The 144179-nt window shown below is 45.7% G+C and overlaps 1 protein-coding gene across 1 annotated transcript; it reads right to left on the bottom strand.

Moving 5' to 3' along the window:
* Window positions 1-74846: 74846 nt before the first annotated feature.
* On the bottom strand, window positions 74847-136847 carry LOC147684964 (palmitoleoyl-protein carboxylesterase notum2-like). The gene is made up of 13 exons (XM_086940870.1): window positions 136661-136847; window positions 135331-135584; window positions 134615-134947; window positions 134473-134525; window positions 133830-133925; window positions 133664-133724; window positions 132775-132833; window positions 132586-132688; window positions 127949-128140; window positions 123537-123637; window positions 121354-121501; window positions 105135-105182; window positions 74847-75637 (listed from the first exon to the last, which is right to left on the bottom strand). The coding sequence occupies exons 3-13, from the start codon at window positions 134920-134922 to the stop codon at window positions 75331-75333; spliced, it is 1476 nt and encodes a 491-aa protein (XP_086796996.1). The 5' UTR covers window positions 134923-134947; window positions 135331-135584; window positions 136661-136847; the 3' UTR covers window positions 74847-75330.
* Between the last annotated feature and the right edge of the window lie 7332 nt (window positions 136848-144179).

Raw genomic sequence — 144179 nt, 5'->3', positions numbered from 1 at the left:
TGACGTTGATTGTGGCGTTCGTGGTGGCCCTAGCGGTGTTCGTGGCGTTGGCGGTGGCCCCCCTCCCACTGCCCCGGGCCCTACGTCGTCTTTCACGATCTGCTGGAGCTGAAGCTGTATGAGCTGATCCGCTGGTGGGGGCGGAGGGAAATCTGCGTTCACATAGTCCGGTGCAGGCTCCTCTAGATAGGAGGAAATAAAAGCCTCAGATGCTGTCGGCTTCGTTCTACGTACTCTAAAGGGTACTGGTGGTGGTGTATGCGACCTACGGGTTATTTCTGAGGGGTTCACTCTAGCTAGTTCTTCTGAGAGGACGGGATAAATACCAGCAACAAGGGCATTTCTTTCTCTTTCAGCCTGTTCTGCCTTGACCCGTTCCCCCTCCTCCCGCAGTTCTTTTCTTTGGCTTTTTCCGCTGCTTGTTTACTTCTCTCTGCTTGGTGGAATTCTTTCTCTGCCCTCCTATGCGCTTCTTTACGCCATAACTCAATGGCATCTTGCTGAGACGGTCTTACTTTCCTTTTCCACAGCACTTCCTCTACTTTCATAATGCATTCAGAATCCCATGTTCCTGAGGCAGGCCATCTGTACTTCTCCTCTAAATCCTTCGTGTAATCTACCCATAAGTCTAAAAACAATATGGCATCTAGCCCGTGTTTATTGTACATGTAATGACCAGGTGTGTCTCTAGGCGGGACGGGAACTGACTCTTCGAGTATTCCTTTCCTGGTCCCTATCTGACGTAATTTCGAAAACAGTGGCATGTTGAAACTAACTTAACGAAAACACAATATACACCAAAATAGACTGACTGAAACAATCATTCACACTACAACACTAAAACACTAAAACAGATACGTTCTAACTAATACATGGGGAAAAACATGAACTTGAAAACAGTTAACTTTATGCACTGGAATACAGTACAGCCATACCGGTCTCGTAAAGAGACACGTCTTTACCGTGCCTGTGTGAACGGACACGTCTTTACCGAGCTCAAATAAATGAACCCGTCTTGAATCTTTATGCGTTCCCTATAACGGTACTCACCGGGAAGCAGAACTTGAAGGCCTCGGAAAACTTGATACTGCGTGGACTTGGTACTGCGCATGCGGAACAGGTGGGCATCTGGAAACCTCGGACCTTGCTATCCCACGGCTTGGGCTCTGGTCGGGATGATCCGCAATCCTCACCGCCTCGTGTGGATGTCTGGTCGCAGTCCGTCCTCCTCGTGGGCCTGAGGGAGTAAGCAGGAAGTCCCGCTGGCGTGTACACTTTGAAGTCCGTCACGGCTGTAGAAGGGGGCAAGGGCTGGACCTACATCACCGGCGTGTGGGGAAGGGGACTAGTTCCTGTTCGGGCGCCATAATTATGTGGTAAATAAAATATTACCCTGTCGGAATTTCTATGCTCAAACAATGGGTCATGCATATAATGAGAGGCAGAGTCCGTGGTGTCCGATTCAAAAGGGCTTTATTTCAGTAACTCGAGTTAAAGGAGAACCGGGTTCCATCACCACTAAGGTTCAGGAAGGGTCTTCTAAACTTTATTCACAGAGTACAATATTTATACATGAAATATACATTGCATTGCATAGAGAAGGAGGAGCGCTCCAGGCAGAGCAAGAGAAAGAGAGAGATAAGAGCATATGGGCGTGCAAGAGGGCGTACATGTGGGCGTTCACTTGAGGAGTCATAGGTGAGTCATAGGTGGGTGGATACATGGAGGGGGTCTGCATGGCCAGCTGGAACCTTTACCCTACTCGTGTGCGCAACTTGGTCATGACGTGCAACTAACGTGTAACTGGGGGAAGCTGGGGGGAGCTGACTTTCGATCCAGTAGAGAAACCTTCAGTGTCAGGACGACCTGCAGTCTGGCATTATCTGATATCTTAGATTTGGAGGATGTATCATCTGAAGTAAAGGTCGCTCGAGCAAAGGTTGCTCATCACCAAGAGGCAGTGTGTGCATATATTTCTTCGTGCATTGCGTGGGGGCCATGGGCTTTCTATGGATGCGAGCTCTGCAAATCATTTAAACGGAGACAGGAAGGCTAGGCCCTATCTCTGCAGACGAGTTCTGTTTACCTTCTTCACTAAGCAGGAATGTGTTTCTGTGGAGCAAGTAGATAACTGTGTGCAGAATACTGTCTTAGCAGGCCGGCTGGGCCCCTTTCGGCTGAGCCAGAAGTATGCGAGAGGTCAGGGATACGTAGCTAAGCTGCAGCTCTCAGAGTGTCTGGAGGCATGAAAACCTTAATTCGGGTCCTGGCTCAAGCTGAGCCACAAATGGGTTCATTTCGATATATTAAACGTGCACAGTGCAAAAACATGGACAACATGGGCCTAAATGCAATATTAACGTTTCTTTCATGGAAGGCTTGGTTACTGACATTCTAATGTGGGACGGAAATGCAGAGGCCTCATGATTCAGGCCACTAAGGGAAAATGCATGGAAGACATGCACATACACTAAACGTGGGGTACAAGCAGGGGACACATTGGCCACGTAAAATTTCTATTTCCTCAGGAGGAGCGCTCTGTGCAACCCGCCGGCCTAGGAGATCTACGCGGGGGCGGAGCGCTGACCGAGGGCGAGGCGCCGTGAGCCTGTGCCGCGGTGCAACTTCGGGACCGGTGGAGCCCCGGACGCGCGGACCACCTCCAACGGAATAGGACGAAGCCATACCAGGGATCTCTGTGAGTGCGGCCGCAGCGATGTGCTGTGCAGACCTGCAATACCTCCGGGGACCCGCGAGTCGGAGCCTGGCTAACTTCAATGGCAGCCGACATCTTAAACTGAGACTGCACTTTTTTCCCTGGGGTTCCAGCGGACAAGGCCGTACTGCCGCTGATTCCTCGACATATGCTATAGCGCCCTGTACCCACACCATTATGAGCGGTTCCGAGGCCGGGAAAGCATAAACTGTAACACAGTGCGCAAACCCACCACGAGGCTTGGGCTCGACACGTGTAAGGAGACGCTCTGGGACAACATCGCACTGCCGAAGCGTTGTGACCGGTGGCTGCAGGGGGGCTGACCACGTGGCGCCTGGGGGGTCTGGGCTGGCCCTGCGCCGGTGTGCATCCTATGGACAAGGTACGCTCCCTCTACTGAGCCCCCGACTTGCGGTGCGATGTTGGGACTCGCCTGAGGCAGGTTGTGACCCTCGCCAAGCCCTGACACTACGGACACTGTGAGGCACTGAATACTAGTTGGGACCTAGTGGCCTGGCTGGGCCTCTAGGGTTCTGAGGTCCGCTCCTGCCTGGTTACGCTGCCCCCGCTGAAGGGCACGCATCGGACACTCTGGTCCTGGCCGGTATATTCGCTCTACTGATGACTGCGCGCCAGCCATGGGGAAGGGAGATCCGCGCCAGCCACGGCTCACGTTTGAGCAAAAGAAATCCTCAAAACAGGCTGAGCAAGACGCGGGCGCGGCGGGGGGGGGGGCCCACTGAAGAAACCGCTCAAGAGATAAATGTTGCAGCACTAGTTCTGGAGGTGCGGTCAAGCCTCAAAAGCATCGATGCCAAGCTGGACAGCATGGCGGCACAGCTAGACAGCGTACGTTCGCAGGTGGCCACTCATGAAACACGCATAGATGGGCTGGAGAACAGACACACGGAATGCTGTGAGTTTCAGAAGGAAACAAAGGCTCATATCAGCAACCTGGAGAAGAAAATTGAAGTCCTCGGCGCCAAAGCGGATGATCTTGAAGCGCGCTCGCGAAGATGCAACGTCCGAATCACGGGAATTCCAGATGCAACGCCTCCAAGGTGTGTCCCCCTCAAAGTTATTGTTCTACTGTTTTGGCGCCCTATGTTTAGTTTGCTTGGGCGCTTTAGGGGGGTCTCGACACAACCTGGTTGGGGGTTTGGTGTGGGTGGGGGGTGGGGTTGGGCTGGGAGTTTAATGGTGTGTAGTAAGATGGATGTCAGTCAACTTGTGCCGTTTGGAACCGAAGTGCGCGTCGTAGGTCGGGGGATGGTGGGACATGCGCTCGTTACACAATCTAAATGGAGGTGACCAGACTATTAACGTGGAACATTAGGGGACTTGGCGACCACAGGAAATCTAGACTCATGCACAGCTATCTGCTCAGACATAACATTGATGTTTGTTTCCTGCAAGAAACGCATATCAATTCCTCTTGCTCCCCCAGGCTTAAGCACTCTAGGTGGGGTTCTGTATACTCGGCCATTTACTCCAATTATGCCAGGGGTGTGGCCATACTGCTGCACCGTGGTATGGATTTGAGAGAAACTTCAGTGCTGCTGGACGAAGTTGGGAGATATATTATCTTGCATGGTGTTTTGAAGGGTTCCGAGGTGGTAATGGTTGCCGTTTATGGTCCAAATATGGATGACCCGGAGTTTTTTAGGGAGCTCTGGGCCAAGATTGATGTTACTGGTCGCTCGAATGTCATCTGGGGAGGGGACTTCAATGTAGTGCCAGACGACGTGCTAGATAGAAAGGGCGCATCGAGGCAGATGCACCCGCAGGCGCGTCAGGCACTGACAGAATTCATAGGGGAGGGCTCCTTGGTGGATGTGTGGGGAGCTCGCAACCCGGACACACGTCTGGGTACATGTATATCAGCTCATCATGCGGCCTGGTCCAGATTGGACTTTTGGTTGGTCTCGGCAGGGGTAGCCACTTGGACCACGTGAGTGGATATACTGGCCAGGTCTATATCCGATCATTCTCCTTGTCTCATGGAGCTGGCCATCCCGAATAACCGGTGCGGCGCCTTCTTGTGGCGCCTTCCGCCAGATGCACTCCAGGATGCAGGTTTCTCTGAGGAAATCAGGCAAGACATTGTCGATTACTTCGTTACTAACACGGGCACAGTCAAGACTGAGGCCGTCCTGTGGGACTCATTTAAGGTGGTCGTTCGGGGCAGTGTATTGCACGTAGAGCTGGGGTCTTGCGGGCCATCAGGAATACGCTTGCTAAGATAGAGGAAGAACTGAAACTCCTAGAACGCGCATTTTGTGAGTCCCCAACACCACTGCTGGCAGGGCAAATTAAGGATAAGTTACTAAGCTTTGAAGAGGAATCGCAGAGAGAATTGAAATTCCTAGGGAAGCAAGCTGAGGCACGCTGAGGTTCCGTGACGATCGTAAGTGGTGTTTTCGACTCGCACGAATATGGTCGAGTCTGGTATCTATGAACCGCAAATGACGAGTTTAGTGGGTGTGCGCAGTTTCGCTGTGCTAACCTGAACCGTTCGCTTGTTTCGTGGGTTTCTATCTGTACCCACGGGTTCCATCTTAGATACGGCATCCATTTTGTCTCTTGCCCTCAAGTAGCCAGCGAACGGACGCTGTCCGCTTCGCGACCCTGGGATTCCCAAGACTCTTGCGGAAGACACATTTCCTTTGAAAGTGTCTTTATGATGAGGGGGATGATACTGTAAGGCAGATGGCCCCGCTTGAGGCTCATCTTGCCGTGCCGGTCTATTGTCTCAGCCGTGCATCTCATTAGGCACGTCCCTTTGATGCCTGCAGCTCGTGTTTCCCGATACCACCCCTTTTACACCCTTTCCGATCTCCCCACTGTTTCTGCCTTCCTCTGCACCTGTCCCTGTTCCTTCTTCGATCTGTTTACTGCCGATTGGAATGTACTAATGGTGGGAAGATGGGTTTTTACAGTTGGGAACCGCCAAATGTTTCTGTACTTATGTTCCGGACCTTGAATACATCAAAACGACCCCTCTCGGAGATAATTATGGGAACCAAGTTGTAAACCTTTGTGTACCATGTTAACGTATGGGAAAATACTGTATAAAAAGGAGCGATCCACAGTAGCAAATTGAATCAGATCCCGCGAACATACCGACTGTGTACTTCACGTGACTTCTGTGTTCCCTGCAGTAAATAAACCTCTAATCTTTGACGCCGAAGGAAGTGTCCCGTGTCTCTGTCATTTGTACGCCGGAACAGGTTACCCACGAAGGTTTCAGGTGTTGTCCCCTGGCACCGCTGGGTCTTAAATAACCTAGTCCTTCAGTTGGCGCCCAACGTGGGGCTGCATCAGTGGTACCGGTCCAAGCCCGACGATCGTGAGGAACTTCGTGTGAAATCTCCGAGGGAAGGTGCACCCCGCTTCATCGATCCTGTTGTCGAAATAAGTGGCCCGACGACTTTTCCCGCGAAGATTCCCGCCTCCTGACGGCTGCGACGGACTGCTACCCTGACTGTAGACCTGTTTTGGCGCCTGGCGTAGACCTTGGTACAGCGAGACGATTGACGGGCCTTCCTGGTGACGCCATCGATCTTTGACTTAAGTATTTGTGGGTCGCTCCCAGAGTCCTTGGTTGTGGTTGCTTAGTGGTTGCATGGTTCCATTGCATTTGTGGTTCTTCGTACTTGGTTCTTTGTTGTGATATTTGACGACTGCAGCCGCCAAAAACCGAGGGTTTTTGCTCTTTGCTGGGACTTGGTAAATCCCGTAACCCTTGAAGTTTGTGAAACTCGGCTAGTGTGCAAGATGCCTGGTCGTAGTACTTTGTTTAGTTGTTTCAGACGTTGTGGTACGGATTCCCGGCTGGAGGACTCGTGTCCGATACCTCCGGTTGGAACTCCCACTTATGAGCTTTACAGCAAACATGGGTTAGGTCCGATTACCTTTAATGAATATTGGATTCGTTACACCAAAAAAGATGGTGTCCTTAGTTGGCCACCTCATGGTAGTTTTGAGACCCCGATTTTAGATAACCTTGAGGCTAAATTGTTTAAGAAAAAGTCAAGGCCGGCCATGTTTGATGCCTTTCGGTTATGGCGCAAAGAAGCCAGACAGAAAGAGATCAGACAGACAAAACGTAATCAGAGAGATGGTGTTGCTACCATTGTAAAGAAAGCAGAGCAGTTTCAGCGTGATAAGGAGGAAAAGGAAAAGGAAGTTTTTGACAGGCTTCAGCGTATGACTATAGATAAATGTTATCCCGCTTTGCCAACGGAGTCGGATAAGAAGGAGGAATTAGTTGAGGATCCCTTAATGTCCTATCTTATGAAGTCACCACCTCCGTACGCACAGGGTACCACAGTTCCCATGGTTCCTCCTGTACCTGCTCCTGTACCCGCTCCTCAATCTGTTCCTCCGACTGTTCCTATTCCTTTGCCCGTTTCTGTCCCTACTGCTCCTCCGCTTGTACTTCCACATATTCCTGCTCCCGCTACTGCTCCTGTTCTACTTACTCCTACTGCTTCTTCTGTTCCTACTCCTTCTCTTGTTACTACCCTATCGTATACTTCTCCAGCTACTCGACGTCGTACCCCTTCAATGGCTGCTAATTTTGCTAATTCTCTTGGACCTATTTCTGAGTCCGCTGGTTCGGACGGTCCACAGAGACGTAGTCAGCTTCCCGGTAATAGGGAACGTGCTGCGTTGTACAATATGGCGATGTCATGGATGCTGCACCCCTATAGGAATCCACCACGATCGGTATTGAATACGTTTAGTCAATTCAATATACCGACACAACGATATGTTTTTGAAGAAATGTGCAAGGTTTTGCGCGATCAAATATCGGCAGATGCATCGGAAGATGTATTAACTGCTTTGACTAACTTACAGCTTCAGTTTTCGAGCGGAATGGTGGTGGGTACCAATGTTCGACTTGCCATCGAGCAATTATTGGCCCTCCGTCCCTCTCCGATACCTCAAGCATTGTTCGTTGAGGATGTTGAGAGACAGTTAGATGCGTCTGGTCAGTACCCCATGCGCGAAGTTTCACCAGTGTGGATGCCAGGTGATGCCAATGCTAACCCCATTATTTTACCGTATTTCCAGAGAGTATGGATACATCTCCCATGGAAACGATCAGAAGTGTTACAGGTGAAGCAATCTTTGCCTGACCCTCGCAAAAATCCTGCAGGGTATTATAAGGAATTGTCGCAGCTCGTAGATGCTATGATAATGAATCTTGCCGATATCGATATGCTGTTTGGCAATGTCGTACCGCAACCTCTGTGGGCCAAGATTCGTCAGGAAGATCATGCAAACGAATTAGGTGGTGATTGGGCTGCTCTTACTGCGGCAGATACACGACAAACTGGTGGGGCTAAGCCTGAACAGCTTATTGCTGCTCTCCCTCAGAGAATTATTACCCTGATGAAAACGCTTATGCCAGCTATGAGGGTGAACTGGGACAAGTTGTCAGCTTGTAGACAGAAGAAGGATGAGAGTGTCTCTGATTTCTTTACGAGATTTGAGGAGGCATTCATCGACCACAGTGGTCAGGATATGAGTACTGAGGGTGGTCAGCGGTTGTTTGTGGATAAATTTGTCTCTAACTTATTGCCCGACTTGAGCAATAAATTAAAAAATTCTGAGAGTGCGTGGGCTGTCTCTACATCTGCTCAAATATTGGCTACTGCACAATATTATGAGAATAGGGAGAAAGAAGAGAATGACCGCGCTGATAAAAAGACGAAAGAACTCAAAACTAAGGTGTTGTTGCAGCAAGCGTATCCTCCGCGTTCGACTCAGAATGATTCGCAGCAACGTAATCGATCGCAGTCGCAATCTAATAGGTCGCAATCGCGAAATGACTCCTCTTCGCAAAGATCTTCGTTAGGGTACAATCAGTGTGCCTATTGTAGACAGGAGGGACATTTAAAATTCAACTGTCCTGTTCTGAAGGAGCGTAATAGTGGTAACATATCTAGAGGAGGTCGTGGTGGTTCTCAGCAGACATCACGTGGTAGGGGTCGTGGTGCTCCCAATGATTGTTCAGATAATTCGTCAAATTCCAACAATTGTTTTGATCAACGTGGATCATCGCAAGGACGATCTGCGCAGTACAATGTTGATGACTATTACGTTGATCAGGGAACTGACGACGGTAATTACTAGGACAGCCATAGACAAGGAGAGGGAGTAGTATCAGTTCCGGTTGATCAGAGAGGGCCTTACGTCGCAGTTGCCACATCGGGCGTTGTTGAGCCTTTTCTGTTGGACACTGGTGCAGCGAAAAGTTCCATCATGCATTCGAAACTCCCTGGCGCTCCTTTGTCTGGCTTAACAAATGTTTCCGTTGGATTCTCTGGCGCCCCTGTTAGCAATCCGGTTTCGTGCCCTTTGCCACTTACAATTGGGCCTGGTGAGCTGAAAGCTCCGTTGATTTTGACCACTGGTTGTGGTGAAAATCTTTTGGGCCTGGATTTGCTAAAACGTTTGTATGCGACTTTGTATTGTTCTCCTGCGGGAGTAAAGCTTACTTTGGGTGAGAGAGTCGTCTCTCCAATGTACTTGTCTCTCGATAAGCTTCCACCGGAATTGAGTTCTCTTCCTGCATCTTTGTGGGCAACAGGTCCCAATGACGTGGGCCTGCTTGACATCTCCCCTTATGTTGTTCATCTGAAATCTAATGTGCGATTGCCACGTATTCCCCAGTATCGAATCTCTCTTGACGGTGAACGAGCACTGTTAGCGATCATCTATGATTTGATCGAGAAAGATGTTATTGAGGAGACCCGGGGAAACGTGTGCAACAGCCCTGTATTGCCTATTTTGAAACGTACTGATCCTTCCAAACCACCTGTCTATTGTTTTGTTATCGATTTACGGGAAGTAAATAAAATTGTGATTCCTCAGTTCCCTGTAGTGCCTGACATCACGTCGTTACTGACTCTGATTCCAGCTTCGGCATCATGGTTTTCAGTGATCGATCTGAAGAATGCGTTCTTCAGTATTCCGATTGCTGAAGAAAGCAGAGACCTTTTCGGTTTCTCTCTTGGGGGTCGTAGCTTCCGGTTTAAACGTGCTCCTCAGGGCTACTGTGAGAGTCCATCGATATACAGTCAAGCCTTGAAGGGTCAACTAGATGCGTTTGTGTTGCCGGCTGGTGCGGCCTTAATCCAATACGTTGACGACTTATTGGTGGCTGCAGATACTCAGGACATTTGTAAAATTGCTACGGTGTCGTTGTTGCAACATCTCTGTGACTTGCATCACAAGGTGTCACCTTCTAAACTTTCATATTGTTGCCAAGAAGTAACCTACCTAGGTCACTTATTGTCAAAGGAGGGAAGAAGGTTGACCCCAGAGAGAATTGCAGCCATTGCGCGAATATCTGTGCCAACAACCCAAAGAGATGTGCGTGCCTTTCTAGGTATCACGTCATACTGCAGACAGTGGATTCCGAATTTTTCATTGTTAGCGAAACCATTGGTGGCTCTTACGTGCAAGGATGTTTCAACTCCTTTACCATGGACGGAAGAATGTCAGAAAAGTTTTTCTGAACTGCGTGATGCATTGTGTTCGGCTCCTGTGTTAGGTACTCCTGACTACAGCAAGCCGTTTACACTATACGTTCACGAGAGGGAAGGTTGTGCGTTGAGTGTCTTAACGCAACCTTTCGGTGATAAGCAACGTCCATGTGCATATTTTTCCTCGACCTTGGACCCGGTAGCTAGAGCATTGCCGAGTTGTTTGAGAGCAACAGCGGCAGCTGCGGTGTCCATCCGACAATCAGCAGGATTGGTCATGGATAATATGCTTACGGTGATGGTTCCGCATGCAGTTGACACTCTTTTGAATCGTACGAAAACTCAGCACTTGACGAGTGCGAGGTTGTCTGGGTACGAGTTGACGCTTTTGGCAAGTCATATTCAGATAAAACGTTGCAATGTTCTGAACCCGGCGACTTTGTTGCCAATTAGTGCAGAGTCAGATGAAGTAGCAGCGCATGACTGTTACTTAAGGACTGAGGAGGAAACAAAAGGTCGAGTGGACCTTAAAAACACTCCTTTGGAAGATCCCGAAGGAACTTTGTATGTGGATGGTTCATGTTTTAAATTGCCAAATGGTGATGTGACTACTGCGTATGCTGTTGTAACTTTGAACACTGTTGTGGAAGCAGCAAGATTGAATCAGAACTCTGCCCAAGCTGCAGAACTGATTGCCCTAACTCGAGCGTGTGTGTTGGCGAATGGGAAACGAGTGAATGTGTTTACCGACAGCCAATACGCTTTTGGCGTCGCTCATAGCTTTGGACGATTGTGGAGAGAGAGAGGTTTTATGACGTCGCATGGTACGAAGATTCAGCATGGACAGCTTGTGAATGATCTTTTGGATGCGCTTACATTGCCTAAGCAGGTAGCGATTGTTAAATGTAGTGCGCATCGTAAGGTGACGGATGATGTTGGCCGTGGTAATGCGTTTGCGGATGAGACTGCTAAGGAGACTGCCCGGAACCTTAGCACTAGAATGTATGTGACGAGTTCGGTTAGGTGGCCTACAGAGACTAGTATGTGTGAGGACACTATCGAGAGTGTGAGAGCAATTCAGAATGAGGCCACTGATACTGAAAAGACGAAGTGGAAGGAGAGTACGGGAAAGTTGGATGCGAATGGTTGCTGGGTCGATTTGTCGGAGCACAAGAGGTGGATGTTGCCAGATGCGTATGTGCTGGCTGTTGTGACAATGGCACACGGGTTAGCACATATTAGTGGGAAAGGTATTTGTAAGTTGTTGTCTCCTGTGTGGAAGAATGACGGTATTACGAAATGTGCTGAGAGATTGGTGAAGAATTGCATGATATGTATGTTATACAATCCTGGTAAGGGGACCCCCACACCTCCTGGCCATTTTGCTCCTCCTTCATATCCCTTCGAAGTAATCCAGCTAGACTTCATCCATATGGAGCGATGCAATAATCTGAAATACGTTTTAGTTGTGGTTTGCGCATTCTCCCGATGGATTGAAGCCTATCCTCTTAAAGATAATACAGCCTTGTCTACTGCGAAAATCCTGCTGAAGGAATATTTTCCTCGGTATGGAATGCCCCGAATTGTATGGTCTGATAACGGAAGTGAGTTTGTAGGGAGTGTGATGAAGAGTGTGTGTAAGGGCCTTGGAATTAATCAAAAATTCCATAGCGCCAATCATCCCCAGTCAGCAGGTTTGGTTGAGGGGTATAATGGCACCCTTAAACTCAAACTGGCTAAGATTCAGGCTACGACTGGTCTTTCGTGGCCTGACGCTTTGCCCCTTGCCTTGTTGTCAACAAGGGCAACAGTACACTCCCGAGTAGGGCTCAGTCCCTATGAAATAGTGTTCGGCCGTCCTGCGAATGTTTGGGGGGTTCCTAGACCGGGTGTATTTTCTAATCTTGAGTACCCAATGTTGATTGATTATCTTCATGATCTGACTGCTAAACTGAGGTTAATTCATCAACAGGTTTACGAAGCACTGCCGACGCAGACGGAGGGTCCAGGCCACCAGCTCCAACCAGGAGACTGGGTGGTTACTCTCAATTTTGCTCGCAAAAAGAATTTGGAACCCCGCTTTACTGGACCCTTTCAGGTCCTCCTTGCCACGAGAACTGCCGTCCGTTTGGAAGGGCGCAAAAATTGGGTGCACGCCACTCATACTAAGAAGGTTCCAATACCTTTACCGGCAGATTCGTGGGTGAGGAAAGGCATTGCTTCATCTGAAACCGAAGGATTACAGACCTTTGTACCCTTTAGTGACGCACAGCCTGTCGGAGAACCCTCAGTGCAGCAGAAAGACATTGTTGAACATTTGCCATCACAAGACTCAAGAGCTGAACAATTGACTGATCAACAGAACTCTGTTCCCTCATCGGATTCTTTGTTTGACGAACAGACACGTCCTGGGAAAACTCGATACTTTTTGCGATCCAGCACCAGAGATTAATAAAAGATTTCCGTTCTGTCCCTTGACAACTACATTATCCCATTTGCCACGACCAGTCTAAAACACCCGTATAATTGTGATTATTTTTGTAAATATTGAGTTTCGTTCCATCTATGTGTTTTTACTTCCACAGCTAAGAGACTTTTTGTATATACATTGTGAGTAAGATACCTTGCATCCAGGTGTACCGTAGGGCCGCGCGTGTACTTCCTTCTGGTTAGTAGGTCTTGGCGCTAGGTCAAAGACCGTCGGTTCCTGGGAACTCCTAGGGATTGACTACTGCTACACAGAACGAAGTGCGTCAAGAAACGTTGCGGACGGTCGTAGGGGATGGCGTTTTCGAAGCTGATGGACTTGGAAGAAGCTCAGGCGCAAAGATTCAAACTGCAACAAATTATTCGTACCAAATGTTTTATGTTTCAAGTGTTCCTACTGTTTCTGACTGTTTCTTCGCTATTGGCGGGTGGGGTGTATTACATGATGTCGTACTTCTTACCTTCTGCCATACCTACTCCTACTTCTGAACCTAAATCTACCTCCACTGCATCCCCTCATTCTTTCCATATCTTACCCGAACACGAACAGGCTAGACGTGCGGAATTTAGAAACAATTCCTTTATTCAGCTCCTTCATCAGCACCAGTTGGTGGTTAACACTACTAATTGTTGGGTGTGTGGGTTAATGCCACATACCACGGATAAGGGAATTCCATATCTGGTCCTACCTTATAGTTCCCAGGGTTCAGCTCGAGCATTCCAAACAATGTTTCGAAGTGCACTAGATTCCTACCCCAATCGAAAGCCACGTTCTCCCTACTCTGGTCCTGGCTCGTATCAGAAGCCTTTGTCTATAGCGATAGAGGATTTATATAGAGATATCTATGAGCCGTCGCTCATCCCAGAGGAAGAGGTACAAGCCTATAGGGTCCTGAGTAAGGTCGAGTATAGTGCGCTCACTGGTGAAAAGCAGCTCAGGAGCTCGCCTCCGATATGGGTCGTACCCCACCTTGGTAACTTCTGTCTAATGGGTCGTGGTCGAAGATCGAAAGCTCGTCTTGGAGAGAGTGCTTGCTCCGAGACTTATATCCTGCCGATGGTCTCATCCCCTGTGTTTCTGGCTGCCAAGGGTACATACTTTGTCTGCCATGATCGTGCGTATACATGGTTGCCCTCCGACTTTGTGGGCTCATGTTTTATCGCAAATCTGTTGCCTCCGACGTTCACTGTAGATGCAGACTATCACAAGACTAGAGTTGTGAGAGGCGTGATTAGCGAAGAGGACACTGCCGGTCAAGAGGCAGGAGACTTTTTCAAGGGTTTCCTCCCGTTTTGGGGACCTATGGTCAATAGTAGGAACCTGAGACAGTTGACTCGAGTGGTGGAATCGACAGCTAATATTACTGCCAGTGCCCTTGGTAATATCACCACAGAACTTCAGGCGGATAGGCTTATGACGTTACAAAACCGTATGGTTTTAGACGTGGTCTTAGCAGATCGAGGTGGAGTATGTAAGGTGATCCATTCGAGCTGCTGCATTTTCATTCCAGATAACGCTCCGACTGTTTATCAAGCCATCTCGAAGTTGCATAAGATCTCTGAGTCCATACACGTGGACGTAGGGGATTGGACGCTGCTTGGGTGGTTTTGGGGCCTGATGTTGACTTGGGGTTGGAAGATTCTGATGATCATCGGAGTTGTTGTGGCGTTCCTGTTCACGTGTTGCCTTTGTGTGCAGTGTGGTCCTGCCTTATGTGGCCTCTGTGCTACGACGTGTATAAGACAGCCGCCTGTTACCAAAGGAGCTCAGTTGGACAGAGTTATGTTGCAGCAACATCTAGACTAGGTCTGATGAATATCGAGTATGATTCTGACTAGTGCTTGCCTACATGAGGGCAAAAGGAGCGTCTGATGTTCCGTGACGATCGTAAGTGGTGTTTTCGACTCGCACGAATATGGTCGAGTGTGGTATCTATGAACCGCAAATGACGAGTTTAGTGGGTGTGTGCAGTTTCGCTGTGCTAACCTGAACCGTTCGTTTGTTTCGTGGGTTTCTATCTGTACCCACGGGTTCCATCTTAGATACGGCATCCATTTTGTCTCTTGCCCTCAAGTAGCCAGCGAACGGACGCTGTCCGCTTCGCGACCCTGGGATTCCCAAGACTCTTGCGGAAGACACATTTCCTTTGAAAGTGTCTTTATGATGAGGGGGATCATACTGTAAGGCAGATGGCCCCGCTCGAGGCTCATCTTGCCGTGCCGGTCTATTGTCTCAGCCGTGCATCTCATTAGGCACGTCCCTTTGATGCCTGCAGCTCGTGTTTCCCGATACCACCCCTTTTACACCCTTTCCGATCTCCCCACTGTTTCTGCCTTCCTCTGCACCTGTCCCTGTTCCTTCTTCGATCTGTTTACTGCCGATTGGAATGTACTAATGGTGGGAAGAAGGGTTTTTACAGTTGGGAACCGCCAAATGTTTCTGTACTTATGTTCCGGACCTTGAATACATCAAAACGACCCCTCTCAGAGATAATTATGGGAACCAAGTTGTAAACCTTTGTGTACCATGTTAACGTATGGGAAAATACTGTATAAAAAGGAGCGATCCACAGTAGCAAATTGAATCAGATCCCGCGAACATACCGACTGTGTACTTCACGTGACTTCTGTGTTCCCTGCAGTAAATAAACCTCGAATCTTTGACGCCGAAGGAAGTGTCCCGTGTCTCTGTCATTTGTACGCCGGAACAGGTTACCCACAAAGGTTTCAGGTGTTGTCCCCTGGCACCGCTGGGTCTTAAATAACCCAGTCCTTCAACGCAGATATGGTGAAGGTGATCGTCCGAGCCGCACACTGGCCAGAATGATCAAGTCCACCTCGCGCCCACGCAGGTACACACTATAATTGACCACGCAGGGAGGGCATTGACAGATCAGAGGGAGATACTGCAGTCCTTTGCCTCTTACTATACCACGCCGTACACGTCCACCCATACTACATCAGAGGAGACACTGGAGGCCTTTTTGCAATCCATAGCGCTAGTATGGTTCAACAATTCCCATACAGGATATCGCAACCACCATCAAGGCGCTGCCACTGGATAAGGCACCTGGCCCAGATGGGCTGACGGCGGCCTTCTACAAAACTTACGCAGAGGAGCTGGCTCCCCGCTTGCATGCTGTGTTTGTTGAGGCGCAGGAAGTTGGGATACTGCCCGACTCGATGAGGGAAGCCTTGATCGTCACACTACTCAAGCCTGACAAAGAAGATACATGCATCGACTCTTACCGCCTGCTATCCCTCATCAATGTAGATGTCAAGATCTACGCTAAGATTATAGCTGATCGCCTGCAGCCCCTGCTCCCTTATGTGGCTCTGCCAGATCAATCAGGGTTCATACCAGGACGCTCCACCACACACAATCTCAGAACAGTGTTCTCCGCACTGCACTACCTACACCCGGACTCGCAGGCTGCTGTGATATTCCTCGATGCGACCAAAGCCTTTGACTCTCTGGAGTGGTCGTTCCTTTTTACTATACTGACGCGAATGGGGTTTGGTCCACTATTCATAAACCTAATTTGCTTACTGTACACCGCACCTAGAGCCAGGATACGACTGAATGGTATGATCTCGGACCCGTTTCCGATTTCTAGGGGGACCAGACAGGGCTGTCCATTGTCCCCACTCTTATTTGCCATTGCTATGGAGCCACTCGCTGCCCGTATCCGGCAACATCACACGGCGAGGGGCATTGCATTCAGCTCCCGTAGTCTACTTATATCTCTGTATGCGGATGATGTGACCCTGTACGTGAATAACCCAACCGACAACCTTAACCCATTGCTGCGTGAGTTTGTCAAGTTTGGAGGCCTCTCTGGCATCTCCATAAATTGGTCTAAATCTGTCATATTCCCATTGACTGATAACACCACAGAGGTACACTCAGACTATCCCCTCAGGTGGGAAGCGGACGAAGTAAAGTACTTGGGAATCTGTATAAGCAGGAGCATACAGGAACTTTGGAACATAAACTTTGGCAGGGCGGTCACATGGTTGGAAGGCAAGGTGGCGATTTGGTCTAAGCTTCCCCTCTCCTTAGCAGGCAGGATTGCACTAGCAAAAATGATTGTACTCCCTAAGTTCCTCTATTTATTTGCTAATGTGCCGATTCCACTAACACAACACTTCTTTGCACGCTTACGCTCAAATCTGCTGACACTTGCTTGGGCGGGGGGCCAGGCCAGAGTATCATGGGCACTACTGACATTTCCTTTGCGTCAAGAAGGTCTGGGAGCACCTGACATGCACTTATACACACTTTGTGCACAAGCACAATACTTGCACTATTGGGTTTACCCCACGCCTTACCAACCACATGTGGCAGTGGAGCTGGACATGGTATCGCCACTTCCTCTCAATGTGGCCCTGTATCACAAAGCACCGCGACTGTTACAGGATGTAAACACAGCCGATATGCTCCGCTGGTCCTGGAGAGAGCTATTGAAGAGGTCCTCCATACCCTTGCTGTATGCACCCGCGATGCCCCTAAAACAGAATCCAATGTTCCCGTGCCTGGAGTCCAACAGCGGCGACATATCCATAGCTGGCATTACCTTGCGCACATTCACGGACATCTACCCTGAGGGCACATTCATGAGGTTGCCCACGGAGACACCAGAAAAACCGGTGACCTTCACTGACAAGTTCACATTCCACAAACTCAAAGCAGCATGCAGGGTGCTGGGGGATCGGTTCCCTGAGGAGCCGCCGCAGTTACTTGCACTACAAAACGTACTAGCCAGGGCGTCCCGCAAAAAACTTGTGTCCAGGATATACAATTCCATGCAAGAACAGGCCCCACTGGTGGTGCCCAGGTCGCAGCAGTTGTGGGGAGAAGACCTGGAGGCACCACTGACGGATGAGCAGTGGGCTTTCTGCTGTGGGCAGCTTCTGGCACTATCCCCGAACTATAAACTCAGAGTCGTACACTTCAAATTCTTACATAGGTTCTACCGCACCCCGATCTCTCTTCACCGCATGGGACTTAGAGATGATGACAGATGCTGGAAATGTGGGGCAGAGGGGGCTACCTTTTTACATGTGGCCTGGCACTGTCCAGCGCTATCCGAGTACTGGATCGAAGTCTTTGAAGCCACCAACCAAATCCTAGATAGGAGGGATACCCCGTCGCCGCTGCTGGGGATACTTGGCTGGGTTGCGGGCACTGCGCCTGCGAACCGGAAGCTCCATGCACTGCTGCTGCTATATGCCAAAAGGCGGGTAGCCATCACCTGGGGGCGCAAGACTAAGCCAAAAATCAATGACTGGCTATCTGATGTGACGTATGGCCATGCGCAGCTGGGTTCCTACTGGGAACTGATGCCGACAGCGGTGCGCCCGAGAGACATCTGGGAACCCTTCTTGCAATGGTCCCGTAACAGACTGTCTCCCTCTGAGACGGCTCCTGAGGCCCAGCTGCGCAGGCCTAACCTGTTATTCTGTTTACATGGCTGTTTGACTGGGTCTGTCCGCCATGATTGAGAGCAATGCAACGGCGGAGGCTGTTGGATGCCCTGCTGCACTACGCCCGGTCTCTAGTAGTCTATATGCACATTATGTCACTGTCTAAATACTGCATGTAAGCATTGGTATGCAGCGCTGTCTGTTTGCCATTCCAGACCCGTATTTGCGCACTACTGCATTTATGGTTCTCTATATGACTGCTACAAGCATTGTTTTCACTAATGGTTGCACTGACAAACACCTTTGTTGTTGTTCGCATTGTTTAAAAAGAAAAAATTGCATCCTTTTTTATAGCATCAGGCAGAAAGGCCGAATCTTACTGTGATTATTGTTCATTTCATTAGACTTCATGATGTAATTGTAAGCTTTCACGATTTGCTAATAAAAAAAAAAATTTAAAAAAAAAGGCTTTTTGGAAAATGATACCGGAATGTACGGGGAAAGCGGCAGGGACACTGCAATGTTCTGGCCCAGAGGATAAGTGGGTAGCCTACCTTGAGGAAATGTACAGCAAATGGCCATGGAGGGAGGAAATATTATCTTCCAGCTGGGCTGGAGTCAGGGAAGAAGTAATGGTGCAGTTCTCCCAAGGCCATATTAAGACCATAATAGCTAAATTAAATTTAACACGTCGTGCCGGCCCAGACAATCTACCTGCCGTCATTATGAAAACTAATATAGAATAGTGGGCAGATTTGTTCTCAAAGATGTTTTTGAGAATATTAAATACCGGAACTATGCCAGACAGTTGGAAAGGGGCTATCATTAGACCGATACATAAAAAATGCAATGTAAATTACCCTAAAAAGTATTGCCTAATAAACCTCCTGGATATTGGGGAAAAGTATTCTCCAAAGTAATCCTAGGTCTGTTGAAAGATTGGGCAGAAGATAATCTCATAGTAGCTCCAGAACAGGGGGGATTCAAAGAAGGGCATTCAACGGTTGACCATTGCTTTGGTCTCTGGGCGGTCGCGCGGAAGTCGATAGAGCAGAGGGGTAATTTATTTTGCTGCTTTGTGGACTTGCGCGCAGCATTTGACCTTGTGGGTAGGGAACAGCTATGGTCATCCTTGGTAGGTTATAAAATACGCGATGATCTGCCTGCCCTTAAACAGGCCTTACATACAAATAACTGGGCCCAGGTAATCCTGGATGAGGAGGGTGGATTGTCTGGGAGGATCTAGATTGGAAATGGCCCGAGGCAGGGGTGCGTATTAGCCCCTCCGCTTTTTTCCTTGTTCATAGCGGACTTACCCCTGAAATTAAGAGAGGTCAGAGGGGCTAGCCCAAAATTAAGAGGTAATCACATATCTTGTCTGCTATATGCAGACGACCTGGTGATTATGGACCAGACAGAGATAGGCCTCCAGAGAAAATTAAACATGTTTAATAAATACTGCTTAAATAAAAAATTAGTAGTGAACATGGAGAAGACCAAAATATTATGTTTCAGTATAAGTAAGACCCGGTTCCCTTGGTGTCTTGGTACAGAATTACTCGAGAGGGTAGCAGAATATACATACCTGGGAATATGGTTTACGAGTAACCTGAATTGGAATACCCATCTGGAAGCGTTAAAAATGAGGGCAGCGGCTTCTATGAAAGGTCTAAAAAGATTTAATAGCGTCTATGGTGAAATGTCAGATGGGCCAGTTATAAAGGCCTACCTAGCAATGGTCCCCGCACAATTTCTTTACAGGGCAGAGGTACTCTTTCTAAGTGGGAACATATGTTGAGATAAAGAGGAGGGAATTATCCTGAAAAGCTTGTTCTCGCTGCCAAAATCATCAATGGTACAAGCAGCAAGATTAGAGTTGGGATTTCCCTCTTGGGCAGTAACTGCCAGTAGGCCCAAATACGTTTTTGTCAGCGTCTTGGGTCAGGGTAGCCCCCCCCAAAAAATTTCCCGGTGGTGTAGAGGTGAAATTGCCTTTAGTGAGTGTAACGGCCGGATTCTCGGACCAGATAGGATCAGCTCCTCAGAGCACCTCCAGCCCAGCCGGAACGTAATCACCTCCCTCCTTAGGACGTATTTACAATAGGTATGTATATGCCTTATACCTAAGGATGGGGAATTAGCAATATACATGCATAGGTTTTCTACAATATCCCACTCATACCAGTTAGTCTTGCGGCGACTTAGACCCAGACTAGTCTACCCTAGGGCAGTTCTGATTGGTTACCATTACACACTGACCACAGTCAGTGCTCGCTCGACAAGCCACAATCCTGCGTGCCGACGCACCAGTATCCTCCCTGGTGTTCTCTCACTCACAGCCCGATCCACAATCCAGCGGATCTACGCACCAGTATCCTCCCTGGTGTTCTCTCACTCACATTCCGATCCACAATCCGGCGGATCTACGCACCAGTATCCCGCCTGGTGTTCTCATTAACGCCGCTTACCAACGACGATCACTTTCCTATGAATACCTTTGGAAGGAATCTTTCAATGGCTACTCAGGGTATGATACTACAATATTATGGATTACACAACAACTTACCAAATCAGAGGATGTGCAGTCTATTCTTCACATCAAGGGGTCCCTCTCTCCCTCATTGCTCAGTCACTTCTTACCTGACCGGGAATTACATCCGTTCATGAAAACAATGCCTGACTAGAAGAACAGGTTACCCTGATTGAACAAGAATACGAGGCACATGCTGGTTCACTAAGAACTGGGGTACTTTATTACAATGATCATAAAAACACAATACTACACTATAACATATATCCTGCAAAGGAAAGTGAAAGGTTAGAATGTGCACACTATGGGAAAAAAGGTCGACGTCACCTGAGTAATGTGAAGTCTGGATTCAGCAGTCATCTAGGTTCCCTTCTCGTCTGTGCCTTGGCTCGTCTTAAAGTCACACTTCAGCAGTCACGGGTACACTTCTGCACCGCTATGCTCTGTCTTCTCTGCTTCCCTCCCAGTCACTGGAACCTTCCTTTCATTAGCTGCTTTCTCTCTGGCTGTTCTGCGCTATTCCTCTCTCCTCTCAATCACGGACAGTCTTCACTTCTCGGCTTCGATCTTATAAATCAGTTTCAGCCACCCTGGTATTCGTTCTCCTGACTAACTGCTTCATTCGGAATGCTCTGATCTTATAGGTCAAAGCTCGCCAGCTGCTCCAACTGAAATAACGTCGATCTTTCTAAGAGAGTATCAGCTTCTTGATCTTTCTCGGACTTCAAAATGGCGACTGTCTGCCTGGAAATAATTAATGGCATTGATGCTAACGGCTAGCTGCCGCCTACAGACTGACTAACTCACTGCCTCATGCTTTTGCTAATATGGAAGCTTGTCCTTTCATGGAAAGTTACGGCCAGTAACTTGCCGCCCACCGAATTCTTGTACCTCCCCGTACCAAGGACACGTTCCCAGCCGGCCGGCCTGATGTGTCTTCGGAGTGGAGAAAAATACAGTCTTTCGATAAGGGCCAGCCTGAGCCGGTTCTCTCCGAGCGAACAACACTTCGAAACTAAAACATTACACTTGACCTAGAAGCATCTCGAGCTGCCGGGACGGAAAGCAAGATGGAGTCTCTCCCGTTTGAGGCCTACAATGCCCGAAATAAGCATAACTCCATGGAAGGTATATTAACACTCTTGCAAAAGGACGGATTATCACTAATACTAATGAATCTATCCCCTAACATAAGTTTATAAGCCCTGATCTAAGGAAAAGGGTACGAAAGTGCATTACTGTGCCCTATGAATAGGCCCTGTCTATGGTTCTAATCCTTGCACTAGAATGATAATAGACTGGAGTCACTTCCAATCATCCTCCCTCAAAGGAGGGCCGAAAAAGTTGGTCAGAACACTTCACCCTTGACTTTAGTCTATTAATCATTCGTTATACGGAACTAACATCAGTGGAAGAATAATAGGAAACAAAACTAACTGATCTATTCCTCGTGCCGAATCTACAGTATTGAAGGAATGCACTGAATAAAGCAGCAAATAGCCACTAAAATACTAATAGCAATCACAATACCCCATAATATCTGTCGTAGGGAATGTAAGTCAGGTAACCAATTGAAGAGCCAGTCAAACCAACCCTGGCCAATATGTTTTCTAACCTCTTCAGTCAAGTCATGAAGTTTGTCAATATGAGCTTGAATGGATTTAGTATGATCCGACAGATTGAAGCAACAAAGACCTTCAAAATCAGAACAATCATGTCCAAGCAAAAGGTAATCAATGGCCGCACGATTTTGCAAAATAGCTCTGCGTTCACCCTGGGCATCTAATAACATATCAGATAAAATTGTAGAAGTATGATTAATTGATTTGACCATCCAACAGGCCATTTTTCCGATGGATTTAGCGTTATAAACAGCCAATGCTGGGACACAAATATTCGAAATAGCTAAACTAAGGTATTCAGACTTGGAATAGAGATGTAGGGAAGAATCACAATCCTCATGTAACATCATAGCATCACAAACTATACGGAAATAGGTGTTAGGATGTGAGGAAAACATTAATAAACTCAGTCTAGTGATGGCACATGGGCCTCCGGAAATATTTGTGGGAATATAGGGCCAAGAGGTGTTGCCACAGGAAAACAACCAACCAGAAGGTAACAACATTGTACGGTAATGGCTAGGGGCAACTACTATACTCTTACAAGTCATATTATTTTTAACAGAAGTACATGACTTTGGGGGTTTCCGGGAGCACAAAGTTTGTTCATGAGCCGAAAAAGAAGTTGCTGCTTTGAGCTTTAACTTTACACATTCAGTGATTGCGTTGGGATCACAAGTAAGAAAGAAACACAGGTCTCCCTGTGTGATATTATAAGTAGTGATTTGGGAATGAATCGGGGGCATTGAATCCAAAAGTATAGTACATAAAGGACAATATTCATGAGCTGCAAAATCACCTAGAATTACATTGGGTCGGGCATTAGATATATTAAAAATATGCTTTAGAGTCTCTAATGAGGCGGGGACAGCAACCAAACAGGTCGCTAGAATGTCAGTCACTGAACGCATCGGTGTCAGGCAAAAATGCGGAGAATTGGTAACTCGTTTAGCTAAAGTTGTCCAAAAGTTCGATGATGAATCCCACGCAGCGAAGGAACGCAGTACTCGGGTTCTCGAATCAACCAAAGTCTGTGGGTTCCCTCCTCTCCTGACGTAGCAGACCAAAAGGAGTCCAACGCCGACACATCCTGCATTAGCAGTCCAGAGAATGATCTGAAAGAAAATCAAATACAGGCATTATTCATTCTCGTAAGTAACATTTGTCAGCCGGGACAGCTTCCCAGCTATCTTTCCCTGGTCTCATTACCAAAATGGTATTGTCATGACCGGTTGCAATGATTTCAGCTTGTTCAGGGGGATTTTTAGGCGATTGCACCCATATTCTCGCTCCAGGGTTATCTGTAGAGCCAAAGCCTTTCTGGCCTCGCACAGTTAGCAACGTTGGGGCAGTGCCTTTCTGAATCTCACCACTGAAAACAGGCATAATTAGCAATTGGGCAACTCGGTCAGTCTTTTGAATCGATAAATCAACCTCACTGCTGTTCAGCAGAAGAACCTTAATCTCTCCCTGATAATCACTGTCAATTACTCCTCCGAGTACTTGTATGCCCTTTAAGGCTAGGCCCGATCTAGGGGCAATCAGTCCAAAATTTCCAGTTGGTATACAGACACCAACACCAGTTTCAATGATGACTCGATCTTTACTCTTAATCACAGTGTCATTCATGGCATGCAAGTCCAAGCCTGCGGAACCTGGGGTTGCTCTGCATGGAGCCAGGGCTCCGGGGGAAATTGCCCAGTACATTACCGTATTGCCAATGGTGTTGGGTTTCGCATCGACATTTGGGGTAAACAAAGGCATTAAAGGAGATTCAGCATTTAAAAAGGGACGATTGTTCAGAATTAACAATGCTTGAAACAAATAATCTCTCCAATTTTTATATTTGTTGTCAGTCAATTTTCGCAATTGTTCTTTAAGCAAACCATTCATTCTTTCAATAAGGCCTGATGCCTGTGGGTAATATGGTATATGAAACACCCATTCAATATTATTTTCCGCACAAAATTCCTGTACCAATCTTCCACGAAAGTGGGATGCATTGTCAGATTGAATTTGAAATGGAACGCCATAATAGAGCATAATCAATTCCAATGTTTTAATGGTATTCACTTGAGTAGCTTGTTTACAAGGAAAGGCCACTAAACGGCCACTGTAGGTGTCGACAATTGTACAAACATATTGGCAATTTTTACTCATAGGGAGCGGACCAATATAATCAATCTGCCAAATTTGAGCGGGCAATGTTCCTCGATGTAAATGACCTCTAACAATTTGTGGTACTTTTCATCGTCTAGAATGTTGACAGATGGGACAATGCAAAATGGTATCTTTAATGTAATCTAAAGGAATATAAATTCCTCGATCGGCGGCCCACCTGCTAGTGGCTCTCTCTCCAAAATGTCCTGCTTTCTGGTGGACCCATTTTGTCAATCCCGCCAAATCAGAATCTTGCATGTCCACCACTGCCTCAGCAATTTTAGATTTCTCATCTGCAATGTTATGAAAGAATTTGTCAAGGGAGTCTATTGGTGTATGAGCATCCACATGAAAGATTGTCACAGTACTCTGTGGGAGCATTTCCCAAATCTCTTGCCATAATTCTTTTCCCCACAGTTCTTTTGAATGCACTTCCCAATTATGAGAGTGCCAAGTTGGTAACCAAACCGCCAGTCCATTAGCAGTGGACCAGGAGTCAGTAAAAATATGACATGTGCCAGGTAACTCCTGTTTCAAAACTTGGTAAACTGCATATAATTCAGCAAATTGACTACTCTTACCCTCACCGGTTGTACTCAACAATTTCTGTGTGATCGGGTTATAGGACACTGCCTTCCAATGCCGTTTCTCTCCTATGAACCTCGCTGAACCATCCGTAAACCATACACGTTTTCTGTCCTCCACGGACAAATCATCAAATGGCTTACCCCACTTAACAGGAGATTCCTGTACTACAGGTATGGAGCAATCACTTCCAGTTTCAATCGATGGCGCCTGCGCCACTTGCTCATGTAATGCTGCTACACCTTTCGGACCCACACGTGCCCTGTCTTGAATGTACCATTTCCACTTAATCACACTCGCTTCTTGAGCATGTCCAATTCGATGAGTTTTCGGCGAACTCAAAATCCACTGCATAATAGGAATTTCAGGTCTCAAAATCACATCATGACCCAAAGTCAATTGCTCGGTATCCACCAGAGCCCAATAGCACGCAAGCAACTGTTTCTCAAAAGGTGTATAACGCTCACCAGCCTCAGGTAACTTTTTGGTCCAAATATGACATGTGCCAGGTAACTCATTTTTCAAAACTTGGTAAACTGCATATAATTCAGCAAATTGACTACTCTTACCCTCACCGGTTGTACTCAACAATTTCTGTGTGATCGGGTTATAGGACACTGCCTTCCAATGCCGTTTCTCTCCTATGAACCTCGCTGAACCATCCGTAAACCATACACGTTTTCTGTCCTCCACGGACAAATCATCAAATGGCTTACCCCACTTAACAGGAGATTCCTGTACTACAGGTATGGAGCAATCACTTCCAGTTTCAATCGATGGCGCCTGCGCCACTTGCTCATGTAATGCTGCTACACCTTTCGGACCCACACGTGCCCTGTCTTGAATGTACCATTTCCACTTAATCACACTCGCTTCTTGAGCATGTCCAATTCGATGAGTTTTCGGCGAACTCAAAACCCACTGCATAATAGGAATTTCAGGTCTCAAAATCACATCATGACCCAAAGTCAATTGCTCGGTATCCACCAGAGCCCAATAGCACGCAAGCAACTGTTTCTCAAAAGGTGTATAACGCTCACCAGCCTCAGGTAACTTTTTGGTCCAAATATGACATGTGCCAGGTAACTCATTTTTCAAAACTTGGTAAACTGCATATAATTCAGCAAATTGACTACTCTTACCATCACCGGTTGTACTCAACAATTTCTGTGTGATCGGGTTATAGGACACTGCCTTCCAATGCCGTTTCTCTCCTATGAACCTCGCTGAACCATCCGTAAACCATACACGTTTTCTGTCCTCCACGGACAAATCATCAAATGGCTTACCCCACTTAACAGGAGATTCCTGTACTACAGGTATGGAGCAATCACTTCCAGTTTCAATCGATGGCGCCTGCGCCACTTGCTCATGTAATGCTGCTACACCTTTCGGACCCACACGTGCCCTGTCTTGAATGTACCATTTCCACTTAATCACACTCGCTTCTTGAGCATGTCCAATTCGATGAGTTTTCGGCGAACTCAAAACCCACTGCATAATAGGAATTTCACGTCTCAAAATCACATCATGACCCAAAGTCAATTGCTCGGTATCCACCAGAGCCCAATAGCACGCAAGCAACTGTTTCTCAAAAGGTGTATAACGCTCACCAGCCTCAGGTAACTTTTTGGTCCAAAAACCTAATGGTACTTTTTGTCTGCCTTGTTTTTGCCACAGACTCAAATTTGCATAAAGACCTTGCACTGGCACATTTAAATCCACATCACCCTCGCAAACAGGCCACAGATCCAAAGCATACTGAATCGCTTCTTTTGCCAAATTAAACGCATTTTGCTGTGGTTCACCCCATTCAAACACATTCTTTTTGCGAGTGACTCGATATAAAGGGGCCAGTATCTGACTCAAATGTGGAATATGCTGACGCCAAAAGCCGAACAAGCCAATGAAGCTCTGGGCTTCCTTCCGATTTCTTGGGACTGCAAAATCTAAAACTTTTTGTTTAACCTGTGGAATCACCTCTCTGTGACCTTCATGCCAATTGATGCCTAAAAACTTTACACTTTGGGATGGACCTTGTAACTTATCGGGATTAATTTCCCAACCTTTTTCACGTAAGCACTCAAGGATTTGATCTAATTGGGTCTGAACTTGATCTTGTGTTTCACCTTGAATCAAAATGTCGTCAATATAATGACACACCTGAATTTGCGGGTGTACAGTTACTTCAGACAAATGTTCCACCACCAGCCGGTGACAAATCGTAGGACTGTGTACATAGCCTTGGGTAAGACTTCTAAACGTCATTTGTCGTCCATTCCATGTAAAACTGAATTGTTCCTGACACTCGGGGCAATCGGAATTGAAAAGAAAGCATTAGCAATATCAATGGATGCATACCATGTACCTGGATGCTTTTGGATTCTTTCAATTAAAGTAATAATATCCGGTACTGCAACAGTCAAAGGGGGTGTATTTTTATTCAGCTCGCGATAATCAACAGTCATGTGCCAAGCATTATCACTTTTGCGCACGGGCCAAACGGGATTATTCCAAGCAGAAGTAACCGGAGTTATAACTCCTGCATCAACCAAATCCTGAATAGTGGCACTAATCTCTTCATGGCCACCTGGAATACGATATTGCTTCTGAGAAACAACTTTTGTAGCCTGAGGGATTCTTATGGGGGGCATTCGTAAATGACCAACCCGTACGGGTCTGGACGATATATAATGTTTAGTTCCAAATTGATAACAGCCGTCATCTAAATGCAAAGTCATTCCTTTTAAAATGTCGATTCCAATTATGTACTCCAAGAGTGGTACAACTAATACAGAATATTCTTTTCGGGGAATTCGGCCTATTCTCATTTCAAGTGCAGTTTGCACTGCAGGAGTTTCCTTTCCACCTAAGCCAGTAATTGTGAAAAATTGGCCTTTGAATTTCTTTGATTTTCCGTGAATAAGAGTGGCCTCCGCTCCTGTATCTACCAATGCTCGGGCCCTTTGGATATTACGATGTTTCCAAAAAATTTCAATATCTACATAGGGTCTATTATCTTTGTGAGCCCACCTGCGTACTGGAGCTTGACCTATTTCCTAGTCATTCTTACTGCGTTCTGTCAACCAGGACAAATCAGGGTAAATGCTCTCATGTTTTTTGGGTATCAAAACATCCTGTTCATATCCATCTCCATTACGAAATGGATTCTTGTCATCTGTATAGTACTGTGAGTTACGATCGGAAAGCCTGTGTCGATCCTCCCTTCTCCTCAACTCAGGGGACTGATCCCTTTCATCTCTATATCTGTTGTAAACACGATCATCTCTCCCCCTTTCTTTTTCCCCCTCACACCCCCTCTCCTTCTCGCGACGAGGGGATACATCATGCTCATATCGCCGTTCACCACGACGATCAGAATCCACACGACGCCTGTCGTCACCACTGTCATCAGAACAACCATGATCATAATCATTCTTACGCACACGACGGGCACCCTCCTTACGATCCAAACCACGCTTGCGAAAATGTCCCATAAGCGATTATTAGGCTCACCATCAATGTCCTCCTTTTTCACACCATCATCCAACAGCGCAAGAAACATATCACGTCTAGAGAACTTATAATCTCCAGCAGTACGACCCTCCATTCTGGACTGTCTCTCAGGTTTAAACCAGTCACCCAACTCACCAAGCTGACGGACAGATTCAAGCACCATAGATAAAGCATTGCCAGTTTGATTGATTAACAAAGTCATCATAACCTGCTTATAAGCAACAGGGGAAGAACGAATAATGCGATTCCGCACAAAAGATGTCAATAAACCATCCAACAACCTGTCAGCAGTACTGAGAAAAATCGCAGTTTTCATTACCTCCTCTTTTAATCGCTGCGCCGCATCACGCAAAGTGTACCACGGCTTGTCATTGATATGCCAGTCAGATTTAGTAGGGTATTTGTGGTTACAGCCATCAGTCGCCAACTGGAGCAGACTAATCTGGCCAGCACCATTAAAATTTCGAAAATGATCTTGTACAGTAGAATCGGAACTCAAAGAGCAAAATTTCAAGGCATCTCCTACATCTAACATGATACCTGCAGCGCCCAATTCATAAAGGCGCACCATCCAAGTAAACAAAGCCTCACCAGGCCGTTGTCGAAATCGTTGCAAAATGTCACTAACCTCTTGTTGAGTAAAGTCTTCCAAGCTATCCAAAGCAACCCCATTAGGATTACCAGGAGCTTGCTGCAATTTGCGTCGAAAAACCGGATGCGCAGAAACCTCCGGACGAGCATCCGAAGAAGCCCGATCCATAGATTTAGAGGAACAATCAGGATGAGAAACGTCATTAGAATGGGAAGAGCGACCACGGCCGCTAGAATCATCATCTTTGTCACAAGAAGTAGATTTACAATCACGTCCGGAGCGAGAAGACTCGCGCCTGTCAGACTCCTCAGCCGAGGAGCCAGAATCATTCGAGTCCCAAATGTTACCATCCCACTCGTCGGGGTTCCAATCCAGTCCGGCTTTCGCCACGACCAGACGCACTTTACGTTTACAAACACGACCGCGACGGTGTCGATACTTATATTTCGCAATGCGAACAGCAGCCCTTTCGGCAATAGTCTGATAAGTCTCAAGTTTGTCGGCAAGCAATTTATTTTGACATCGCAAAAGAGTATGCGCATTTTGCACCTCAACAAACTTTTCCTCAATATCCACAAATCGTTGCTGCAATTTCACAAATTTCTCATGAAGAATTCTGTTTGCAGTCAAAACAATCCAAACTCTGCATCCCAATATAGGAAGCTCATCACCCTTCACTACTGGTGCCTTCTGCAAGCAAGAAACCACATCAGCCGGCTCTGCCAGCTCCAAACAAGAAGTCCAATTCTCACTCAAACCAGTAGAATCGGCCCACTCACGGGTCAAGGCCTCGTAAGGCGTTGATTCCCAGCCGGGAATTTCAACAGGCAATTTAAAAGTAGATTTCGATTTTCGCAAAAACATTTTGACACACAAAAAAGATATACACAATTATCAACAAATATTATACAAAAGAAACCACGTACGAGCCGAGCGCAAACCAACAAGATTAAAACAATCCAGCGCACACAGGCTTCGTAAACAGTTCGTGACGCCAGATGTAACAGCCGGATTCTCGGACCAGATAGGATCAGCTCCTCAGAGCACCTCCAACCCAGCCGGAACGTAATCACCTCCCTCCTTAGGACGTATTTACAATAGGTATGTATATGCCTTGTACCTAAGGATGGGGAATTAGCAATATACATGCATAGGTTTTCTACAATATCCCACTCATACCAGTTAGTCTCGCGGCGACTTAGACCCAGACTAGTCTACCCTAGGGCAGTTCTGATTGGTTACCATTACACACTGACCACAGTCAGTGCTCGCTCGACAAGCTGCAATCCTGCGTGCCTACGCACCAGTATCCTCCCTGGTGTTCTCTCACTCACAGCCCGATCCACAATCCAGCGGATCTACGCACCAGTATCCTCCCTGGTGTTCTCTCACTCACATTCCGATCCACAATCCGGCGGATCTACGCACCAGTATCCCGCCTGGTGTTCTCATTAACGCCGCTTACCAACGACGATCACTTTCCTATGAATACCTTTGGAAGGAATCTTTCAATGGCTACTCAGGGTATGATACTACAATATTATGGATTACACAACAACTTACCAAATCAGAGGATGTGCAGTCTATTCTTCACATCAAGGGGTCCCTCTCTCCCTCATTGCTCAGTCACTTCTTACCTGACCGGGAATTACATCCGTTCATGAAAACAATGCCTGACTAGAAGAACAGGTTACCCTGATTGAACAAGAATACGAGGCACATGCTGGTTCACTAAGAACTGGGGTACTTTATTACAATGATCATAAAAACACAATACTACACTATAACATATATCCTGCAAAGGAAAGTGAAAGGTTAGAATGTGCACACTATGGGAAAAAAGGTCGACGTCACCTGAGTAATGTGAAGTCTGGATTCAGCAGTCATCTAGGTTCCCTTCTCGTCTGTGCCTTGGCTCGTCTTAAAGTCACACTTCGGCAGTCACGGGTACACGTCTGCACCGCTATGCTCTGTCTTCTCTCCTTCCCTCCAAGTCACTGGAACCTTCCTTTAATTAGCTGCTTTCTCTCTGGCTGTTCTGCGCTACTCCTCTCTCCTCTCAATCACGGACAGTCTTCACTTCTCGGCTTCGATCTCATAAATCAGTTTCAGCCACTCTGGTATTCGTTCTCCTGACCAACTGCTTCATTCGGAATGCTCTGATCTTTTAGGTCAAAGCTCGCCAGCTGCTCCAACTGAAATAACTTCGATCTTTTTAAGAGAGTATCAGCTTCTTGATCTTTCTCGGACTTCAAAATGGCGACTGTCTGCCTGGAAATAATTGATGCTAACGGCTAGCTGCCGCCTACAGACTGACTAACTCACTGCCTCATGCTTTCGCTAATATTGAAGCTTGTCCTTTCATGGAAAGTTACGGCCAGTAACTTGCCGCCCACCGAATTCTTGTACCTCCCCGTACCAAGAACACGTTCCCAGCCGGCCGGCCTGATGTTGTGTCTTCGAAGTGGAGAAAAATACAGTCTTTCGATAAGGGCCAGCCTGAGCCGGTTCTCTCCGAGCGAACAACACTTCGAAACTAAAACATTACACTTGACCTAGAAGCATCTCGAGCTGCCGGGACGGAAAGCAAGATGGAGTCTCTCCCGTTTGAGGCCTACACGGCCCGAAATAAGCATAACTCCTTAGAAGGTATACTAACACTCTTGCAAAAGGACGGATTATCACTAATAATAATGAATCTCTCCCCTAACATAAGTTTATACGCCCTGATCTAAGGAAAAGGGTACGAAAGTGCATTACTGTGCCCTATGAATAGGCCCTGTCTATGGTTCTAATCCTTGCACTAGAATGATAATAGACTGGAGTCACTTCCAATCATCCTCCCTCAAAGGAGGGCCGAAAAAGTCGGTCAGAACAGTGAGTTATCCTGGGTGAAAGAAACAAGAGCCTCATTAGGAGAAGCGTATGGAGTGCTGGGATTAGAACTATAAACATAAACAGAATGGAATCCACTCAGGTAGTGGTAGTGATCCCTACAATGGTTGAGCAGGTTGACCAGCTAGTACCTTGAGGCGGAAGCCGGGGTGACTGGGCTGCTACAGAACCTCCGTTTATTTTAAAACCTTGCTCATTTACACTTTGTCTATGTTTTTATGCTCGATCTGATCTCTGCCAAAACGCACTTAAACAGCGCCTGAAGGGGAAGACCTCAATCCCTCTTCAGCGTCGCTGCACCACGTGACACGGGGCCACGCCCACCCTCGTTAGCCACGCCCACTCCAGGAAGCATATAATCGCCGCGCTCGCCTGAAGCCGGTGTTGACCAGCTAGTACCTTGAGGCGGAAGCCGGGGTGACTGGGCTGCTACAGAACCTCCGTTTATTTTAAAACCTTGCTCATTTACACTTTGTCTATGTTTTTATGCTCGATCTGATCTCTGCCAAAACGCACTTAAACAGCGCCTGAAGGGGAAGACCTCAATCCCTCTTCAGCGTCGCTGCACCACGTGACACGGGGCCACGCCCACCCTCGTTAGCCACGCCCACTCCTCTCTCCTCCCATTACTATGCTCACTACCCGACAGCGCAGCGGTCGAGCGCAGCGGGCACACCTGCAGCACGCCGAAGACACGCCAAAGACTAGCCCGTCTGTGCCCGTCTGTGTCAGGACGGGGCACGAGGCCGAGGCTCTCACTCCCACTGCACCTCCCAGATTGGTAAGAACTCCCTCCGCTTTGAGAGCGCTGCGCCCTACCCCTAAGCCGAATTGCTCTCTGTCCAACCTCCACAAAGTCGGAACCCATGTTTGCTCCGAGTGTAAACTATCCACTAACGTATATCAACCCTACCCCGACCCACCTAGGAGACACAGGAAATGTAAAATATTACGAAAAAATGTACAGCCAACATACGTATTTTACAGTACAAACTGTAGATCACTGCCCAAGCATAAGCATGAAATTTTTAATCTCCTCACTGAAGAATGTCCTAGCGCTGTCTTCTTAACCGAGACATGGCTACATGACAGCGCCGGCCCAGATGTTGCTATTGCCCTCCCTGACAACTATGCCATTGCCAGAATTGATAGGGAAAAACAGGTAGGGGGCGGGATAGCCATCATTTTTAACAGAGAGTTCAAATGCACTTTGGAATCTGTACATTTTCCAGATTGTGAAGCGGGTCTTTTTAAAATCACTTTGAACCCCAATTTCACAATGTCAGGCCTTCTGATTTATCGTCCACCAGGTAACCCCTCTCAATGGGTATCAAACTTTGCAAATCTTATTACCCCCTATTATATGTCATCTAGCAATTTCTCCCTGTTGGGTGATCTAAATCGACACCTGGAAGATCCCACCATCCCCTCATGTTATAATTTGCTGGAAGATCTAGCTGCACTGAATCTACCTATTATCAACTCTGGCCCTACTCATGTAGCTGGCCATTTGTTGGACCCCATAATATCTAACGTCAGGGAACTCACGTACATCGCCACCGTACCTTCTGGCTGGTCCGACCATCATCTCATCAGCTTTAGCATTTCCTTCCCACCCTCCCCCAGTGTGAAACAAAACACTGATGCCACTAATAGAAGGAACTGGAAGTCAGTCGACATCGATGCTTTAAATGCGGCACTCAAACAAAACCCTCCTAGCCCTAACTCCAATATGGACCACGTAGCAATTGAGACACAAAATTGGCTAACAAACGCAGCAAATAGCTGTCTGCCTTCTACTCACACCAAAGGGAGTAGGCATCGTCCCCCGGCCCCATGGTTTAACGACAGCCTTAAAACCGAAAAATCAAAATGCAAAGTACTAGAACGTAAATGGCGTAAAAAGTACGACCTTAATGCCAAAAAATGCTATCATGAAGCCAGAAATCATTATCATGCGGCGTGTACAAAGGCAAGAGCTGCCTTCGTCTCAAAAACAATTACTGAAGCAACTAACATGCCTAAAACTCTTTTTTCTAAAGTTAAGGAACTGGCGGGCGCACATACTACAGCCGCTGCACCCCCCCTAAGCGCTCAACAATGTCAGGCATTAGCTTGTTTCTTTACTGAGAAAATCGACAAAATTATCTCAGACATCAATACTAAAATTTCTGACTCTAACCCACCCCCTCCATCGGACCCTATCCTGCCTCAACCCACTGCTTTGGGCGAAAGTTTACTGGAATCCTGGCCGACTCTTTCATTAGAGAATCTCAAAGGAATCCTAAAAACTGTTAAATCCGGTTCCCCTAGGGACCCCATCCCTATTAAAATTATAAAAAAACTGGATGACCAGTCCTTGAATATCATAGCCAATCTCTTAAACTTGTCCCTCGACCTCGCCACTGTCCCGGCCTTATGGAAGCATGCCATGGTGACACCCCTCTTGAAAAAGCCAAATGCTAACCCAGAAATACTGGCCAACTATAGGCCTATATCTCTACTTCCTGCTTTCTCAAAGTGCCTCGAGAGACACGTTCACTCCACGTTAGCCATTTTTGCAGAAGAAAACTCCTTACTCCATCCTTCGCAATCTGGTTTCAGGGCTGGTTTCTCGACGGAGACCGCCCTGTTAGGTGTCACTGAAAATATCAGAAAACTTCTTGACCATGGCCAGACGGTAGCACTTGTGCTATTGGACCTAAGTGCGGCGTTCGACACCATCTCTCATGAAACGCTTATTAGAGAGCTACACACTAATGGCGTAAGAGGAAAGGCTCTGGATTGGATCAAATCCTTCCTGGCAAACAGAACCTTTCAGATCGCATCAGCACAGGCCGTGTCAGACACCCTACCTGCAGCTCATGGAGTGCCGCAGGGGTCCATCCTGAGCCCTCTGTTTTTTAATATCTACCTCAAACCGCTGGTAGAACTTGTTGAAAAGCTAGGTCTAACGCTTATGAACTATGCCGATGACACCCAAATCATTTTTTCCCTGTCTGATTCTTGTCCCCACTCCCCGTCGTTACTTAAGGAAGGACTACTAAAAATATTGAACTGGATGACAGCAAACCAGTTAAAACTGAACGGCGACAAGACGGAAATTCTGATTTTGGGAAAAGACAAAGATCTCTGGAACCCCGCGCATTGGCCAGACCAGATGGGCATCTTTCCTACCCCGGTGTCCCACGCTCGAAATCTGGGCTTTGTACTGGACAATGCCTTATCCATGGACAAGCAGGCCAGTAAAGTTACTGGCTTGTGTCTCACCATAGCTAAATGGTTGAGGAAAATCCTGTGGATGTTGCCTATGTCAACACAAAAGACCGTAGTCAATGCCCTTATCACATCAAGGCTTGACTACGGCAACATCCTATATTTAGGCGCAAATAAATCGGTCATTGGACGACTGCAAGTAGCGCAAAACGCTGCGGTCAGACTCCTATGTAAGATTCCTAAGAACGCTGGAGTCTCGAACCATCGTCGGGATCTTCACTGGCTCAGGATAGAGAGCAGAGTTCGCTTCAAGGCCTTGAACTACATGTTCAAAATAAAAACAGGAGTAGCTCCAAAATACCTCCAATCCCTTGCCTGCCTCTACACGCCAAAGAGAAACCTCCGGTCCCAGACAGCAGCATGCTTCTGTATACCTAGGTTTAAACAGGCAAGATCAGGGGGCAGATCTTTTGCCTATCTTGGACCCTCCCTGTGGAACACGCTTCCTCCAGGCATCCGGAAGGAAGAAAACTACTGTAGATTTAGAAAGCTTGTAAAGACCTGGCTGTACGAACAATAACCACCTCACACAGTTCCCTCCTTTCTGTCCTTATTTCCAGCTGTGTCTAGGCGCCGGGAAACCCTTCTTGGGTAGCTGTTGCGCCCTATAAATTGATAAAATAATATAAAAATAATGGTGGGGAGCACACAGTGTTGTTTTGAATACCCCTCACACACCAATAGGCCCCTTGGTGTCATGCTTCATCATTGGGGTCTTCGCACCCCTCTACGGGATGCGGCGTGCTACGACTCACGACTACGTAGGAGCACTTGAAGTGTACTATGTGTTTGTGTGTGTAAGGAAAATAAGTGTGAGTAATGAGGTGGTGAAACGTGATGGTTAAAAGATACCTGGCTCGTAGGGTGAAAAATAAAATATATTAGGCCCTCGGCTGGTATCGTTAAAAGGGGTGCAGAATGAGGTTGTTACTGTGTTTCAAGGTACATCAACCTCAGAAAGTGCGTCGACATGTTTCGGAGTGTAAAAACTCCTTCTTTAGAACGAGGATATGCACAACTCTCCTCACCTTACTCACATGTAATGTAGATGTAAAAGTGAATTCTACAAAAAATTATTCTACAAAAATTAGGTGTAATGTTCCTAATAGTGTTACAATATATTAGTCTGTTGCGCCCAATTGGCGTTCATAGAACAAAACCTGTAAAGAGACAACGCAAAATAAATCATACCATCACAATAGGACGTAGCTTTTGATCAAATGACTCAGCTTCCCATTTGTCTAAAGCTTCATACTGGGTTAATCTGGTCCGGGCACTAACTCATCTATCCGCATTCTTAAATTTTGAAGAATTCTCCCATTGAACATACCATTTTCAGGAAAAGCTAATATCCCGTCATTTTTAGTATATTCGATCCAATTTTCTAACCACACACTGGTATGCTAGCCTCTTTCCATCATCATAAATGAGGCAGGCGTATTAGGTGGAAGGATAAGAATTCCCTCTCTAGTCTTAATCGGTTTATCTTTCCTGAAGTAATTTTTGATTTTCTGCAGAAGCAACATTTTTCTTTTTTCTCCGAACATTTTAGGAGATGATCCTTTTATATATTGGTGCTGACAAGGTTGAGCCTTTGCCCCTCCCACCTGCCCGAGACCGCCGCAAAGCACCCCAGAGGGTCGGAGTCAGTATGGTTAACTAATAGAGGAAAGTTCCGCCGGGTAAGGATCCCTACTCCCCGGGAGCCCAGAGTAAAGCCAGCGTGGACCACCAGCGAGTACCCCCATCTATTCAACGCATGGCACGTATTGCCCAACAAATGTGTCTCCTGCAGGAGTACCACGTCTGAGAGGTGTCGCTTAACGAATTGCAGTACGATAGTCCTTTTGAGTTTGTCCCCCAGCCCATTAACATTCCAACTCAGGATTTTACAACTTTTATCCCACTTCATAGCCATCGAAACTTTCCAGTGTGATGTCAACCCTGCAAAGTCCAATACATTTTCCATGCATATCTCTACACTTCAGGTGCGACCATTACCAACAACTCACCCCACCCCCACCCACCTCCCAGCCCCCCAAAGCTCCCCCAACCGTCCCGCACCCCCCCTCAACCACATCCCCAACACCCCCTGTCCCCACCCCCCTCCCTGCCTCCCTGCTCCGTAGGCTTCAAACTACCCACATTCCCAATTAGCAGAGTGCCTTTCGCCCGATGCTTAACCTAGAAGAGGAAGAAACAACAACTCAAAATACCCTGACTTCCCCTCCCAGTGGACTTTCTGCCAGGAGCGTGCACTGGCACCGGCCCCGCCCGCCGCCCGCACCCCCACGATTAAGAACAGTAAACCATCAAAACCTACACTTCACCACAATTGAGAATTGTCCATTGTCAGTCAGCAGCCCACCCTTTTTGGCATTGTCACAATTCTCTGTGGGACCACCCGAACCACTGAATCAAAGATTAGACAATCCTGTATAAAGGGGGAAAGGGGAGGACCTTTAACACTTTCTACGAAACAGACCAGAATCCCCTTCACTGCCGGGGGTCGTTTCCTATCCCCACCCGAACAGATCCCAACCCCCCTTACCGGCTGCACCTCTCGCAATACATTTTCAGTGTACAACGGTCCAGTTCTGGCAGGTCTCTCATCCTAAGTGGCCAACCACTGTACTTATATCCCCTCCTGGGGCTTGTCGATCTGGACCAAAGGAGCGCTGACTCGCCACCAGCCCTGTCTCGAGCTTTCTCAAACTCCCGGTCAATCCATTCCTGCACTTCCGATGGCGAAGTAAAGAATAAGGACTTGCCCCCAGCTAGGACCTTGTGCTTGGAAGGAAAAAGCATCATATATATTAGGCCTTTCTCCCTTAGCGCCACCTTTACATCCACAAAGGATCGCCTTTCTTGTTGGACCTGAAGAGTGAAGTGCGGGAAAAACCGAATTGTGGCATTCTCGTACTGTAGGTCCCCGGCCTGTCTGGCTGTCTGTAATATGGCATCTCTATACCTATAGTTTAGGAGTTTTGCGATTATTGTCTTCGGCGGTGCCCCCGGTTTAGGCTTAGGGATAGGCACCCGATGTGCCCGCTCTATAGTAAAGATGTTGGACAGGCGTTTGGGCTTGAGATGGTTGAGGATCGGGTCCTCAACAAAGAGTTCTATGCTGGGCCCCTCAAGATCCTCTGGCACACCTACCAAGCGGATATTGCTCCTCCGGGCACTTCCTTCCTGGTCCTCCAGCCGCAGGGCCATTTGGAGATGCTGGTTAACTAGAACGTTCACGCACTGTTCCAGTGCCTTGGTCAACGTCTGTAGCTCCACGATACCGGCTTCATTGGCTTTGGTCTTCTCCGACGTTTTGTTGAGGTCCGCACGGAGGAGGTTGACCTCTATGGACACTTTATTTATTTTCGTCTCCAGGGTGGCGCCAAGCGACCGGATGGCCGCCATGATGGAGGCCAGTGACGGTTCCTTCGGGCCTGACTGTTCTCCGGCCGTTCCCTCCACCTGCGGCACACCCATCTGCATCGTGCACTTATCAAGTTTATTAGTTTGGGAGGACGTACCTTGCTTGGGCCTCATGACGGCGATATCTAGCTCCAAGTGACCCAGCCGGCGGTGCACGCAATCCTGTCCAGGGGTTCTACGCAGTTCCTGCAGGGGCGTCCGGAACCCCACCAGTGGCACCGTTCTTCCACCGCTTCCGCAACACTGGTCCCTTGGGGGGGGGGGGTATACAGGGCCCTCTACGTAGCAGTCCAGCTCTCGGCCTGTAAACGCCCCCCCCCCCATGTGCTCACCGCAGTCGGGTTGGAGCTCGTCGCACCCAGTCACGGCCTCCAGGCACCGCCGCTGCGCAGCCACGCACTCCGCTCTCCAGCGATCTCCAGCCGGTCTATGGCACAGTGCGCTTCCCCTCCGGCAGTGGTCACTGATCAGATGTCTCCCGCACCCCCAGAGAAAGCAGCAACTCACTCAGCCTTCAGGACAGCCCTGTTGTCCCCGGTCGGAATCCACCTCAGCCAGTCAGACCATGCAGGTCCTCACTCTCGACAGCGGCAGGGCCCCCTCGTTAATTAGGCCCCTGGGGGGAACTTGTGTGGTGTCCTGTAGGACGCCCTGCGCTGCCATTATCCACTGCTCTTGGGGGCTCAACCACCGGTGGGCATCGCGGTCCCCTTCCGGTCAGCTCAGGTCGCCGCTCATGCGCTCCAGGGCCTCGGCTCATCCTCACACCGGGCCCCAGCGATTGCCTCCGGTGATTCAGGGAGAGTGAGGCTGCCACACCATGATTGCGCCGTTTGGTGTGCACCGCGATCCCCCTCAAAAGGCCGAGCCGTGCTCCACTCTGCCCCGACTCGGCCGCAAAGCCGGGGGCTTGCCTGATGGAGAAGGCCGCCCGCGTCACACCCCCGTTCCGGGCCAGCACCCGGTCTCCAGAGGATGGGGCCGCCGCGCAGCCACAGAGAGAGGCAGCGAGACCAGAGTTGGGTCGCTGGATGTAGCTTGCTCAGGCCAACTTGGAGCTGCCACTGGAGTGTAGGGTTTGCCGGATTTATGCCGGATTCAGCAGGGGTGAAGGCTCGGTAGCACGGAGCCCTCGGGTCAGGCGGCCATCTTTGCCGGCGCCTAACCACGCCCCCCCCCAAACCTGTCACTTTCATGTGGACAGGTTGTTTCTTCTTTTTCAAATATTTCAAGACTTTCTCTTCACAAAGTTGTTTTTGACATCCAGCAAAGCACAAAGGGCAAGTCTCCGGGCCCGGATGGAGTTAACATTGATTTAATAAAATCCAACCTGGACATATGAGCTCCAATGTTAAAGAATGTTTTTAACAGTTTAAGCCACTCTACAATTCCAAGTTGATTGGCGAACTCCACTATTGGCCTTATTTTTAAAAAAGGGGATTGCTCAAAGCCCCACTGTTACTACCCAATTTCTCTGATTGATTTACCAGCAAAGGTCTTGGAGCATGTCCTTTACAATAGGATTCAAAAATGGGCCATTGAAAACAATATCCTTATTCCATGTCAATTCAGATTTCAGGATAGAATTGGCACCGTGGAGCAGTGCCTAAGTTTGAACTATTGATTAGCAGGTACACAGTAAGTAAGCAGTCCCCCATATCTTGGTTTCATGGACTTGTCCATGGCCTTTGATTGCATTAATCGTAACAAGCTAAGGCAACATCTCCATGAGATGGGACTTGATGTTGTGTCATACACATCTTGGCCTCCCTTCATACAAATACCACAGCACAGGTACGGTATGGTCAAATCGGTGAAGTGTCAGATGTTATAATAAAGATAGCGCTGAGTGCGTCAAGGCTGCATACCCGCCCCTTTAATATTTATTCTATATATTAGCAATCCTAGCACCCATTTGACAGCCAGCACTCTGGAAATTCCAAGGACAGGTGGCACCCCACTTCCAGCACTCTTGGCCGCAGCTGAGGCAGTCCTAATGGCCTGCACACCAAAGGCTCTGTGTATGTTAGTGCATACCTTTGTTGATTTTATGGTCAAATTGGATTTAGTAACCAATTTTTACGAAGTCATTCATAATGACTTGTGGCCCAAAGAGATCTCAGGTTTCCAAAGTCGTAGTTGGTTCGAATCCCCTATTAAATACAAATACCTTTTCTTAATTAGGTGTTATTTTTAGTGCAACAGGTTCTTGGGCACTGCATATTCTGCAAAGCAGGGCAAAATTGTTCAAGTCTACTGGCTAACTTCTTAGCCTTCTGAATTCTTCTAGTCTGTGTTCCCTGACCCCGGGGTTACAAATCTACGCTATACAATGTTCTCTAACAGCTTCATACGGAACGGATGTTTGGTAAATTGCTGACTGTACAACTATACAGAGGGAGGAGGACATCTTTTGCAGGAGAATCTGGACTATGACCCCTCTACTGTAGCTTGCCATTTAGCGAACTGAGGAAGCATCTCTAAAAAGGGGTATAATCACTGACTGCCTGGCATGCGACAAGGCCTTGTCAATTCCTTGGTTGGCATATGTGAAAGATTCATTTGACGGGTTCGAACTTTCTCACGCTTTTGTTGACACAGCCTCATGTACCTCTATTGATACAAAACAGGTATCTGCTTTGTGCTAGCCCAATTGCATGAAAAGAGGGTTAGGGATGTGTCCCAGGAAACAACCATTACAATCTATATGACGATACATACAGCGTTAAGCCACTTAGCGTGGCTTAACGCTGCCTTGTAAATCAGGCTCCTCTCCCTTTGATTCTATGGTTAGCGTGAAAGGCGTGGGCAGTGGGTGTTGCGGTGCGTGTTCCACCGCAGCACCTATTGATTTTGATGCTGTCTCCTATGTCCAAGGGTGGCGTACATAGGAGGCAGCGCCAAAATTAAGTCCAGGTACAACCTGGTCTTAAGTTGGCAAAACGAGGAAAAATGCATTATTTCTGCTCGTTTATGCTTTTTCCATGTGTGCTGTCCTGTGCACATCAACAATCTTCGCCTGCACGCAGACAGCCTTGCACTATGGTGCAAGGGTGCCTGCTTTGGAGCTAAGTTGCTAAACTTAGCGCTAAGTTACAAAACTTAGCACCATCGTAGGGAGAAACGCAAGGCTACACCGCATTCTTGTAAATATGGTGCAGCCTTGTGTTTCAGATGTGGAGGAGAGAGGCGTTAAACCAAGAAGGCTAACGCCTCTCTCCTCCACTTCCTTATACATATCCCCCTATGTTTAGCTTATCATTTTCTTCAGCAGCTGTTAGATGAAGAGACTTGTAAGCCGATTTCTCCCTGCGGCTGTACGATTACGAGGCACTATGAACTTCCTTTAAAACGTGTCTGAATTTTATGTATGATTTAGCTTTTTATTCATTGTCAACTGTGGATGCATGTTGTTATTTTTTATGTGTACGTATTGCACAATTTTATGGTTGCATTATCAGTCGAGTAAACTTTTCCAATCAATTACAGTGATATTTATAACCATAACTTCATTAAGAACTTTCTGGTCAAGCCTCATACACGAGAGCATTATAAAAAACCACCTTTTCTGCAAATTCCGCCTGTTCTGTGGGCTTTCTGTAGCCTGCAATAGTCTGCAGGTCTAGCTCCTTGATTCCCTCAGGAGAAAGTTTGCTCCGCTAATAAATAAATAACGGTCGCAAATAGGCCAGAGAACCCACTTTGTAAATAATATCTATACTTTATGCATTTATTTAAGAGTTTTGTAAAATGTCTCGCATTCCATTTTAGCCACTTAAAAGCCCAAAACAGAAAAATCTCGAATCCAACCCATATGTAGTGCATTAACTATTCGAAAGAAATATTTAAAATGACTGTCTTAAAAAAATGTCGTTTCTTACACATAGGTGCGTCATTAAATTCTTTCAAACCATTTAAAATTAATAAAGTCTGTAGTGATTCATACAAATTCCTCGAAGCAGCTTATAAAGAGGAGCCATGTGGCGGTGGCGTATCCAGGGTAAATAGGCGTTTGCGTTGGCTACAACATTCTAAATGTGAATGAAATAAGTAAAACGCAATGACCCTTTAAGGCTACCGTCCATCCAGCACTAGAGAGGCACACATGAGTTTGGCAGTGACGAAGCGGCCATTTCAAGGCTCATTATGAATGAGTAAGATTTCCGTGTCTGGGCAGACGTGACCCTGCAGCAAGCAACTGAAGCGGCGCTGCATCTTCCCTCCCAATATCCAGACACCTGTCGTTTTTGGACCTCTGCCAGACAGACTTCTCCACAGCTTCTCAGAATGGAATTGTCAGTGGGAAAAAGGTTCAACGTGTGAATGAAACGCTGTTAAAGGTCAAAGTTGGACTGCATCTCTGGACTTGAATGACCTGCAAATATGTTGCAAGAAGAAACACAGAAACGGCAAGATTAGTGTACGCTGCCTACTTCTATGTCTAAAGGGGCAAATCGCATCAAGTCCCCCGATTATGGTAATTTGCAGCGCAGTGGTATTTTGCACCACATTTTGGACGGAATACTGCATCACAAATCTAGTGACTGGCCTGCTCGCCATACTACAAGCGTATTATATAGCCTTAGGCACTTGTGATACAGCGGACGGAATAGCCGTCACATTTTCACAGAATATGCCAACCACCAAACTCTAAAAAGGGCCCAATCTGGCACATGCATCAAAAATTTCATTTGCACTTCCTTGTTGGTGAAAAATAAGGATTCGCTAATAAAGAATCGCAAAAGCCTATGCATGTAGGAATCGCTGAAAAAAATAGCGATTCCTACAAATTCCTTAATTGTGACTCGCAAATTGTGACTCGCAATTAAGGAATGGCTTCTCTTTCATTCCAATGGGCCTATAGGCCCATAGGAATGAATCCCACATGCATCCCACATGCAAAAATACCGGTCGCAAAGGGTCAGATTCAGAGAATCTGACCATTTGCAACCAATTTGCAACCAATGTTTTCTTTGATGCGTGAGGCCCAATGTTTGTTACAGATGTACTATTTTGCACCATTTAATTTTCAGTCGTGTGTGATGTTTTGGTGCTTCAACGATAAACGTCAGTATTTTGTTTACATGATTGTTTGGATTGCAAGCTATATATCAACTCTTTGTCTTTGGGAGGAGGAGTCACGTACCTTGGCTGTCGGCCGTTGTGCTGCCTGCGCTGCTCGCTGAGGCGCAGGGAAGCTGGGGCATCTTGCCTCGCTGTCGGACTGCCGAGCTGCTGGATTGCCGGCACCTGCCTCCCGCATCCCGCCATCCGCCACCCGCTAACCCGCTAAACCACCACACGCCACACGTGGTTGTTACCTCTGCCTCTGCTAACCACGATGGCTGCTGTTCCCGGAGCCTGTTAGCGCCGGCCTCGCTGCCACGCCACACCTCATCGGGCTGTCCCGCCATAAGGCAGTAGGCGGCTAGACAGCTCGGCGTTTTTTGGCGGCTTAGGGCTGGGCGCGCAGGCAGAGCAGACAGGCTGGGGAGGTGGAGGAGAGGTGGTGAAGGTTTGCTGCGGGCCTGCAGAATTGTGGGATTGCGGTCCACGGAGGGACACTGCCTCCGTGGGCTTGTGCATCCATTGATTTTCTACAGTGCTAGGGCGGCAGTTGAAGCAGAGATGGACTGAGATGGACTGAAGTAACCTTTGAATGAGCAGGCTCCTGGATGTGCCTCCCTGGATGTGCCTCCCGGATGTGACAACCAGTGGACAGTATCAGGATCCAGAAGACCTCTGAGGAGTTGAGCAGTTCTAAGCTGTGGGGGGTGACCTGCTGGCGTTTCGTGGAGTTCTCTTACCTGTCCACCATCTGTTGCAAAGTCCTTTTGGAGACCCTGCTGTGGCTGCTCAGAGCGTCCCTCCCGCGACCGTGCATTGTGTTTGGCGAGGCGCGGCCGCTGAGAGGAGTGGACGCCGTCATCCATAGCGGACTACATTTCCCTGTAGCCCTTGCGGCCGGAAGCCGCCCACAGGACAATCGCGCCCGGAAGCGCATAAAATCAAGCCCCACTCCCCGCTTCGCTGGAGCACGCGGGGCTAAGCCCGGGCAAAGGGCGGGCCCTCTGTAGCCCTCAGGAGCCGAGGGAGGCCGGGCTGGGCCTACCCATTGACATCTCTCCCTAAGGTATTATGACTTCTGCTCCCTCCTCTTTTGTTATGCCCTGCTCCCTGTTTACTTGTTCGAGCTAATACTTTTTCAGCTCCTAGTATTCTGGGGCTATACCTCACCATTGTTTTGTCTAACTTTCCCCGGGTCAAGTGTAACCACCTGTTATGGCTTTAGACAACACCAAACACCAGTTCCCTCAATAAAGGAACATTGGATAATTTTGTGTATAGGATTCCCTTGGACGCCGACAGGGAGAGCGCGCTAGCAGAACGTCGCGCTGAGCGACGGCGATCTATTGATCTGATAAAAAATAAGCGCTTCTCGCCTGTGAGGCCCCCCGAGAGTAAACTTATCCAATAACAGTGATGTAGCTGAAATTGAGGACCCAGACACTACTGCTAATAGCATTCCTATTCTGTTACGAGATGCCACTCCCACCCCTGATATAGTTAATATTCCACATAGTCCAGCTCCATCAATTCACGCTAGCCCATCACTAGAGATTGAACTTATCCCTGATATGCCCTTACCTGTACAAAAGGCTACACGGAAAAATAGAAAAAAAAAACAACTCTCCAGAGCACATGGCTCACCTCCAAGGAAACGAAGGAAATGAATCACACAAGAAAAAAACTAGCCATACAGACCCTGATAAAGCGGCTAAACTCCACACATCGAGTACCGTGACGAAACACGACTTAGGTACTCCTCCTCCACGCTTGACACTAGAAACCCCCTCAAAGGACCTAATAAGGACAATAGAGCACTTAATTAGAGCATCTACACTCCCAATAATAGAGAGACTTAAAAGACTAGAAGCTAGGCTTGGTTCCTTAGAGGAAAAATTAGTCACAAACGCGGGGTTACTTAATCCCACTTCCAAGCAGGTCATAGATAATCAAACCATAGCATTGCCCAAAAATCGCACCATTCAAAATAACTCAGTTAGTATAGAGTCTGACAAAACTAAATCTCCTAGACCAGACACTGGCACGACAACACATCAGACTAACCAACATGTAGTCGGCGATGCACACAAGGCAAAGACAATTCGCAACATGGGAAAGTTACAGAGTAGTTACGACAAAAACAGTCCAGATAAATTAATAAAGCCAAGGGGGTGCCAAGTGGATCTGCCACCGGAATTAGTTCCACTAGTGGTGGTCTTAACAGGAGTCCCGCCTCTAGAAGAAGGAAAAAGGGAAAATCATTCCCAGTTAAAAAACAAAACTACATACTGGCTTAGACAGAATCGCCCCCTCCCTCCAAACCTAAATGGTGAGATTCTGCATGTTCGACGCCTCTCATGGCTTGGTGCCAGAAAAAAGGATAAAAAGGGAGATATAGTCGTTATTAATTTTAGAGATCATAGAACAGTAAGTCACATTTTAAACTGGTTGCCAGAAAAGGGGAACACGTCCATTTCACCTTGTGACCTTACCTATTTTTACCCTAGGTCCCTAATGGTCTCTTCTCCCAAATTTAGACCACTTAACTATAGAACTATGAAACATCTTCAGGACAATCACCCATTTCCCCTTCAAAACCGGTATGGGAGTCTTTCCGGTCTTGAAGGAGTTGATTGACTGCATCATACCAACATCACTCCCATGATCCTTCCCTTCAAAAACACAGAGACAAAGTTCGAACTAATCCCACATGAGGGGCAGACAAAACAAAAAGAATCCATGGCTCGCACTAAAGACCTTGCGAACACCATTACCTCCATTAATCAACCGTCTGATATAAATACTGTCCCTCTGGACCCAAATACTTCTCTTTCCCAGGACATAAATTCAACTCATTAAATTCAGGAAAGAGGATACTTAAAGGGAGAGAATCTAGATCTTTCCTCCTTACCTCATTCTGGAATATAGCAGGGCAACGCACTAAAATTCTATTCGAAGATTGGATGCGACTTATCTCCAACTTCGATATCATCGCCCTACAAGAAACTTGGTTACTTGATCCCATACATATTATGGGGTTCAAGACCTATTTTACGTCAGCAATACCCTCGCCTTCAGGACGAGCAAAGGGAGGTCTAACCATCTATATCTCCAACCTTCTGGTGGTGACAGATATAGAAATAATAAAATCTGAGTGTAGTTTCCAGATCCTTGCCCTTACCCTAAATAATGTGGATAAGTTCCTCTTAGTGAACTATTATAATAACTGTCCAGAGAAAGAGGCAACAAACTTGGTATCCTCGATCCGCTCTACCCTTCGTACATTAACAGAAAAGATCAACACAGAAATAGTGATCATTTGGGGGGGGACTTCAATCTGGGCCCATGTTTAGCTGGCAACACATGTGGCATCCTTGACAAATGGGAAAATCCTATATTCCACTTTAGGCATAGTACACTTGGTAGCCAACTTAATGAAACTATGTTTAAGCTAAACCTTGTTCACGCCAACAACCTCCATAATGACAAGGAAGGCAAAACTTGCCCCCACTTTTCACAGACAGGGACATAACACTACAATAGATTACATTCTGGTCTCAAACGGGGCATGGATATGGGGATACTCTATTCACAAGACATGATAGCGCACTTAGTGATCACTATCCCCTAAGTATCTCATACCCGTTATCTTGTAATCCTAAAATTAACCCTGGTACCAGTCTAGACCAAAACAATCTAACATTGAATAGACTAAATGGCTATGCCCTGAAATGGGGGAAAGTAGACCCACAGGAGATAACATCAAAAGTGGTCATAGGGGCCTTTCCCCATATACTGAAATGCCTTGACCTTGATACCACAGATGAGGAAATAATTTCTAACTTTGAAAGGATAATTAAAACTATAAATGATGCTTTATAGAGAGAACTCAAACACAAATCAAAGCCAAAAAAGGGTTGGTTTAACCACAAATGTACAAGCACATATCAAGACCTAAAAAATGCTCTAAGGAAAGAGGTGAGAAATCCACTAGAAATTAGAGCCCTTAGGAATAAATATAACACAGCCATAAAAAATAGGAAAAAGAGCTAAAGTCCCTCCTTTGGGAACAACTCCACGAAAGCGGTGCTATGTAAAACTTAGCCGCCTTCTGGCAAGTGATTAAGTCCCCCTTCTTAGCAAACAATATAGATCACCCTAAAATAGATGTGGTAATAGACGAAAAGGAGTGGGTCCAGCACTTTTCAAAGATATTCACGATCAATCCAACTGATTCTGAGTATCATGACTATCCTATTCAGGATATTACGCACACTGATAAACCTGGAAACCCGTTCCCGATCGATCTTTATTTTTCAATGCAAGATGTTGAATTAGCCCTACGCACAAGTAAAAATGGTAAAGCACCGGGTCCGGATGGTGTGCCAATTTACCTTTTTAAAGCACACATGGACATCTGGACCCCACTTCTAACCAGAGTGCTCAATGCAACATGCTCCGTAGGCCTCCTGCCTTCTTGGTCAAAATCAATATTAGTCCCTATTTTCAAAAAGGGAGATAGGGGGTCGGTAACCTGCTATTGTCCTATCTCACTCCTGGATTCGCTGGGAAAGGTGGTAGGACGACTAATACTCGAACAACTACAGGTATGGGTGGACGATGGCAGGATTATTTCGGACCTACAATATGGCTTTCGCCAGGGGCTGGGGACCATAGAGCAGGCACTGAACTTGACATTATTAATAGACATATATGTTCATGTTAAAAGGGGCGACATGTACATGGTCTACGTGGACCTTTCGTCCGCGCTCGACTGCGTGTCCCACTCGAAACTCTAGATTCTACTGAGGGACATGGGCATTCCACAAAACTTGCTCAAGATTCTAAGGGAACTTTACTCTAACCCCACAGCTAGAGTGCGCTATGGGGTGCAGGGAGAACTAACAAGGGAATTTTCCGTGGAAAAGGGAGTCAGGCAAGGATGTGTCTTGGCTCCCCTCCTCTTCACCCTCTACACCAACGGTCTGGAGGTTGCAATGAGTAGGGGAGCTCACGACCTTCCTATGGTGAATGGTCGACCTATACCAGCGCTCCTCTATGCGGATGACGCTGTCATCTTAGCCGGTATCCCCCTGGAACTGCAAAAGAGTGTGGCCAGATACTCGGCTTTTATGGCAGGGCTCGATATGAAAATTAACACAAGTAAAACTTTTGTTATGAGGGCAGGCACAGGACACAAACAAAAAATGAGGGACATTCACCTATATGGGCAAAAACTAGAGACCACACAAAACTATTCCTATTTGGGCGTAGCGATAGATAACAAACTAGCTTGGAATACAGCTGTAGAAACCAGAAAACTACTTTTCCTAAGAACTACAGCAGCTCTAGCAAACTTTTCCAGAATGCTAGGGAAAAGACCTCCTTGTGAACTTATAAAGATTTACCAAGCCAAATGTCTATCAGTGGCTCTCTACGGTGCCGGCCTCTGGGGGTTTGCACCAACAGACGAGATTCAGAAAGTGGAAAACTCCTTCCTGAGATATCTTTTGGCGGTCCCGAGAAGCTCGGGCACTATGGCGTGCCACATAGAGTTGGGTCTGCCACATGTTACTGATCTAGCAAAAGCTGAACCAATACTATTATGGCATAGAATCCGGAGGAACGAGAAAGCAACTCTTACCCAGTCCATTTTAACGGACTGCCTAGCATTGGATAAGGCTCACAACTCCAGGTGGCTGTGCTACATAAAAAAGTTTTTGCAAGATCTAGGATGGGCAAGGTACTATCACGATCCCTCTTCAATGTCTGAAGTCTCAAGAAAGGAACTAAAAATGAAATGCTTATCCCATTTAGAGGAATTGAGACTAACAAAAGAGGTAACAAAACTTTCAGTAATACGTTCACTACAAATACAAACGACCACCTCCATTCAGCCATACCTTACACTAAACACTTCAGGTTATGAGAGGTATCTCCTGGTAAGGTTTAGGCTGAACTTGTTCCATCGATTGGTCTCATTCCCCACAAGAAATAATTGGGCCAAAGACTTTCCGTTGTGTCCACGTGACGACATTTCCCCTCAATCGACCATGCACACCATCCTCTTCTGCAAATTTTTCCACGATTTCAGGAAAACGTGGTTGATCCGACTACTAAAACAGACTGGACTCAGACAATGCCGCCTAGCTTTTTTATTTCTGCAGCAGTTGGATGGTGAAAGGACTACTTATCTTGTTGTGAACTTTCTGAAATGCACGGTCAGACATAGAGCGTTCTTAACCTAATTATCTGTTTTCTATTTCTCATTTTTAACAACGAGTCATCCATTGAACTTCCGGCGAACTTTTAAAAGTATTAATTAAGTTTTAAAACTTAAAAGCGAGAACTCTCACGTATAGTCTCCTTTTTTAATATGGTATAATTGCATCATTTTTTAACTGAGCTCTGTACGTGGAAGACTTGGCATGATGGTTTTTATTTGTATATATTGAATTTATCGTAAACAAAATGTATTGTCATATGATTGTTGTTCGCTTTTTATGATTTATACTCTAAATCGAAATAAAGCTCAATTGACTTGACTTGACTTGAAGCTATATATACCTGTTTCCCTGTTTATTTTCGCAGTGACCATTTCTTTTTTGCGTCATCAAAAAATCAATTTTTGCTCTTTGTCAAAGTAGACAATATGCAAACACTGGGGGTCTTATCTAGAGTTTGAATTGTAGAAAATCGTGCAAAGTAAATTTACGTGCATCAAGATATGCAATAATTTCGCTTCAGTGCATGGGAAATTCACCCTGGGTCAAATTCATCCGAGAAGCCTACATGCCTTGTTCTCCACAGTTCCACTAAAGTGCAATGACCAGGCCTTTGCTTACATCTTGAGTGTATTGTATATGTGCAAGGAGTAGCAGGTGACTGGTATTATAAATCATTATGGTATGCACATGTATGGTTATATTGGCTGTTCTATGTCATTCCTATGAAAAATAAAGATTACCTGGGGTGCAATGTGAAAAGAATGGACTAATTTTCCGTGGAATTCTGATTGTGCGGTGCACTTCACATTTACATATTGGGCTGTTCTCATCCTCTGATCATTTCTTGAAAACAGTTGGAGCAGTGGATGTGCACGCAACGTTACTCTCTACAATTCATACTTGGACTTACTTTTGGGAATAAGGAAAGAGGTGCGACTGCTACATAGGCTTGCTGTATCATTGTTTTGTATATTGCTGACATTCCTGAAGCATTTGTGAACCACCAGATGTTACGGTGTGGGAGGGTGGGGACAGGGTCTCCTATAGAAATGTAGCAATTACCTTTTATCAGTTGCTTGTATGATTCTTCTTTTCTAATCACTCCATTAGCCAGGGTCGGATTGGGATCAGAATTTGGCCCGGGCACAGACGAAAAAAGTGACCCACATTCACGAGGCATGGCCCACATGTGTGGGGCGTGGCCAAGGTTCATGGGGCGTGGCTCACATTCACTGGGCGTGGCTCATATTCACAGGGCGTGTCCCACATTCGCCGGCATGCACTTTTATGAAACACACAAGGAATGTAAGTGGGAGGAGATTGTTCTTGGGAAGGACATAGGGCCAAGATGACAATGTCCTACAAGCTGAGCAACTGAAAAACAGCAAGGCCCCTTTCTATTACAAAATTATTCCCCAGCCCTCCAGCGCAGGAGCACCTGAAAAACAACGAGGCCCCTTCCTACTACAACATTATTCCCTAGCCCTCCACGCAGGAGCATCTGAAAAACAGCGAGGCCCCTTTCTACTACAAAATTATTCCCCAGCCCTCCAGCGCAGGAGCACCTAAAAAACAGTGAGGCCCCTTTCTCTTAAAATATCATTCCCCAGCCCTCCTGCCCAGGAGCACCTGAAAAACAGTGAGGCACCTTTCTCTTAATATATAATTCCCCAGCCCTCCTGCCCAGTAGCACCTGAAAAACAGTGAGGCCCCAGCTATTTGTAAATTACTGAGCCCTTCCCAGCCATTCACGGCCTCAGGGCAATAGCCTGGAAGGAAAGGGGATAAAGCAAAAACCACAGCTGCTGGTTCATCCATGGGGGTGGGGGAGGCTAAGGCGAAGATGGTGCGAGATCCCAACATCACCTGGCCCCAACAGCCAGACCCATTCTTCCTCACCCACTGTGCCCAGAATGAGAAGGGCTGTGGGTGAGGTGTTAATACAAACAATGTTTCTGGGCTACATGACCCCCAGGGGGGCCGAGGTGACATTGACTCAAAGGCCTGAGCAACACCTGGCACCCAGGGAGGCCGATTCTGGCACACAATCACCCCAGGAGTCCACAATGAAGTGATATGTGAAGTGTGCACATTGACATACGCCAGGGACACACAGAATGCTTCTGCACATGTAGATACAACACAGCCGTTGTATGCACACATAGATGAAAGATATCAATGGCATGTGGAGTAAACCTGACATATGCACACTGAAGTGATCTGTGAAGTGTGCACATTGACATACGTCCGGGACACACAGGAGAAGTATGCCGCATGTAGATACAACACCGCCGTTGTATGCACACATAGAGGAATACAATAAACTTCACGTGTGCACAAGGAAGGGTTCTCTGACATGTGCACACTGGTCATTGGTCAGGTGCACACAGAAGCAGCCTGTAAAATAAGCTGTTCACATGAATACAATAAATTTGAAAAGTTCTGGCTTGCATCTCCTGTTGCCAATTAGAAAACAGAATAAATGTGCTCGGGCCTTCTTGAATAAAGAAGCTCTGCGATTGGCTTCAGGCCACTATACTTCAGTCTTATCACCACAGCGCTGCATATTTATTTGTTTTGTAGCACTCGCATGAAGCCTTATGGAGCTTTGCTGCAAAGCTTAGAAGTGGGGCTGCCATTGGAAACAAACGGAGAGACACAGGTGACTGGCAAGAAGCTGGTCCATGTTGGCTTACTCCGAGTCACTGCTGACGCTACCAGAAGGGGGCGATGATGTCAAGGTGTGTGTTAGGGCAGTCTCTTTAAGGACGCCTGTCTTTGGTTTCTTTTCAACGGTTGACAGAAATGTTAGAGTCCCCTGATGTGGGCTCAAGCAAGGGTTACAAAGGTGTGATTAGAAGCAAAGAAAAACTCCCTCAAGACCTATAATCACTTCACTTTACTACTGGGAATAACCTCTATCAAGGGCATACACAAGGCACATATTCAACATATTGATTTACTCATTTATTATTGTTTTTGACAATTTTTTTCATTATTTGAGTCATTTTTCTCTTTTTCAAAATACAGGTAATCATTCACTGTGCATTGCAAATTTTTTCCCTCCTTTTTACTTTTAAATACATATACAAAAGTTATTTTCCATTTTTTTTAAATACAAAGATGAAGCAAGACATGATTATTTTATAAAAACGAGACAATTACAATATACTTGTCGAGAACCACACTCATTCACCCTCATTCACACATACTAACCATTCATAACTCAAATATAACCAAAGGAAAGAACAAAATCCTGTTGTTTTGCACCAGTTGTCCACTATACAACCAACGGGTTGGATCTAAATTAGGAAAAATGGCCGACGCGTTTCGGTGGAAAAACAGCAATAGGGACCACCGTCCTCAGGACCAGCCAGGGGCAATTCAACCGTGGGTCTCGCAACCTGAAGTTTTAGTCTCTCTAAAAAAGTACTATGATATTGTGATAGCTCAAGACTTCTGCGTCAAAACACAATTAATTTTTCATCCAGGGGCTGGGGCCTTTTCAATTTGGCAAACGGCAGCAGGTACTAACAACCATCCTCTAAATACTTCCCATCAGAGGAGGAAGACAGTCAAATAGTTCTCAGTTGATGTGATATTTCATTTTGTCATTCTGTCAGCAGGGAGAACTGGTTAGTAAGTACATAGGGTCTTTCTTAAATATTATTTTCGTATCCCAGACGGTAGAACCCAGATTTCTTCCTTTTTTCCTTTCCCCTTGATCTCAAAGAATATGTTATCTTTACATATGAATCCTCTAATCCTTTTGGTTGTGCCTCATCAAATGCGGTTGCTCTGGTGTATTTAAACGGTTCTATCAACTGGTTGAAACCAAAATTATGTAGGTGGCGTACGTCCCAGAGCTCCGCCAAGTGTCACAGCCCGGATTGAAATCACAGCCAAAGGTGTGATTTGCAGAGCCCGCCCTGCAGATTGGGATGGGGTCCCCGGTTCTCACATGTCTCACATACACCATCAGCGTGATTGCTTGGCAGGGCAGGGGATCAAGGGGAGGCCACAGCTGATCATCGCCGCCCAGCCAAGCTGCTTTCCTCTCCCTGTCAGTGCTCTCTGTGGACTGGGAAAGGGGAAAAATAAACTGGCCCACAGAGCGCACTGAGACACCGGCCCTTCGGCCCATGCCCGCGTGCCCGTAGTGCCAATCCGCCCCTGCCATTAGCAGTAGTGGCTGGTGGATTATGAAACTGGCGAGACCCCTACAAACCCCAAAGCACTATCCAGCACTCCGCCTCAGGCCTTGCCAACCAATGGGCAAAGCTTTGAAATCTCATACACAGACACACACATGCATACAAGCAGACATACACACACAGTTGCAGGCACGCAGACATTCACATACTCTCCCCAGCACACAGTCAAACACACACTCACGTTTTGAAAAACAGACGCTTACCTGGGGCAAGCCCACAACTTACGACTCCCCCGCCCATACTCAGCATGCTAGAGGCACACCCATGAGCTTCTATTCAATCAGAAGCTGGAATAGGGTTGAAGATATTGAGGTAAACCGTTTTCCCCTATTCTGGCTTCCCATAGTGCAAGAGGGTGTGTGATTGTCAAGCCCTGAAACTTCACTGTCTGACATGCTGTACTGGGTGACACTAGTGCAGCATATCAGATATGTATTGTGTATGTGTCAGGCCGGGCTGTACCAGCCCCGCCTGACACATGTTCAATAGAACTATTGGAACCCTCTTCTGCGGGGCCAGTAATATTACAGATTTTACATGCAAACAAGCGATCTGTGAGATTGTTTGTTTTCATGTAAAAACTATAAAATGCCAAGCACTAGTGCCACAGGGAGGCAGGTGGTTGACGCCCTGGCACCCCCTAGGGGCAGAGGTCATTGCCCATTAGAGCAGATAGAGGGTGTAGGGAGATGGAGGCAGTTGTCTCCTTAGAGGTGGGAGATGAACCACTCCGCCAGGGCCTGTCTTTTGACTTTCAAAAGGTACTACTCCAAAAAGCCTGTTTGCTTTTAGGTACAATGACTTTATTCCTCATTGTGCTTTTATTTAGGGAGCACTCCCTGGAGTCATCACTAGTCACTCCCTCCAGTGGATCAATTGCCTGAAGGCAAAGACTGTGTTTGCACTGGAGAGGAGGGATAAACCAACTGACAGTGGAATCAATATCCCTTGTGTGGAAATGGACTATAAGATATAACTAGAAACCTCCACAAATGGTTTCAGGATTTCTCACTGACCAAAGTGCTGACATGCCAAACGATTTTAATGGAACACTTGAGATCCAGGGTGTGTGTCATGAACAGCCAGCTTCCCAAAGGCGAGCAGGCTTCACCTCAATGTCTGCAAGTACTTCCTGGGGGGGAAGCTATTTTTCTGATTTTTAAAAGAGTCTCTCTACCTATTGATAGAGGTGTGTGCTTGCCACCGCTGCAGGATGGAGTATGCCTAGAGGAGGAGCCAAGCTGTTGTGATCTGAAAGAGGGAACTTCCCAAAAGAGCAGACTGACTGGAGGGATATTGGAAGTGCAGACCCGAGTGCTAGAGTGGGTCTACCCAATTATATACTTTCAGGCAGCTTCCCTTGATAAATATTGACTACATGGAGTTGTCTCCTCCCACCCTCCTCTGGGGCATAATTTGCCCTTGTTGTGGGTAATGCCTGGATCTGAATAAAACGTATAACAACACTGAATACTTCTTAGTGTTTTAGGTATATATTACATTGTCCCACACACAGCACTCAAAATACACAATAATATGGGTGGATAGATAATTGGGATCCGAGTCCTGAAGAAGGCACTCATCTATGGCTTAAACAAGTGGATTCTTTATTAGATACAGGGATAATTGTTAGCCGTAGGTATCTTTTTTTTGTTTGAAAAGCTTTATTGAAGAAATTGTCAACATGTAAAGACATCAGCAGAAACAGGAAATATGCTCAAATATAATATAGTAAGAAAAACAGGAGTGTGACCCATAAACCAATTGGGATTAGGGTTCAAATGTATAAAGGTAAAACAATATCCCAAAAGGTATGAATGAAAAGGCAATTTATATTGCATGTGCAAGGCATTACATAGATCAGAAAAAGGAGACACTTATTCAAATGATTTAAAGTCAAAATACATTTTTGTAATTTTGGTATTCAAACAAGGAAGGAAAAATTCATATAGGAATAGTTATGTACAGCACACAATCAGATAATTGAAATGACAACCAAAAAGACTTGGTGCTCAATATGTACAAGTGATGTGTGGCAACGCAAGTGAGAAAGTGAACAGCGACGGATGGCGCAAGGTGAGCAAGGTGAAATATTTACAGTGAATAGCTCAAAATGTGACATAGAATCAGTGACTTTATATTGCACAGTTCGCAATTTCAATGGAGGCACAACGAGATGCGCCTATAGTTTGCGCTGTGAAGTCTACGACGTTTCGGTCCTTAACCAATGTGGACCATCTTCAGGACGAGGTTGTCTCGTTTCGGGTGCTGTGAGCGGGTGAAATCTCAGCCCTGATCCGAAGGATCCGGCGAGGTTCGTCTGACCGCCCAGGAACTGAGTATTCTAGGGGGTCTAAGTAGGCGTCACACAACGATCGCGGCAATTTAGTATTTTGGCAGCCAAGGGTCAGGGAACCTGCGGTTAGCGTGTGGATCCACACGCTAACCGCAGGCTCCCTGACCCTTGGCTCGTACGCCTCATCGGATTTACTGCGTTCTCGGACCATGTTTTTCTTCAGGTCCCTGGCTGCTGAAATACTAAATTGCCGCGATCGTTTTGTGACGCCTACTTTGATCCCCTAGAAGACTCAGGTCCCTGGCTGCCGAAATACTAAATTGCCGCGATTGTTGTGTGACGCCTACTTTGACCCCCTAGAATACTCAGTTCCTGGGCGGTCAGACGAACCTCAGCGGATCCTTCGGGTCAGGGCTGAGATTTCACCTGCTCACAGCACCCGAAACAAGACAACCTCGTCCTGAAGATGGTCCACATTGGTTAAGGACCGAAACGTCGTCGACTTCACAGCGCAAACTATAAGCGCATCTTGTTGTGATTCCATTGAAATTGCGAACTGTGCAATATAAAGTCACTGATTCTATGTCACATTTTGAGCTATTCACTGTAAATATTTCACCTTGCTCACCATGCGCCGTCCGTCGCTGTTCACTTTTTCCCTTGCGTTGCCACACATCACTTGTACATATTGAGCACCAAGTCTTTTCGGTTGTCATTTCAATTATCTGATTGTGTGCTGTACATAACTATTCCTACATGATTTTTTCCTTCCTTGTTTGAATACCAAAATTACAAAAATTAATTGTGACTTTAAATCATTTGAATAAGTGTCTCCTTTTTCTGATCTATGTAATGCCTTGCGCATGCAATATAAATTGCCTTTTCATTCATACCTTTTGGGATATTGTTTTACCTTTATACAAATATAATATAGAACATTGACAGTGCTAATATCAAATATTATAAAGACAAAAAGCATTTTATGGCGATTTAAAGATGAAGGGAAAGATAAAAGAAGGAGAAAGATAGGAAAGGAATGAGGGGGGAGGGGATAGAAATTAACATTGTAATATATAAATATGAAAGATTAGTTATGGCATATAAACAAATGGTATAGATGAACAATACAAAATGTTCAGCATAAAAATCATATAGCATAAGAAACCTGTAAAAGATGACAAGAAGGAGAGAGTCAAAATCCTTCAAGGAGGTTTAAAATCTTATGAATTGATACGCAGAGATTTTTTCATGGCCAATCGATCCAGTTATGAAGTGAGAGATAACCAGAAGAGATCAGTGTTACGGATTGGTTTTCAGGAGGAGGCAAAGGCAACATCAAGTCTGTGAAAATGACATAAAGTGTTCTACCAACCTTGTATGGAGATGTTTGTAAGGGATTTCCAGTTAGATGAAATGTGTTGAAATGCAAGAGCAAGCATGAGATCGAAAAGACCATGTGAGTATGTAGGAAGGTCTAACGAGTCAGAAAGAGTACCCACAAAGAGAAGAGTTATAGAATAAGGAACAGAAAGTGTAAAGATGCGAGTAAGGTATAACCAAATGTTTTCCCAGACTTTAGAAACAACAGGACAGAAAAGAAGAGATGAAGAAGATCAGCATTAGGAGTTTCACATGTCCAACATTTAGAATCAGACGTAGCTAAGAAAGGTGACAAAGAAAGGGCGGAAAGATAAAGTCTGTGATATAGATAAAATAAAGATTGAGTAAGAGTAGCAGAACAAGAAATTTTTAAGGATCTGGACCAAAGTGTATCCCAAAGAGCAACAGACCAAGTACAATCGAAGGCAGCTTCCCAGGAAAGTTCCAATTTAGGGCCATAATATCAAGGTGAAGTATCGCCGCTTTTTCGGCGAATTGTGCAGAGAAAGCGGCAATACTTCTAGCGCCCTATCAACAAGAGCATGCTAACACCTGCCTCAGCCTCATACCGCCCCACTTTGCATGTCAGCGGGAAACATCGCTAATGACATGCAAAGTGGGCGTTCCCACGTCCAACCACATGTAAAATATGGTTGGAGGTGGTAACACCCTATTATCAAGGCAGGCGTTGGGAGAAGGAGACCTGCGATAAACTCGTTTATCGCAGGTCTCCCAATGCCTGCTTTGATCAGGTGTTAGGAATTGATAACATGGAGGTGTGGATCATAAAGCTGAATCCACCCCCCATATTATCAAGGCACACATTAGCGCGTGACAACGCTTGTTTTTACGCGCTAATGTTCACTATTGCCGACTATCGCCGGATTTAATATTGCTACGTGTTGCGCGTTGATAATTACGTGCTATCATGGTGATAAAATCTGGCGATAGCCGGCGATAGGGGAATGTGCGATGTGCGTTTTTTAACGCACATCTTGATAATATGCCCCTCAGTTTTAGCTCGATCTGGATTAGGAGAGGAGAAAAATGTATAAATAAGAGACGCTTTAAGGAGGGTAGTGAGAATTTTGAGAAGAGGAGATTGAGGCACAAGTGATCATGAAGAGGGAAGAGAATAATAACGGTCAAGAATTATTGCCATGAGAGAAGTAAATTTCTGCAAAAAGGATCGGGGACAGTGAAATAAGAGTTGATATTGGGAAAAGGAGCATGGTAATAATCCATTAAAGAGTTGGTTAACCCACATGACGCCCTTTAATCTCCAAGCGTTCCAAAAAATGGTTCTATTATTTAAAAGGATAAGTGAGTTATACCAAATGAGGGTATTTAAAAAGGATTCACGCGTGATGGTAGTAGGGTGAACCAGAGTTCTTAAAAGAGAAGAAGTATGTTTGAATAAGGGAAGTGAAGTATAGGGAGTTTTGGCAGAGAAGCGTACAACTTCATAGAAGGAAAAGGGTAATAATAATGTTTGTTCATTGAGGAGCCAAAGAGGAGTAAAAGGGGAAAGGTCTGATGAAAGCCATCTCGAGGTCTGGCGTAATGAGAAGGATTTATGGTAAAGGCGGAAATCTGGAAAGTTGACTCCACCATTAGATTTGGACTTTTGAAGAGCTGCAAGAGAAATTCTAGATTTTTTGTTCTTCCAGAGAAATTCCGAAAGGGATAAGTTGATACGTTTAAAATAGTTGGCAGGTACATGAACGGGTAACATGGAAAAGATGTATATTAGAATAGGGGCTATCATCATTTTAATTGAGTCCAATCGACCCCACCAGAAAAGAAAGAGAGGGTTCCAAGTGGAGAATGATTTTTCAATTCGGGAAAAAACTGCGGACATATTTAACTTAATTGAAGAAGAAATAGAGCGAGAGAACCAAATACCTAGGTATTTATTCTTTGAACTATTCCAGGCAAAGCCATTAGAGGAGAAAAGATGAGGAAGACAAATTTTGGTTAGAGGGAGGATTTCATTCTTATCTGAATTAATCTTATATCTTGAGACCAGTGAAAATGAGTTGAATTCAGATAATAAAGGGGGAACAGATACTTCTGGATCGGAAATAAATAGGAGAATATCGTCTGCATAAGCAGAAAGTTTCAATTGATTATTACCATAAGGAAAACCAGAAATTGAGTTATTGTTACGGGTGGAAGACAAAAATGGTTCAAGTGCTAGGACAAAAGGAAGTGGGGATAAGGGACAATTAAACAAGAAGAAATCCTTAGTAAAGGAACAAAAAGAGGAAGAGAAGTTAGCATCCGTAAGAAGGGAGCTATTGAAGTGCCAACGAGAGGACTTGGGGTACGGTGGAAGTGAATCAATGTCTGTATAATAGGGGCATGGTCCAAGATTACTATGGGTTCAATAGAAGAAGACAATAAGTTTTGAGATAAAGGTTGAGAGAGAAAAATGTAATCAAGATGAGAAAAGGATGTGTGAGGAGACGAGAAAAAGGAGTAGTCCAAAATATCAGGATGAGAGAGTCTCCAAGAGTCAATAAAACGTAATTGCAAGATAGTGTCAAGAAATTGTTTGTGAGTCTTGTGAGGAATGAAGCGAATTGTGGATTTACGATGAAGGAACGCATCAACAATCTGGTTACAATCCCCACATAAAATAAATAATACATCCTTATGTTGAATACATTTGTTCGTGATGAAAGGCCAGAAAGAGCAATCAGGTTGTGTAGGGCCATAGACTTTAAAACAGTTAACGGTACAGAATTAATTAGTAACTTAGTTAGTATCCATCTACCATCAGTATCATTTTCTTGTGACAAAACTTTACATTTTAATTTTTTGTGACATAAAATGGCAACTCCATTCTTTTTGTTGTTGGAAGGTGAAAATAAGACTGTACCCACCCAGCTCCCCTTTAATTTAATGGATTAAATTTTGGTAAGGTGGGTGTCTTGTAAAAGAGTTATGTCAGGGTTATATGAGGCTAGATGGGAAAGGACTCTCTGCCATTTAATGGGGCTAATAAAACCTTTTACATTCCAGGAGATAACTTTGAATTTACAAATAGCATAAAATCAATATACGTAAAAAGTACATTATTGTATATATGTAAGATACAGCCGAAAAGGAAGAGAAAGAAGAAGTGAATATAACAGATAACATCAAAGAAAGGGTCAGTATGAAGCAAAGAAAAGGAAAAGAAGTTTGTGCAATAAAGGGGAAAGAAAAGGAAAAGAGGAAAAGGAAAAGAAAGAAGAAAGACTAGAAGAGACAGTACATAGCCAAAAAGGATGACTGAAGGTATCATACCTGAGGTGGACACAAAAATGGACAATGGGGCAATGGCGACACTCAACAAGACGAGCCACCCGAAAAAAAGGGAATCCGGACCGCATCAGGACGAGAAAAAGTAGTGGGGAAGCCACATGGGTTGAAGGGATAAATACCAACCAATCTATGTCAATAAACAAGAGAGACAATGAACATCAGGGGAATACATAGGGAAATGTAGAACAAGTCAACAAGCAAGACAAAGAGATAAAAGCTAAAAGGTTATTGAGAATTCATGATATCTGAAGGAAACAGGCATAAAAAGAGGATGTGAACATCAAAAATAACCATACTAAAATAATTCATGAATAATCAAAAGGCAAAACTGCAATATAACAAATGGAAATATGCATGAATCATTCAAAGATAACGTCAAAGATAAATCATTGCATATAGAGAAAAAACTGTAAGTAAAGCAACAAAAACCCTGTAAGGAAAAAGGAAAAGTTAAATAATCAACATTAGAAGGGTTAGCAGTATCCATTCCACTTGTGGTGTGAATAAGGATGAAGTTCTTAAGCTCCACAGGGTCTTGAAAGGACCATGTTTGATTCTGGTATGTCACTTTGAAAATACATGGATTGAATAAACCATATCTGGCACCAAGAGATCAAAAGGGAGCACGAAGATTGAGGAATTCTTTTCTTCTGGAGGGAGTAGCATTGGAAACATCTTGAGAAAGGGATACTCTCTGACCCAACCAGGAAAGTTGACGCTTAGATCTGGCTGCAGAAAGGACTAAGAGAAGATCTGTACACTTCAAGAAGAGAATGATGACACCTCGAAGTTTAGCTGGAGCAGATGAAGAGGAAAGTCGAGGACCAAATCTGTATACTCTTTGGATGTTGAGAGAGGTAGTCGACGGCATCTCCAGGAGTTTAAGAAGGAAAGAGGAGAAGAATGATACAGGATCATCACCCTCCAGAGATTCAGGCAAACCATATATACGTAAATTGTTCCTCCTATTTCTATTTTTCAAATCCACAGAGTGTTGTTGGAGGCTGAGGACTGTCTTTTCTAGAGAGGAAATCCGTTGAGAGTTAACCTGTATCTCTGATGCTTGTTGTTCTAATGAAGTCACTCTGTTATCAATAGTAGACCTTTTCTCTTCAAGAAATTGCATTATATTGTTAGTTTCTTCTACAAATGGGCACAAAGCGCGTATCTCTTCTAAAATAAATTCCATAGAGATGGGAGAAGGTGTTTTGTCAGGTGATGGAGGATCTTGTTTCAAGCGTTTAGTTGAAGAAACAGGAGGAGAGGATTTACTTGAAGCAGATTGCGTCGAAGAGGAGCGACCAGCTGTTATTCCAGCCATTTGATTTGAGATGGGGGAAGAGTTCAATGTCAACATTGTAGAGAATGAAGGTACAGTCAAAGAAGCACTCCTGGATGGAACAAAAACAGATTTTGGTTTGGGCAATCTTCCCATAAGTGATTGACAGCTAGAGCGCAGAATGAGTGATGCAACGTTGTAATATTGATACCAGAATGAGATCGATACCAAGAAAATTGGTGTTCAATATAAGCAATAGAGAGGATATAGGAGTAAGTAATGTTAGTGAGCATTTACAGGAAATAATAAATGCTCCAGGTGAGAACACAAATCCGTGACCCTTTGGTAAGGCACAATTGGATAAGCTGAGGAGAGACCTAGGCATAGGCAACAGCAAGGTTCTTCAGCGTCATATTGAAGACCATGCAAAGGCATACACTGAAATGGCACTTAGCAAATAACCTTTAATCTTCCTGAGTGACAGAGGAGACGCATATCCTAAAGTGAGCAAGCTTAGGAAGAAGATGCTATGATAGTGGCAGTTGTATGAAGCACATTATCAATAGTATGTAAGAGGCATTGTGACAAAACGCACATGTAAAATGGCGGACATCTTGAGGAATAGGCAGAAGCTGTGAGGTAAAATCAGATTAGGAGTTTGTAAACATCTTTACTGAAAAATTGCCTTACTGAAAGACACCACATATGACTGTAGTAAAAAGGGGGGAGTAGAATTTTGAAAGGAGAAAGTATCACAGTCCAGATAAAATGTTGTACAGGTTATAAAGATGCTCTTCCCAAGCATAAATAGCTATAAGCAGAACAAGCATATTTAAATAGGACAGTTCGAAACAAGCAAAATAAAACTGAAGGCTGCTGACAATACCAGAAAGAAGCCTGTAATCTCCATGAAGAAAAATTTTTGCTGCAAAAGCTCACTTTTGTCCGGGCATATCGAGCGTTAATGGAAAGCGCGCGCCTAAAATGGCGGGCGCTATGAGGAGAAGAGAGCTGAGGATGGAATCTGGTGACGCGCATTGCACTTGAAATGAGGAAGCAGCTCACGGCAGGCACAGCATCGTCCGACACAAGATGCGGGCAGTTTCAATCACTGGATGTGACGGGAAACACATCGGAAAGCTCCAAGCCGGTCCCGACACGGCGGAGCGGAATCTCTATGCGGCCATCTTGTTCGGCGCCGTAAACACGCCCCCAGACCTAGGTATCTTTATGCTGGTTTTAATTTTATCAGGAACACTGATATATAACTTGTCTATGGTGACCCACTAGGTGTATAATAAGACTACATAAGAGCTTCCAATGGTGCTTAAGCCCATTCAAGCACAAAGTGGTTTTGAATGTGGACGGGTCCCAGGAGATAGGTTCTGGTTTAAAAAAATCTATCATTTCATTGGGAACAAGCAGTGCAGTGACTTTCTTGTTCTTTTTACAACATTTGTTAGGCTACACATGATTGTGATATTCAAGGATTTAATGTTAGATGTAGCACTGAGTCAGTCCTGGCTTTAACTCATGAAAGTCTGTGATGTATCTGTTTTCTTTGTCTAAGAAAGACAATTGCACTGCTGCAGCCCTTGCTGTATCTAGCCAGTGTGATGAAGGGAATCCTGCACTGCTGCTACCTCATCAATACCTTCCTGAGTGATGTTTTCCACACCCTTGCGCGACCTTCATTAATTTTGCTCGCGTCTACCTCTGTCAAGCCTCCTCCAACCCCTTTTTGGCTCATTTTTTGCCCTCGTGGCCTTTAGCCTGTCTTCTTGAACCAATCTCTCAGTCCACTATTAAGTGTTTTTATTTTCCCCATACAGCACAGTTTTCTAATATAATGTAACCTGGTCCTGAAGATGGCCTAACATTATATAAAATCCGAAACGCCGTCGACTCCCACATCGTAATTTACAGCGTCTCCCTCGTGATTGCCCGCAAAGAATAATTTGTAACTGACTGCATTCATTGTATGGGCATCCCTAAATATATATAAATCAATAAGGACTAGCTAGTTTAGGGAGAGAAGGGGAGACTCAGGTACGTCAGTCAATAGTGATAAGGAAAAACACTGTTTTCCTTATAAAGCCCTCACCCACCGACCTAGTCGGTGGCATGCTTCATCATCGGGCCCACCACAGTGGCACCGAATGTGCCCCGGGTGTGCTGCAACGCCAGGTGACTGCGGAGCTGGTATATTGCTGAGTGTGCAGTGAAGAGGTGAGATAGGTGAAGTTTAAAATGCTATACAAGAGGTCCCAGCACCCGAGGGTTAACAAATGTTTAATAAACTGGGCCTCTGTTAGCAGGTTAAAAAGGCAAGGGGACGTGAATAGGAGTGTTATGATGACCTCCAACGTCCAGTGTGGTCTACATGTTTCAGCCAGTGCCTTTTGTATTCTAAGCTGGCTTTCCTCAGGACCGATAGGATAAGTGAAAAGTGCAAATTAAATTATAATAAACTATATTAAGTGTTTGTGTTATTTTTTAGTTATGTGTTGCGCACGCTAAGGCGCTGTAACTGGTAGAGGGGGATTCCCTCTGGCTTAGTCTGTTAATTTCTGTAAAAAGCCTCATGGGTCGCCTGGCAGAGAAAGAGACCGAGTAGTTCGGTCTGGTTCCTCCTTGGACCTATTCGTCCTTCTGCGGCACCCGGGTGCCGCAGAAGGACGAATAGGTCCAAGGAGGAACCAGACTAAGCCAGAGGGAATCCCCCTCTACCAGTTACAGCGCCTTAGCGTGCGCAACACATAACTAAAAAATAACACAAACAGAGGCCCAGTTTATTAAAAATGTGTTAACCCTCGGGTGCTGGGACCTCTTGTATAGCATTTTAAACTTCACCTATCTCACCTCTTCACTGCACACTCAGCAATATACCAGCTCCGCAGTCACCTGGCGTTGCAGCACACCCGGGGCACATTCGGTGCCACTGTGGTGGGCCCGATGATGAAGCATGCCACCGACTAGGTCGGTGGGTGAGGGCTTTATAAGGAAAACAGTGTTTTTCCTTATCACTATTGACTGACGTACCTGAGTCTCCCCTTCTCTCCCTAAACTAGCTAGTCCTTATTGATTTATACATATAACCCAGGGGATCCGGGCTAGCCTATCTAGTCCTCTCTCTCTCTTTGATCTGCGTAACATCCCTAAATATACCCATTGTATATATGATTTGTTTTGTTTGCACCATTTTTCCTGCTGTACATACTCCTTCATGTGTCACCAGCGCCATTCACCCTCTCACAAGCACTTGACATCCAATGTAACACAGTGCATGTATGATTCTTTACTTCTTGGATCATATGACCAAATATATGGAAAAGTTCTTTCCTTAATCACATGTCTCCTGGTCTATTGTCTCCTTGGTTCCCCTCCCATGCCCACAGCATATTAGTTGTGCCCCTACTGTAAAATTACCTAGTAAACAAAACTCCTTGAGACACTATTGAACGCTACAAACCTCATCAATACCAGTTATATATGTGAGGGAAACTTTGGTACCGAATAATGTACTATACAAGCTCTGTGTGAACGAGTCTTGACATGTAGACATCTGTGATGTATCTATTGTACCTGTGTGAGAATGGGAATTGTCCTTTTACAATTGCTTTATATATATTTTTCACTGAAAAAAACAAAGGTTACAGGGACGTCATAGTTAGGTTCAGAATTCACTCCTACAAAATCAGTGAAATTCAGCTGTGATGGTTACTATAAATTATCCCCATTCAGAAATGCACTGCTTATGACATCAAATATTACATCACTCATGACATGGTCAGGGGCATCGCTGATTACATCTCAAATGACATCACTCATTTTATCATCCAGTGAGTGTAAGTGTTTCGCAATCGTTTCTGAGACTTATATATACTAAGCTACAGAATAAGTTAAATTACTATTCTTTTTGTACTACTAATGAGTGATACTGTTTCTAACATATGTAATCTGAGTGGCTTTGTGACTGTCTGTATCAGTGTGTGTGAGTGTGTGTCTGAGTGACTGTGTGGTTGTATGAGTGTCTGTGTCAGTGATTGTGTGGACTGTCAGTGGGCATGTGAGTGACTATATGGGTCTGTGAATGGGTTTCTGAGTGCTTTTCTGGGGGTGCGAGTTGGTATGTGAGTGGTTTTATGGGTATCTAGCATGTGTATAAGGGTGGTTGTATGAGTGTGTGACTGGGTGTGTGAGTGGTTGTATGGGTGTGTTAGTAGGTATATGAGTAGTTTTATGGGTGTGTGAGTGGGTGTGTGGATGTGTGAGTGGGTGTTTGAGTGGTTGTTCTGGTGTATAAGTGGGTATGCAAGTGTTTGTATGGGTCTGTGAGTGGTTTTGTGGGTATGTACTTATGTGTGTGAGTGGGTGCATGGGTGTGTGAGTGGTTGTATGGGTCAGTAAGTGGGTATTTGAGTGGAGGTATGAGTGTGTGTGTGTGTGTGCGGTTGTATGGGTGTGTGAATGGTTGTGTGAGTACATGACTGGTTCTGTGGATTATGTCATCAGTGATACCACTCACCATGTCATAAGTGAAGCAATATCTGAGGTCATAAGCCATGCATTGTGGGGGGACTTTGAGAGTGTGTGTGAGAGTTTGTATATAGGCTGGTGAGTGGGCGTGCGAGTGGCTGTATGGGTCTGTGAGTGGGTGTGTGAGTGGTTTTGTAGGGGTGTCAATGGCTGTATGGATCGGTGAGTGTGCATGTGAGTGGCTGTATGGGTCTGTGAGTGGGTGTGTGAGTGGCTGTATGGGACTGTGAGTGGGTGTGTGAGTGGCTGTATGGGACTGTGAGGGGGTGTATGAGTAGCTATATTAGTCAGTGACTGGGTATGTGAGTGGCTATATGGGTCTGTGAGTGGCTGCATGAGTTGCTGTGTGGGTGGATGAACGGTTTTAAGAGTGACTGTATGGGTCAATGAGTGGGTGTGTGATTAGCTGAATGGGTGTGTGAGGTAGTATAGATATGTTAGTGGGAGTGTGTTAGAAATGGGGTTTATGGTTGGCTAGGGTATGCACCTAAGCCAGGCAGAACCCACCTCTCTAGTCAGGATGAGGGAGTTACACACCCCAGATAACCCCTTCTCACCTCCTTGGTAGCTTGGCAGAGCAGTCAGGCTTATCCCAGAGGCAAAGTATAAAGTGTTTGCACAGCACACTCACACACCGGTGACACATTAGGCACAACACAAAAGGAGACTCCACTCAAGGTTATATATAAAAAAAATTGTATTATATATGAAACACATTATCACCATCACATAAATCACTCATCACTTTGCCACTAGGCAATTGTCATGATATTACATAGATTATAAACAGGGCTCCCGGTTTTATATTATTTACTTTATTAACATTTCCATCTCTATTTATCCATATTTATTTTTTGACCATCTTATTGGTATTTATCCATATTTATTTTGTATTTTGAGAATAAATGGAGCCGTAAAATGGTAATTTCCAAATGTATTTAACTCTTCAATGAGCAGTCATAAATTAATGCTCGTCATAATGTAGCAAATTAAGCAGCCAAGTATAACAAAACATTACACTCACAAGTACACATGATAACATGATGAAAAACATGATAACTCTGCCCCCTCAGGGATCATGGGAAGAGTACAGTATTTTTTGCAAAGTCACTCGTGCCCCCTTTGTTCGTAGAAAAATACACAAAATAAATGATGGAGACGTTTTCAATAAGCATTTATTGAACCAGCATCATTCTAGTGTAAAATATGTGTCGCAACAACCATAAGACAGAAACAGATGTATACTGTTCTAAGCAACAACAGAGTAAATAGATGGTAGAATTCTACCATAGTGCTTAAACAGTGAATATATGCAGGCATATAAATATATGACCGTATAATGCATGCTCCTACGATGCAAGCCCTAACAAGCTGTACCTAAATGTACCTAGCATGTATGTAGGTGTAAAGCCAAGAATCCCTCTAGGATACAGCCAACCCCATTACCTGATGTGAGACAATAAAGGACCCTGTCTTGGTCTCAAGATGGACACCCAGCGAGGGATGTCAGACCACTGCATGCTGGAGTGTTTGCATGCAGGAACCTCAGAAGTCTTGTGTCAGCATGGCAGTCTTTCTCCTCTGCCTGCCCGAGCAAAGATATGGTGTTTATATACCCAAAATGTAACCTCAGGGATTCTACCTTGCTGACATGTTGGCCGAGGATGACAACAGTCATGAACCTTACACATAGTTATTATGCAGAAGATGGTAATCCTGCTGTGATTCTAAGAATCCTCATGCATAATAAGTGAGGCTAGTTTTCAAAGAAACCCACACAATATTTGTGTAGCACCTAACTAGGTAAAAGGTCAACACCAAACCTGTTATGTACAATGGCACGGTAAATGTAGGTGAAAGATTAGGTGCATACCCAGGCCTATATTGGGGTACATTGCGAATCATAACACCCATTCCTCATCCAATTGGACGATATACTACAAAATTAAAAGGGAATGTCCTTATAATCATTCATAAAATCAATGATAATAAACTGTTCTAAAAAGTTATAAAAATACTTAAAAACCTTATGAGTCATTTATATATGTTAAAAAGCTATATAAGTCTTTTAAAATATGTACATATGGGGGCGTGGCCAAGATGGCGGCCTAAACGGACGGAGATTTCTGTTGCTCCCCGTTCCGTTTCCCATTAGCTCCCTTTCAAGCATAATCCGACCCCCCCTAGCACCTTAAAGTGAGTCCGCTTTGTGGGGGCACCTTGCAGCTGCTCCGAGGCACCGGTGACCCGACCCGAGCAACCCCCGAGCTCTCTCTCGGCCACGAGACATTTGCCAGCCCGCCGAGAGCAGCGATGGCGGCTGGCCCTGCCGAGTGAGTGCGTCCACTCTGCCCGGGGCTGTACACCTGCCGGACTCGCAGCAAGACATCGGCCGCGCTCTCGGCCCGCTGGCTTGGAGACAGAAGCGGACACAGGCAGCACCCGGAGCGAGCACTTTTTCCCGCAACGCTCCCGGCGGCGAGAGGCGGAGCCGGCTGGAAGCACGATACTCGAGGCCCTGGTCCGGGCCTGCACAAGAGTGGCGGTGGAAACCTCTAGCTTCAACGCACAGCGGTCGGCGGCCTTGTGGGGGGCTCTGAAGTCGGTCGTCCGCTGTGATCTTATCGCAATAGCGGCAGCGGAGGCTAAGGCTCGTAAGACGAAGCGAGACGACCTCTCCGCCCAGGTTTCCGAGCTAGAGAGAGTTCACAGCCGCACCGGGGCTCCACGGGTGTGGAAACAGTTGAAGGCTGCCAGGGCTCAACTGGCCACCCTAGACACAGACAGAGCAGAGTTTGCAGCTCTCCGACTATATCGGGGGAATAGAACTGGCCGTCTCCTGGCCAGTGCGCTGAAGGCCAAAGCCCAACGCTCGAAGATTTCAATAGCGATGCCGTTGAGGGGGAGATGAAGGTCGCCGAGACTTTCAGAGACTTCTACGCCTCACTATACCGCTCTGACATCGCTCCGAGTAGAGATATTGCTAGTTATTTGGAAACAACGGAGATCACCGCGCTCTCCCCAGCTTCGGTGGCTGCCCTAGAGGCTCCCATCCGTTTAGAGGAGGTGCTTGCCTGATGGCTTTTCCGCAGGTTTTTACATAATGGCTACATTGACCTCATCCTGCGAGATCACCCGATCCAGACAGGCACGTTGTTCCAGGGTCAATGAGGGTAATGGAATCTCACTCAACCAGTCCTCAATACTATCAGACTCAATACACTTATCCTCCTTATAAATGTCCTGAAAAAACAGCCTAAAAGTCCTTCGAATATCATCATCAGATGTATATACAACGCGATCCTTAGTAATTGAGCCAATATTGTTTCGTACCTGATCAGTCTTAGTTTTCCAAGATATAAGTTTACCTGCACCCTCCCCATACTCAAAATGAGCAATTTTACTCGCCTCCCACCTACGAAGTACTCGAGTATTCAACACTGAATCCAGTAACCCCTTCAATCGCAATAACTTATTCTGTAACTCCTGTAAAGTGTGAGCCGAGGCATCTGAATGCAAATCTATTTCACATTGTAGTTTTACAATTTCAGCCTCAATAGGGGATACCTCCTCCCTATATAGTTTCCTCCTATAGATAACCCTACTGGTTATTTGGCACCCTAATGAGGCTGAGCCAATGTTCACTTTCATGAACCACTCAGTCTCACTCAACAAAGAGGCAATCTCCTCCTCTTCCAAGAGAAGCAAGCGATCAAACGACCAAATTCTAGGGGAAGCTTGGGCAATACCATCCATTTCCAACCATATAGAGGAATGGTCCGACAAGTGTGAGGGGAGGTAGGAAATGTTCTTTACTGCACTCTTCAGAGTCTGACTAATCAAGATAAAGTCAATCCTTGATTGATGATGATATTTATAATTGTGAAATGAGACGCCTAGTTGTTGCCCTGACCTTAGCCTCCATATATCTAAGTAGGCGTACTGTTTCATAGTATCTAATAAGAAGGCCCTGGTTTTAGAGGAGATTTATCAAGGAGGGGGTCTAAAACTATATTAAAATCTCCAGCCAAAACAATAGGTTCCAAATACGATAATAAGTGAGAAATAATTGATTTAAGAACCGAGGGGGTCATCATGGTTCGGACCATAATATCCGACAATTGTGAATTGTGCAACCGAAATATTTACTGTTACGATGACCCATCTGCCACCTGGGTCTACTAACTTAGAATAAGACGAGCTTTTGCTGTTTTCTTAAAAAGTATTGCAACCCCCCTAGTGTTCATGGATTGGGTTGTAGAGATGCAAAAATCAATCCATCTATTCTTTTTAACTATGGAAAGCATCTCTAATTCTGTCAAATGCGTCTCCTGAAGAACAATGACCTGCGCGCCAGAATCGCAGAGATATTGCAGGATCTTCTCCCTTCTGGGACTGGTGCGAAGGCCATTAATAATCCAGGAGAGAATCTGTAGACTATTCATATGTAACAATGCCTCCCCCTACCATATGGCCAAATTTCCAACCAAACACCCTAAACCTATCCAACACCACCATATCTTCACCAGCAATCACTCTATAAAGAGAAAAGATACTACAAAGAAGAAAATTAGGACATTTTTTAAATTTTTTACCTTGTGTTCCCTGTTCCCTAGTCCCCCCTCCCCCCCATGGGACACCCTTGCCCTAACTATCCGGACCAGGTCCAGAAAGTAGCGCCCCTCAGGACTCCAGCAAAGCTTAACTCCCTACCAAGAGATAGAAAAGAAGCAAATAAGATGGCAGGCAATTAAGGCCCTTATTTTCTTTTTTTTACTCTCTCCTTTCTTTCTCTTTTTTCCCTATTTTGTTAATATATATATATTCTTTTTTTAAAATGACATACCGATGCTTAGTGTAGAGTATAAGAAGAATGTGAAACTATACTATAAAAAAAAATAGACAAAAGCTAGGCTATCCCAGTGCTGAGTTTGATAACTGAAGAAAAAAGCTCTGCTGAAAACCAGTACCAACTCCAAACTAGCCTGATGGGTGTTCATCTTTACTGAAGTCCAACAGCAGTTCGTCTGCGGCCTGTACTGATCTAATATTATACATTTTATTGTTGTACATTATCCTTAATGCAGCTGGAAACTTGAGTTGTGCTACCTCCCCTAACTTTCTAAAGGCCTCTAACCTCCTACCCAGCTCCCATTGCTTGTCCAGGGTCGCCCTAGACAAATCTGATCTTATTTGAAAGGTAAACCCCTTACCACTCAAAGATTTCTGTTTTAGAGCTTGGTTAAGAATAGACTCTTTGAGGGAGTAGGTGTGAAAATTAACCAAGATCTTCCTAGGCTTGGATCTTTGTGGGTTCCTCCTAAAGGGGTCCCTATGGATTCTTTGTATGTCAGTACCTAGATCTTCTATGACTGCTCGAACCCTAAAGAATCCTTTAGAAACGTAATAACATACTGTTTAATATCAGAACCCTCACTACCCTCAGGAATATTAAGAATTCGGAGGTTGTTGCGTCGAGCATTATTCTCCAGCACCTCCATTCTATCACAGAGTGTGAGATCTTCTTTTTTGAGATTGATAATTTCAGCTTTGGCCTTATCAAGATGGAGAGAGAGGCCTGCCACAGTATCCTCTAGAGCCACCGTCCTGGCATTAAGTCCATCTATTTTACTCTCCAAGGATTCACAGAAATTTCTAATTTCCGTCGGGTTGGCTGTAGACACTTCAAATCCCTTTTTTATGTCCAATGACAAAGATGAAAACATTAATCCCAAGGAGACCACAGGCGGCCCTCCCTCAACCTGAAGGCATCTTGTCATTGAGGCAGTAACCTCCTGCTGAACCACATCTTGCTCCACTGTCTCTGTTGTCTGCTGTAGTTCTGGAGCAGGCTCATCCAATGCACCTGTATCCCCCATCTCCACAGTAACCTCCTGCTGAACCACATCTTGCTCCACTGTATCTGTTGTCTGCTGTAGTCCCGGAGCAGGCTCATCCAATGTACCTGTATCCCCCATCTCCACAATGGCAGCCTCTATGATCTCTGCAGCGCCCAAGGCCCCACAACTGATGTCCCGATTGTTTGGTAAGGAGATTTGACTAGGGGTTGCTCTACAGGAGGCTCCCTCTTTCGCTAAATCTAAGACTTGTGGTACCACTTTAAAGTAAGATCTTCGAGAGAGTGTTACTCTTGTACCAGGGACCACAGCAGATTTAACAACCTTAGCAGATCTTCGCCCTTTTGCGCGTTTAGCCTTCACTTCCGTACACAGAAAGGTAGAGATATTATTTTTATTTTTCACTCCACATGTCCTTACACGCAATGCTTTTGCTGTTAAAAAATGCAACTTCATACTACATAATAACTTTGAAAAAAAAATCTGACAAATGTTTTGCTTTAAAATACTTTTTTTATATGTAACTCTGATAAAAAACACTGTTTCTCAGTTACAAAGCTCAAATGAGATGTCTCTATACAACATACTAAATTCATATAATCATAAATATACAAAATATTTACTTACATATATATAAATACATCATCTTGAAAAACCTGCATACATTTTGAAATTTTTTGGATTAGGAATCATATTGAACCCAAACAAGGACACACTTTACTATATTAGGCTTAGGGACGAAATAAAAAAAGCAGGAGTACCATTTGTCACTAGTTTAAAAGATATTATGGCGTGGTACCAACTTGAACAGACTGTAAACAAGCAATATTAAATTCAACACATCTTGCTTGCAATATATGCCTCTAATGCACACAGTAGGCACGTAGTGGTGCCGAATACCAAGATTGTCAAATAATTAAATGGAAAATCACCATAGTCAAATCACCAGAAGCATAATAGTCAATATTGGTGCAACCATCCACACTATGCCGAGGCTCAGTCTGTATTATTAATCTCCGGAACACTTGTCCAGTCAGCCAAAGCTGCATTTAGCCAGATGCTAAAAAGACAAGGCAAACTTCAGGCAAACTGTATCAAAAGTACACCCAAAGTACTGCTACGGGTCCTAGTACAGCGTGGTACTCTTCAAACTGTGGGGTAAGATATGCGGGGACACAATGGGAAATTCAGGCAGTGCAAGCCTGCTCAAGAAACAGAGGACTGGAACTTTCTCAGCCATTTCATATCATCTTTGAAAAGCAATAGCTTTTTGATAGTGTGCATGGAAAATCTGTGTTTTTAAGGGAAAATTACCATCAATGCAATGTCTGAAGTCTAAAATATTTAATATGAGATGATAAAAAGTAGAAATATACATGAGTTTTGCAAAAAAAAACTCTTCCCTTCTCCACCATAGTCTGATACACATTTAAGCTCCTTCGCTTACCGTATATTTTATGTCCCCTTTACTGTATTTATTGTGATTAAAATATTAACACATAATGTAGTTTGGGCGCTTTTTTTCAAGATGCCCACCCTCATTTCTCAATTTAAATACTTGGCTCACCTGCCTAATACCGGACATTTAATTCTCTTAAGCCCTATCGCCCTCACAATATTTTAAAATTTCCATTAGATTTGTGAGAATGTTTTGATGTTTTGGATGGAGAGTGACTTATTTTACTCAAGCGGGCTTGGCAATAAAACCTGATTAATATGATATTCTAGCCTATGACCACGTCATACATCCACCTAATTATTCCTTCAGAAGAATTGTTTAACTTTTCATACAAAAAAGTGTATATTTACAATGTATATTTAAATAGCAAATAATCAAAGAGACTATCTTAAATATCTAAAAAAAAGATCAAAAACTATTTTCAGTTTTGTTACACATTTATTTCTGCCTGCTGTGAGCGTGTTACAAATTAGGCTACTTGTATTTTTGCTTATTTTAACTACTGTAAAAAAAACATATCTAGACTGATTTATTCGCATAACGTGGAGATATTCAAGAACTAACGTTACAAATATATGGTCACACTATCCTGTGCTGATGGAGCCTACAACATTCCCTACTCATTTCTGTTCCACTATTTTGCCTATAAGGTATTGGGCTGAGACTTGGGCTTGAATTCACTCATTTAATAACCACGGCCAGGCCTCGTAAGGGGCTTGTTTACGGAAACATGGAAATTTCAAAGGAAAAAAACACGTGTTCCACTTATTTGGCGCAGCAGCGGTGCGATGTAAAGCAAGACCGGGCACAGAAATCACGTGATCACCAAAGCACTTCTAACACTTCAGTGTGCCAAATCTTTACCCAAACTCTAATGTAGCCCTTTGAACTTTCCCTGATATTGCAAACGTTCACGTGACCGGAAGAGCTACATTTAATGCAGAGATAGCAGCAGTCTTCTTTTAGCCGCCATTACTGAACATCTCCACCAGAGACCTCTGATCCGCTTGCTTTTCAGAACCCTTCCTGTGATAATCGACGTCCTTCTTCTGCAGAACTTGCCTGATGCTTATTTCTTTTCCTGTGATGGGGTCGTGCAGGGCCGGGCAGGTTGGGTTGCACTGGGGCCACGGGCAGTTGTCGATCAAGTGAAAGGAGCAGCCGCGAGCAGGTGCCTTGACCGTTTTGTTGTTTTCAGAAAGACTCCGCTCCCAGCATTGTAAAGCTCTAGCCACAGAATGACCTTTCACCTGGGTCTGCAGCCAGTTGCTGTTCAACAAAACAAAGGAAATGTGTAGGTTAAGAGCTCTACAGTAAAGAATACATTGCATATTGCTCACATTAACATATGCAATAATTCACCTGGTGAAATATATAAAAAGCTAATCAGGCAAGGTAATACAATATAATACAATGCTACCTTCACTTACATAATAGTGTATTGATGAACAATAATGCATTTAGTACATTTGCTTACTGGTGGACATAACCATCGTTTTTGTGATATTCCCCCACATTTTTGCTTTAACTGTTTTTGTTGACCTTAGAACTCTATGCACTTTACCCCAGCTAACCAATGGGAAAGGGACTGTGCTCCCTCTTTAAACACAATGAGATTGGTATATCTGATTGGCATATTTAACTGACACATATGTCCCTAGAATATGGTACCACAGTGTACCCAGTTCCTGTTAGTTCAATGTCAAAAGTGGGCACCTATTATGCCATGCTCTACAGAGACAATGTGAACATGTCTGCCGGCCAGCCACCACTGACCTTGCTGTGCCGGGTTTAACTGCAAATTCGAACTGTTAAAATAAATCATTTTGACAGGCCTAATACTTCCTTGTAAATAATTACATGTCACCAATAAATAGATCTTTGTAAAAAAAAATGGGTGGTTGGTTGACTGGGCTGTGAGCCCTGGTCAAGCAGCAGTCACAATCCTGGTCAGAGTGATGCACAAGACAACCCTAAACTAACCTGTTCCCTGCCCTCAGGTAGCTTGGCAGAGAGCAGTCAGGCTTAACTTAGAGGCAAGGTGTAAAGTATTTTTGCAACACTTCAAACAGTAATAAAATGAAAACACAGCATAAAGAGGATCCCAGATTAGAAAAATAGAGTGTTTTTCAATAAATGAAACAAGACAATAACAAAAATCCAATTACTAGAGCTGAAGATATTCATGTTTAATTATTTCAGTAAAAAGGGTGCCAAAATGCACCAAGTGCCAATTGTGGATGGTCAAGACAAAGTCACAAGTTTAGGCCGACTGTGATGGGACCCAGTTACACCCACTGAACAAACTACACTGAATCCTGGTTTGCGGAGCGATACGAGAGTCCATGTTGTGCAGACTTAGCGAAGCGTTGGTTCTGAGGTGCTAGGAGGCTGCAGTATGAGGGCCTGCACCGTCATTGAGGATCCTGTCAACTAGGGCTTCCGATACAGAATACAGCATCGAGAATGCATCGCGTAGTCGGGCAATACGTTAGTTCCAAGGAGCTGCAAGGCTGCGATATAGCATTCGGCATCATTGAGGCTGATGTTGACTTGGAATGTAAGGGCATGTGCAGAGAATGCATTGCACAGTGGCAGTTCTGAATAGGCTGTGCGTCTTAGGCCCACTTAAAATGTTCCAGGGCTGAGGTGGCACCAATTGGAAGGGCAAACTCACAGTCTAGGTGCTGGGGTCATGCCCTTGAGGCTCAAGTCAGGAGGCTAGCCAACTAACCCTTGGAGTTACCCGCGGTCCGTGGTTCAACAGATGCAAGACCAGTCATTCTCACCCAGGCAAGAGGGCAGCAGGTCAGCACCCACAGCAGGGCAGCAGTTCTTCAGAGCAAGAGTCCAGCAGAGTGGCAGAGTGGAAGTCCTTTCCCAAGCACATCAGTCCTTCTTCCTGGCAATATTTTTTAGAGTTTTATATAGCGCGAACTAGACCAAAGACATCGGGTATCAGAGCGCTTTACATGCACCAGTTTCATTACAGAAGGACACATTCATTTTTGTGCTACGCAAACAAATGATGGACAGAATGCTGAAGAAGCCATACATTCACCCCAGTCAAAAGACCAGGGTTAAATCCATTGTTCTTTTGCTCACCATGCCACCCCAGTTTAGACCCAGCCATATGTAAATTAGTCTTGACCCTGTGCCTCATGGGAACAGTCCAGACTGAACTGCCAAGCCAGGTCCTCCCTGGACCGGAAACAAGCATCCTGGGACCGGGTTCTGAGTATTACCCTTCATCAGCCAGGCTAGCTTGAATCCAGTGGCACAGTGAGCAAGGTACCCACGTCTGGGCATACCCATCCAAATCAGGGTGAAAAGTGCTACGCAAATAAATGAAGGACAGAATGCTGAATAAATCATACATTCACCTTTGTTAGGCATGGGGAGATTAAGTGATTTGCCCAGAATCAAAGGATGTTGAGCGTCATTGCTGAGACTCAAACCCAGTTCCCCAGCTTCGAGGCCGATCGCTCTAGCCGTAAGGCTACATCCTCTTCTTTATACCTGGGCATTTCTTTGAAGCAAGAGAAGCTTCTAAAGGTTTCCCTTTGAACTCCCCAGGTATTCCCTGATCGAGCTCAAGACTAAGTATGCAGCCCTTTGTGTGGAGGAAGGACACAGCCTATTCAAGTGTAAGTAGGACTGGTCCCAGGCCCAGCTCTGCTCTCCCATCCTAACAGAATCGTAACTAAAAATCCCACTGCACCTTAAGATAGGATTTGTCAATACAATTCTAAAGACACCAAACATGAACTTGTTGCATGCTCCCATCAGGAATTTACAGCTTATTAAATGTAATAAGGTAACTCCGGTGTTATCATATGGAAGAGATAGGCCTTGTAGTAGTGAAAAATGAATTTGAGTTTTTCACTACCAGAACATTTAAAACTAAGAAGTGGATGCCCTACTTTTTAAATAAACTACACCCTGACCTATGGGCTGTCCGGGGCCGACCCAAAGATTGACTTACCTGTGTCCAAAAGGAAGGTTTGAGCTGGCAAAAGGTTCAATTTGTCAGGTTGACATGGCAATTTAATGCTGCACATACATGCTGCAGTGTCAGGCCTGGGATATGTTTAAAGTGCTACATAAGTGGGTGTGACAATCAGTGCTGCAGGCCCACTAGTAGCATTTAATTTACAGGCCCTGGACTAAGATAGTGTCACTTTACTAGAGACTTATACATACATTAAATATGCCAATTAGGTATACGCCAATGCTACCTTGTTTTAAGGAGACAGCACAAGAACATTAGCATTGGTTAGTAGTGGCAAAGTGTGCAGAATCCTAAAGGCAGCAAAAACGAAGTCAGCAAACAAGAGAGATGAAGGCAAAAAGTTAGAGGGGGAACCACGCCAAGTTTGTCAGGTCTAAAAGCCTTATTACTCATAATGGCAGGGTGCATGATATTTCAAATTAGGACATGTCAAAGATTAATGTCAAAAATTCTCTTACAGTGAAAATGCCCTCAAAGCTATTTTCATGGTAGCAGGTTTGACTATTCCATTGGAAAACACTGGGATGCAATATTAATACGGATCCTGGATTTCCGGAATGGGACCAACTAGAGAAATAATTAAACAACTATGAAGAAATAACTTTTAAAAAGTTACCTTTGCCCTGGCTTATGTCCCTGGAAGCTAAATATGCAAATTGTTCATCCACTTTGGCCAGCCAGTAATTAACATTAAAATAGGCATTAATTAGGTGTGAACTTGCTACCGGAAGCAAAACAATTGGCTGACCTGAATTGACAAAGACGACACCCCTGAACATTACAGAATATTCAAGGGGGCAGGGAGAATCCTTGTTGACATTAAAGTGTCAATTTCTGCTTGAATGTCATATTCTGCTTAACAGATCTGCTGGGGATTTTTATATGACACTTAGACACACTTCAATGAGGCCTCTCCTGTCACAGGCACATTTTGTTTGACCCTTGGCCTGGGTCCTTCTGTTGCCTTTCCAGCCAGTCAGGCCACAACCACAGTGGGCCTCTTTTGACATTCTATTGTTATTGCATGTTTGACAGGTCTGCTAGGTTTACATATAACATTTGGGCCCCACTGCAAAGGGGACACATAGAATGACAGAACAATTTGCATGTATCCAGTGTCTGGTTAATGAAAGGTCAGCTTTGTTATACTAGACTTCTGTCTCTGCGGTTGTTGTGGGTAGAGGGACTGCATCAAACTGGATTTTGCTATTAGATGTTAGAGGACACTGAGATCACCAGTGTACACACCCACACACTCTCTCAACCCTCAGAGACCAGGTTTAGTGTGGCTGAAGACTTTAGCCATTTTGAAAATGCCTAAAGTGGGTAGGCTTAGACCCAGAAGAAAACAAGTTAATTACCTGTAACTTTAGTTCTCCAGTATTGGTAACTTTCATAGATTCCCATGGCTTGTATCATTCCCTGTCGTCGGAATGGGAGCCTCAGTAAATAAAAAATACCGTAGCAGTAGGTACAAAAGAGAAAGAAAGGCCTCATCTCATTTTGTACCATATCCACCTCTTTTGTAAAAGAGACCAAGAACATGCAACAACCAATCAGATTAGCCTCACCCCATAGAACCCTCCTGAGAGAGCCTCAGAGCCTCAGATTTTCGTAGCTGTTGTGTGACAGTAACCCCATTTGCTGAAGGCTGAGCTTTCCCAGGGGAGGAGGGTGGGCGCATGGGAATCTATGAAAGTTACCAATACTACAGAACCAAAGTTACAGGTAAGTAACCTGTTTTCTTACTCTAGTATTGGAACTTTCATAGATTCCCATAGCTTGTATCAAAGTAGCTAGCAGTAAGCAATAAAGCACATTTTGAGACATAAATATTGAAATACCTCAGTATTTATACTTTCATAAGAAGTAAACAGACATTGAAACAGTAGCCAGTAAACATTATCAGATACAAAATGTGCAATAATAGGAAGGAGGTATAGAAGGGAAAGCTCACTGCTCATTGGAAGAGATTCCTCAGGACTGCTTGTCCGACTGCCGCCTCACTCCTTGTGGAAGAGTCCAAGCAGTAGTGCTTTGTGAACGTGTGGGCACCGCTCCATTTAGCTGCCCTACAAATGTCCTGGATAGGAACCCCAGCGAAGAGAGCAGCAGAAGATGAAACTGATCTTGTGGAGTGAGCTCGTACATGACTTTCTAGCGGCTTAGCCGCCGCTTGGTGGCTATAGTGAATTGCACTTGAAATCCAACGTGAGATTCCTTGTTTTGAAAGGGGAAAACCTTTTCGAGGAGCACTATAAGCAACAAAGAGTTGTGAAGATTTCCTGAAATCCTTTGTGCGTTCAAGATAAGATTTCAGACATCTCTGGACATCCAAGGAATGAAGAGACCTTTCTGCTGGAGACGTAGGTCGAGGGAAAAAAGATTTCAGAACTACAGGCTCATTTAAATGGAAACCCAAGGGACCTTTGGAATACATTTTGTATTTGTTCATAGAATTAGAGTGTCGTTTTTGAACTGCAAAAAAGGTTCCTCAATGGTGAGAGCTTGCCGTTCCCCAACCCTCCTAGCTGACGTCAAGGCTAAAAGGAGGGTCACCTTCCATGATAGAAACTTCAGATCCGCTCTATGAATAGGCTCAAGCGGAGGTCTCATGAGATGAGCCAGAACCAAGTTGAGTTGCCACATTGGAGGCGGAGGCCGAACTGGAGGAAAACTCTAAGAAGACTTTTCAGGAATTGTTTGACAATCCTAGCGGACCAGAGAGAAGGACCAGAGGCTGTCCGCCTGAATCTAGAAATAGCCACCAGGTGTACCTTGATGGAGGAATGTGCCAGGCCTAACTTAGCCAGCGATAGAATGTAAGGCAATATCTGATGAGGAGCAGAAGAGATCGGATGGAGGTTCTCTTGGTGGCACCATAAGCAGAAACGTTTCCATTTTACGCAATAGGTCTTATTTGTACTTGGTGTGCGGGCTTGAGTTAAAATTTCTTTACACTCCTGAGGGATATTTAAACTCTGGAATTCTCGGTGCTCAGGAGCCACGCTGTCAACTGGAGAGAGCTCGGATCTGGATGCACCACCTGGCACTGGGACATTGTCAATAGAGATGGCGAACCGGCTGATCTTGAGAGAGCAGGAGAAGCTCTGCGAACCAGAATTGGCAGGGCCACATCGGTGCAATTAAAATCATTGTGCACGGTTCTGTCTTGAGTTTCCTGAGTAGGCTTGGAATCAGGGGAATTGGAGGAAAGCGTAAACAAATGCGCCTGACCAGGCCATCGAAAGAGCATTTCCCAATGAGCCGTGATGGTGATCCCTGCTTGCATAGAACCGGCATTTCCTGTTGTCGGGGTTTGCGAACAGGTCTATGGACGGAGTGCTCCAACATGTGAAGACCCCATTGAGAGTGTCCTGATCCAGTTCCCACTCGTCACAGACCGATTTCAGATGACTCAATGTATCCGCTGTCGTGTTGAGGGTACCTGGGAGATGTTCTGTTGAGAGAGATTTTTTGGAGAATTGCACATTCCCATATCTCCTGAGCCTCTTTTGAAAGAACTTGAGATCTCGTTCCGCCTTGTTTGTTCACGTAATGCATGGCCGCCGTATTGTCCGTACGGACCAGTACGGTGGAATTCCGAATCCTCAGAAGGAAAGCCTGCAAAGCTAAACAAATTGCCCTGAGCTCCAGAAGATTGATGTGAAGAGTACGCTGTTTGGGCGTCCAGTGATCTCTCACTTGTAGGTCTTGCAAAACAGCTCCCCAACCTTCCAGCGAGGCATCCGTGGTCAGAACCAAAGGAGATGGAGCAATCTTGAAAGTGAGTCCTTTTGAGATATTGTCTTTGATCATCCACCAATTGGCTGCTTCTCTCATAAGAGGAGTGACCATTATCTTGTTGTCGAACGTGCCTTCCACCTGGCGCCATTGCATGTCCAGCTGTTCCTGCAAAGGGCGCATACACAGTCTGCAATGCGGAATTAAGGGTATACAGGATGAAATCGATCCTAGGAGAGACTTGTATAGGCGTACCGACAGAGATCGTCTTCTTTGCAATTGACGGGCAGAAAGAATCAGCCTTTTCTGTCTTTCCTCTGATGGGAAAGCTTTGCAGCACCTCATATCCAGAATGGACTCTAGAAATTTGGCCGACCTGGATGGGAGAAGGACCTACTTGTCCTTGTTGAGTTGAAGACCCAGATGATAGAAAAGCTGAATGCAACTTTTGACAGCTTTTGTAGTTACTTGAGAAGATGGAGCTTTTAATAACCAATCGTCTAGGTAGGGAAAAACCTGTAGAGACTGCTTTCTGAGAAACGCTGCCACCGGGGCCAATACCTTTGTGAATATCTGCAGAGCGGATCTGAGCCTGAAAGGCAGGACCTTGAATTGAAAGTGGCTATTGGCTACTGTGAAGCATAAAAATCTCCTGGGAGCTGGATGGATTGGAACGTGGAAGTATGTATCCTCGAGATCCAGAGTCCCCATGTAATCTCCTGGATTCAGAAGACGCAAAAGGGATACCATCCGAAATGACAGTTTTATTAGATAGATGTTGAGCTTCCCCAGGTCTAAGATTGGGCGCTATTTCTCCTCCGTCTTGCGAACCAGGAAACATCTGGAATAGAACCCCTTTCCTAGTTGAGATAGAGGTACTGGCTCTATTGCTCCTTTGATGAGCAGTTGATGAGCTTCGAGACGTAGAAGATGTAGATGTTTTGATTTGGTGGCACTAGGGGCTCTGAAAGGTGGGAGATTTTGAAACTCTAATGTGTGGCCAAACCGGATGATATTGAGGACCCACCGATCTGTTGTTATGATCTTCCAGCTGTGGAGACACTGTGATATCCTGCCCCCCACTGATGTTACCAGGAGTGAAGGAACAGTAGACAGAGCAGAGAAGCCGCTATTGGCGTTTAGAGGAATCTCTCCCCTGACGCCTCTGTCGACCCCTCGAAGGTTGGTGAGAGAAAGACGCCGACTGACCTTGGTGTTGAGAGTACTGAGGTTTGTATGATTGCGAAGATTGTGAATAGGAGGAGTAGCGTTGTTGGTATCCTCCTCTGTAGGAAGAAAAACCTTTCCCTCTTGCCCCTCGGAAAGGCACTTTGCGATATTGTAATGTGCCCAAGGACCTTGCCTTTTCTGTGTCTTTCTTGATGTCTTGTAGAACGCCGTCTGTATGCTTGCCAAAAAGCATGTCTCCATCAAACGGCAAATCCAAAATTTTATTTTGTACCTCAGGGCGAAACAGGTAGCCCAAAGCCAGCCTTGCAGCCTTAGGACAGCCGAACCTGCCAAGGCGCAAAAAGCAGCTGTGGCAATGTCCATCGCACAATAGATAATTTCTGAGGAAGATCGCTCTCCCTCCTCAAGGATCTTCTTCGCGTCAGCCTTGGAACTGTCTGGCAGTTGATTCATAAATGGAGACAAATCTCACCACATTTGGCGATCATATCGTCCCAAATTTGCAAGTGAATTGGAGGCTCTAACCAGGAGGCTGGACATAGAGGAAAACCTCTTGCCCACATTGTCAAGGCGCCTGCCCTCCTTACTCGGGGTGTGGTAAGTGGTGCAGATGGATTCTTTGATTTTCTTTGAGCCGCCTGAGATATAACAGAGTTCAGCTTCGTTTGACCAACCAGGCAAGTGGGACTATCATCAGGAGCCTTATATTTTTCCCCAGTCGCGGTAGAACAGGAATGTCAGTAGCGGGAGACTGCATCACCTTTATTCCTTCACTCCATACGTGCTCTACAATGGGGATAGAATGGATGGATTTTCTGTAAGGCTCCTTGAAATCATAGAGAAAACAGCCCAATTGTACTACCGGAATGGGAAGTCAAAACTTCTTTGAAGCTCTCTCCATAAGATTATGGAAACCTCCGATGTCTGCTGGAGGAGAATCTATAGGATCCGGTGAATATGAAGCAGGATATGGAATTATATATTCGTCCCATTCCCTATCTGGATTTGGGACATGTTCAACATTTTGGTCATCAACTGAGGAATCATCATCATCCTGTCCGTGATGATATTCTGCTGTTCTTCCAAAGGTTCTGGTTCTGGCGGTTGAGCCGTAGAAGTAGACGGAGGTGGCGGTGGTGGCAGTGGTGGCGGTTGCATGGATTCAGAGGCTTGAGATGGAAATCTCTTCTTATAATCCAAGAACATGATCTGCAAGTCACTTATAGGCGAAGACGGCATGGCCACTATATACCTTGATGTGATTGTTCTTGAGGCCTATTGCTAGGAGGGAATTGTCGTGGTTCTAAGTAATAATCATCAGAATCTGAGTCCTGGTATTTCACCGCGAGCTGAGATGGACTGTACGCATCCCCATAAGGACCATATTCCTCCTCTGAGTAATCTTCCTCCAAAAGCAATGTTGGAGGTAATGGTATCACCCTCCGCGGAGATGTCATTTCCGGTGTAATTTGGCGTCTTTTAATAGAGATTTTGACTTTTTGTATCGTCGACGATGTCGTCGTTGAAGGAATAGTCGTCAGAGAAAGGATCGTCGACGACGATGGACTGATCAACAACTTTGCTGTCGACAAGCTCAAAGTCAGTACAATCGTAGCAGTTGTCATTGACATTGTCGTCGTGGTCTTCGTCTACACCACCGTCGGCGTCATCGTTGTCGAGGTTGTTAACATCGTCGACAACACTGTGACAGGAACCTGCAGCTTCGACGAAGCTGTCGTCGGAGAAGCTCTTGTCAGCGAAGCTCACAACGACGGGACCGTCGACAGAGCTTAAATCGACGCCTGGTGAATTTTAGCTGCCGTCGTCGACATACCTGATGATGTCGTCGTCCACGAACAGGTTTTCTTCTTAGATTTTCCCTCCTGAGGTACAGATGTTGGTGTTTTGAAAAGTTTTGCCTTTTCAGTTGGTGGAGAGGCAGTAGAAGGTCCATGGCTCACCTTCTGTGCAGAAAGTACCTCAGGAACAAGTCCCTCCCTCTCCTTTGCACCTCGGTGAGGAGATTTTTTGGGACTGGGCCTGTTAGACCTATCAGAGGTCTTTTGAGAGGCCTTAGCAGGAGGTTCAGTTGAAGTTGAAGGGGAAGACCTACCCCTCTTTTAGACCTGCTTGAAGATGTAGCTGAGGAGGAATCTTCACTGTCACTAGAAATTACCTCTTTCCGTGACTTCATATTCTGTAACCAGGTTAAAAGTCGTCCTTCCCTATCTCTCAGAGTCTTGGTAGAGAAGGTCCTGCAGATTTTACAATCAGTGGCCTTGTGATCAGGGTACAAGCAATAAATGCAGTCCTTATGCTTGTCTTCAATATAAAGCCTTTTTTTAGAACAAGTAGCACCGGTCTTAAATAAAGCTTTCCTTTCCTTATCTGACATACTGAAGAGAATATAGTTGAAATCCAAAAGTTGTAGAGAAATCTGAGCAGAGCTCAGTGGAGACTCCCTTAGCACAACGTGCGGTAGAAAATCTGAGGTTCTCTCACAAGGGTTCTATGGGGTGAGGATAAATGATTGGTTGTTGCATGTTTTTGGTCTCTTTTACAAAAAGAGGTGGATATGCTACAAAATGAGATGAGGCCTAGGCCTTTCTTTCTCTTTTGTACCTACTGCTATGGTATTTTTTATTTAGCGAGGCTCCCATTCCGATGACGGAGAATGATACAAGCCATGGGAATCTATGAAAGTTACCAATACTGAAGAACCAAAGTTACAGGTAATGAACTTGTTTTCTTCTGGGTCTAAGCCTACCCACTTTAGGCATTTTCAAAATGGCCAAAGTCTTCAGCCACACTAAACCCTGCCTCTAATACTGGAGTAACCCTTCATCCTATTTTAGGGCCTCCCCAAGGTCATTCGAACCTGCTAGCTTGTGCAAGGCATAAATGTAACACCTGCAGGCACCCACTTCAGAACACTCTTGAACCTAAGGAAGACAAGAAGAGGGCTGAAGCTGCTGTCTGCAACCTGAAAAAGAGCCCTAGAGGACTTGCCCAGCTCAATCTCTTGTACATAGGACAAAGAAGTGGACTCCAAGGTCTTAAGGCTAACCTCCTGTTAAACCTACAGAGACACAAAAACTGCAACATGCCTTTTCCTGCAACTACCCAGTTGACTAGTGGTAACTGGACTGGACTCTCCTGTTGCCAATTGACTGCCACCCTGTGAGTCTCTAAGTGACTCCCGGGAGATCCTGGGAGGCTTTAGAAGTACACTGCTATGGCGGAATGGGATTTAAAGGAGTAAAGTAAAAAGGTAAAATCTTTGAACAGGATGAACGTGGTTAGTGTAGCCGAACGGTACTCCATCATGGACATGGTCAAAGTCCGCCTAGGTCCTGCTGTCCTGCGACCATTGACTATAATTTGCACTTTGTGCTTCTTGGTGCTGTTTCCACTTAAAACTTTTAAAAATCATATCTCCATTTTCCTCATTGTATTTCTGTAGTTTTAGTATCATTTTGTTTGTTGAATTTCACTCTATTTTTCTAATTCATTTTCATATTTTTAGTGTTTTGCTTTAGGACTTTGTTAATCTTTTAGTACTGCATACATACATTACACATTACCTCTAAGCTAAGTAGGCCTGATGAGTGCCCTAGATAACAAGGGATTTGAGCTCAGATTAATTTAGCAAATTTGAGGGTTCATCCTGACAAGGGTTGTGATTATTCTTTTAGGTGGGAAGCCATTCACAACAACTAGAAATCTATTTTCTTACATTGGTGTTCATTGGGAGCGGAACAAAAAATACAGAATCTAAATTCACATTTGGAGGGCAGAGTACTAAAAAATAGATTAAATAATATTTTATTTTAAGCATCTAGCATATAGGGCGTCCCAACTATGAAAACAAGTTACTTACCTGTAACTACAGTTGCCCAGTATTGGTATCTTTCATAGATTCACATGCCTGAATCATTCTCCGTCCCCGAGGCGGGAGTCCCACAGTGACTCCCGCCTCGGCGACGGGGAATGATTCAGGCATGTGAATCTATGAAAGATACCCCAATACTGGATAAGAAAACAAGTTACTTACCTGTAACTACAGTTATCCAGTATTGGTATCTTTCATAGATTCACATGCCTAAATCATTTCCCGTCGCCGAGGCGGGAGTCACCGTAGGACTCCCGCCTCGGCGACGGGGAATGATTCAGGCATGTGAATCTATGAAAGATACCCCAATACTGGATAAATAGTGATTATTTTGGTGACTGCTATGATTAAGGGTTGTGAATGTTATGAGTAGGAACATTGGGAATCTGGAAATCCTTGATATGATGATTTTCAGTGTTCCAGGCAATATAAAGTTTAGCCTCTTGGAACACTCACCACATACTGAAAATAAGCTGGTTTTGTGGGTCTTTTGCAGTGATTTGGGACCAGCACTGGGTGACAACATAAACCTGCTGCTTTACCTTCCCCAATGATATCCGCCCTGTGGGTGGTTAATCAGAGGGAAAGGGACCAGTTTGCACCCCTGTGGCTCTATTAGGTGCCATTTGATATCAGGGCTACACACAGTCAGGTGAGGGCTGTATAATTGTAGTTTACCCTAGCAACAGGTGGGTGGTTTAAATGAAATTGAATCAGACAAGTATGTGGACTAAGCTTGCCCAAACAGAACCTCATTCAGTATTATAGTGAACATAGTCAGTATTGTTGATTAGAGTTGCACTGACAGCATTTGACTTAAAGGTATCATTGGGGCGTACAGTCCACAGTTAATTTTGAATCCTGGAAATGTTATCACTTAAAAATATGAAGAATATGAACTGTGAAAGAGTTGCTGAGACGTTCTTGATGAGTACAGATGTTGAACATAGCCCACTGACTCAGTTTGAATGAATACATGTTTTCAAAATAGACAACATGTCTCGCTCGAGGCTGCTGTGCAAATCAGCTTTTTCAAGGCTATCTATCAGAGATCGGTTGTGCTATAATGTTTCTGCAGCAGCTGATGGAGAGTGCCACATTGTGAAGCAAGCATTGGCATAGCCAATAGGTTTCGCCTTTGGGACCTTATAAGTGTTTAGCCAGTGCTATTGGCTTTACCAATGTCTTTAAGCTATGTTGTAGAGCATTATGGCGCTGTGCAGCATGTTGAAAATTATAATAAAAAAGTGTTCTAAGCATTGTTGTTACTTTATATATTATACGAAGACATTATGTACAACTGAGCAACCCTATTAAAAAAGAATTAACATTAAAAATGTCATCTATTTTTTTGTCCTTGCAATGCTAGCAACTGCTTCCAGCCTGTTCTAATGCTTGTTTGTTATAGCTTTTTTTTGTTATGGGAGGGGATATAGACAACGGGAGGGTGGATGTTGGAAAATAGTACCTGAATTACAACATGAGCAGCGGATTGACTCTAGGGGAGAATCAACAGATGCTAGACTCCGGGGCAGATTGAGGTGGTGCTGAGTGATGTTGAGGTGGTGGCTTGCTGGTGCAGAGATGAAGGTCAGGTGATGCTGAGTGAAACTGAGGTGATGCTGAGGTGATGCTGACTGATGCCGTAGTGCTTGAAATGCTGAGCTGGTAGTGTTGCACTGGTGCATAGGTGGTTCTGAGTGATGCTGAGATGGTTCTGTGCTGAGGTGATGCTGCGCTTATTCCAAGGTGGTGTTGTGCTGATGCCGAAGTTGTGCTGCATTGGTGCTAAATTGCTGCTAAGATGGGACTGCGCTGGTGTGATGGTGTGAGGTGGGGTAGTTCCGGTCGTGGTGCTCTGGTGCTGGTGCTGAGGTGATGCTGCACTAATGCTGAAGTGGTGCTGATTTGGTGTTGAGTTACTGCTGAGGTGATGCTGAGTTGGTGCTGTGCTAGGGTGATGTTATGCTGATGCTGAGGAGGTGCTCGGCTGGTGCTGAAATCGTGCAGCATTGGTGCTGGATTGCTTCTGAGGTGGGGATGCGCTGGTGCTGAGGTCGGGCTGAGCTGGTGGCGGTGCACTGATGCGGAGATGGTGTGCTGATGCTGAGATGGTGCTGTGCTGATGTTGAGGTGGTGCTGTGCTGATGCTAAGATGGTGCTGCATTGGTGCTGAGGTGCTGGGCTGATGCTGGGTTGGTGCTGCATTGGTGGTGGTGCACTGATGAGGAGATGGTGCTGTGCTGATGCTGAGGTGGTGCTGTGGTGGTGCTGAGGTGATGATGTACTGATACTGAGTTGCTGCGGCATTGAGGTGGTGCAGTCCTGGTGCTGAAGTGGCACTGCACTGGTACTGAGGTGGTGCTGAGTGATACTGAGGGGGTGCTGAGTGATGCTGAGGTAATACTGAATTCTGTTTTGTGATGCTCAGGTGTTGCTGCAATGATGCTGTGCTGGTGTTGAGATTGTACTGCACTAGTGCTGAGCTGGTGGTGTGCTTGAGCAGAGGTGGTGGTCCGGTGGTGCTGAGTGATACTGAGGTAGTGCTGAGTGATGCTGAGGTGGTGTTGAGTGATGCTGAGTTGGTGCTCTGCTGGTACTGAGGTGACGCTGCATTAGTGCTGAGGCGGTGCTGCCCTAATGCTGAAGTGGTGCTGAGATGATGTTGCATTGGTGCTGAGGTGGAGCTGCACTGGTTCAGAGTTGGTGGTTTACTGATGCTGAGTTGATGATGCACTGGCAGTGGTGCACTGATACAGAGGAGGTGCTGTTCTGATGCTGAGGTGATGCTGTGGTGGTGTTGAGTTATGCTGAGGCGATGTTGTGTTGGGTCTGAGGTGTTGCTGAGTGATACTGTGGTGGCACTGAGTGATGCTGTGCTGGTGCTGAGTGATGCTGAGTAATGCTGATGAGTTCAGGTTGTGCTGGTAGTGGTGCACTGATGCGGAGGTAGTGCTGTGCTGATGTTGAGATGGCATTGTGCTGATTTTGAGGTGGTGCTGTGCTGGTGCTGGGGTGGTGCTGAGCTAATGCTGAGTTGGTGCTGCACTTATTAGGAGGTGGTGCTCTGGTGATGCTGAGGTGGTGCTGCACTGATTCTAAGGTGTTGCTGAGTAATGCTGAGGTGGTGCTAAGTGATGCTGTTGTGGTGCTGAGTCATGCTGTGGTGGTGCTGAGCCATGACAAGAGGTGGTGCTGTGCTGGTGCTCAGGTGGAGCTGTGCTCTGGTGGTGCTGAGTGAAGCTGAGTTGGTGCTGTGCTGAGATGATGCTGCACTAATGCTGAGGTGGTGCTGCACCGATGCTAAAGTGGTGCTGCAGTGATGCTGAGTAATGCTGATGAGGTGGGGCTGCACTGGTAGTGGTGCACTGATGTGGAGGTGGTGCTGTGCTGATGCTGAGATGGCATTGTGCTGATTTTGAGGTGGTGCTGTGCTCAGGTGGTGCTGCGCTAATGCTGAGTTGGTGCAGCACTAATTAGAAGGTGGTGCTGTACTAATGCTAAGAAAGTGCTGTGCTGATGCTGAGGTGGTGCTCTGGTGATGCTGAGGTGGTGCTCTGGTAATGCTAAGGTGGTGCTGCGCTGATGCTGAGGCGTTGTTGAGTGATGCTGAGGTGGTGCTAAGTGATGATGCTGTGGTGCTGAGTCATGCTGTGGTGTTGCTGAATCATGACACGGTGGTGGTGCTGTGCTGGTGCTCAGGTGGTGCTGCCCTGGCGCTCAGGTGGTGCTGATTGAAGCTGAGTTGGTGCTGTGCTGTGATTATGCTGCACTGATGCTGAGGTGGTGCTGCACTGATGCTAAAGTCGTGCTTCAGTGATGCTTAGTAATGATTATGAGGTGGGGCTGCGCTGGTAGTGGTGCACTGATGCAAAGGTGGTGCTGTGCTGATGCTGAGATGGCATTGTGCTGATTTTGAGGTAGTGCTGTGCTGAGGTCGTGCTGCACTAATTAGAAGGTGGAGCTGTACGGATGCTAAGATAGTGCTGTGCTGATGCTGAGGTGGTGCTCTGGTAATGCTGAGGTGGTGCTCTGGTAATGCTAAGGTGGTGCTGCGCTGATGCTGAGGCGTTGTTGAGTGATGCTGCGGTGGTGCTAAATGATGCTGCTGTGGTGCTGACTCATGCTGTGGTGCTGCTGAATCATGACAAGGTGGTGGTGCTGTGCTGGTGCTCAGGTGGTGCTGCCCTGGTGCTCAGGTGGTGCTGATTAAAGCTGAGTTGGTGCTGTGCTGCGATTATGCTGCACTGATGCTGAGGTGGTGCTGCACTGATGCTAAAGTCGTGCTTCAGTGATGCTGAGTAATGCTGATGAGGTGGGGCTGCGCTGGTAGTGGTGCACTGATGCAGAGGTGGTGCTGTGCTGATGCTGAGATGGCATTGTGCTGATTTTGAGGTAAAGCTGTGCTGAGGTCGTGCTGCACTAATTAGAAGGTGGAGCTGTACTGATGCTAAGATAGTGCTGTGCTGATGCTGAGGTGGTGCTCTGGTGATGCTAAAGGGGTGCTGCCCTGATACTGAAGTGGTTCTAAGTGATGCTGTTGTGGTGCTGAGTCAGGCTGTGGTGGTGCTGAGTCATGACAAGGTAGTGGTGCTGTGCTGGGGTGCTCAGGTGGTGCTGCACTGGTGCTCAGGTGGCACTGACTGAAGCTGAGTTGGTGCTGTGCTGAGGTGATGCTACACTGATGCTGAAGTGGTGCTGCACTAATGCTAAAGTGGTGCTGCATTGGTGCTGAGTTGCTGCTTGTGTAAGGCTGTGCTGGTGCTGAGGTGGGGCTGCACTGGTAGTGGTGCACTGATGCGGAGGTGTTGCTGTGCAGATGCTGAGATGGCACTGTGCTGAAGTTGAGGTGGTGCTGCACTGGTGCTGTGGTAGCCCTTGCTGGTGCTGAGGCTGTGCTGTACTGATACTGAGTTGATGCTGCACTGGTGGTGGTGCACTGATGAGGAGGTGGTAATTTGCTGATGCTGAGATGGTGCTGTGCTGACCCTGAGGTGGTGCTGTGAGGTGCTCAGGTGGTGCTATGCTGATGCTGAGGTGGTGTTGAGTGATGCTGAGGTGGTGCTGAGTGATGTTGCAGTGGTGCAGAGTCATGCCATAGTGGTTCTGAGTTATGCTGAGGTGGTGGTGGTGCTGTGCGGGTGCACAGATGGTGCTGAGCTGGTGCTCAGGTGGTGCTGAGTCATGCTGAATTGGTGCTGTGCTGGGGTGATGTTATGCTAATGCTGAAGTGGTGCTGTGCTGGTTCTGAAGTGGTGCAGCATTGGTGCTGGTTGGCTGCTGAGGTGGGGCTGTGTTGGTGCTGAGCTGGTGGTGGTGCACTGATGCGGAGGTGGTGTTGTGCTGATGCTGAGATGGTGCTGTGCTGATGTTGAAGTGGTGCTATGCTGGTGCTAAGGTGGTGCAGCGCTAGAGCTGAGGTGGTGTTTCGCTGGTGCTGAGGTGCTAGGCTGATGCTGAGTTGGTGCTGCATTGGTGGTGGTGCACTGAGGAGGAGATGGTGCTGTGCTGATGCTGAGTTGGAGCAGTGCTGGTGCTGAGGTCGGGCTGTGGTGGTGCTGTGCTGATACTGAGGTGCTGCTGCACTGAGGTGGTGCTGTCCTGGTGCTGATGTGGTGGTGCACTGGTGCTAAGTGATACTGAGTTGGTGATGAGTGATGCTGAGGTGGTGCTCAGTGATGCTGAGGTAATGCTGAATGATGCTTTAGTAATGTACAGGTGATGATGTGCTGGTGCTCAGGTGGTGCTGAGTGATGCTGAGTTTGTGCTGCACTGATGCTGAGGTGATGCTGCACGAATGCTGAAGTGGTGCTGCACTAATGCTGAAGTGGTGCTGATTTGGTGTTGAGTTGCTGCTGTGGTGATGCTGAGTGATGCTGAGTAATGCTGATGAGGTGGGGTTGCACTGGTAGTGGTGCACTGATGCGGAGGTAGTGCTGTGCTGATGTTGAGATGGCATTGTGCTGATTTTGAGGTGGTGCTGTGCTGGTGCTGGGGTGGTGCTGAGCTAATGCTGAGTTGGTGCTGCACTTATTAGGAGGTGGTGCTCTGGTGATGCTGAGGTGGTGCTGCACTGATGCTGAGGTGTTGCTGAGTAATGCTGAGGTGGTGCTAAGTGATGCTGTTGTGGTGCTGAGTCATGCTGTGGTGGTGCTGAGCCATGACAAGGTGGTGGTGCTCTGCTGGTGCTCAGGTGGAGCTGTGTTGGTGCTCTGGTGGTGCTGATTTTGAGGTAAAGCTGTGCTGAGGTCGTGCTGCACTAATTAGAAGGTGGAGCTGTACTGATGCTAAGATAGTGCTGTGCTGATGCTGAGGTGGTGCTCTGGTGATGCTAAAGGGGTGCTGCCCTGATACTGAAGTGGTTCTAAGTGATGCTGTTGTGGTGCTGAGTCAGGCTGTGGTGGTGCTGAGTCATGACAAGGTAGTGGTGCTGTGCTGGGGTGCTCAGGTGGTGCTGCACTGGTGCTCAGGTGGCACTGACTGAAGCTGAGTTGGTGCTGTGCTGAGGTGATGCTACACTGATGCTGAAGTGGTGCTGCACTAATGCTAAAGTGGTGCTGCATTGGTGCTGAGTTGCTGCTTGTGTAAGGCTGTGCTGGTGCTGAGGTGGGGCTGCACTGGTAGTGGTGCACTGATGCGGAGGTGTTGCTGTGCAGATGCTGAGATGGCACTGTGCTGAAGTTGAGGTGGTGCTGCACTGGTGCTCTGGTAGCCCTTGCTGATGCTGAGGCTGTGCTGTGCTGATACTGAGTTGATGCTGCACTGGTGGTGGTGCACTGATGAGGAGGTGGTAATTTGCTGATGCTGAGATGGTGCTGTGCTGACCCTGAGGTGGTGCTGTGAAGGTGCTCAGGTGGTGCTATGCTGATGCTGAGGTGGTGTTGAGTGATGCTGAGGTGGTGCTGAGTGATGTTGCAGTGGCGCAGAGTCATGCCATAGTGGTTCTGAGTTATGCTGAGGTGGTGGTGCTGTGCGGGTGCGCAGATGGTGCTGAGCTGGTGCTCAGGTGGTGCTGAGTCATGCTGAATTGGTGCTGTGCTGGGGTGATGTTATGCTAATGCTGAAGTGGTGCTGTGCTGGTTCTGAAGTGGTGCAGCATTGGTGCTGGTTGGCTGCTGAGGTGGGGCTGTGTTGGTGCTGAGCTGGTGGTGGTGCACTGATGCGGAGGTGGTGTTGTGCTGATGCTGAGATGGTGCTGTGCTGATGTTGAAGTGGTGCTATGCTGGTGCTAAGGTGGTGCAGCGCTAGAGCTGAGGTGGTGTTTCGCTGGTGCTGAGGTGCTAGGCTGATGCTGAGTTGGTGCTGCATTGGTGGTGGTGCACTGAGGAGGAGATGGTGCTGTGCTGATGCTGAGTTGGAGCAGTGCTGGTGCTGAGGTCGGGCTGTGGTGGTGCTGTGCTGATACTGAGGTGCTGCTGCACTGAGGTGGTGCTGTCCTGGTGCTGATGTGGTGCTGCACTGGTGCTAAGTGATACTGAGTTGGTGATGAGTGATGCTGAGGTGGTGCTCAGTGATGCTGAGGTAATGCTGAATGATGCTTTAGTAATGTACAGGTGATGATGTGCTGGTGCTCAGGTGGTGCTGAGTGATGCTGAGTTTGTGCTGCACTGATGCTGAGGTGATGCTGCACGAATGCTGAAGTGGTGCTGCACTAATGCTGAAGTGGTGCTGATTTGGTGTTGAGTTGCTGCTGTGGTGATGCTGAGTGATGCTGAGTAATGCTGATGAGGTGGGGTTGCGCTGGTAGTGGTGCACTGATGCGGAGGTAGTGCTGTGCTGATGTTGAGATGGCATTGTGCTGATTTTGAGGTGGTGCTGTGCTGGTGCTGGGGTGGTGCTGAGCTAATGCTGAGTTGGTGCTGCACTTATTAGGAGGTGGTGCTCTGGTGATGCTGAGGTGTTGCTGAGTAATGCTGAGGTGGTGCTAAGTGATGCTGTTGTGGTGCTGAGTCATGCTGTGGTGGTGCTGAGCCATGACAAGGTGGTGGTGCTGTGCTGTGCTCAGGTGGAGCTGTGCTGGTGCTCTGGTGGTGCTGAGTGAAGCTGAGTTGGTGCTGTGCTGATGTTGAAGTGGTGCTATGCTGGTGCTAAGGTGGTGCAGCGCTAGAGCTGAGGTGGTGTTTCGCTGGTGCTGAGGTGCTAGGCTGATGCTGAGTTGGTGCTGCATTGGTGTTGGCGCACTGAGGAGGAGACGGTGCTGTGCTGATGCTGAGTTGGAGCAGTGCTGGTGCTGAGGTCGGGCTGTGGTGGTGCTGCGCTGATACTGAGGTGCTGCTGCACTGAGGTGGTGCTGTCCTGGTGCTGATGTGGTGCTGCGCTGGTGCTAAGTGATACTGAGTTGGTGATGAGTGATGCTGAGGTGGTGCTCAGTGATGCTGAGGTAATGCTGAATGATGCTTTTGTAATGTACAGGTGATGATGTGCTGGTGCTCAGGTGGTGCTGAGTGATGCTGAGTTTGTGCTGCACTGATGCTGAGGTGATGCTGCACGAATGCTGAAGTGGTGCTGCACTAATGCTGAAGTGGTGCTGATTTGGTGTTCAGTTGCTGCTGTGGTGATGCTGAGTGATGCTGAGTTGGTACTGTGCTGGGGTGATGTTATGCTGATGCTGAAGTGGTGCTGGTGCTGAAGTGGTGGAGCACTGGTGCTGGATATCTGCTGAGGTGGGGATGCGCTGGTACTGAGGTCTGGCTGAGTTGGTGGTGGTACACTGATGCGGAGGTGGTGTTGTGCTGATGCTTAGATGGTGCTGTGCTGTCATTGAGGTGGTGCTGTGCTGGTGCTAAGGTGATGCTGCACTGGCGCTGAGGTTGTGTTGCGCTGGTGTTGAGGTGCTGGGCTGATGCGGAGGTGGTACTGCATTGGTGGTTGTGCACTGATGAGGAGATGGTGCTGTACTGATGTTGAGGTGGTGCTGTACTGAGGTGATGCTGTGGTGGTGCTGAGGTCGGGCTGTGCTGATACTGAGGTGCTGCTGCATTGAGGTGGTGCTGTCCTAGTGCTGATGTGGTGTTACACTGGTACTTAGGTGCTGCTGAGTGATGCTGAGGTAATGCTGAATACCGCTTTTGTGATGCTCAAGTGATGCTGTGCTGGTGCTCAGGTGGTGCTGAGTGATGCTGAGTTTGTGCTGCACTGGCACTGAGGTTGTGCTGCGCTAATGCTGAAGTGGTGCTGCTTTGGTGTTGAGTTGTTGCTCAGGTGGTGCTACGGTGATGCTGTGGTGAGGCTGGGCTGGTGCTGAGTTGGTGCTGCGCTGGTGGTGTACTGATGCAGAGGTGGTGCTGTGCAGATGGTGAGGTGCTGCTGTGGTGGTGTTGAGTGATGCTGTGCTGGATGATGCTGTGGTGGTGCTGAGTAATGCTGAGTTGATGGTGCTGCGGTGGTGCTGAGCTGGTGCGTAGATGGTGCTGACTGATAGTGAGTTGGTGCAGTGTTGAGGTGCTGCTGCACTGATGATGAAGTGGTGCTGCGCTGATGCTGAAGTCATACTGTTGTGGTGCTAAGTTGCTGTTGAGGTGGGCCTTTTCTGGTGGTGGTGCACTAATGCAAGGTTGGTGCTGTACTCATGCTGATAAGGTGCTGTGCTGATGTTGAGGTGGTGCTGCACTGGTGCTGGGATAGTGCTGTGCTGGTGCTGAGTTGGTGGTGCACTGGTGGTGCTGCACTGATGAGGTGATGGTGCTTAGGTGGTGCTGTGCTGATGCTGAGGTGGTGCTGTGCTGATGCTGAGGTGGTGCTGAGTGATGCTGAGGTAGTGCTACGTGATGCTGTGGTGGTGCTGAAACATGCTTTGGTGGTGCTGAATTATGCTGTGGTGTTACTGAGTCTTGTCATGGTGGTGGTGCTGCGCTGGTGCTAAGGTGGTGCTGAGGGATGCTGAGTTGGTGCATGCTGAGATGATTCTGTGCTGATGCTCATTTGGTGCTGCGCTAATGCTGAAGTGATATTGCATTGGTGCTGAGTTGCTGCTAAGGTGTGGCTGCACTGGTGCTGAGGTGGGGCTGTGCTGGTGGTGCACTGATGAGGAGATGGTACTGTGCCTATGCTGAGATGGTGCTGTGCTGAAGTTGAGGTGGTGTTGCACTGGTGCTGAGATGGTGCTGAGGGATCACTGACATAATATCGAGGGACATAATGTCGACTACCAAAAATATCGGCGACAAAATATCGACAGACAGAATATCGACTTTGTATCTACAAACAGGTAAGTACTAAAATATCGAGTAAAAAATATTGTTTACAAAAATATAGCTTGTAAAAATATTGACTTTATTAAAAACAATGTTAAATTAAATTAATATTAAAAATTATTTACTAAAATATACTTAAAAATACTTAAATTACCTTATAATAATTAAATAATTAAAGTTATAAAAAAATGTTTACAATCATATTTGTTGAAACATATATATATAGTAACATAATATAATTAAAAAATATCCAATATTATTACCGTAGGATAGCGGAGTTGTAAAATTACTATTCCCACTCCAGAGAGTGCAACAGTAGATAAGGCGTTGGATAGCGTAGAAGGAAAAATACTATTCCCACTCCAGAGAGTGCAACAGTAGGGAAAGCGTTGGATAGCGTAGGGGTAAATTTACTATTCCCGCTCCAGAGAGTGCAACAGTAGGGAAAGGGTTGGAGAGCGTAGGGGTAAAACTTACTATTCCCACTCCAGAGAGTGCAACAGTAGGGAAAGCGTTGGATAGCGTAGGGGTAAAAATTACTATTCCCACTCCAGAGAGTGCAACAGTAGGGAAAGCGTTGGATAGCGTAGGGGTAAAAATTACTATTCCCACTCCAGAGAGTGCAACAGTAGGGAAAGCGTTGGATAGCGTAGGGGTACAAATTACTATTCCCACTCCAGAGAGTGCAACAGTAGGGAAAGCGTTGGATAGCGTAGGGGTAAAAATTACTATTCCCACTCCAGAGAGTGCAACAGTAGGGAAAGCGTTGGATAGCGTAGGGATAAACATTACTATTCCCACTCCAGAGAGTGCAACAGTAGGGAAAGGGTTGGATAGCGTAGGGGTAAAACTTACTATTCCCACTCCAGAGAGTGCAACAGTAGGGAAAGCGTTGGATAGTATAGGGGTAAAAATTACTATTCCCACTCCAGAGAGTGCAACAGTAAGGAAAGCGTTGGATAGCGTAGGGGTAAAACTTACTATTCCCACTCCAGAGAGTGCAACAGTAGGGAAAGGGTTGGATAGCGTAGGGGTAAAAACTACTATTCCCACTCCAAAGAGTGCAACAGTAGGGAAAGCGTTGGATAGCGTGGGGGTTAAAATTACTATTCCCACTCCAGAAAGTGCAACAGTAGGGAAAGCGTTGGATAGCGTAGGGGTAAAATTACTATTCCCACTCCAGTGAGTGCAACAGTAGGGAAAGTAGATACTTCATATATTATTTAAATATATATATATATTAATATCTATTAAAAAATAATTAAAAGTAATTACCACTTTAAAATAATATAATAATTAATTAATTACAAATACTAATTTAATTTAATCATTACAATTAGTTATCTATTAATACTAATTAATTACAAATTAACAATTAATTAATTAGTAATTAAACAGTTACTCAGCAATTAAAATCTAGTAAATACACACAAAAAATTAACATATGTAATTAGTTATAATTAAATTACATTCCACCCTATTCCCCTATGAACCCACAACCCGCGACAGAAATTAAATTACTTCAATTAACCTAATTATCAATTCATCAATTAAATAAAATTAATTGGCAATTAACATTTAATTAATTACCAAATAAAAATAATGTAACAATTAATTATAAAAAATACCAATAAATAAATTAACATATTTAATTAATTACAATTAAATTACACTACATAAATTAACATATTTAATTAATTATAATTAAATTACTTCCCACCCTACTCCCCTATAAACCCACAACCCGCTACAGAAATTAAATTAGTTAAATTAACATAATTATCAATTAATCAATTAAATAAAATTAATTAGCAATTAAAATGTAATTAATTACAAAATAAAAATTAATTAACAATTAGTTATAAACAAATACCAATAAATAAATTTACATATTTAATTAATTATAATTAAATCACTTCCCACCCTATTCCCCTATAAACCCACAACCTGCTACAGAATTAAATTACGCAAAATTTAAATAACATTAAATTCATTAATTAAATTACATTATAACATAAATAAACACTTTTAACACATAAAATACACTATAAAAAATTCGATATTATTAAAAGTTCGATATTTTTCTTAACCTATATTATGTACTTCGATATTTTGACTATCTATATTTTAAAATTCGATATTACATTACTTACCTTCAAAACGATATTTTTGATGTCTACATTCTGTCCATTCGATATTCTGTCCAGCCTATATTTTGTACAAGATATTATGTCCATTCGATATTTTGTAGTCGATATTTTGTCTGTTTACCGGTGCTGAGATGGTGCTGAGGTTGTGCTGTGCTGATGCTGAGTTGGTGCTGCCCTGGTGGAAGTGCACTGATTAGGAGGTAGTGCTGATGCTGGGATGGTGCTGTGCTGATGCTCAGGTGGTGCTGTGGTGGTGCTCAGGTGGGGTTCTGCTAATGCGGAGGTGGTCCTGAGTAATGCAGTGGTGTTGAGTGATGCTGTGGTGGTGCGGCCCTTGTGCTCAGGCGGTGCTGGGCTGATGCTCAGGTGGGGCTGAGTGATGTTCACTTGGTGCTGTGCCTAGGTGATGATATGCTGATGTTGAGGCGATGCTGCACTGATGATGAAGTGGTGCTGCATTGGTGCTGAGTTGCTAATTAGGTGGAGCTGTGCTGGTGCTAAGGTTTAGCAGGGCTGGTGTTAGTGCATTGAAGCGGAGGAGGTGCTGTGCTGAGATGGCGGTGTGCTGATGTTGAGGCGGTGCTATGCCGGTGCTGAGGCAGTGCTGTGGTGGTGCTCAGGTGGTGCTGATGCTGAGGTGGTACTGCCTGGGTGCTTAGGTGGTGCTTCACTGGTGCTGAGGTGTGCTGAGTGATACTGAGATGTTGCTGAGTGATGCTGAGGTGATGCTTTGGTGGTGTTCAGCTGATGTTGGGCAGGTGCTCAAATGGTGCTGAGTTGGGGCTGCGCGGGTGCTTAGATGATGTTTCGCTGGTGTTGAGGTGGTGCTGCACTGATGCTGAAGTAATGCTACATTGGTGTTGAGTTGCTGCTGAGGTAGTGCTCTGCTGGGGCTGAGGTGGTGCTGTGCTGATGCAGAGGTGGTTTGCGCTGGTGCTGAGTAGGTGCTGTGCTGATGGTGGTGCATTGATGCAGAGGTGGTGCTGTGCTGAAGCTGAGGTGGGGTTCTGGTGGTTTTGATTGATGCTGAGTGGATAATGTGCTGGTGCTGAGTTTGTGATGAGTGATGCTGTAGTGTTGCTGAGTAATGCTGTGCTGGTGATGCGCTGATGCTGAGGTTGGGATGCTGCACTGATGCTGAGGTAGTGATTCACCTGTGTAGATGTGGTGCTGTATTGATGCTGAGGTGGTGTGGTGTGGTGGTGGTGGTTCGCTGGTACTGAGATGTTCTTGCGCTGGTGCTCAGGTGGTGTTGCACTGACACTGTGGTGGGGCTGTGGTGAGGTTGAGTGATGCTAAGGAGATGCTGCACTGGTGCAGAGGTGATGATGAGTGATGCTGTGGTGTCGCTGTGTAATGGTGTGGTGGTGCTACGCTGATGCTGAAGTGATGATAATGCTCTGATGCTGAGGTAGTGCTGCACTGGTGCAGATGTGGTGCTGCGCTGGTGCTGAGGTCGTCCTGCGCTGGGGCTGGAGTGGGGCTGCACTGAGTCTGAGTGATGCTGTTCTGGTGTTGTGGTGGTGCTCAGGTGCTGCTGAGGGATGCTCAGGTGATGCTGCAGCAGTGTTGCTTAAGTGGTGATGAGTGATGCTGACTGGTGCTGAAGTGGTGCTGCACTGATGCTGAGGTGGTATTGCACTGTCTACTTGCAGGATATATTGTTAAGTAACCTCACATTACATGTTGCGTTTGGAGAGCATGGGGAGACATTCCTTGTGTAGGACTTGGCCCTCTTGGCAGGGTCATCCCTGAACTTTTTGCCTTCCTCCAATATTCTCTCTGACCTGTTTTTATTGGTTTAATGACTCTGGGCACTTTACCACTGCTGACAAGTGCTAAAGTGCATATGCTCTCCCTACTGAAAAGTGTATATGTGATTGGATTCCATGATTGGTTTATTTGGTTTACTGTCAGACCCCAGTAAAGTGCACCAGGAGTGCCAGGGCTTGTAAATACAAATGCAGCTGGTGGGCTTGCAGCACTGGTTCTGCCACCCACAGAAGCAGCCTAGTAAAATGTGTCTAAGGTCTGCCAATGCAGAACCTGCGCGCAGTCTGGTACTGTCATGCTAACTGCGCATGTACACCTACTTGCCAGTCCCTAAACCTTCCCTTAACTTCTTATTAGTCACCCCTATGGTAGGCCCAATGGCAGGGTGCATTGTAAGCATAAGGTAGGACAAGCTCTGATGTGTGTGGCATGTCCTAATAGTGAATTACAGCCAATTTCGTTTTTTCCTATTGTAAGGCTACCTGTTCTCATAGGCCAGAACGGGCTGCTGGAATTATAACACTCTATAATCCCAGCAGGCTCAAGGAACATGGTAGAAAGTCAAGTTTAGTATGCCTGAACTCAGAATAATAAAATACTTCTTTTAGTAAAGTTTATTTTAATATCCTGTGTTTGCAAATGCTACTTTTAGAAAGTTAGCATTTGCTTGCCTAACCATTTCAGCCCGCTTCTGCTCTTATGTGTATCTCCTGTCTGGGTTCTGTGAGTGATAGGGCTAGGGATGACAAGTGGTGAATAGAGGGATTACACCAGGATGGGTGGAAGGAGTGCCCCTTGACTCTGAATAGGGCTGTGCTCTGCCACCACAATGCTGGCTCCGCCCCCTGGGGAGCGACCGATGACTCTGCCCTGCACCTGGTCCAGGAAGAGGTAAGACTGTCAACAGAGTGCTCCTGGCTGTACTTGTCATCACAATGCTGGCACCACCTCCTGCGGAGCGTCTGATGTCCCTGCCCTGCACACTGAAAGGAGAAACCAGAGCCTGCAAAACAAAGTGCTCAGAGACTGACTGGATCAGGCAAAGGCCTCCCTGGCTTGCGAAAACAAAAGAAATGTCCTATAAAAGTAGGAGCCCTGCTCCTAACAAATCAGATCCTGTTTGTGCTAAGAAGAAACTCTGCCTGAAGAGAAGGACCTGGGAAAGCTGCATGGAGGAGTACTGTCTCTAATCCTGAGAGACTGGCCTGTGGTGGGTGCCTTGCTGCAAGAAGGAGAGAGGACAAAGACTAAGAAAGACTTTATTTATTTGACTTGTGCATTCTTCTACAAAGATCTTCAAGGGCTTGCTTGTGAACTTGCCCCCTGAACTGCGCCCCAGGAACATTGGGCGCTACCCCCCTGAAGAAGGAACTGCTGTGTGTGCTGCTTGTCCCTGCAGCGCTGATCGAGGAGACTGAGAGCGTTGTGCACCCTCGCCGCGCTCTCCGTGATTCAGTGTAATCGTGTCCCCCGAGCACCGTGACTGTGGCCTGAGCGTGTTGCAACAACAAAGTAAAGACCAGCCCCTCGCTGGCCCGAGCACCGTGACTGCACCCGCACTGAGCCCCCAGCTCGCAAAGTAAAGGAGGACCCATCCGGTCCAAGCATCGAGATTTACTGAACCCCGCGCCGTAGATCCCAAAGTAAAGACGGACTCCCGCCCTGTATCGCCTCCCGCTGATTGACGTCCTGTTTGAGCGTCCGCCGCTGTGAAGTGCACAGCTGTGACCCGCACAGCGGCTGGGTACGTCCCGCATTTGGGGACCGTACTGCTGCTTGCCCGCACTCAGCCGCTCCCCCTCCAGGGTCGAAGCGTACGCTGCCTAAAAACCTGCTCCCACAACTCATCGCCACCCTGAAGTGCCCCGTTACTACCCCGCCTCGAGCCGTAGCAGGGACGCACCGCGACGTGGGACGAACCGGACTTGCATCGTCCGCCTCGAATACAGCATCAAAAGTAAAGGTATCTTGGTGCGCTCTGCATTTGCCATAGACTGTCCACCTGTGATAAAGAGAACTGTACCCTGAAGGTACGCTCCGCATTTGCCATAGACTGTGCGCCTGTGATAAAGAGAACTGTACACTGAAGGTACGCTCCGCACTGCTAGACACGGCCTCGGTACGAGCCGCACAGCCCCCAGCGCGCAGTACGCCTCGTTCCTGCCTCAGCACCGTACACGTGATACGTGAGACGCCTGAGGATTAGCGGGGCTCTTCTGTTCTTGCCCGTACGAGACGTACCGAAGCGCTCTGAAGCGTACAAGCATTATCAAACTGAGTCAGCAGGCAGCACACGGTGCTAAGACCATTGTGGGGCCAAACTTAAGCTTTCAAGGGTCATTTTGAGACCCAGTGACACTAATTTAAAGATTGAACATTGCTCCTTAAGAACTGTGGCAGTTCTGCAAGTAACTGGAATATTACTAAGTCATTGAAGCCTGTATTTAAAGCCTGCTTGAGAGTTTCTATATAAAGATATATATTTTTACAGAACAAGCAGTCTTGAGTCTCTGTGTGGGGGGTTAATGATTTATTGTGTGTGTTGTATAGATGCTTAACCACATGTGCTCCAGAGATTAGCCTTGACTGCTTGTGCCACACTACCTAGAGGTTGAGCAGGGGTTATTTCTGGAGAGTAATCCTTTGCCCTGACTTAGAGGAGAGGGTCCCTGCTTGTCGCAAGTACCTACCTGCGCCAACCAGAGACCCCAAATTCTAACATTCCCTTGATATTGGTTTTATTTCACCAACAATTGCAACCTAAAAGAAAGCATCAAAAGTTGAAGGTGCACAATTTAAAGCTGCTTCCATTTTTATAAAACGGGGCAATAACAGCATGTTTACCTCTTTAATCGTATCCAAATAATTATGATATAAACAGGTTGATCCTACTGTCGGCCGTCTTAATAAACTACACTTCAATTAAGTAAGTATATTATTTATGGTTTGGACATTTGAACTAATGAAATCAAAAATGTTATAGGATGAAAAACAACAAAGCCTCTGGCTGAACAAGCGCTTGTGAAAGCCAAACAAGCCCAGGCAAAAGAAAAAGTAGTGCGCTAAAACTAACATATGGCGATAATGAAATGACCAATTTAACAGGGCCAGTCTCCAGCGCTTGACGAAAACAGCAAACAGAGAGTCAAATGTACACTATTCACCAACAAAAACAAACAATTTTTGAAAGGCACATGAATGAATTAACCAAAATGTTTGGGCATGCTGAAAGCTAATACGGTAGATGTAGCACATTTCGAAAGACAGCCCATGCACTGCCTATGCGAGACCTAAATAAGATGGTATAGGTCTGCAGTTACAATTTGATTTTAAAATCTACCTGGCTTGCAGAGCATCAGGAAATGCCATATTTTTAAAGAAAGGGAGACCAGAATAATTAAAATTAAATAAGAAATCTGATCTAGTCGACCCGATATTTTATAACATTTTTCATATTGTTGCACCAACATGTCATGAGAAGGATGGTAGTTATCTGCTTGAGTGTTTTTTCTCGTTGTTAACAAAAAAAAGACGTGTGTAACATACTATTATTGTGTGATAATGTCCCCCCACTTTCAGATTATTGTACACGCTGGCAGGGCAGATCGCACCAGAGACATCGAGAGCTGAATGTTCAGGGGCTAACAAGTGCAGAGCAGCTGTGTTTTGAAAGGCAATCTTTAGGGTGTTAAGTTCCTCCACAAAAATGTATGCATGACCTAACACTCTAGAGATGAGCAGGTATTCACACATGTTAAGTGACAACCACCGTCAACAGAGAGGGGGAATGTGCAGAGCAGCTTTACCTCACCTTTTCGTAATCAACACGTGGGAGAAGCACGCTGGCACAAACACAGCTCTGTAAGAAAAAACGCATTGAGAGAGGAGGTTAGAGTTACAGCTCAAGAGACATTTCCATCAATCAAAAAATATATGCAATGCATGAGACTCGCAACGGAATTTCACTCCTGCACACAAGGGTTGACTCACTTGAGACCATACGCGCTCCCAGTTGCAAGAAGAGCGCACAAACCGGAAGTGCTTACTCCAAAATAAGGGTTGCACCTACCACAGCAAATCTGCTCCATAAATGATATAACTGTATGTTGTGAGTTTTCTTGTAACAAAAAAACAAAATTAATTCGTCAGTATAAGCCTAATTCTGAAAAATTGTAGATCATCATTGTGGAATGAGTGGTACTACCTGGTGGAGATCCCTGTCAAAGACAAGCCTATGGTGATGGTGAAAAGCTCTAGATGATGGAGAAAACTTGCAGGCGGGAATCTCCACCTGACTCCACCAGTAAGGGGATGAGCGGGAAGAGCCAGATCCAAATCAGTGTCCACCCATGTAAATAAGCCCCTTCCACTTCTTCGGCCCACTCCAAATGCCGAGCCTGCAGTGTAAAGCCAACAAAGTTAGAGGGTACATGACCCAGGATTACACCAGCATTTTGCTGTAGCAATCTTTGGTGATGTTTGTCAGACCACTGGCTGATCTCACAAGAACCCTGGTAGACAGCAGGGCCTTATAGACACCATCTCCCATAGGGGAAGGGAAGTGAGCGTCCTCTATTAGGGCAGTTTAGATATTTGTTCCTTGGAGGGTTGGAGAAATGGAAATGTAAGCAATTTTCCTCTCGTCTTCTTTACTATCGTTCTGCCCAGGTACTATAAAAATTCCAATGAGAAGGCAATATTTTTATACAATAAGGCCTATAATGACTTAATATTTAGTTTGCTTTATGTCGCATCATTTGTCGAAACTTAGGGACTGATTTAGAGTTTGGTGGATGCAAGACATCTTTCAAAAAGCGGTGGATAGTTCACCATGATATTCAGAGTGTTTGAATGTGGGGAGAGGCCATTGCTCCCAAGATAAGAAGCCTTGAATGGTTCCCTCCCTCAATAATGGTATAAAATATCATATTACCTTCTGGATATCTGAATACAAGTTTTAGCTCATAGTGTTTTTCCACATATAATTGTTTGAAAACATTATTTAACCACAAAATACAGGATGAAAGGGCCTAAAATTGAGCAGTAAGGAAAATTCACATTGATGTGGCCTCCTGATAATTAGCAGACTTGTTAACTGTGTAAAGTCACTGCAACATGCAATCCTGACAAAGTTTCTCATGGCAGAATGTCTCTACTGTGGTACAAATATGGGGGCATATTATCAAGCGGCAGCGATAATTATCGCTGAGTGCGCTTTTAATTATAGCCGGCTATGGCTTGAATATATCGCCAAGCTAGCGCTGTATTATCAACGCTTAGCGCTGTAGAAATAAGTATTCCAGCGATAGCCGATTTTCCATGGAACATCGCTGGATTCCCTATGAGACTCGCCTCAACCATTGGAAAAAGATTGTTGGTGCAAGGATCCATTGGGTTTATTTTTGTGGTGGCGATTCTTTCACTCGGGGGCTACCTTTCTCCAGGCACTAAAAAGGTGAAGTGTATAAGAAGTTTCTTGTGTGATGTGGTCATGGAGGTGTCAAGGACATCCATTAAGTGCCCTGTACACCTAATGACATGGTTGCTTCAGAGCTGCTGTAGAATTTTACATGGGGGGTTTTGCTAAGTCATGCATGCACATGTGTACCTGAGATGCTCTCTTATAAGCCAAGGTGAACAACTCATAAATACTGAGACCAAAGCAACCAATACTCTGTTATTCTCTATCTTTCTTACATAGATAGGGATTGCTAGGAGTGCAGCTAGGACCAGAAAGTCTCTGTAAAATTTGAGGGGAGACCCACCTCCACCCACGCTTAACTACAGTCTCCACTCAGTGCTTGATTTTTGTGCCAATCAGACAGATATTTGGACTAAGCTTCTCGAGTGATTCACAATTTTGGGAGGGGGAATATTTTCTTTCAATGGGCAAGTGTTTCCGTTCGAATTGGCAAATAAAGGAATTTTGCAACCCTCTGCCAAGCATGCCTTCACTAATTGTTTTTAATAATCATCTTGGCTAAGCCTTTTCAATCAACCTCCTGTATCTGTTAGCCGATGGTCCACCCACCCGTCAGATGTATTAGCTCCCTCACAATAATTTGCATGGTGGGTCATCACTACTCTTGATCCTGTCCACAACAGAAGAAATTGTGAACACCAACATATTGTTGCTGCTCACAGAATTAAATAATTAAAGGGAACATTGCCCATGTCTCTCCTAGTCTAGTGTTCAGAAATATCTGGGTTTGGATTCCCTGGGTGCAGCATGCCCTGGCCGAAATAACACACCTACCCACATTACCAATTACAAGGAAACATCTTGATGTTTCCAAATGTTTTGAGACATTTCAGTTATTTTTTTCACTCCTTTCGTTGGAACCTAAAAATCCTGTGCATCATTACAATTCTCAACATGTGCGAAAAAGGAAGACTCATATTTGGTCTGGATATCTTTTGTTGAAAAAAGTTATAAAAGAAAAAGTGCTAACTGCTCCAAACATAAAAAAGAAGACTTAGCATTGGTGGGTAGGGAAAGCCTCCGCAGTTAATGGGGTAAAGCCAGACCTGTTGGCATTGCCAATGCTTGAATATGTGGACATTTTTAGGTTACAGCCCTCCAGACAGTGCAGCTGTCTGATGTGCTAAAGACATCTTGGGGACATTCAGAAACGTGACCTAGGTGTCCCACCTGTTGCTTACCATTGGCTTTGAGATTTGTAACTCACATTTTCCGGCTTTCTGTTTGCTGCCTTTATGTGTTTTAGTCTGTCCAGCTGGAGATTGCCCCCCCCCCCATTGCCCAAACCTTGTTTACTATATTCTTCCACAAATTCACTTTCTGAAAACATACAAACTTGCTTTCTGTAAAAAGGCCTTTAAATCTTGTTCTTATCTTGTCACATCTGCAGTGCATTCAAAGAGGTCAAATGTCAAGCTCTCTTCTGAGTGAGCTTGGTGTTAACTTTTTTTTCATCTGACCTCAAAGTCAGAGAATTTATGTGACGTTAGTATCCATGTAAGAGAAGAGGGTGTAGGATGTTTTATTTTTCTCGGACACAAAAAAAATTAACTGTGCTGATGTTTCAGAATATATCAGAATTAGTAGAAATGAAGTGCTTTTTTTGTAATCTCGAAGTGTGGTGGAAACATATTTGACTATAATCAAAACATCAATACACTAGGTGATGACATTTACACACATTATTGTTTCTGTGCAGTAAAACCGTATTTTGGTGCAAATGTAATGGTCATTTCAACTAGAAACGTATTGTCTGTAGAGACAGTGTGCTTGCAATCCGGGCTGTGACACTTGGCGGAGCTCTGGGACGTACGCCACCTACATGATTTTGGTATCAATCAGCTGATAGAACCGTTTAATATACCAGAGCAACCGCATTTGATGAGGCGAACCAAAAGGATTAGAGGATGCATATGTAAAGACAACATTTCTCCCTGCTGACAGAATGATAGAATAAATATCGCATCAACTGAGAACTATCTGACTGTCTTCTTCCCTTGATGGGAAGCATTTAGAGGATGGTTGTTAGTACCTGCTGCCATCTGCCAAACTGAAAAGTCCCTAGCCCCTGGATGAAAAATCAATTGTGTTTTGACGTAGAAGACTTGAGCTATCACAATATCACAGTATTTTTTTAGAGAGACTATTCTTCAGGTTGCGAGATCCACTGTTGAATTGCCCCTGGCTGGTCCTGAGAAAGGTGGTCCCTATTGCTGTTTTTCCACCGAAACGCGTCGGCCATTTTTTCCTAATTTAGATCCAACCCGTTGGTTGTATAGTGGACAACTGGTGCAAAACAACAGGATTTTGTTTTTTCTTTTGGTTGTATTTGAGTTATGAATGGTCAGTATGTGTGAATAAGAGTGAATGAGTGTGGTTCTCGACCTGTATATTGTAGTTGTCTCGTGTTTACAAAATAAATATGTCTTTTTTCATCTTTGTATTTTAAAAAAATGAAAAATAATTTTTGTATATGTATTTAAAAGTAAAAAGAAGAAAATTTATTTGTAACGTGCAGTGAATGATTACCTGTATTTTAAAAAAAGATAAAAATGACTCAAATAATGGAAAAAATTGTCCAACATAATAATAAATGAGTAAATCAATATGTTGAATATGTGCCTTGTGTATGCCCATGATAGAGGTCATTCCCAGTGGTAAAGTGTTTATAGGTCTTGAGGGAGTTTTTTCTTGCTTCTACTTGTTTCTTTCCCCTCTACTCCTTGACCTGAAAGTATTTTGAGAGGGGGTCCCCATTTCTATCTAATTGAGACAGTGTGCTACTACACCATGCATACTCAACATTATATCACTCCACGCTTTGCCACTCCACTCCACTCCACAACACTCTACACCACTCTAAGTCCCTTCTCTCTGACACTTTACCACACCCCACTACAATCTACGCCCTCCAGTGTACATCACATACCACAATCCAATCTACCTTACCCCACTCCACTTTGCTACTATCGCTACAATCTACCCCATCCCACTACAATCTACCCCACCACACTACAATCTACCCCTCCCCATTACAATCTACCCCACCTCACCCCATTCAAATCTACCCAACCTCACTCCAATCAACACCACCCCTTCCTACTCCAATCTACCCCACCCCACTCCAATCTAATCCACTCCTTTACCATACCCCACTGCACTCCAATTGACCCCACCCCATTGTATCCATTCCATTCCACCTCACCCCAATCTACCCCACCTCACACCAATCTACCCCAGTCCACTTCACCACGATCCAATTTACCCACCCCACTACAATCTACCCTGGCCCACTACAATCTACCCCTCCACACTCCAATCAACCCCACTTCACCCACTCCAATCTACCCCACCCCACTCCCATCTGCATCACTCTCATCTACTCCACTGCACTTCAATCAACCCCACCCTATTTTATCCACCCCATTCCACCCCAACCCACACCAATCTATTCCACTCCACACCAATCTACCCTAGCCCACTCCACTATGATCCAATCTATACCACCCCATCCACTCCAATCTACTCACCCCTCTCTAATCTACTCCACCCCACTCCCCTCTACCCCACCCCACTCCCATTTACTCAACTCTACTCCACACCAATCTACCCACCTCAATTTACCCACCCCAATCTACCCCACCCGCTCCATTCTACTTCCATCTACCCACTTCACTCCCATCACCCCCACCACTCTCCCATCTACCCCAACACACTCCCATCTACCCCACTCCACTCTAATCTACACCACCTAACTCCCATCTACCCTCTTCCCATCTACCATACTCCACTCCAATCTACCCTGCCTCAATTTACCCACCCAATTTACACCAACCAACTCCAGTCTACCCCACTCCACTCAATCTAACCCACCCCACTCATTTCTACCCCACCCCATTTCCATCTACCTCACCACACACCCATCTACCCCATTCCACTACAGTGTACCCCGCCCCAATTCACCCACCCCACTTCACTGCACCCCAATTTATCCCACTCCATTCCAATCTACCCTGACCCACTCCACTATGATCCATTCTACCCCACTCAACTGCCCTCCACTCATATCTACCCCACTCTGCTACAATCTACCCCACTCCACCATACTTCACTCAAATCTACCCCACTCTGCTCCAATCTACCCCAGTCTACCCACTCCAATCCAGTCTACCCCACATTAATTTACCCACCCCAATCTACCCCAATCCACTCCAGTATAATCCAGTCTACCCCACTGCACCGCAATGGCCTTCTCTAAAGGGTCACCCAAACCTTTTTGCCTTCCTCCTCCACTTTTTCTGACAATCTTTTGCTGGCTTTAGGACTCTGTGCTATGTACCACTGCTAACCAGTGATAAAGGGCTTGTGCTCACACCCCTAAACATGGTCACATTGGCTCATACCCAATTGGTATATTTAATTTACTTATAGGTCCCTAGAAAATGCGCATTACATGTGCCCCGGGCCTGTAAAATAAATGCTAACAGTGGGCCTGCAGCACTCATAGAGCCACCCACATAAATGGCCCCTTAACCATGTCTCAGGCCTGCCATTGCTGGACCTGAGCTTGTAGTTTACTGCCACTTCAACATGGCATTTAAAACTACTTACCAAGCCTTAAATTCCCCTTTTATTACATAGAAGTCACCCCTAAGGAAGGCCCTTGGTAACCCAAAAGGCAGGGTGCTATGTAAGTTAAAGGTAGGACATGTACTTTTATGCTTTATATGTCCTGCTAGTTGTTGGACCTGGCATTTCATGGTGTGGGTACCCCTGACTTTTTGCCTCTACCCCCTCTATTGTTGATACAGTGATGGAATGCGTTTTGCTGGCTTAGATGCTTTGGACACTTTGTCACTTCTGATCAGTGTCAAAGTGCAAGTGCTCCCTGTATAAAGTGTTATGGTAATTGGTTGTCCATAATTTGTATGTTTGTCTTACTAGTAAAGTCCCTAGTAAAGTGCACTATATGTGCCAGGGCTGGTAATACAAATGCTACTAGAGGGCCTGCAGCATTAATTGTGCCATCCACACAAGTAGCCCTAAAAAGAGATCTCAGGCCTGCCATGTAGTGCTTGCGTGCAGTTTCTTAACTGCCTTGTTGTCCTGACAAGAGCAGCCACTTGCCAGGCCTTACCCTTCCCTTTTTATGCACATCAGACAGCCCTATCGTAGGCCCAAGGGACCCTCCTGGGCAGGGTGCAGTGTATGTGAAAGGTAGGACATCTACGGAGGTGTGTGTACCATGTCCTAACAGTGAAATACTGCCACATTAGTTTTTTCACTGTTGCAAGGCCATCATGCCCATAGGAAAGAATGGGGAATGCTGTGTCACATGTTTCCAGCATATCGTCATATCTTCCCATAGGCATAAGATGGAGGGATGGAGTTTAGTGTGCCAGAACTCAGAATTTAATAACACCTCTTTTTGTGAAGATGGTTTTTAAATTGTGTACTTAGAAACCACGCTTTTAGAAGTGGCTAGTTTCTTGTCTTAAACCATCCTGTGTGCCTCTGCCTGGTTGTGTATTGACTGTCTGGAAATGGATGTGACAGGGTCTGGAGAGTGTTCTGATCCCAGGGAGGAGTAGGTGAGACAGCAACAGGCTGGCCTGCATTTGATGTGGGGGAGGAGTAGCCCCCTCTGGATGTGACGAGGGCCTGTGTTGCTGCCACAAAAGGATGGCTGCACATCGTGGAGCGCGTCTGGGCCCCAGACCCTCACTATCAAAGGAAGATGGTGTGCAATGGCAGGAAGACACAGAGGTCTGGTTTGGACCGGGCTCAGAGCCCCCTGAACTCAAAGACTTCAAAGGCATTTAGGGGTATAAATATAAGTGCTGAAACCCCTTAACTCAAGACTGAAATCCAGACTGAAAATGGATTGAAACTACTTTGTGATTAAGAGGAACCTCTGCCAAGGAAGAACAGCTAAAGAGACTGAAGAGAAGTACTACCCTTGCTGTATGTTCTGGGGCTGGCCTGCTGATTTGACTAAGGAGAGGTCAAGGAACTTTGCTGTGTGCTGTTTCCCCCTGCTTGAAAGGACTTGTGCTGTGACGTGAAGTAACTTGTCTCCAAGGGCCCAAGCAGAGCTGTTCCCCTGTTGTGGAAACTCAGGAACATCAAAGTTTCCAACCGTGTCTCAGCGACGCTTGGTGCGTGGTGCTTTTGCACGCCTGAGACTGCCGTCATCGTAACTGAGGCTGTGCGTAAGGATCACCGGCCCGAGCCACAACGTGCTAAAGGATTTCTGGAAGACTGCCATGTGGTCTGTGGTACTGTTTACAAGGTGCCCGTGACCGCATTGCCCCCGTAGTGTGAAACATCGTCCACGCTGCTGCTTTGCTGTTTGTGGCCCGAGCCGTCATCGTAACAGAGGCTGTGAGTAAGGATCGCCGCCCCCGGCCTGAGCTGCAACGAGCTAAAGGATTTCTTGAAGCTAAGGAAGCTGCAAGGTGAAAGGGATTGTGATCGTTGTTTGCCAAGTGGAATCTGCCCAAGATCATCAACGAAGGAGAAGGCAGCGCCGTAACCTGTCCGGCTACAGTGCCGCCTAACAATGGAGCTGCAACATCTTCGGGTCAGCCCAGAGGGACGTCCGACGAGCGGGGAGAAAGAGAGAGCGAGGCAGAGCATCCCCCAGGTAAGGCTTGGACTCCGGTCGGGAGCCGCAAGCGTGTGTGGCCTGGGGAGGCGTGCAGGAGGAGTACAGGAGTGCTCTGATCTCTCTCCCGCTGCCCCGCGTTAGACATGCTAAAACAAACAGCTAAATGTGTTTTTCACTGCTAAGAGGCCTACTCCTCTCATAGGCCAGCATTGGGGGTTCCCTCAAATACCTTTAAGCTGCAATTTTTCATGTTTCATATCTTTAGAATGGTAATGATAAATCCTCTTTACTAGTGAAGTCGGATTTAACATTACTATTTTAGAAATACCACTTTTAGAAAGTAGACATTTCTCTGCTCTCAATGCTCTTTGTGCCTTTCAGCCTGTCTCTAATACATGTCTGGGCTAGCTGACAGTTCCCCTTTGTGCATTCCTTCTAGACAGCAGGAAACACAGGAAGGGATTGGTGTGATTGAGCACCCATATGCATTCATCTGCATTTTGATGGGTCTTCTTGAGCAGATGGGAGGAAGGCAGTGGCATAGCAAAAGCCCCTGTGGTATGGGGGGCACCGGAGCTACAGGAAGCCCCCTCAGTCACTGTGCACGGGCAGCGGGCTTTTTGCCTGAAAGCTCCTGACTGGGTCCTGAGAGTGTGGGGGGGGGGGGGTCAATGTATTTTGCAGAAGGGCCTCCTCAAGTTTCGTTATTCCTCAACGGGACTGGTTATCTGGAAGGACTGCTACCTCTTTGTTGAATGCTGCCCGCTGATTTCTGACTCTGCTGAAGGAGAACTTAACTGTTCCTTTCATCCAAAGTGATCTCTAAGGACTTGTTTAGTTTGCCTCTAGTTTTTCTGAAGTTGCAGGGGCACAAAAAACTGGAATTCTGCTGTGGCTGTTGGACTCTGCTATCTGTGAGTCCTGCCCTTGCCTGAAGTGCCCCTCCAGTTCTGGGCCCCGGAAGTGGGTTCTGCAGCTGATTATTGCAAAATCTAACACGAAGCCCAACAAAACCTCACCGCAGAGCTGACAGCCCCTGGGAACCAACACCAGGCAACGCAAAGTCTCACCACAGATCCATCGGAGCCGATGATGCAAAGCCTCACCACACCGCTGACAGGTCCTCGAAACCTACGCCGTACTACGCAAAGCATCACAAAGCCTTGCCGCACAACCTTTCGAAACCGATACTGGACAAGTCTCGCCGCACAGCTTCTTGGAACTGACACAGGACGACGCAAAGCCTCTCACAGCATTGCAAAGCCTCACCGTGCAAACAGCATCCCAGGGTCCAGGATACTGTGTGCAACAGGTCCATATGGGCCCGCGCTCCTTCGTGGTTGGTCTGAACTTTGGATTTGCACCAGTCCCTCGCGACCTCAATTAACCCTTTAGCGCTTCTTGCTCCTAAGCGCTATCTTGCATTCATTCCTTTAAAATTCAGATCTCGACTTCTGATAATTGGAATTTCGTCATTTTGGCCTTGTTTCGTTTATAATATAGCAACCTATTTTTAAACAACTGAATGGAATCACATTTTGTGGTGTATTTATTGTGTTACTGTGTGTGTGTGTTGCACAAATACTTTACACATTGCCTCTTTAGATAAGCCCGCCTGCTCTATGCCAAGCTCCCAGGCAGTCCTGCAGCAACAAATGATGGATGGAATGCTGAATAAATCAAACATTCTCCCCCAGTCAAGAGATCTGGGTAAAATCCATTTTTCTTTTGCTCACTACACCACCCCCAGTTTGGACCCAGCCAAAGGCAAATCAGTCTTGATCCTGCTCCTCATGGGAACAGTCCAGCCAAACTGCCAAGCCAGGTCCTCCTTGGACTGGAAACAAGCATCCTGGGACTAGTTTTGGGTATATCACCCCTCATCAGCCAGGCTAGTTTCAATCTAACTAGCACAGCAAGCAAGGGACCCATGTCTAGGCATACCCATCTCACTTAGGGCGAAAAGTGCTGCATCAACAAATGATGGGCGGAATGCTGAATAAATCAAAAGTTCTCCCCCAGTCAAGAGATCTTGGTTAAATCCATCATTTGGGCTGACTGTTTCCATGGGGAGCAGGGTCAAGACTGATTTGCATATGGCTTAAACTGGAATGGCATGGGGAGCAAAAAACAATGGATGTAGGCTGAGATCTCTGTACTGGGGGGAATGCTTGACATTGTTCAGCTTTCTGTTCCTCAATTGTTCTTTTTGCATTTGTTACTTCAAGTGTGCCGGGTATGTCTAGACGTGGGTCCTGGGCTCTCCATGCCACTGGAGTCAAGGTAGCCTGGCTGGTCCCAGGATGCTTGTTTCCAGTCCACAGTAGACTTGGCTTGGCAGTTCAAGCTGGACTGTTCCCATGGGGAGCAGGGCTAAGATAGATTTGCATATGGCCGGGTTTAAACTGGAATGGCATGGGGAGCAAAACAATGACGGAATTAGGCCAAGATCTCTGTACTGGGGTGCATGCTTGACATTGTCCACCATTCTGTCCATCAATTGTTCTTTTGGCAAGCTAGCAGGCGGTGAGCACAGATTATCTTGGTGTTTATCTGACTTACCCTGACTAGAGGAATGGCTTCTGCCTGGCTGGGGTGCATAACTTAGCCAACCAGAAACCCCATTTATAACATTGGTGATCACCGGTAACCATAGGACTTGTGTTTGTGCAATACCACTGTAACTCATTGTATAATACAATTCTGCACAAATACCATTACGTGTTTTTCTCCTGTTCTCTTAAATTGGTAATTTTTCCAAATGTACTCCTGCTTATCTTCAACAACTTGCGACCCAGTTTGATTTTTGCACTTACCTTGGCAAAATGGAAGTGGATCTTAGCTTCCTGTCACCCTGCAGTATGAAGGAGCTGAGGAGGCTCTGCAAGGAGAGGGAGCTGCCTGTGAAGAAATGTTCAGATAGCTTGGACCCAAGGCTGACCCTACATGCATTTGAGTTCAAACACAGGGAAGCAAGAGCAACAGGAAAGTCTGGGGAGGACTTTGAGGAGGGGAGCCAGTTTGCATTTTTAGAGGAATCAAATCCCTGGTATCACATGGAGGATCCGAAACCAGAGGCCTAAAAGGAAAGTGCCCTGTCAAAGAGGAGCAGAACAAATGACTGGGCACAGGCTCCAGTGGAGAGAGGCGACCCCATGGAAAGGGAGTCTCTTACTGGTTCTATTGCGTGGAGCAGTGTCACCTCCCACACACTGTCCCCTAAAGAGCTCAAGGACAGACAGGCTGAGAGGGACCTGAGGCTGCAGCTGTCCCAGCTGGCTGTAGAGTAGTGAAGAACTGAGGCTGAGAAAGCCCTGACTGAGGAGAGGATGGCTGAGGCTGAAAGGGCCTTTGCCATAGAAAAACTTGCTCTTCAGGATAGTAAATTGGCCCAAGACGAAGTTTTAAAGTTCTGGACTTACAAGCACAGCAAGTGGAGGCCAGTGGTGGCAACAATATTATTGAATCGTGTGTTCAAGATACCATTAGCATATCCATAGATTTGATGCCTAGCTGCAAGGAGGTGGATGACTTATGTCAGTGGTTGCAGGGGTATGAGAGAGCTCTGGCAGTGTGCAAGATCCCTGAGGAGGATTAGGGAACTAGCCTGTGGATTTGTATTCCTGAGGATGTGAGGATTGCCCTACTGGCCCTGGAAGGGAGTGACAGATATAGGTACACCACCATGAAGGAAACACTGACAAGAAAGTATGGATTCACCTATGAAGAGTGTAGGTTGAGGTTCTCGGGCAGCCGAAAACTGTCTCACCAGTATTGGGGGTAATTTGTGGAGAATTTTTGCAGAGCACTGGATAGTTGAGTGAAGGTTTGCATAGTAAACACTTTCGAATGACTGTACAATTTGATTGCCAGAGAGCGCATGTTCAGGTATTGTTCTCCAGGGCTACGCCAACACCTGTTGGAGTGTAAGTTCCCTGACCCTAGGAAACTTGCAAAGGAGGCAGACTTCAGGTGAGTTCCAGAGGTTCTGGAAAGGCATTTGGGAGTGATCCTAAAGGGAGTGGCTCAGGTTCCCCCAACTGAGGGCGGGGGAGGTTCACAGTAACCCAGACAGGTCCCAGTGTATTGGGAGGGGTAAAGGGGCTCATGTCTCTTCTCAGAGTAGGAGGAGAGGTGGGGGTGGGCAGAGGCCCAGGGTGTCCTATACCCAGTCCCCGAGCCTGGATAGTTCCCAAAGGGAGCACCAAGAGGGGAGTCTACTTTTTATGGAGAGACCATCCACTGCAAGGCACCCCATTGTGTCAGGAGAACTTGGGGGGGGGGCGTGGGGGCTGACACAAGCATCAACACAGTTCTGGTTTCTGGCAGCACCATTTCACAGAAGATGGTGGTACAGAAGCCCTGATAGAAGGGTATAGGGAGGAAGGACCCACCCCTGACTCCTGTCCAACCCAAGGGTACAGACCCTGGGCTGGAAGACTGGTTTCAGGATATCACCCCTGAACTGGTAGAAGGTGGAGTGCAGAAAGTATGCAAAGCATCTGGGGCTATCGCAGCCCACTTTAAGATGCCTCAGGGATTAGGAAAACTTCAGGAGCCCATATGTAACTCCATGCCAGCCCCAAGGCTGGAAGAGAAACTTAACCAATGGCCTTGCCTAGGGCCTCCACTAAGTAGTGGATGGCTTGGGGTCTGGCTCTTGACACTGACAGCTGTCAGTGGCCTCTGTTGGTTACTGTCCTTGTGGACAGAGTTTTCTTGGGTTGGGGACAGACGTCAGACCCAAGGGGTGTAATTGACCACATCAGTTTGTTGGCCATGGTGGTACTGTCTGCCTACTGGGATGTATCTGTGAGCAAATTAAAGTTAGGCGGTTCACAGATGGGATCCACAGGTGAGGAGAAGGATTCTTCATGGGTTAGCTTAGTGGGCCATACTAGAATAGACAGAGGGGTCCAACTGGGATCAGAGAGGCGTAGAACTTGCAAAATACCCCTGCAGTAGTGGGCCAATGTCCACGTTCTATCGCCTTAAGCAGGGAAGTCCACCAAGGTATTGATAAAACTATCATGGGTTTAGGCCGCAGAGGTTGTGTTGGAAAATGGCCCTCTCTGAAGGGTCACCCTAAACCTTCCTCCTCCTCTTTTTCTGACCTCGTTTTTGCTGGCTTTAGGACTCTGCACATTTTACCACTGCTGACCAGTGCTAAATGTTTGTGCTCTCTCTCCATAACATTGTATTGGCTTATACCCAAATGGCAGATTTAATTTACTTATATAAGTCCCTAGTAAAGTGTACTATATGTGCCCAGGGCCTGTACATTAAATGCTACTAGTGGGCCTGCAGCACTGATTGTGCCACCAACACAAGTAGCTCAATAACTGTGTCTCCGGCCTGCTATTGCAGGGCCTGTGTGTGCAGTTTACTGCCACTTTGACTTGGCATCTAACACTACTTGCCAAGCCTTAAACTCCCCTTTTATTACATATACGTCACCCCTAATGAAGGCCCTTGGTAACCCAAAGAGTAGGGTGTTATGTAAGTAAAAGCTAGGACATGTACTTTTATGTTTTACATGTCCTGGTAGTTACAAACAGCTAAATTCGTTTTTCAATGCTGTTAGGCCTACTCCTCCCACAGGCTGGCATTGGGAATTTCTTAAAATATCTTTAAGCTGTAAATCCTGATCAGAAAGGAGTAGCTTTTTCATGTTTCATATCTTTGGAATGGTAATGATACATCTGCTTTACTGGTAAAGTCAGATTTAACATTACTATTTTAGAAATAGCACTTTTAGAAAATGATAATTTCTCTGCTGTTACTGCTCTGTGTGCCTTATAGTAGTCTCTAATACATGTCTGGGCTACGTGACAATTTCACTTTGTGCAATCCTTCTAGACATCCACAAACACAGGAAGGGCTGGTTGTGATTGTGCAACCATCTGCATTAATCTGCATTATGATGGGTCTTCCTGGGCAGATGGGAGGAAGGCAGTGGCATAACGAAAGCCCCTGTGGTACGGGGGGCCCCTAAGCTGCAGGGGGCCCCCTCTGGAACTGTGCACAGGGAGCGGACCGCTTGACTGAAAGCTCCTGACTGGGTCCTGGGAGTGGGGGTGGGCTCCATGTACTTTGCAGGGAGGGTCCCCTCAAGTTTTGTTATGCTTCAACTGGACTGGTTATCTGGAAGGACTTCTTTCTGTTTGTTGCCCTGCTGCCTGCTTATTTCTGACTCTGCTGTAGGAGAGCTGACCTGTGCCTTCCATCCAAACCGATCTCCAAGGGCATGCTTAGCTTGCCTCTTGTTCTTACAAAGACTCAGGGACACAAAAGACATCCTGCAATACTGCTGTGGCTGTTGGACTCTGCTTTATGTGAATTATGCCCTTGCCTGAGGTGCCTTTCCAGGTCTGGGCCTCAGAAGTGTCTTCTGCAGCTGATTTCTGCACAGAAACCGATGTGAATCAACGCAATACCCCGGAAAGCCTCACCGCACAGATAACAGCTTCTCTTCACTGACACCAGAAAACACAAAACCTCACAAAACCTCACAGTAGAGCTTCTTGGAGCTGATGACGCGAAGTCTCAACAAACCTTACCGCTCTGCTGACAGTTCCTTGGAACTGACCCAAACCGGACAACGCTAAGCCTTGCAAAGCCTCACGGCACAGCCAATCGTAACAGATAGGTACTGTGTTCAGCGGGCCCAAGTGGGTTCCTGTAGCTGGCCCCCGCTCCATCGTGGTTGGCCTGAACTTTGGATTTGCACCGGTCCCTGGTGACCTCAAGTAGCCTTTGAGCGCTTCTTGCTTCTAAATGCTATATTGCATGTATTCCTTTAACATTTTATATCCCAACTTATGATTATTGGATATTCGTCATTTTGGTCTAGTTTTGTTTATAATATAGAAACCTAGTCTTATAATCCTGTGCGGAGGCTCTTCTTGTGGTGAATTCATTGTGTTACTGTGTATGTGTGTTGCCCAAATGCTTTACACATGGCCTCTTCAGATAAGCCTGACTGCTCTGAGACACACTATCATGGAATAAGCACAGGTTACTTTTGTGTGTACTTGACTTCTGACTAGAGTGGTGGGTTTTACCTGGCGGGGACGCATAATTTAGCCAACCAGAAATCCCATTTCTAACAGCACCCCACTCAAATCTACCCCATTCTGCTTCAGTTCACCCCACTCCCCACTTTGTTCCAATCTACCCGTTTACCACACTTTACTCCAGTCTACCCCACTCCACTCCAGTCGACTCTTCCACACTCTATTCTGCCTCACTTCAATCTACCCCACTCCAATCTACCCCAATCCACCCCTCTCCAATCTACCCCAATCCACTCCACTCTATTTTACCACACTCTACCCCAATACACTCTATGCCAATCTACCCCATTCTGTTCTACCTCAATCTACTGCACTCAAGTCTACCCCATCCCACTCAATGGAACTAACATTCAGCCATGCTGAACAGAAGCCACACTGGTATACATAATGGCTAAAACACATTGCCAAAGCCAATAGCTCTCACATAGGCGAGATCTATTGGGTTTGCCAGTGATGGTTGGATTATATGGTGCTGACCTAAAAATGATGAAATAGGGCTCATGAAAAACAGCTTTACTGCAAATTACCTATGCAGTGCGCTTTGATGCAGCTTGCACAGGTATACAGCCCCTTGTCTCTCCATTAGTCTGGAAGAGGCAAAGCTCTGGCCAGCAGACCTACAAGCTGCATTTTTAATGTGTTTTGGCACACTTAAAGTCACTCACAAGCCTTTTATCCATACATGCATATCACAGACAAGAAGAATAAGAGAGGTTCAAGGCCATGAAAAAATGAAACAACATAAACATTTTCATTTTTGTACCGCAAGGCAGTGTTCTTTAAAAGTAGAAAAGTTCACAATGAGGTGTAATGTTGGCTATGAATTGGAGATGATTCTTCAGTACAGAACACCGGTACTTACGGGATGTCTCTTAGGGAGCTTTTAATTTCTCGTCCCATGGTTTGTATGCCGTTCCATTGCCTCTCTGACCACAAGTGAACTCCAAGGTAAATGTTTTCGAGTTTCAACTGCTCCTCATCAAAGAGCCACTGGATCACAAATATGGGGGCTGAAAGAAAGCATGAGACGTCAAAGTACGTCACTGCGGCTTCGGGTCCTACACAAACCTATTGACTACTGATGCTGACAGAGCCGAGACCAGTGTGTGTGCTACCAGATAGAAAGTGACGTTGCAGCACTGCGTTATTTGTGCTGCAGGTGGTGCACATTGGTACTAGTTTTGGGGGGATGGAATAATTTTCCATCATTAAGCTTTGAGTAAGAAAGAGAAAGGAGGAAATGGATAAGGAAGGAGGTAGTTAAATATAGGGAAACTGTGACAAAGAGATAAAGCAGTGCTGGGAAAGAACTGTAAGAGTGAGATAAAGAGGCAGGGAGTGTCTGTAATGGATTAAGGAGGCATAAGGTGGAATCAAAACTACACAGCCTTGGTATTGAGCACTCCTCACCCCAACATTGAATTGTACCGGTAGCGGGCTTCTAAGCAAAACTTCAGGGCCAAGCACTTATTCTTTTATAAATTAAGCACTGCTCTTATTGAACAATCTACTGCATTCTAGGACATGTCTTGAACCACAAAAGGGGCACCAGTTGACTAAGACATGATATTAAAATGGATGAAGAAAATCCAATACAGAAACACTGCGTCTTTTTTGCACACTTGGGATATGTTATGTATCCCTTTTCAATACAGACCTTTACCTTGCATCTTCAATAATGGATTACCCAGACAGCTGTAGTCAGGTGCATTTTCCTCCATAGACCCATTTTCCTTGGAAATTTCTGGAGCAGCGTCATTTTGACTCCACCCTGTTTAAGTCATGTACGTACATCTATACACCTATATACAACTTTGATATCCAAAGTGTGGACTAATTGTATTAACATATGTGGCACATTTGCCCAAAATAATGATGAAATGTAATCCTCTTGATCACTAGAATACTGCATTTGACAAAGTAATTAACTGATGCTATTTTGTACAAAATATATTCATGTTTAACATCGATCTCTACTTCCATTGATGTATTATATTGTAATGTGCATCCATTTTGATTCTCAAGTTAACATAGCTTGATATTAGGCCTTAGCTGAAAAGTTGTAACCTTGCCAGTATGATGCTCTCTTTGCTTTGCGGGTGCATTATCGCGGTTCTCGTTAGCCAGTGAAAGGCTTGTTGTTGTGTATTGGACAACTATAGCAAAGCCTGGCAGGAAAACGTTGGCAACGATTGTGAGGAACTGATGCGGAGAGAAGGCCTTCTGTTTGCGGTGTTTCAGGAGAAAGCAACACTCACAGGCAGAAGATATATCTAACTAATTGGAGATGAGAGTCTATAGAGTATGTCGCCTCCCTTCTAACAAAGTTACCTGGTTAGTTCTCAGTTGTGGGAGATATATATTGATGTTATTGAAGACACTGTTTGTATTTAATAGGTGATGGAGACACCAATTAAATGCAATTAGGGAGGCTTCCCCTTGACTCTGAGAGGGAACAGAACTCTGCTGGGGTTTCCCTGAGTGTAAAGCTTCATGCTGAACACTTCTTTTAACTTCCTGAACTTTTCCAGAAGTTCGACTTTAGGCTAACACCTTCTAGGCTCCCGACTTGGAATCCCCCTTAGAAATGTATGCTTAGATTAGGAAAGTGAAGTTTGTTTATGAAAAACCTCATTGCAACAATTGGTTTCCTTTGAATTGCGGCTGTTACTAGCTTGTATCTTATTTTATTACAATTTAAGTTACCAGCACATTTTGGCCGACAAATAATATTGCTAAACCTTCCAAATGTAGATCTACTTTGCATAAATACTGGTTGGATTAATGTTTTAAGTAAACCCATATATTTGAATGTACTAATTCCTAGTCTTCTTTGTGGCGTCACATCGGCTTCACAAATCTGTAAATGTCTTTCTGACGTTAACTCCCTTACAACGCTTCAAGGTGACTAACAAAGGCCCATAAGGGTAACATATTCGATGATTTTACGAAGAGAATGAGGTGCAGATATCCGCGCGCCATCATTTCTTCCACAATTGTAATACAACTATTGGAAAGTATCTTTTGCCCAAAAATCAAACTTACTTTTCAAGGAGGGTTGCAGCTTGTCGCCCATTAGACACTGCCACTCATCATTTTTCTGGAACTGCTGCCTGCATGTGTCTGGAAGTATTCCGCCCCAGAGGCTGATAAGAAAAGTTACATGTAGGTGAAACAAATGCACACGGAGAGTAAGAGGTATCGAAGGGTGACCAAACCATATGGTATATGAGGAAGTTACCAAAAGATACCCTGTCACAGAAAACAATTGATTCAGTTCTCAAATTTGTTATCCACCTAATGTATTCAGATAGCTGTGCTCTTCATGCCATCAACAACAAATAGGTCTAAACGAGGGTATCACATTTCAATGCTTTGTTCTTGGTGATAAGGGGTTATTTGGAAGGCTTAAGTACAGAATTGAGTTTCCTAAGATATTGTGAACATAGCCACCAAGTTTAAAGGGAATATCCAGTTGAATAAAAGGCATCCAGATTGCTTTACCCAATACTACACCCTCAACAATCACCAGCAGCAAGGAATCTATGAAGCCCCTTAACTTAATGACGCCTGTTTGGGTATAAGACTTCAAGTGACATCCGTCGCACCACCACCCCAAATGCCTCTATCTGATGATTTCAAACTAGCAGTGCTTAATCTGAGCAGGTGGGTGCAGGTGCGGTGCTCCTCTCCAGCACTCATTTTTGAGGACAGGCACTTACTTTTCCACAGCAGAATACGATCCAAGCAAGAGTAGGAAAAAAAGGGGGGAAAATGAGAACAAAACACATAGAAAAACAGTGACTGCTTGACTGAAATTGCCCACTGGATGAAGACTGTCGAAAGCTGAACACAGACAAGACGGAAGCTGTGATCTTTGGGAAGAGCACATGATCGTGGGACTCCACCTGGTGGCCAACAGAGCTAGGACCAACCCACACCCTCCACCCACACCAAGATCCTTAAGATCATTAAAGGCGAACTCAGCATGACTTCCCAGTTCAAAGCAGTCACTGCCTCTGCCACTGCATGGGCCTAGTCTTTCTGTGGGGTGTCTTGAAGTCACTGCCTGAAGATGCTGAGGATGAATTACAAAGGTCTTCCCATCTGCACCCGGAAAACCGTGATGCAGGACCTAGGCACTGGTACTGGATTAAAGAGGTATGAGGTGGAATCAAGACCCCATCCTTGGTCTTCATCACCCTGACCTTTAATAGGCCAGCAGGCCTCTGAGCAGAATTTCAGGCAATAGCACTTATTCCTTTACAAAGCACTGCAACCTAGCATCAATCCAATGGCAGGAGTATATGGTATGCACATTTTCAAAAGGTGTGACCTGCGTATTACCCTGAATATGCCAATCAAACACTGAGAATTATGGCATCATCTAAAGAACTCTAATTTTAAAGTGTCAAAAAGTATATTTTGAATTGCTGATAGCATTTAATATGAAATTGGTATTTTCAGTTTTGACATGTACAGCTAAAAAATGTGTCATTTCATAGTGAGAATGTCAAAACCCACTTTTGCTTAAAACCGTGATAAAATTCTGTAAGAAAGGTTTTTGCTGAGTTCTGGGCCAGATAACGGCATGAGATTTTGAGGAGGGCTACTAAAATGTTGAGTGGATTTGTTGCTGTAGAAAAGTAATACTGCTGGATACAGAAGTTAAAATGTTGCCCATCTTTTTCAAAATGTGCTTGCAAGAGAACCCTATGGCTGAAACCCACTGTCCGATGGAAGATCAGATGCGACTGCTATGCTTACTTAGAGCGGCGTATACCTGATATTACAACATTCACATTCCACCTAATCCCTAGCAAGACTGAGCGAGGCACCTCCGCTTCACCCGAGGAGGCAATTAGAAATCCTTGGTTAGGTTGGATCTTTATAACCACTAAAAGGTGCGAAACATGTCGACTTACAACTCAGAGTGAGACCTCAGGGAGGCTACTCATGTTCATCTATGGGGAACTTTTTTGACCCTACTGTAGTGTACTCACTACCAGGGTTCCTTATGACCCTATTGGTAGCATTCACCTGCAAAAAGACTTTCAGTCTGACAGGGCGGTCCAGTTATTAAAGAATAGTTTGTGACCTCCCCTATCAGTTTTAATCCACATTTTCACACTCACTACACCACCCCACTTACAATCTTTCTTGCACTCATCATACATCTATTTTCAACAAAAGATCTCAGCTAAAGTGACCCTTCGAGGGACACGTTGGGCATTGCAGTGCCTGCCTAACGAGGAGCAATGCCCTACGAGGAAGCATGACATACCCTGAGGATGTGTGAGGGAAACATGAGACAGTTTTATTGACTGCCCCGTGCCCTTACTCTAGTCCCACACAACCTATTTCTCCTTCTCTAGGAACAGCAGCCCTAATTTGGTAAATGTGAAAAAAATAAGTGCCAGGGCTCTCTTCAGGAGGCCACTGCTGTTGTGCTTATCTGTAGATTAGCCAGACAGCGTTGCCTTGTGGCAGACTGTCACAAGGTGCGGTGTTGACAAATAGGTGCCGGTGTTGAGCACCGGAAAACACAGGCTCAAATTAAGTACTGATTACAGGCACTTCTCAGCAGACTCACAATGTTACCAGAGGGAGGATACCAGTGTTTCTCAGAAGGACCATTCATTTCAGCAGGGAGCAAAACTTACTCCGCCACTCGAGCATTTTCAGCTGCGTGCTACTGGCTAGGGCTTCGCTACTGTCTAGGGCTTTGCTTTCTGAGCTTCTTGGGATGCCGTGGTACAATCATGAAAACCCAAAGGACCCTTTGTGCAGTCAGCCTTGGAGACATGGGTACTTTTTCTCTAAGGTGCGCACCGAACACCCTCCAGGGGCCCTTGGCAAGGCTTAACACAGTGTATAATTTCAAATTTGTGAAAGGTTTAAAAGAGAACATCCACACTACACAGAGTAAGCCCTGGTACAGAGGGTGGGACTTGTACAGAATATAGGCCTCTTCATCAGATTAGAAATGGCCTCCTTGGCGAATCGGATAGCTTAAAAAGTGGCCCACGTTTGCAAATCAGGTTAGTTTTTAACTTATAAAGACACACTCTAGAAGTTTTTTGCAAGGCATGGTAGACTGCATGCCTTTGTGCTTGAGGCAGACAATGTTTGTGGTAATATCAGAGAAACCAGGTTCACAAACAGCCAAAAAAACAGCCCACACTCTGCCCTGTCAGAGCAGCCCTTATGTCACTGCTGGATTGCCTTTCAGGCAAGTCCGCACCACCGCTCTTATCTGCATGGGCCGCGGCTGCTGACCAGAGGCATTCAACCAGTGCTCCGCAACCGTTAATCAAGAAGCGGTCCACACTGCCCCCAGTGACCCAGCACACTTTGGATCTGGGTTTAGTGGTGCGAAGAATGGAAGAATGTTTCAACAAGGTCCAGGGGCCCCAAACGTGTCCTGGTAGCCCCAGTCCCCTCTACTATGGTCCTTGGCGAAGAGGCGTTGTTCATGGGCCATCAACAAATCCCACCATGGCCTCAGCACCTGTGGGCTGTGGTCCTTGCGGCCAGCCCGGGCTCAGATGTCAAACAATTCTCCCAGTGACCTCTCACTCTTTCACCCTTGCTCTAGGAGAGCAGAAAAGGGTGAAGGATGGACGCATCGGTGATTGTTAAACATCTCTGAGAGATCATTTTCATTGGCTGTCAAGTAAGATTGCTTTACAAAGACACAATATTCTCGGAGTTAACTGAGCAGTGGCTGCAGGAAACCCCAGAAAGAGTCCTTGTTGTCCCTTCCACCTCCCACCCGTTGTTGTTTGCCCTATCACACCCGCCCTGCTCCCACCACAAAAAAACATTGACAAAGCAGAATAGTTCTTGTATATGCAAAAGCTATTTGGCTTTTTCAATGGGTTATTTTTAGTCATTAAAAAGGGTGATGACGTGGCCAGTGTTGACCACATCATAGAGCTTTTTTGCTTTTCAGTCATGCTACACAAAAGTGCACAGCAGCTGCTCTTGCTCTACAACATGGCTAAGAAAAAAATAAAATTGAAAAATAGATCTCGCATAAGTGAGACCTGATGGAATTTGCCAATGCTTGTTCATACTGGAAAACAATCCATCACCTTTCTTCTCGCCTCTCGTCACTTTTTGTTATTCTATTATTTCATTCCATCTTTTCCCTCTCTCTCTTTAGGAATTTTTAGCACAATCTGGCACCACTGCCTCCTTTCCAGACGTAGTTTGGCAGCAGAAACACTATTTTGCTTTTTCCCTGCCAAATTATATCAGTTTTGGGTTTAAGCGAAATATAGAATAGAGTGGCAATCATACTTGCTTTTATTTCAAGCGTGTTTGCCATTCAGTGATTTCTCTTCCGAGTGGATGCTTACTTCAAGGATTTTATGATCTTCCCACCGTACATTTCCTCCCAACAAACATTCCAAAACTTGAAAAATTACATTTGAAGGGGCCCTGAAGTGTACCTGAGGCCGTTCTTGATGGCATCTATTGTGGTGCAGTGCAAGGCATCGACACACTGAGATGGGTTGAGTGGTTTCAGGTCTAGGAACCATCCAGAGTCCACCACGCCGCGTACCTGCACAGACTCTGCCACCATCCCCTCCAAGGCCGCGGCCACTCGATCGATGTTCAGCAGCACCCCAAGAGCACCGGCACTATAGGGAAGGCAAGAACTTGATTAGGGTGTGTGCCCCTCCTGTCACACTCTGTGTAGGCTACTTACTGGGGTACTTAGGAAATACTAATAACCATGTGGAAAAAAAACACAACTCTTGCTCTGTAGCTGGGTATTGGGCCTACAGAGCAAACAATAAATACAAGGCAGCCTCAAAAATTGATCATTGTTCTTTTCCCTACATTAGAAATACTTCATAGTATTTCATACTTATATCAGGGCACATATTTGCATTAAGCCAATGTTAACATCAACTGTATAAAAACGAATCAAAGGTGCTTACAACATGAGAACTGTCTTGATGTCTATGCAAGATAACCGAAAATATAATTGTATCTTTTTCAATTATTCTATCAGTTTGCAACCTTCCCTACAGATCCACCCTTTCTGGGAAAATGCATAAGAGCTGGCTCCTTTCTGTGCCAGCTGCGGCCTTCTGGAAAACGATTATTACCATATCAAAAACAGGCATATTGATCCACTTTCAAGAAAGTACTAAAAATATGGGGCTCAACTTACAGAAACTGGATACATGCACAGATCTTCCAGGGAACATTTGAAAAGCTTTTCCACTAAAATATTGTGATTTAAATATAGCCCAGCCAAAATACTGAGTACCAGAATAAATTGATGGTAAGTGCATAGGTAAAAGTATAGAGTTACTACGCGTGACTCCAAATATATGTACTTTGGTGCTATATATGCTCTCAAGGTGCATAGATGTTGAGTGAAACTAGTCATTCTATATTTACCAACGTAAATTTACCTTTACAAGATTCTGGTCATCAATATTTGTGTACTCTATATTGTAAGATGAACCTTTGCAAAGATTTATGTATTCCAGAACCCAACGCAAACCGAGGATTATGTCATGGAGACCTACACAAACTATAGATTTCAATGAGTGTCATGGTCCACTATGTATTCGCCAGTGGCTTGCCAGTAAGGTGGGCAATCTGCTGCATTATGCAAGGTGTAAGGTGGACATGCGTGTTTTCTAACTAGCGGTTCTCATGGGGAAAACATTTTTGGCAGTGGAGAAATATATACTCCTGGAGCCCTATAGAATATAGTCTTGTTCCCTATTTTTTGTGCACTAAATTACTCCTTTTCTTGTCTATGGAGTGCGCAAAATTACTTCCAAAATACATGTGGATGCCCATAAATGTGTGGGATTTACTCCAATGAACGATATGTAAAACTCGTAGGTTGCTTGCAAGAATATATCCGATCTATGGGGGAGAAATAATGTGCCCTATTCCTAATTCTATGAATGACGGGGGGCTTATTTTACAAAGAGATGAGGGCATAGGACCAAATATTTCTTAGGAGCCACTGTCGGCACAGCTGATGGCTGGGGTTTCCTAGTGTTGATTCTGCCTCATGCCTCTTTCTTCCACCACCCCACACTTCCCATCTCTTTAGCGCACTCTTGCAGGTCCTTTTTCATCTTTGTCTCTGTTTTCCTATGTCTTCCTCCTCCTTTCCCTCCTTTCTGCTTTTCTCTTAGGCGTGTCTACCTTCTACAAGTTGGATTGTAGTACTGAATACAGAGGCTGTGAATATCGTGATTCAAGAATATCAGAGGAAAAATATCGAAGACTAAAAATATATATATATATATATATATATATATATATATATATATATATATATATATATATATATATATATATATATATATATATATATATATATATATATATATATCGTCAAGGAACTTACATCACAGCACCTGCTCCCTCCTTTAACCCCCACCCCCACCTTTAACCAAGCACTCCCTAAAAAGTGCTAGTATAATACACACATCTTCATTAACATGACTAAAGACAGAAACATTACTAAATCTGAATAGTACATAATATAGAACTACTCTTCTAGGAGCATCCTTATAAACAATGGACCTGATTCACAAGGGGGCCTCCGCACTCGAAGTGCACCGCAGTTGTGGGGGAGTCTCCCCACTTGGGGGGGAATTGCCACAATGAGAATTCTCATTGTGGCTTCCACCACGAGTCAGGAGGCTCTTTGTGAATCAGGTCCAAAGAGACTTAAACATAAGTGACAACTTTTACTGCCCTTTGAGCCCAGGCCCCAGCAACATTTTATTTGTATGGGCTTGTGGATCCTAAGCCGCCTTAAATGCAGAACACAAAAGTGTTCAGAAGACAAGTCTGTTTACATATTTAGAGATAAGGATCTTGGGACAGATGTACGACCCTTTCATTTAGCACCTCGCAATTTGCGACTCATTGTGAGTTGCAAATTGTGAGGCGCTAAATGAAATGTACAACAGTGTTATTACACTGTTTTGCGATTCCCAATGGTGTCGGAAATTGCGTGGCTCATTATTATTAATGAACCTCTCGCAATTTGCGAGCCCATTGGTAATGCCAGCCCTCCCAGGGATGGTGGTCTGCTGGGTTCAGCAGACCACCATGTCGGGACTGCTTTTTAATAAAGCAGCTTTATGCTTTTTAAATGCTGCCCGTTTTCCTTACAAGAAAACGGGATCCATTTAAAAAAAACCTTTTCGTTTCATTTTTTGAGAGCAGGCAGTGGTCGGGACCACTGCCTGCCCTTAAAAAATATTTTTAGAGACAGTCACAAAGTGGAAGGGGTCCTCTGGGGGCCACTTCAAAATTGCGACTGCAAGAGGGTGGTATTTGCAAGTGTTTTGCGACCGCAGTTGCGGTCACAAAACATTCACACATAGCATTGCGGATGCCATTAGGAAGGGAAAGCCACTTACTAACTGCGACTCGCAATTCCTAAATAGAGAATCGCAAATAAATTGCAACTCGCTATTTAGGAATTGTACATGGCCAACAGTGATTTTGCATGCGCAAAAGGGTTTGCAAACCTGTTTGCGCACGCAAAATCACTTCGTACATCTAGCCCTTTGTTTACAACAAAGGCCTGGTTACAAACTTGTTGGTAATTCAGTTTCAGATGCAAACTCTCAAATTGGGCAGAATTTTCCAATCTACTAATTCCATATACGCTTTCTTCCAATGTGTGCACTATTTGCCAGCAGGATTCCAGCATTTTAAATGCAGAGGGAGTTTGTGCTGACAAATACACCTACATTTTAATTTCTGTGCCGAGGCACACTCATGGATGTTCGGATACATGCGCCTTGAGGCACCCTTCAGGGTCCGAGGTGCACACATTGGAGCTTCACACTGTTTGCAACAAGATACCCACCAGGATTTACCTGTCAAAAACCTGTGGGCACATAGCACGGGGGAGGTAACTTGCACATGGGCAGATAACACATGTGCAAGTTGCCTTCTGCACGTGGGCTAATACACCCTAACTCTGAAGTGACAGTTTGGTATGTTGCCACAATTAGGGCAACCACCTCGCTCCAGGACTTCACAACACTGTTTCCAGTACTGGTCTTTCATCTGATAACCGCATGTTTTGTGGGTGTTGTGGCACTGTTTATATATCCACTGAACCAATTAGATTACCACACCTGAAAAGAGTGATTTGTGGGTGAAAACTTCAGGACTGGGGACAATGTCCATAAGGACCTGGAATGGTGGTTACCCTAGCAACAAGAGATCACTCATCGTTGAATTTGAAATATACATAATCTTTAGTTAAGTAATGTGTCACAATTTCTTTCCAGAATTCCACGTTTCTAAACGATGGCAGCCTTTCTCATTTTCAAGGGATGACCGTGGGAGATTGCTAGGGATAAGTTATCCATAGGAGATATCCAACTTACAGAGAAGCACTTTGGCTATTTATTACCCAGTAAACTAGGTCAAGACACTGGTTTAAAAAGTAAATACAATAAATATGACTCTTAGAAAGGCAACCTTATTACATACAAAAATATGTATTGATGCTCAACGAGCATTTCCTGTTGAAACATATTGAAATGCCTCGAAAAAGAAACACTTTCAAGAGCAACATAAACCAATAATAGCTATTTACGCTGCTCTGGAGAAAAATATAATTATATAAACAGGGAAGAACCTGTCACAATATGAAAAGATAGTGGTGCGAATCTTACAGTAAAACAACAACAGGGTCTGTCAGATTCAGGTAGCATGAGGCTGTACAGAGGTGATTTGGGAAAAGTCACTAAAAAGATTTTCAATGTATGTTACCTAGAACGCCACAGAGTAGGTGTGCGCATTGTTAGTCCTATGGGGTCATATCCATGCCAGATAACCCCCAACCTTGCTAGTGATTTCAATGTAGATTTATCTGTGTGTGTACGTTCATCTCAAATTGACAGAATACAATTCTGGAATGGCACCAGGCCTCCTGGACCTATTTTGGACTCCTCTGCCATGGAAGCAATGGTACCCACCACTTGAATAGAAACCTGAGAAGTGGTCAGCAATGCCCAACAGGTTGGTTCATTTAGAATGTGACTTCATCAACACAATTCAGCGCAACTCTTACCTAACTCCGGCCAGCATCACAATCTTGGCTTGTTTGATTCCTTTCGGAGCCAGATCTTTGATGACCTCCTGGATTATAAGGGAGCCCATGAAGGCATATTCAGCTAGAAAAAAAACAATGTATGTGTCTGTACAGACTTTTCACAGAAGAAGAATGCCATGGAAATGTGCAGTTGTGCGGGGTACATACCTGGGCCAGATTTGGCCAGCGTCCCGCTCCACATATCACTCGAGCAGTAAGGAACATACCTACACATAACCAGGTGGTATGGGGAAAGAAGAAAATCAAATGTGTGACTTCAGCTGCAGAATGTCTCGAATATCTATCATTATATGAAGTACTCTCTAAGTTTGGAAAAACAGGCACATAATTTCATATTTTGTTGTGGTGCAGGTGAAAAAGTCGCTCTCACAGCTCTTTCATATACGCATGCCATGAACTCCATGACTTACAGTGTTTGCCTCCCATCACGGATTAATACTGGGATACCGCTCCAAATAAGCGTCACGCATTTGATCTCAATACTTTTATCATATTAAAAAATATAGATTGTTTGGGGGTGAAGATGGTATTTTTTTTTAATTTGCAGTCAATTTTGTATGGGATTAGCCCCTTTATTCTCTCACTCTCTAATCCAGCCACCTTCCTTCTTTGGTTCAATTTTTAGGTGTCACCTGACAGCACTGGTGCTTGGTGACCTATTGTTAGGAATTCTTTAAAATACACATAGAGAGGGCTTTGGCTCCAGCCAATGAAGTGTTGTTGTCTGACTTCTTGCTATTGACTATTTGGTGTATGATTTTGTCTATGGAGTACTTGCATTACAGTGTACAAAGGATTATTTTGCATTACATATCTAAAGAAAAAGAAAGATTTTTTTATTTCAGTGGAGCAGGCTCTTTTTGGATGTTTTAATCAGGATTCGAAATACAAGCCAACTAGCTTTGCCAATGTTGTTTATACGTTGAAAGGAGCTTTGCTACGCCCGTTCAGTGTTGGTAGTATTTACAGCACAGAAAGTAGTGCAAAATGCACGTGCATTTCCGAAAAGCCATGATAGAAAGGTCTCAATACTCACACTACGTTGGCGTTCCACCAATAAGGATTTTCATCCGCTTGTGCTGACAAAATGCCTGAACCTGCGGTGAAAGACGGAAATTGCATTTAACCCACCCCTAACAAAAAAGGCACACAGCTTAATTCAAATCTATAAAATGGGCATTTAAAAAAAAATAGAAAAGCACCTTTTCTTGTTTGACTCCATTCAGAAGAGCTCATAAGCCTGCGACTGCTTTTGTATCTCATGTCACACATGTCTCTGCTAAAGCAAAACCATCCACCTGGGCAAAAACAAGAACCTCTGTTCAGAACAATGTGCAAGGAAGGGGTTCTTAAGTTCAGCTACCAGGCAGATCTCGTTTTCAACACAATGATACAACGTATAGATAGTATCTAGGGCTGCTGACCCACAAACAGTCGTTCATTGAATAGCTGCGTCTGTTAATCAATACTGTCCGTGCTGTGATGTTGTCCTGGTCGTATATAACACAACCCAAATCACCCAACATCATATAAATGAGCATATAAGGTAGTGCACAATCACTCAGTTAACATATCAGTACAAAATAAATCACTTACAAGAATAAAATACAGCATGCACATCAGTACACAACAAATCACCCAACAGCATGCAATTTAGTATACAATTCAGTAGGCAGCATATCACCCAAAAGCATGCAATTTGGTACTCAAATCAAAACACAGTCATAAATATCTTGCAATTTGGAGTATAAATCAGTGCATACGAAATCTCCCAACAGCATGCAATTAGGTATACAAAGTATCTAACAGCATACAATTTTTTGTTTGCCCATCAGTACACACTACCTTCTAAGAATATGAGCCAGCGTTTGCTCCCCTTGGCTTCGCGTAAATAGAACCTGCAAACAGTGATTAGGAGTGAGATGAACATATGGTATGAAATAATTCACCTTAAACCTAACAGAACAACAAGAATGTTAGCTCTTACCCAGCTGCGGTCCCATCGTTGCAGGTCACCAATGTGTTTTTTAGAAATAAAAGCTTCATGTCATCAGCTGGTCGTTGGATCGGCTGCTGAGGAAGGAAAGGATTCCCCGGCTGAGGAGCCATGGCACTGTCCACTTGGGGTGGGACTGCGGGGACAACCTCCTTGGCATTGGCCGCATGCTCTGTGTCTCCACCGGGTGGAGGGCCTTTGCGGTTGGGAGACTTTGCATTCAGTTTGAGGTTGCGCTTGTTCTGTGACACAACCCCTTCCAACGCCATCACAAACAACAAGGGCCACAAGATCTTCATCGCTGCTACGCGCAAACGCTGCCTCCTTGTGAAAACAGACCAAATCATTTAGCAAACACACTTTTACTAACTTTGAGTAAAATATGATTCTGCAGTATTCCCTCATATTTATTTCACTAAATGTTCCACTGTACCTACAGAACATCCTTCATTGCTGCATTCTATCATGGCTACATCAGCCAAATGCATAAAAGCCCTTACCCACTATGTTTCCCAATCTTAGTTATTAGCCATTTCCCTTGCTTGCTTGTTTTTTCAGGTGAGTGACAAAAAATTCGTAGTCGAATGGATACCAAAAATATATATCAGCAAAATTAAACAATAATTGCTTGTGCTGAAGAACAGCAACATGCATAAAAACAATTTCATCCTTTAAAAAACTTCAATTATTCTGATCCAGAGATTTACCTTGAAGAAGAGTTTGTTGGCTGTTGAAATGAGTTGGAGGGGGAGGCAGGAGTAATGGCAGGTGGAAGGCTAGCCTCCGGTGCCCCGCGACAGACAAGACTAATCACAGCAGCAAGACCCACTCCAAAGTCAGTGGTCGCTCTTCTGCTCACACCGCTGAAGCCAAGTGGACCTTATATTGCCTTCATCTGGAACACATTGCTTCCACCTTGGATTCCTTTGAGCTTTGGCCAAGGTTGAGCAGATGACAGGGGCTGGAAGGAAAAGATACCACACACAGCTCTGAGAATGATTCAAACCTTGCGTGCAGCTCTTTCGTCTCAAGACCCGCCTGCCTTGGCTGTCTACCACTTGATCCATATGGTTGATTGGCCTTTCGTTCTTACAATATGTTCTGCGCTTGCATTGTGCAAATGAATTCCCTGATTCCAGACATTAGATCATCCGAAATAACAACTGTCACAATATAGACATGTGTTAAGGTTTCCACATTCCGTAGTGCTAAACAATACAGCCGGCACATGGAACTGTGAACACATTGTGACTGTGGGTATCCACAGGGTAAATCTTTAAGAAGTCAGTTTGTTTTCATGGCTCCCTATTATGCCACAGAGCTGACTATATGATTTGTCAGGAAAGGTTAAATAATGCAGCACAATGTAGCACATTCTGTGGTATTATTATTTCATCCAGTATTTTGTCATTTTAACACACATTAATACTGTCTGGGCAAAAGATTTAATAGCAGCAGTTAAATACAGCCATCGGAAACTAAATGAGACCGGTTAACCTTTGTAAACGGTCTGACATCACTCGATACCACAGGAGGTGCTTTAGTAACTTTGGTCCTTGTGAGGTAAAAACATATTTTAGTAATCTTCAAATCTCGCTGTGGGTGGCTGATTATATGGCAAATGTGGTAAATCCATAACGCTGTGAGCACACAATTAGTTAATTCCAGTAACCCAGAATGTGAATCCAGTCAACAATAGACAGTTTCTGTAAACCAGAATGTAAAATATGATGCAGGGCAATGCTTTCATCACATAACAAATATGAGCAGGCCATACATATACATAAACCATTTCATGCAACATTTGGAGAAGATTAAGAGTCAATAGAACGCGTGTATAAACGGAAAAAGGGGCCAAATAATTGTGCAAATAACCCCTCACCAATGCCTTTACAATATTTAACATCACGCGACATCAGAATGGAATAACATCCTTGCACAAGTAAATTTGCTCACATCACCACCAGCTGAAATGGTAAAATGAATATTTCTTTCCTACCAAAGAGGGAAAAGTAGAAGATGGTTCCGTCCGTTTACCTTTGCCTGCGGAGGTACAACCTGTCCCTACGGGAGCCTGCGAGGAATGACCATGACCGGGAGAGAAGTTGCACTCTGAGGAAGAAACCACTGCCCGTTTGAGCCTGGCGTGCATAGTTGTGGGATAGCTGTAGGGTGACTCATCGATCTGTAAAGGGGACGGCGTGGCCCTTCGCTCCCGTAACTCCTCAGTGAGAGGCAGGCAGGGCAACGGTTTTCACTGCGCAGTTCCATGTGGCTGCAGCGCGCGACGCGACGCTGGCGCGAGCACCCTGAGCAATCCCGCAAAGCGGCACTAGGGGGCGGGCGTCTTTACTCAGCAGCCAAGATGCCCCAAGGGTGAACGTGTGCTTTACAAATAAATACCCGTTATGTAAACGTGTGCTTTACAAATACACCTCACATATGAAAGAGATTTTTATTGTGTACTTGTCCTTCGACTTCGCAAATTACAGCGATTGAAGAATTATCACTAACATTTACGCAACGTGCTGCCACTTGTTACTTCTGCCCAGTGGTTAATTTCTAAAAAAATAAGTGCAGAGGTTCTCGTCTGGAGGCGGCTTGCACAGGCCCATTTCTCCTGTTAGTGCCGCCTAAAACAGAACCAGCTACTCAGGGCTTTAAGTGGGCCAGGTCTCACCGGTGCTGAACACCGTCAGTTTTTTTAAAGGGAGCCTCGAAACGGGTCTCTATCGGACTCTGTTTTGTGCCCTGGCACAGGCAGCCCTTTTTTTCCTGGACTGCAGTGACAGCACGCACACGCATGTGTGCCTGCTCCTGCTGGAACATCCATGTGAGCCTGCTCACACTGCTCACTTCTCACTAGTGCAGAAGTTATGGCATGAGGTCATGCCAGGTGTGCCTTGTAGGGGAAGGGAAATCCTTTAAAGAGAGGCATTTTCTCTCTCTTTTTTTTTAGTTTTATATAGCTGGATTTCTTTTCTCTTTTCGAAACTCAGGAGCAGCAACATTGTTGTGTTGTCACCAGGGCTTTAAGTGGAAGCTTTTTCAATATTATATACAAGCCATAGTTGCTACTTATTTATCCTATGCAATTAACAACCATTGACAAAGCCAATAGTCCTGCCTTGTTGTAGGTATGATGTTCCTTTTTGTATCATATATCTGGATGTAATGACAGAAACAGCAAAATACAAGTCGGGCGGCACACTATGATTTTTAGCTTATGTTTTTTTTTAAAGCCACGCCCTTAATGATATTGGCCACACCCCTTTGAGAGACCCCCCCAATTTTTTCATCCCACTTAAAGCCCTGCAGCTACTAACCATGAAAGTGTGGAGAGGATTGGTCCTAATGTCCAGAGCTGCTGACTTCGGAGCTGGGGAGCCAGGTTCAAGTCTGGGCACCAGATCAAGATCCTGTGATTATGGGCAAATCATTTAATCTCCCTGTAAATGAATGTGCTCCTGAAAAACACTGGTGTTAATGATTGCACCAGAAACCACTGGCTCAAATTAAGCACTGCTTATGCGTAATTCTTAGCAGATGTTTACCAGTTACAAAATTCTGCATGGTTTATGGGTTGCCAAGCAAATGATTTTGAATTAGAGGCCTCTCTTGGCTATCAACCCCACTAAGCAAAATGGGGTACCAGCTCCAAAACTTCATGGCAAGGACTGGGTGGGTGGGAGGGGCACAGTACATGCCACGGTGTGTGGTGCAGTGGCGTTTGCACCATCTGAGATTAATCCAGAAGTACTTTTTCTGTAGCTCGTAATCCCTGCTAAATGTGAGACATAAAAGAACGAATGCAGAAAAACAGAAATTGACCAACAAACACTGCTCTCCATAATCAGGATGTTGTAAGCCCCTCCCACTACTGAGCCCCACTGAAACTGCACTTGTTGCACTAACTAAAGCTGTGGCCATCAGTAGCAGATAATCTTCTCTTCATCTTCCTCTTTTACCACTTCCAACCCCATACCAGACCATATCTCCAATCTTGAGAGGGGCTCTCTGCCCCTTTCAGAAAAAACAGGATGTGTGCACTTGACTCTAAGCTAGCAAGGAATATGAGCCAGAAGACATTTTTGTGAAGTAAGAGAGTCATAATTGTGATGCACCGGCATCAGTACTGATAGCTGCTGCTACTTTCTTGCAAGTAGCTACCTCTTCTGCCCTTTGTTAAAAACCTGTGTCTCCACCTTGCCCATCTCCCTCCCTGTTATCTCTCCGAGGCCCAAGCTAAGGTGTCTCATTTGCTTTATTTCCCTACTTTGGGCCATTGATCCATTGACCAAAGCAACACTGGCACAGCAAAGGTACACCAGACCCTAATGCAAGCTAGGAAGTGTAGTAAAACAACTATAACAGGGGTTTAGCTAGCCTCTCATACTTCTAGGTCACGGTATAACTGCACCTCCAGCACCAATGATACATGCAGGCTATCTCCTCTTACCACACCACTAGACAATCACTCCTAAGCTTAAGGCCCAAAACAGGCTATCTACCCTTTGTGTAAATAGAAGAAGAAAAACCACACATCTTGCCTATCTGTTGCTTGGGCCCTGTGTCCTGCTCAGAAAGGGTGGTATGGGCTCTAATGCTATCAAGGAAAGTCCGCATGTAAGCAGAGGACAAAGTGGGTGGAACCAATGGGACTAATGTGTCCATGCTTTTTAATTTTACTAAAACAGGTCACTGCTTTTTAGATATCGCCAACTAGACAGTTATGAAATACATATTGTGAACTTACCAAGAACATATAAGGGCTTGGAGCCTGCTTGTAGCTTACCATTGGCTGGCTATCCTGGCACTCTTATTTGTGTGCTTCGTATTTGTATCCCAAATTGGCAATCTCGTGTTTGTCCCTCCCATTGAGCATAGCCTTTTTACAATCTCTTTTGATTGTCTTACTTTTATGGTTCCACTATTTGATTTTGAAGCACTACTTTTTTGTTTTGGGTTAAACACTCCATGGGAGGGCACATATTTTCCCAGCTATCTCCCTCATGTACTTCTTTCCACCTGCACTCCGTGTTGCTCTTTGTCATTCATGTGCTTCTCCCGACTCCCTCTATGTTGCACTCATCCTCGCGCACTTCTTCCCCATTGCTTTCTCTGTCATGTGCTTCTACCATAGTTTGCTCAATGTTGCTCCCTCGCCTGTTTGCTCCACCCTGTGCTCCATTTTACTCTCTTCCCCATCTTCTTCTTTCCCCCACTTACACCCTCTGTATTGCTTCCCTAACTAGCGCCCTCATGTTGCTTTCACCCTGTATGTACGGTCTGATTACATATTATTAAAATATATAATTTGGAAGCACTTTTATCCTAAATACTAAGGACCCCATTGCGATCCGCCAGCTGCGGTGGCGATCCGCCCGCCATCAATAGCCCATTTACACACTGCCACATTAGAATGACAGTGAGAACCGCAGCGGACGGAAAGTCCATCCACCGCTTTTCCGCCAGTCGGATTGCCGGCCAGGCGGAAAAGGCACACAATATGGTGACAGTGCCTTGCAAGCACTGTCATCCATATTATTGTGCATGCGGTATGCATGCCTTTTCATTGTGGAGACTCCGCCATGGAAAGGCATGCAGTGACTGACATTGGGGGGCCCGTTGGGGGCCCCTGGGGTGGTGGGTGGCTGCACATCATTGACATACACAAGGTGGTAGGCACCGCATGGTGCCTGTCACGTTGTGCATTGCAATGTACATCATGCTCCCTTAACATTGCGGCGGGTGCTGTCCTACCCTATAACCCTATCAAAAAACAAAATACTTCAACATTTTAAATTAAATTTACTTCCATCATTAACACAATTAATAATCAATTAAAAATATTATTAATATTAATTGACCACACACACTTTAACACTATAATATCAACAACGTACACCTAAATTAAACAATAAAATAATATAACACAATTAAAAGTTATTTTTTTAGAAACTATTACTATTAACAACTAATAATAAAGCAATTAAAATGTATTAAATACCCACCCTTTGCTCCTTTAAAATTAACAACGCACAAAAAATAAACAATTACCCAAAATAAATATAAAATATTTAACATTAACTAACATCTTTATATTAAATAATTAAACACACATTTCTTCCCACCCTTTACTCCTATAAACATCACAACATACACCTAAAATTAATTACACAATTCCATAATAAAGGTTTAATTAACGTATTTAATATCAATTAACAAAAAAATTTAATAATAAAAAATGAATAACCTACTTAACACTCTTTACCCCTATAAACTCCAAAAAACTCACCTACAATTAATTACATAAATACCATAACTAATTACCTATTAATTAATTAAAATGATTAACAACCAATTATTCAATCATCAATTAAAAATAAATTACTTCCCAACCTTAACACCTATAAGCACACACCTAATATTAAGTACACAATTACCATAATTAATTACCAATTAGTTCATTAAAATGAATCAACAAGTAATTATTAATGAATTATTAATAAATCACTTTACACATTTAAAACTATAAAATGTAGAGGGCGCTAGAGGGCGCACTAGCTAATGGCCGCACTCTAGTGAGGCTCTGGCTGCCTGGCCAGCAAGATCCTTAAGACTATCCTTATACCCTGTGACTGGACGCCCAATCATTGCAGTGTCGGCGACCCAACTCGAGATACTGCTCCGGTCCAATTCTGGGAGCGATCCGACCTTGTGTGCCTGAGTTACGGGGCTGTGCGTTTGGACCGGTGGGAGCTGCTACGGAGCGCAGCTGAGGTGCCTGGATATCGACCCACGCGAGGCCGCGGCTCTCCACGAGGCGGCCAGGCCTCGGGAACGAGAGGCCTGAGATCCTTGAGGCGGATGCTGCTGGGAGCCTACGGCCGACATCGGAGGTGAGTCTCTCCCCCTGCGGGGCCGCCGCGGTGTGCGGAGAGGCGCCGAGCTTCCCTGGTGACCCACGGAGGGTCCGAGTGTCCTACGCGACGCACGCCTCTCTCTGCCGAGCGAGGCGGTCATCTTCCCGGCCTTGCCCCCCGGGGCCCCGCAACTGCCTCTGGACGCCTGGGAGCTGGGGCTTCGGGCGCCGCGGCGGACACACGGAGGGCATAGGGATCGCCCAGCCTACGGATACTGCCCTGCACATTTGGCGCGCTGACTCCCTGCTGCACCCGGCGGCCTACCACTATCCCGCACAAGCTCCCCCTGAGCTCCGGACCGAGGGGACTGCTGCAGCCTCCCACCACCTCACCCATAGTAGCTGCTACGGCGCGGGGGCTCTGGAGGGCAGGAGTCAGCCTGTGACACTTCGTGCCTGGGGTGGGAGATACCGCCCTGGACAAAATTGCTATCAAGGGACAGTGAGGAGTGCAGATCTGTAATATCCAGGGACAGTGCAGAGTGCAGAGCATCACCAGGGCTGTAATAACCGGGGACAGTGAAGAGTGCAGAACATCACCAGGGCTGTAATATCCAGGGCCAGTGAAGAGAGGGCCGTCTGCAAGCGCAAACTGTGCTGAGAACAGCAGGCACACACGCTAGAGCCAGTCGCAGTGCCCGTGGGGGTGCTCCCAAACGCGACACGATGGGCAAAAATGACGGCAAACAGCCCAAGCTCTCTTTTGAACCGGCGGCTGCTAGAAAACCGCTGCGCAGCATGGCGGGGACCAGTGGAGCCCCTGGATCTTCGGACGCTGGGCCCCCCTCTGCCCCCCTGGCCCCGGAGCTCAGGCTGATGATGGAGGAAATGCGGCAGGGCTTCGCTACGATAGTTGACAAGGTCGACCGATTATCGTCCAGAATGGATGGGGTTGCGCAGAAACTGGAGGTTCACGAGGAGAGACTGGGGGAGGCGGAGAGGCGCATCTCTACCGCGGAGGACACAACAGCTGCCCACGACACGCGCCTGACTAGAATGGATAACATCCTGAGAGTAATAGCGGCGAAGAACGAGGAGTTGGAGGCGAGGAGCAGACGCAACAACATACGCGTCACGGGGGTTCCGGAATCCACCAACACGGGGCGCATGGAAGACTACGTGGAGCGCATCCTCCTCACGGCAGTGGGTAAGGAGGCCTTTTCCAGCCAATTTATTGTAGAACGGGCGCATCGCTCCCTGGGCCCGATTCCCAAGCCAGGAATGCAGCCGCGGCCCATCATTGCCCGGTTACTTAACTACCGGGACCGCGACGCGGCACTGCGTGCAGCCCGCACGACTCGGAACCTAACTTGTGACGGAGTACAGTTCTCCCTGTATCCGGACTTCACACCGATGGTGCAGGACCAGCGGAGGAAATTCCTCGACGTAAAGAAAAAACTGCGCGACATGCAAGTAGATTATGCGCTTCTATACCCGGCGCGACTCCGGGTGACCCACCAGGGCAAACAACACTTTTTTACAAATCCGCAGCAGGCCGAGGACTATGTCAAGCGGCTGCGTAACGCCAGAAGGGACAGGCGAAACGAGGATGGAGAGGGGGCAGACGACAACCCTGGTGAACACGTGGAACCCTAGCGGCGTTCTTACGGACCACTGATCAATGACGCCAAAGACTGGAATGGAGATTTGAGTTGCCTGCTGCCGGTGTGTAGACCTCGAACTACCGGTGGGGGCTTGACTGTTGGTTCTGGGGTGTTGACGGTCGCTGGCGGGCGACAGCTGCCTTTAACTGTGCTTGCCCCTCTGCTGGAGTTGATCTGAGGCTGTACGACCTGGGGGCAACGATGAGACTGGAATGAGCAGCGGCTGCTCCTGGGAAGCTCCTCCTGGCTTTTCCTTTTTGGTAACTTTTCCGGCATGAGGGGAGGAGGAGCGAATCAATGACTTGATATGTGGGTACTGGCCTGCAGGGGCAACATATGCCAGGCATCACCCCACCTTTCTCTGTCTTCTCCGTATGGCGCATGCGGGTCGAGGAGGGAGTGTTGGGGTGCTGGAGTGCATTCCTCTAGTGTCCTTAGAGGGGGATTCCCCATATGGTTTTTCTACTGTTCTTGGGTGTTGGGAATGGGGAGGGGGGTGGGGATGTGATGCTGGCAAGATTGGGTTGCTTCAGTGGGTGGGGGGAGGAGATGGAATTCAGGAGCTGAACAGTTGTGCATTGAGGGAGGACTGGGACGTGGATGTTGGGTTGCAAGTTGTTGTTGAGAGTGGAAATGTTGTTGCGTATGACATACTTGACAAGTGTGCAGATGCTGGAATTCGTATGTGTGAACAGCTGGATGTCTGTATGAGGAGAATGTTCTGGACAGCGGAGAGCGTTGCATCGGGTGCATTTAGACCGAGGGCTACAGCATTGGCCGAGTGCTTCTATCAGGGATATGTTGGCGAACACAGGTGATGGCACGTCGAATACTGTCTCTATAATGTCCTGGAATGTTCGTGGCCTTAATAACCCCCGCAAATGTAGAAATGTTCTTGCTTATTTGGATCGGCACCATGTGCAGATAGCGATGCTCCAGGAAACCCACCTTAACCCGGATGGTGTCCCTAAGTTTGCGAGCAGGTGGGCGAATGTGAGAGTGTTTTCCTCCTACTCCACGTACTCTA

This window comes from Lissotriton vulgaris, chromosome 10 (genome assembly GCF_964263255.1).
Source record: "Lissotriton vulgaris chromosome 10, aLisVul1.2, whole genome shotgun sequence".
NCBI lineage: Eukaryota > Metazoa > Chordata > Amphibia > Caudata > Salamandridae > Lissotriton > Lissotriton vulgaris.
The sequence above is the reverse complement of the archived record's forward strand: the minus strand, read 5'-3'. Positions and strand labels throughout refer to the sequence as shown.

Excerpts from the sequence above, each read along its gene's own strand:
- LOC147684964 (XM_086940870.1), bottom strand. The coding sequence starts at position 134,922 with ATGAAGATCTTGTGGCCCTTGTTGTTTGTGATGGCGTTGGAAGGGGTT. Across the intron at positions 134,526-134,614 it reads AACGATGGGACCGCAGCTGG|GTTCTATTTACGCGAAGCCA; the intron begins GTAAGAGCTAAC and ends CACTGTTTGCAG. Across the intron at positions 105,183-121,353 it reads AGCTCCCTAAGAGACATCCC|AGCTGTGTTTGTGCCAGCGT; the intron begins GTAAGTACCGGT and ends TTTTTCTTACAG.